Consider the following 141,094-nt stretch of genomic DNA (forward strand, 5'->3'; position numbering starts at 1 on the left):
ATTCTCGTAGTTACGACACAAATTCCAGGGCGGTTATATGCCCCCTGGAGACCTGGCCGGCAAACTTTGACCAGTAGGAAAAATCCACGGCATCGTCGGTTGACGCTGACGAAACGGGATCCCTAATCGACAAAAAGCCCACATCTTTCCTTCTCGACCACGTCTGCCGGGCCCCACATTCCCTCGCCTCCGCCACGTCATCTTGTCGGAAGTGGTTCTTCTTACTATCTCTTCTCCCAAACAGCAAACAGCCGTACACAGGCCTCTAACTGGAGACAAGCGTACGTCCGACTTTTAATGTTTTCACATGAACTGCCACGTCATTCGAGAGGAGGGCCAGGAGAGATGATTTTGGAAAAGTGACAAAACCACCTCTCTAACTACTTGGTCTTGGACCATTTATACTTTTATCCCAGATGTTAAAATATTACCAATTAGCTACTAAAACTTTAAATTTTTCTGCCGAGCATCTATCTCTATTTCAAAATATTATTACATATAAGAGCCACGGATCACTAATTTTATAAAATTTCATAATTTTCTTTCCTACTAATTTAAAAAAGGACTCTTATTTTGCCATGAATTGAAAGGAAGAGGAAGAAGAATCATGTAGCCGGAGCACTTTAAGATCTATGAGGGCGGATAAATGATAACGTACTTTGAGATCTATACACGAGGCATAAAAGATAAAGTGTTTTAAGATCTGTGCAAATAAATGAATGATAGAGGATGGAGTGCTTCGCGATTTATGTAGATAGATGGATGATAGAGAATGGAGTGTTTTGAGATCTGTGCAGACGGATGGATGATACATAGATGGAGTGTTGTCAAATCTATGCATGTAGATGGATGACAAAGGATAGAATTTGAGATACGTATACGTGGATGGATAATAGAGAATAGAGTACTTTGAGATTTATGCAGGTGGATGCTTGATAGAGGATGAGGATGCATTGAGAGTTGTGCTGGATAGATGATACACGGATGGAGTGCTATGAGATCTAGCAAGAAGATGGATGACAAAGAATGGATTGCTTTGAGATATGTGTAAATAGATGGATAATAGAGGATAGAATGCTTCGAGATCTATGCAAGTGGATGCTTGATATAGGATGATGATGCTTTGAGATTTGTGCTAGTGGATAGATGATAAAGGAAGGGTGCATTAAGAACTGTGCAAGTAGATAAATGATAGAGGATTGAATGCTTTGAGATTTGCGTAAGTAGATGTATGATAGAGCATGGAGTGCTTTAAGTTTTGTATAGGTGGATGGATGATGAAGAATGGAGTGCTTTGAGATCTGTATAGATGGATGCATGATAGAAAATGGAACATTAAGATGTATGCAGGCGAATGGATGATAAGGGATAGATGGTTTGAGATCTATGCAGGCGGTCGGCGGATGAATAACCGAGTATAGGTCGTTTTGAGATCTATGCAAGCGAATAGATGGGAGAGAATGGAGTGATTTGACATTTGTGATATTGGAGAATGAGAGAGGATTGGACGCTTTGAGATCTATGCAGCTCGATAAATGACATGATAGAGGACAAAATGCTTTGAGATCGCATGGAAACTACAATCTGACCTCTCTGAATAATGGATATTTTTTGTCTTTTTGCTTACTTCGTTAAAGGCTAATTGTGAGGACGGGTGCAGGTGTATGTTTAGTCCCACATTGGTTATTTGTCGAAAAGATTTTGAATACCTATACAAGATTAAGCAGCCTAAAAAAATACCTTTCGGTTAGCCAATCGTGATGCTTATGATTAAATTTAAATAGAATTAAACTTGCGAGAATGTGAAAACTAAAATAAAATAAAATAAAATAAAATAAAATAAAAAAATAAAAAAATAAAAAAGAAAGAAAAGTTGAGGATCTGTGGGCATCGTACACCACTCTCTTCTCTTTCCAAGCCTGCCGCTGGGGAAAAGTTTTGAAGCGTGAAGTGAGCTGACCCGGGATCTTCGGACCCTCGCGGCGGTGCCCATATGGTTTGAAGGCAAGGGTGGTGCTCCTCTCGTGGGCCCCACCGGCCTGGAGGCTGCCGGTTCGGTGTGGAGGACGCCAAGTCGCCCGATACCGCTGTAGGTTGTGAAGAGATCTCAACCCTTGGTTCGGAGCGTGATGATGGACCATTGGCTTCGGTGTGGCGTCAGGTGCGGCCTTCCGATGGGGTTTTCGAAGTCTCATTAGAGACCAAGCGAAGTGCGAAAAAAAAAACAGATAGGCCAAATCTCGATCAAGATATGCCTTGGTTTATCTGGAGCAAAAAGTGGGAGAGAATTGAGATTTTTCGGAATCTAGATCGATATTGGGATGGATTTAGAACGATATAATAAACTTGAGATTAAAATTATATTTAAGTATCAATTTTGAATTTTATTAATTTCAAATCAAGAGGGTGGCGTGGGAGGGAACAAATCTCATTAGAAAATATAAAAAAAATATTTGAGTAAGGATGTAGGTAGGGGTGGCAAAATATGACCCGACCCGCCAACCCGACCCGTGTTCGACCCGCCATAAACAGGTTTGGGTTTGGCCTAAACAAGTTCGGGTCGTAAACAGGTCGACCAGTTTAACCTGTTTATTAATTGGGTCGGATACGGGTTTTAGATGTCTGACCCGTTTAAACCGTTTAACCCGTTTAACTGTTGGCAGGTTATACAGGTCTAAACAGGTTAAACGGGTTAAATAGGTTAAACAGGTTAAACGGGTCTAAACAGATTTAAATAGGTCGGGTTGGGCAGGTTAAACAGGTCAGGTTGGGCAAACAGGTTAAACAGGTCTAAACAGGTTAAACAGGTCAGGTTGGGCAAATAGGTTAAACAGATCGGGTCAAGTTGGATAAACAGGTTACCTGTTTATTAAACAGGTTAAACGGGTTGGGTTGGATTATCTGTTTAATAAACAGGTCAGGTTCAGGTTGTAATTTCTGACTTGTTTAATAAATAGGTCGGGTTCAGATTTATGATTTTCTGATCCGACCTGCATGTGACCCGACCCGTTTATGATCCGACCCGACCCGATTGCCACCCCTAGATGTAGGCCATTTTGTTTATTACGGATTGGAACCGACGGAGTTAAGAAGTAAGATCCACTACATTCAAATCGCAAGCTAAAATTTTAGAGGCTAAAACTTCATTATATGAGGTCGGATTGAGATATTTTTTTTAAAAAAAATCGAATAATATTTTAAGGTCTACGATGTGATGCCCTCCCAAAGAAGCTATGCTTCCCTATCAAGCGGGCCCAAATTTCATCGTTTGGGTTTTGTTACGGGTTGGTCAAATCGATTTCTTTTTTTCTGAAAATTTTTTGACCAGACGTATCTTTTAATCTAAAATTCTACAAGATGGATCTCCGACTTGTATACTATCTTGTATAGACGGAGCGACAAGAGGCAAAGTTAGTATAGAAGTCGAGATCCATCTTGTAGAATTTTAGCTTTTTTTATTTTTTTTTTATATTAGTTATGTCTATTTTAGGATAGTGAATCTTATTAGAACTAGAAGAGAAATCCGATCCTAATTGTGTAAGAGCGGATCTTACCTTTATAAATATGACTATGTATTTCAACTTTTAGGATCAATGAAAAAAAAGATATGTAAGTCCTACTTTTGTAATTTTTTATTTTTTAAAAAAAATCAAATTGAGCGAGCTGAAAAAATTCTTTTTTCTTTCCGACCAGAACAATAAATTAATCACTATTACATTCTTCCAACTAAATATTAGTTGTAACCAAAGGATACTCTCATACGAGAACAATTCAATGAGCAAGATTGTAACAGATGTCAAGAAATGCAAATAATTCATCAGTGAGATGCAATTACACGAATCACACATTTCTCGTAAGCCATTTTTTTCACGATCAAATACAACAACAAAAGCATCAAGATGACCAGAAAAAAACTAGAGCATAAAGAAAGGCGACGAGGAGCATAAGTTCTAGTGATTGTAGCAAAATTGCCGAGTTAGGGCCGATAATGATAAGGTGGCAAGATGGTGATATTAGGACTCTCTTCTTGAGCACCGATGCAAAAAGTTTACTAATCAGGATCAAGGGACATCAGACATATTACTTGGAAAATTAAAATGTACATTAATAATGTCTAAAAATATATTGCGATATCAAGCAAAAGGTTGACGGTGATGCAGATCTTGATATACCAAAAAAGATGATGTAATTCTTGATCCTGATCCTTGATCAATTGTTTTATAAGTGTCTAATAGCACAGGAAGAATGGCTTCTAGTTATTACGCTAAGTGACGAAGCTAACTAACAAGCAAACATACTTCGATAGGATTCAATATATCAAATACTGCAGATACACGTACTTGCAGGCTTGGTGAAGGTTATTTTTGTAACATTTACCAAGCTATTTTGGGTGAGGTCCTACGTTGTTACAAATGATATAAGAGTGGATCCAACCCATAATCTATGTGGACTAGGGGATACTGCAGTACAAATCCATTAGGGCTGATTACGAGCCGATCGTGGTATTTATGATTAGATTTGAATGGATTTGAACTCTTAGTTTAACGGAGACGTTAGGGCTTGAATGAAAGGAGTATGTGAGGATCCGTGCGGACGTGTGTTTAGTCCCACATCGGTTTTTTGCTGGGTAGATCTTGAGTACTTAAACAAGATCAAAGAACTGAAATAATACCTTCCGACTAGCCATTTTGGATGAAGTCTTGGATTGTTGCATAAACCCTGGCGAGATGCTCTCCCAAAAATTGGAACACAATGCATGCATCCCATGAAAAAATTGGAACACGGATGGCCATGAAATCTGATTCCCCGCCTTTTGGCTCCCCACTATAGAACTTATTATCAATATTTGTGCCCAAGAGCAAATTAAGAAGGTAATTACATTGAGCGAATATACGTTTACAACCTATAGCATCATCGTGAATCAGACAAGCAAAATCCAAATGAAAAATTGAGTTTCTTCGTTGAAGTCCATGTCTACATATCTTACGGCAAGTCGGCCTATAGAAGGGTCAGAACATGTACTTCAGAATGCTATAGCTAAGATTAGTATCAAAGTCTAAATTTTAGAATCCTTAGAATTTGCCAGAAAAATTAAGAGATAAATAGAAACCGGATAAAAAGACATTGCAGCACAAATTTATGAAGGCTAACCACAAGCCGATCGTAGTGCTTGTGATTAGATTTGAATGGATTTGAATTTCTAGCCTGACGAGGACGTCAGGGTTTAAACGAAAGGAGTATATGAAAATCTGTACGAGTGTGTGTTTAATCACACATCGGCTAGCTAAGGAGATCTTAGACACTTATACAGGATTAAAAATTCAAATAATATCTTCCGGCTACCTATTTTGAATGACATTCTCGATTGTCACAAATAAAAATCTTGCGATAGCCTTAATTTGTGATATATATTCAACGACGATAGAAAAGTCCCCTTCAAGAATGATCTCGGTACAGTATAATTCGTGAATCGCAGCCATTAATCCTTCCCATGCAGCCTGAAGTTCGGATGATGGTGCCGAAACAGCAGTAAACACACGAGCGTCGGCGGGTAAGACTTGACCAAGATGGTTTCTTACCAAGAAGTCGGCACCAACTTGTCCCTATAGAAAGGAGCCATCGAAGTTGACTCTGACTATACCAGGGGAAGGGATACCACATGGACCTGTGCTTTTGTACCTTCAGGTATCCCAATGCCTCATTGAATTCCATTGCCAGATTGACCACCAAATTAGCCGACTGCCTCGAAGATATGCAAGTTTGAAACAGCCTTTGATTCCTTGATCTCCATAAGAGCCAACACAATATGAAACAATTGATCGGCAATGGACAGGGCTTGAACGAGACACCAACATGTAGTAAGGCATCAATGGAATCAAAATTAAGATCAGCGGACAACCGCTCCCGAAGATAATTCCAAGTTGATGTTGCCACCGAACAAAGTATTAAAACTATGTTCTAAGTCCTCTTTTTTTTTTTTTTTTTTTTTGTGAAAACGGCAATTCATATAGCTCTAACTTGAGTATATCCAGTCAAATCCAAAGAAAGTAAAAGGTACAAAAAAGTGGGAATATCAGCTACAGATGTCTCAAAAAACTTCTCGGAGTGCTGAACGACGTAGGAGGCGATCTAGTCAGCTGCTCTGTTCGTCTCCCGGTACACATGTATTGCCTGAAAATTATCCATCTTCTAAACCAATCTTTAGGTCTCTAGGATGAGCGGGTGACCATCACCGTACCTATCCGCACCCCGGATCCAGTCGATCACCCGCAGAAGAGTCATCTTCGAACCCACATATATATCAAGGGACGTAGCTTGCTGCTGGAGATGCCTCTTTAAGCTAATAATGTTTTGCCAGGCAACGGGCGCCATAATATCTTCCACCAAAGCATTCTAACTCGAGGTATAGCTTCCATATTTCAAATATAGGTTAAAAAAAAAAAAGTGGAGTGAGGATCCGTATATGACTCATACCTTAGCTTTTTCTAGTGTCACTAATTTATAAATAGTATTTCAAGGACTAATATTATCTTCAAGCCTACTGCCAATATTCCAAAAAATGTGATGCTCGAAATCAACTGAGGCTAAGAATTCATTTAAATCTAATCATAAATACTATAATCGGCTTTTAATCAGCTCCAATATAAATAAAGTATATATATATATATATATATATATATATATAGATAAAAAATATAGATCGTAGATTGAGGATCTATATATGACTCATATCTTAGCTTTTTGTATGTCACTAATTTATAGATAGTATTTCAAAAACCAATATTATGTTCAAGCTTATTGCCGATATTCCAAAAAATGTGATGCTCGGAAACAGTTAAGTTATTGCTGAGAATTCAAATCTATTTAAACTAATCGCAAGGTTGGTTTGGTGGTCCCGGTGCCAGATCATGATAAGTGTCTAATGGGAAAAAAGCGAGGTCATGCGTCGAGCCACGTGGTCGTCGTGTTACTGGTCGCTCCGACTTTGGGGACTCATGGCACCGAGGTGCCGGACCACGTCAACCGCATGACGGGGTATTAGCTGGCCCTCGAGCGCCGCGACGCCTCCACGCGTAGATCGCTACTGATATCGAAACGTGTACGACTGTGGTGACGATTCGCATGAACTGTTTCCCCTTCACCCAAACCGACGGGCCAACTCAACCACCACCAACTCCACTGCCCACAGCTCACGCCCCCCGCTCCGACCCAAACTGCCCCCAGGAAAGAACCCATACAATTTTATCCCGCGACTCCAGTGGGACCCACGGAATTAGACTCTTGGGTCTTTCTCAGGGATCCGTTTCGAGTCCGTTTATTATGTGACATACAGGATTTATGCTGGGGTCCAATTGATGGACACGTGTATTGTGACGTGGCAATTGGCTCGGCTCCCGCTTCATCCCCAGGCTTCTTGGCCTTCTTCCTTGCCTTCAACCCACCCCCCACTCCTGGCCTCTCTCTTCTTTTCCCGTTCCGCGTGCGTTCGAATTAATGGCGCAAGAATAGAAGCTGGGGTTTGGGTAAGTGTTTGGTTTTCGTTCTCTTCGTGAAGTTTTCTTTGGGATTGCTCCAACTCGCAAGTTCTGCGAATAGTTTTTCTTTTTGTCCCCGACGAACGGGCGGCGATTTAGTGTATTTTAGGGTTTGGCGAAGGATTTCGTGGCTGGAATCTGCAGGTAAGTGGAGATTTTTTTGTTTAGTTCGTCGAATTCCTTTTATAAATGGTGGATTTTGGGTTTTTAAGACGAAATCGTTTCGAGTTCTTTGAAATTTTGATGTTTTGGTAGTTGTCGGACTGGATTGTGAAATTTTCATTATTTTTGTTCGGGCGATGGCATTAGCATGGTAGCGATTCCCAATTTTTTGCCCATATTTTCTTCTGATGATCACATTAATAAGGGATTTGATTAGTCTTCTGATGCGACAATCCGAATAGTTTAATCTTTTCTGCTCAAATTTGTTTTTGGGGAAATAAATGATTTTTATCTGCTTGTAGAAAGAGAGGAATAGAGGGAGAGAGGAGTTGGAGAGAGAGGTGGGGGTAAATGGGAAAGAGGATTCTTGGAAAGAAAAGAGGAAAAAAGAGTGAAAAAAAGAGGAAGATTAGAAAAATGGTGACCGCATACAGAAGAAATTTCAAGGATAGTCGTTGTTGAAGCCGCGGTGAAACTCAATCCTAGTTCGGGACCGGTAGGGAGCTTTAGGTTCCCAAATCGATGTTTGTCTTTTCCCCTTTGATTTGGGGTATTACTGTCATTTCTCCTACTAAATTACCATTGGGAGGCGATTAATGACCTTCGAAGGTTTATAACCATGAAGTCTCACCGCCCGATTTGTTGTTTTGTATGATAAAATGGCACATCTGCCCCTCTCATAATCTAAACTCACGTTCCGGGAACATTACTTTATAGAAAAGGAAAATTTCTATGTGGATCAGAATTCAGAAATTTAGTTTCACGTCTCTTTGTTAGTCCTTTTTGAGAAAGACATGTCTAGTTTAGAACAGAAAAATATTAGTTTATGTTTTTTCTTAACCAGATATTTCCTCCCTTTCTCTTATTTTTTCCCTTTTCTCCTTTTCCCGCTCTTTTTCCTGGGATTTGGTTTGGGTGAAACTCAGAAGCATGTATGATACTCAGATACTCTGCTACTGTATCAAACCTTGTATTCTTCGCTTGCTTAATGGAATGACTGTAGAAGACGAAATTGTCGCTCCTACCAGTTGTGGTGGTTGTTACTTTTTAGTCATGCAGTTGCTTGAGGTGTTCAAACAACCACCATGAATTGCGATCGACATGGGTGTCATTAGTACTACGGGGTTGACAATTCATGAAATAATTAAGACTCTTAATTATGTCAGTGTATATATATATATATATATATGTATGTATATATATATATATGTATATATATATATATGTATGTATATATATATGTATATATATATATATGTATGTATATATATATATGTATATATATATATATATATATATGTATATATATATATATGTATATATATATATATATATATGTATATATATATATATATATATGTATATATATATATATGTATATATATATATATATATGGTTGAAAAGTACCAAAATAATGGTTAGAGAAAAATTGGAGTTTAGGATATCTTTTTTCCCGAAATCACATTGACCAAAGAAAAAGATACACATGCTTGCATCAGGCTTAATTTTAACTCCTCTTTCATCATATGAAAGATGGGATTTTTCAAGGCACCATTTATCCAAGGATTGAAAAAATTGCATATGGAAGGGAATTAGTTTCTAGCACTTTCACTTCTTCTTCCTTCCTTTTTTTGTGGGTATGATGCCAAATCAGCGTCATTTATGGCAGAAGTTCAGAATTTGAACATTGTGAGCTGGAATCTCTCTTAATGCTTAAGCACTTTTCTCTAATTCTGTCTATGATGCATCTTGCCGCATTTTCATCATTTTGATCACCAAAACCTTGAGATATTATTAACTAGGCGTTGCCAAAACCAATGCAGTGGCAGTTGCTTCTGGTTATTTCCTTAACCTAATATTCTTTTCTGAGTCCCATCAAAAATCAGTTTTTATGGGATAAATTAACACTAGGCAATGTGATTATTAATTTGCTTAAGAATATTTTACATTATAATCCTTTGGCAGAAGGTGGTAAAACAAAAAACAGCAAGGGCCATAGATAGATATAGCAAGCTTTATTATTTTGGAAGTTTCAAATAACCTGTCAAACATTCAGAGGAATTTTGGCACTTGTTGTAGTCCTGTGTTATATAGACTAGACCAATGATAGTTCATTGTGTAAAAAGTTTTAGTTATTTGGTGGCATATATTAGTATATATGGCAATTTTGTTTTCTGGCCTTAATTGTTTTCCACTACAGCATGCCGATATCTCTAAAGTTATTTTGTTTCATGATCTTGGTGCTCAAGTACATGATATCCCCTGCATAATGTCAGGAACATGATGGCCTCCCAGTGGAATGTATTTAGCACAGTATTGTGCAGCTTAATATCATTTATTTGGTAAAGGAAATTAGGTGTGCTCTATTGCAAAAACTGGTATAGAGTATTATATTCCTCTGGTGCATCATATATTCTTGAATGACTTTCCAAGTGGAATTTCCTTGGTGTATTTTTCCGTTGAGCTGTGATACAGTGGTTTAAGCATTGTGTATACTCCCTGCACCTATGAAGCTTTGTGTATATATTTTTTAAATCTTGATGATATATGATGATAGCTACATCTTGCTAAAGTTTAAGTGTCATCTGGATAGCTGAGCTTGTTAAGACTTTATGTGGAAACTGGCATATGGTTTTGATAGTTTGTTGGTTCATAATCTGCTGTTTTGCACCTTATTTATGGGATTTCCTAAGATTCAAGACCTTTAGAGATATCCTACTTTCAACAGAATTATTCTTTAATACCTATACACCATGTTCAGGTGATCTATAATTCAACCTTCATGGGGAATGATGAAGCTGGGACTCCTCCAAAGTCTGACAAAGCATCTTCATCTATGCAGGTTAGCAGAAATTCTTTTAAGACACAGATAGACTGTCTTGTGAGAATAAATTATATTAATATCTTAGAAAGCTATATCTCCTTACCTAAGGTTCATTGAACCAGTATTGGGCATTGTACCGACTGGTGACTAGTTCGGTATGGTACTAGTATGTACCATAGCAATCTGAGCAGTACTGGAACTAGGGGAAGCGAGAGAGGGGAGAGAGCGGAGGGTTTCCTTGAACGGAGAGGGTGAGAGAGCGGAGAGCGGGAGGCAAGCGAGAGAGAGAGCCGAGAGAATGGAGAGGACGAGCAAGAGACTAAGAGAGGGATGTGCACACAGGTCCATCATTGACATCATTGGCGGCAGTGGCAGCGGTGATGAAACCCTAGACATAGCGTCTAGCAAGAGAGACAAGTGAGGTGAGAGAGAGAGAGAGAGAGAGGAGGGCTTCCTTGAAAGGAGAGGACAAGAGAGAGAGAGAGAGGAGAAAAATAGAGAAAAGGATGCGTACCAATCCTTCATCATTGTTGTTGTTGGCGGCGGCGACACTGCCAAAATCCTAGCTTTAGCGAGAGAGGCGAGCGAGACGAGCAAGACGGCTGAGAGACAGGCAAAGGGTAATATCAAGACCAAACTCGAACCAAATTAGGAGCCTGTTCTGTCCTGATAATCAACCTATTCGGGTCGGTACACCCTGAACCAGGAGGTTCATGTTGGTTCGGCCATCCTTGTCCTCACATGTGATTGTGAAATATCAGGGAGTCTATGTCTGACTTCCATGCACATCTTACACATGTTCTTCCAGGCATGCATTATGCTGCTTGTAAGCATTATTTAAGTAAACAATCTATACTATATTGGAAGTTTGTGACAATAACTGGCTGCAAGTTAACACAGGAAGAAAATAAGAGCAAATCATCATCAAAATGGTTGGTATAACAAGTTTCAACTATTTTGACATTGTAGCATAAGCTGGGTACTGTTATATAGACAGATGACGACTGATGTTAGATTGACATAATATGCACATATTTGTGATGATTTCATGATAGAATCATATGAACTGTGATAATAAACCACGTAACAAGTATCTATAGTATCATTTTGATGCAACACTTGATACCATGGTCTGCCGTACCGGTTCGTACCGGCCGGTACGGGCCGGTACGTACCGGTCCGGCCTGGGACCGGTACCGGATCAGCGTGAAATCCGGTACCGGTAATTTATTGTTGAAGAACCGGTACGGGACCGGTACGCCACCGGTACGGGACCGGTACGGACCCGTACGCCACCGGTACGGACCGGTACGCCACCGGTACGGACCGGTCCGGGACCGATTTCGTACCGGTCCGGGACGCCACCGGTACGCCGACCGGTACCGGTACGGCGGACCTTGCTTGATACTATGTTGTCTAAACTAGACAAACATGCACACCTCCATTTCTGCTATCTTATTGTTTTTGTGATATGAGGCAGTGATCACGTTATTTTCCTTTATTTGCATTTGCAGGAGAAACCAACCATTTGTCCGTACCCGGATTGGACGACTATGCAGGTTGATTAGTACCAAGTGTTTAATCCTTTGCTCCCGAACGCTCCAATTATTCAATAATCCATTTTAATGACATAACCAAAAAGGCTTTTTTCTTCTCTTTCCAGGCATATTATGGCCCGGGAGTGGCCATGCCACATCCATTTTTCAGCACTTCAGTTGCTCCTGGCCATGCACCTAATCCATATTTGTGGGGGCCTCAGGTACTGAAATTTCTAATTTTGTGGTTTCTAGCACGTTTGCAATGCATAAGTGCTGCAGCGAAATTCTTGTAGGAAAAAAAAAAACTTTAAATTGCCATATGAACCATATGAGAGGAAAATGTCGTGACTCCATTTGCTGGTGTTTTAGAAGGACATATGGCATTGTATTTTTTTTTGGTTTCAGGATAGTGGTGATGCATCTTTCATGGAAGCCTTTCATGTTCCAGGAGAAGGAATGGCCGTATTATGTGCATCTTCCAACCAAATGCATATAATGTACAGTTTGATTTGGCACCAACTGATGCAAGTCACTGTGAAACACTTATGCAAACAAACATAATGAAATGTTTCAAATGGTTTCTTTGGCTTAAGGCACAAAATTATAATAGCCTTTTGGCCTATATTTTGATTAGCACCTCATGCTGCAAATAATTGTGAGATGGCTATGCAAACAAACATAATAAAAGGTTGCAATTTTGGTTCTTGGCATAAGGCAATGTTTCAGAATTACCTTTTGAAGTGCATTATAAGAGTAACTTATTAGATCATTTAGAGCATTAATGTGGTCTTTCTTGATAGAGATAGGCATGATAGCAATATACCTGCTTCATGCCAATTAAATTTAGCCTCCATAGACAAAGTGACAAGCAATGAGTTGGAAGCAGTGACGGCGGTGGAGGCACTTCTAAGATGTTTTATCTCAGATAACGGCCAGACCTTAATGCTGGTTTGTGATGCCTTAGTTGGAAAGTCGGATGGTTTCTTAGTCGATGTCTGTACTCACTAAGGCTCTTCCAGCCACTTCATCTAGGGGCTCTATGTCGACACTCATTCGTTGACCGCTTAGATTGCTTTGAATACATTATTGACCTTGTGTTAGTGAGAGGTTGAATGGGTTGGGTTTTGACCACAATGTTTCAGGTTTTCGGCTAGCTGTTGCTTTTGGTCTGAAATTATTTCGATCTGAGTTTGTGCAAGGCTATCGACCAAGGTCGGTAGAATCGTCCTGAACCGAACGGTCATACCGAGCTGTCTCGGCGACGAACTGGGACGGTTCCGGCAATGGTTTTCGAACGAAAATTGTTGTCGGAGGGGGAGAAGGAGAAGGAGAGGGAAAGAGAGGAAAAGAGAGAGCGAGCAGGGGAGGGAAGGAGAGGGAAAGGAAGGAAGAGAGAGGGAGATGGAGGCCGGACAATGAGCCGCGCGGAGGACGCTTCTTTGGGCTTTGCGGCTGGAAAACAGGCCGGGAATGAAACAGGGGACCCGACCTATTTTTCTGCTACGGAGCCTTCCTCCGCCTTTTTTTAGGTCATCGGCCTCCGCCACTCTCCTTCTCTCCCTCCCTCTCTCCTCTTCTCTCTCTCCGTTCGCCCTCTCCCCCGCCTTTTCTACTCTATCGTTACAGGTCCAGCACAACACGACGCAAGCCTGTACCGACCCATGCCGCCAGGCAACCAATCCGGAGCTCGGTACCGGCACAGCAGACCATGCTATCAACACTGGAAAAAGGCCCGGTATCGCCTCCTCTACTATATCAAGTTAGGTATATTTTGTTGGATGCATTGATCGCCTAGCAAAATCCTTTCCTAGTGGATTAAACATATGATGGTCTAGCGAGCCAGCGGTCGAAAAGTTGATTTCATTATTAGTCGTGAGATCTAACAAATAACCATGTATTGATGTCCTTTAGCTGACACAAGTATCCAACTATATTTCTGATATTATGGGTTAAACCCAAAACAAACTGCTATTATTTGCTGGACCGGAAAAAAAAGAAAACAAAAAAAAGAAGGAAAGGGAAAAATAGAGTTAATATCATGTGTTAGGTGTCTAAAGCTATCATGAATAGCTTAATATTTTTTTGGTAAATATGAATAGCTTAATATTGCTTTGATTCATGCAAATAAGAAGAAAGTATTAGCAATTTTCCATTTATGCAATCATACTTAATGTGTTTGGATGCACTAAAAGATCAAATATCCTTTTTTCTGCTGACAAGCTCATGGCTTTTTTTCTTGAAATTGAAGGTTATATTACTATATAAGAGGGCTACTAGACTTAACATGTGTATATTGGCAAAGGCTGCCTATACTTATTGTGAACTACAAACAACCTCTTAACATGAGCTTTGCATCTCTTACATGAAGGTCCATGATTTACGGATGACTAGGTATAGGATATCCAATGCATAAGTGGTTTTTGCAAGGTACGCTGCCTCAATATCGGGCTCCGTACCAGTGCCACACTCTTAGTATGGTACGATATGGGGTTGGTTCGGCGTACCGAGTGTCGGTATGCTTCAGTACCATGTACTGACACTGGATATGCCTCTGTACCATATACCGACACTGAATTGGTACGGTACGGTATGGCCTGTACCTCTGATTCGGTACAGTACAACGAACCTTCGGTATTTGTCATAGTTTTTATCACTAACCTATGCTAGTCCATGCCAGCTAGCAGGTACTATGCTTTACCACTATCGACACTAGACCGTAGCTTAGTGTGGGGAAAACAAGTCATGCTATTCAGTATCTATGTGTGCTGATTTGGCATGGGTTTGTAACTTTGTATGGTTGGATTGCTCAGTGCCGAGTCAAATATTTCCTTTTCGACATTGCACGACACATTTTAATGCTGGCCACTAGCTAGCATGCCCCATGACAGTGACAAATCCTTGGTCGTTGCTTACATGCCCATTTATGTTTAAAATATTTTGTATCATGAGCTAGTTAATGATTTATGTATAGAAAAGTCATATAATGCCTGAAATCTTGAAACTGGTTATCTTTTAGCCGATCCAAGTACCCTACTACATTTCTAAAATTATAAGTTGAAACCAAAACAAATGCCCTATTTTTGGCTGGATATTAGTAATTTTTTTGATGGACATGGGGGAATAGATCAACTCTAGTAGCAATCCTACAAAAAGAATCATTGGCATTGGTGATGCTGGATAGAGATCAATTTGAATTTTCAGCCTTTGGAGACTGAGAAAAGAAGAAAAAGGAGTTGATATCATGTATAAGGCATCTAAAGCTATTATTAATAGCTCAATATGTGATTATTTTGCTTTGACACAGGCAAAAATAAATATTGGCAATTTTCTGAATGCACAATGCATGCTGTAAGGCATTTGGATGTACATATGATCATCATATTTTTTTTTTCTTAAGCAAACAAGATCATTATATATTTTGGTACCTTTTTGGGATATTGCAAGTTATGGTATTATAGAGGAGAGCTGCTAGACCTACATATATATATAGGCAAAGGCCATATAGACCTAGTGTAAACCACATACAGTCTTCCTTGATGTGGGTCTTGCATCTCATACATGGGAGCCCATGATCAATAGGGGCAGGATGTAGGACATGTAAGGTGGTCTTCACCATGGATTTGAGTGCCAATCTGTTGGCGCGAACAGTGTCAGGTTAGTATCAACACCCAATATTGGGTTGGTATCGAGTTCTAGGCCTCTTGGAGTCCTATTAAATTGTGCCAATTTGGCATGGTTAGTATGCATTTTATTGCTTGGTATCAAGCCAAAGAGTCTTCTTTTAATTTCTTTGTTTTGAACATGACATGATGTGGCATGTTCATGCCGGCCACTAGCTGGCTTGTCCCATGCCGACAATACTTTAATTCTTGGTCTAGGCCTACATGCCCATATAGGTTTAGGAATTTCATATTAGAAATTAGCTATTTGTTCGTGTACTAGAAGTCATAATCCATATAATTATGGAACCGGAAATTTTTACTTCAAATTAAATCTTTTAGGTTTTCCTATGCTTGTCATTTTATAGGTTTACGATCTATTTCCCATTTCTATCATTTTATACTCTTTCATCTTTGAGTTTGCTCCTTTTAACAACCAAACACTTCCTAAGATAAAATCTCAGTTCTTAATATGAAAAGCTGGAAACAAGGAAAAAGGATCAGATCATGTTTTTTGAACTGGCATCATTTAGAGGTAGAACCTCTAAATGGAGCCTAGAGGTTTGCAGCAATTCAATACATAGTTACATACAATTAAAAAGTGTCATGAACATGGTATGCTGTACCGATCGGTACCGGTCGGTACTGGGCATACCGTACCCGTACTAATGGGTACCGGTATCGGTACGCCAGTGTCGGTACGCCTGACGTACCGCGTACCGTATCGTACCGACACTCGGTACGCCTATGTTAGTGCGGCCCCGGTACGGGGTTCGGTACCGGTACGGCGAACCTTGGTCATGAACGTCTGATATAACATTGAAATAGTACACAAATATATGGTGTACATACATATAGAACTGCAGATAGACCAGACATGATGCCGCTATATGCAACTTATATTTCTATATTGGCAAACCATTATGCATGCATAGCATCAATACTGATCATTTACCAAAATTGTCATTTTCTTGGTTACTATATTTGTTGGTTGAGTATTGGAATCTCATCGAACATTTCAAGGACACTGTAGATTGTCAAAATAAAAGTGGCACCAATGATTAAAGTGCCTTTTATGTGAGCACGGACTAACAGATGTCATGTCGTGCTTGATTGGCATGTGTCATGGCTTCATGATAGTACATGCCAAGTATTGGCATGGCACGGCATTGTGCTAGTGCCAAGATGGAAGGGCATCAGCATATAACGGTTAAAACCATGGGTGATACTTTGTACTAGCAGCGTCTGCTAGTATATATATGACTGTAGTTTGACATGGTTACCAAGTCATTGATTTTACTGTCATGCAAACTCATTCTCTAATGACAATATTTCTGTCGCAGCCTTTGATGCCGCCTCCTTTTGGGATGCCATACGCTGCAATCTATCCACCTGCAGGGGTTTACTCTCATCCCCCGATGCCCCTTGTGAGTAGAGAAAATATTCTGTGTTGTTTCCTTTTATTGGCAACTTGTATCCACTGAGACAGTTATAATTTTAACTGATTCTTTTCCTGTGCATTTAGGATAGCAAATACATTTTGGTAGGTAAATATAGAAAGGGCTGCACAAAATGGAAAACTATAGGTTTGGGTTGAAGTGCTCTAATTCATAGTGATTTGTTCTGCTTCCAGGGATCTCACATGCAATGTCAAGGAATGACACCATCGCCCACTATTAGTGAAACAGTAGTGGTAGGTGCTTTTTACCTAGGAAGTATGACATAAAATTTATTGTTATGGTGCTTTAGCAACTCAACTACTTATAGACACTGTATATACTATTGTACTCTGCTAGTTGTGCTAACCATTCTCTTGGACTGGCTTTACTTTTTATTGTTACTGCTATTGTGCAGATGACGACTCCTTTAAGCATGGAGATGCCTGCTAAGTCACCAAGCAATAAGGATAAAGGCCTCATGAAAAAGCTTAAAAGGTTTGATGGGCTTGCTGTGTCAGCGGGCAACGGTGATGCTGAAAGTAGAGGAGGTGATAGGAATGGTTCATCACAAAGGTTTGTTCACATTAAAGATTTCTTGCTGCTTGATGATTTTTCTTCTGGCTTCTTGATGAAGCTAGTTCGAATCCAGTCTAAAATGAACGTTTTGGTGGTTGTTTCTTGCACAGCGAAGATGATAGTGTGGAAGGCTTAAGTGATGGAAGTGATGGAAATAATGCAGGGGTAATTCATTTTGACTTTCATTTTTGGGTGAATCAGTTTACTTTTTAAAAATTTCATCTGGAGATGCATTACTGCAAATTTATTCAGCAGTTTTGTTCTTTTTTAGGGGAATAAAACCCGAGGAAAGCAAAGCTCTAAAGATATACGAGGCCCAGGTATTGCCATTCTTGCCTGCCATGGATGTCTTTTATCTAAATTAAACCAGTAAGGTCCTGTATTTTTGGCATCACCACCCTTCATCAATCATCATGCATCATGGAGAGCAGAACTTAAAGCGTAATTTTTTGTTTGCAAAGATCTTATTTAGTTAACATATTTGGTTGTAATTGTATGTGTTCTGCTGGTTGATTAATTCTCAATATGGCCGGGAAACAGCGGTTATGTTTGTTAATGAGAATGATCGATCAACTTTCGAATTATATTATTTTCTTGTATACTAGTCGTTTCTTTAGAACATGGATTGTGTATCTTGCTTGTGGGATTCCATAGAAGTCATGCCTAAAGGTATCCTTGTTGAATCTTTATAGGCGATGGTAAGGTTGACACACAGACCAATGCTGCTCATGGTGTGGAAACAAGTGCATCCTCAAAAATGTCTCTGGGGGTTACTGTTGCAACTGCAGATATCTCAAGAAAGGTAGGCACTGTGCCTTCATCTAGTCCACCACCAGAAATGAAATTCAGTGTTGCTAGTATCAGAAAAGTTCGAGCTAGGGGGACACCTATGATACTGGGTCGTAATGGAGTACCTTCCGAACTCTGGATACAAGCATGTGCATTCTGCAAATGTTTATTTCCCTACTATTTGGTTCTTGTTTCTGCAATTGTTCCCAGATTATTACTTTATACTTTTTTGCAGAAATTACTCTGCCTCGCTTGCAACGATTTTTGATATATTCTTCACTTTGCTCCTAGACCTTTATGTCCAACTGTTGCCTCATCTTTCTTGTTGAAAGACAAGTTTCTCATAGGCTTCCAACTGCTTTTGTGCTTCTTAATTGACCGGTATTCCAGGCTTGCTCCCTGCTGACTTCCATCCTGAATGAAAGCTTATCCATCCTTGATAGCACTCTATTTCTGTGTTGAACCCTTAAATTTAATAGTCAAAAAATGTTCTGTTGAAGGTTCAGTTTTCAGTAGAAGTGTGTTCAGTATTTTCTTAAGTCATGAGGCTTTAGCAACTTTTATGGTGAACTTTATATCTAAATCTTCTTCTGTCGCATGAATTTTTTTTTTCCAAGCATGTTTTTATTGTTCTGGATTCAGCTTTTAGGCTTACTTTTTTCATGGTATATTTTCCCCAGGATGAGAGGGAACTCAAACGTGAAAGGAGGAAGCAATCCAATAGGGAATCTGCTAGAAGGTCAAGGTTGAGGAAACAGGTACTCTAGAGCAGAATCTTGAGCACTGAGTTTTCTTGTCTTCCTTGAATTGCCTCTATGATCTCGTTTTTCTTCATCTTCTTCCTTTTCTTCTTTTCTGAAATCTTCATACTATGCCCAGGCTGAAACTGAAGAACTTGCTATGAAAGTTGAGACCCTGGGTGCTGAGAACATGGCTTTGAGATCTGAAATCAGTCGGCTATCAGAGAAGTCGGATAATCTCAGATTAGAAAATTCAACCCTAATGGTACCTTCTGATTTCTCCTTTGTCAGATTTATTGAACTGTGGTTCTCTATAGGACTAGTTCAGAATAGAGACTTCCATCATGCTTTATGACTAACATGGGAAACATGCATGAACTTGGAATTTGAGTTATCATATGCAAGTATTAGAAATAGCAGTTGCTTGTATGTAGATCCATCACAACATATGGTAAAAATTAACAACATCTAAAATATATTATCAATGGATGCATTACAATTACTCAAAATGTAAATTTGGTCCCTTGTCCGCTCATTTTTACATCGTGAGATTGAAAAGTTTGTTCGTTTTATATTTTTGTTTACAGGAGAAACTGAAGACTTCACAATCGAGCCAAGCAGAAGAGATGTCTGCTGCTAAAATGGAGACTGAGGGAGTCCCGTCTGTTGTTGCAGAGAACTTCTTGTCAATAATAGATAACTCAAGCTCGATTAGTGCAAGTGCACAGCAGCAGGATGAGGCTTGTGAGAACTCTAGTGGCAAGTTCCACCAGCTTCTTGACTCCAAACCTAGGACAGATGCTCTGGCTGCAAGCTAATCTGCAATTGATCTCACTAATCCACAGTTCTGGTCCAGTTATAAGCCCAAAGATATTGCTGATATTAACGTTATGGTAGGTATCAAGTAAGTTAGGCAGTGGTAAGAAACTGATCAACTTGAGAGTGACCTCGAGACTCAGGTAACTAGCGGGCCTGATGGCTTGCGTCTTGGGGGAAAAAAATTAAACATAGTCCTAAATGTATGTGATCCAGGCGACTTGTATGATCCATTCATGGTGTTGGAAAATTTTAGAACTGGATGTTGCTGAGGATAATAATTAGAGAAACATCTGTATATTTTAGGATATTTTAAGAAAAATGTACTCTTCCTGTTACTGTTCTTTAATGGTTGGCTGCGTTTGGTATTACCGGGCAGTACTGTATTTAGTTTGTATTGTTTAAAATGCTGAATTTTCCTGAAAACGTAGGCTGCCTGGTCTGGTTCACTTGTGTCTCTGTGTTGCCATGTTAAGTGATGGTGTTCCCTGAAAATTTTGTTTGCACATTTACACCTGACAAATATTGCCATGTTTTGCTTCTGTGGCACTTGAACAAACGCCACCCGAAGCAATTTTTTGTTGTTGTTGTTGTTGTTTATAGTGTGTTCGATTGGTTGAGTTGGTAAAATGATTTGGTGTCGATGCTTAGGTCTGATAGCATTCTCACCCTAGTATGTGCCAGATTGTTTTTTTTATTTTTTTATGATGGGTTATTTATTTGAGATGGCTTTTGTTATCAAGGGTGGTATGAACGTACTGCAGGAATTTGATTTCTTGGTGGGTGGTGTTGGTTGACACTTGCGACACCCTTCTTTTGCGCTCTTTGGCGCCGTTTTTGTTTTCATATTTTTATTTTTTTATAAATTAGTGTGACACTTAGAGATAGATATTGAAGATAATATTTGGTTAAACTTTTACTGTTCCTTGCTTTTTTTCAATTTTTTTTAAAAAATGTTTCCTGCCAAAAATCTTAAAAAATTATAAATAATTTTGGAAATACAACAATTTCATCATTTATGTTCTTTCGTCTAGTTGTTTTTCCCTTTTTGGATTTTTGAAAACAAAATTAAAGAAACAAAAGCAATACCAAACTAAACTTTTTAGCTTTCATTTTGTTCTCTCTCCCGCGCGCGCACACAAACACACACAAAATTCTTCTGTGGGGATATTCGTGAAACTTTGCGAATGCAAAATAAACGTGCTACTTGCCGGCGAATGAGTGGAACTCCATGCACTTCTGTACCTCACAAATTAATAAAAATATTTTGTCATATAAATTTATCAAAGCCTGATATAAATTGCAATGGTTAGAAAATGAAGGTTGTGAAATTATCTTCTCGGTGCTAATAATTTACATGCCACACCAATTTCTAAAAGGTGATACTTGTATATTTGTACCATTGTAGTCATGTGTTGTGAAATTATTTTTTGTTTCTTTTTATTTTAAGAACTTTTCCATGGCTGTACTGAATCATCCAACACAAGGCTTAAAATAAAAGTGTCACGGCTGTTATAACAATTTCATTATTTGATGCATTATTTGATGCCATAATAGTTTGCTATAATAATCGCTATTTTTAGTTATACTTTTTTAAATAAAAAAATATTTTGTAAATCAATTTTTATATTATTTTTTGAAAAATATTATACAGTCTGAAAAATAATTACTTTAAATTCAATGAATGGTGAATGGTCACCTATATGGCCAATCATGCGGATAGTACTATATGGGCTGACGATGGGGAGTTGCCCCGAGCACTTCGAGATTTTCTATTTTTTAATTTTATTGGGTGCATTCATACTCGTCAGATATAAGGTACCTGTCCTTAAAAAAAAGAAAAGAAAAAAAGGTGAATGGCAAAATAATACCATTATTTTCTTGTTAGAGTCGGAGGGCTTATTATTTTTCAGCCATGATGCTATCATAAATCCACGACAATGGCAATTATTTAATGATAAAAATTTAAAATACTATTTTTGAGATAATTAATAAAAATTATAAATATTATAATGGCCAATAATGGGTTTTTTGCTGTGGAGGTCTGTCATTACGGGATAAAAAAAACCTCTATTCAAAACGGGCCAAGTCGCCCGATTCGAGCTACAGATGCACCGCGGGTGCAACGGGCCCCTAACATGCGCCACTTCACGTGAGGAATGAGGACACCTGCGGTACCCATGCTTCCGTTTCACGCTATCTCGTGCTCCCTCGATCGTCCTGCTTCCGAACTGCAATAAAATATCTATATATAATATAATATAAAAAATTAAATTTTGTATATAGAATTGTCGAGTGTATATTAAAGATTGCAGGTTATCCAAAATAAAAAATAAAAAAAGGCAAGTGGTAATTTTTTTAAAAAAATGCCACATGTCAGTGGATTAAAAAACTGATAAGAAGCCTGAAGGTCTTCATCTTCTTCAATTTTTTCTTTTTAATTTTCCACGCTACTTAGATTGCTTATTTATTTAGAGTAATAAATATTCTTGATATTGATGGCAAAAAAATATTTAAGGAAGTGGAATATAAAAAAGTTGCAGAATTCTACCTCTTCAAAATTCACGTAACTAGCACTGCAGCATGTAAATATCCATATATATTTACTATTTATAAATTTTCTCTATGATTATTTACTATACAACATTATTTATGCCGTGTCCATGACTATGCAAACATTATTTAATGATACATGCAATATTTAACAAATCATAAAAACATAAACATAATTACACTACTCATTATTTATGATATAAAAAGTTATTCTTTTGTAACCCAATCAAAATTTACCCATATAATCATATTCACAAACTTTGTATGCCTACTAAATCCCATGCAGCTCACGGATCTAGAGCTAGTTATTATTATTATTATTCAATATTATAAAACAAGTCAGAGATTTCATTTTTACTCACTGGTGGTGCAGTGTGTACCGGTGTCCCTCTTCCAAGTCCCAGCTTTCCTACAGATTTTTTTTTTTTACTAAAACGGATGATTCATATTGTTGGTACGGATACATCTAAAAAAATAGCAAATTATGGAACGCTCTAGGTAGACTCTCTCTCTCCAATCCACAAGGCTCCTCCAAAATGATCGGCCACATATGAGACCATCCAATCCACGACCTCATTAGCCTCTCTATAAACATGCTTGACCTGGAGCACTACGCTGCCACTAACCATGGCCTGGATTAGGCAGGTTCTTCATATAGATCGTTTTAACTCTATAATAGCTTTCACTTTGATAGGTCCATTGGGACCTAAAAATTAGGGTTCCATTTGGGAATAATACCCCATGCATTACTTCGTGCTTCTTATCACATCTTAAAGGGTATATCAAAGCATGTGAGAGAGATGTTTTTCGAATTTAAAAGTCTATCAGATATGGTATGCTGTTCTGAAGTGAAAACTAACCACTCACTTTGCAATGGATCTAATCTACACTCAGTGACATAATGGTTTGGTTGCTGCATTTTTTTTCCCATCATTGCTTACAATATATAAAATTATCTCATGCCAATAGTTTAAAATTATATAGAGGTTTAAATCTTATAAAATAATAATTTGCAGACAGCAATTTTTGTCGAGTGATACTATTGTTTAATGCTTAGTATATTTAAAAGCCACTATGATAGCTAACGTTTCGTTAAAAACGTCACTGGCGACGAGAACTGATAGCTAATCAACCGCTGTAGGTAGAGGTGCAATTTATGTGAATTGTTGGATTTTATCCAGAGCCTTGTTATAATCCATTTATATCAAAGAATGAGCATCTGAATCTCTTTTTCTAAAGTAAAACAATCATGTAAGCAATTAATGAAGGGTAAATGTCGTCCAAAAATCCTTAATGCCTAGGTGTCGATAAAAGCAAGATTTAGATGTAGTTGTAAGGTACAATAATTAAGATAACTTGCCAGCTTGAAAATTTCAATAAGAAAATTGCCTCTTTTTATATGTTTATTTTTTTCCCTATAGCTTCAGCTAACAGATGATGATTTTTATTTTGTCATAATGCTCGTAAATGATATTGGTAGCAGCACAAAAAAGTAAATTACAAAAAAAAATTTAGATTGAGAATAAATTATATTTCAACTTAATAGTTAAAAAATTCATGCTTATTATTTTGAAATTTATTTTTATTTAATATTTTATCTTAATAAATATTAGCCAAATAGTTAATTTGAAATGAGACCCGAATGCTATATCAAAAAATATTTTAAAAATGACCAAAATATCTTAAGTAACACAACAGCCACCTGGAGACATAAAAAAATATATGCATCCCCCCCTCCTTATTTAAAAGCAATTTTAATTTTGTATATAAGATAAACAATTTCACTAGCATCACTAATTTAATTAGGTATAAGCGTAACAAGTGTATATTGTTATAATTTACCCTTCACAAAAATCACCCGAGTCATGTTCAATGCCCTTATGATTTGTATGCGGAAGAGATTTTTATATTATAATTTAGGTTTTTTGTAAAGATTGGAATAGCAAAAGAAGGATCACTATTTCGTCGCAGTGATTAATGATAGTATCACAGATAAAATTACAATGGTACAGAGAAGATTGGCATAGCTTCTACACAAAAATGACGTGCATAAATTGAGAAATAAAATACTACAGCATGTGTTTATTAAGCCTAATCATGAGCCGATCATTATGCTTGTGAATAGATATGAATGAATTTAGAGTCTTAGCTTTGGTGGCGAGGATGTTAAAATTTAAATTGGACTTTAGAGTATGTCATTGAAGTGTCAACGGTGGAAGATCGAAAGAGGGAGCCCCTATATTTTGGACTTCGATCGTTGGTTCCAGAGGGCCTTCACGTTTTTCCAAACAGGAGCAGGGTGACAAATTTTTACAAACAAAGCCCTCTTTTTTTTGACTGGTTCTCCTTTTCTCTCTTCTAATATTTTTCTCTTTCTAGTCTCTCTCCCGTCTTCTCTGCTTCAACTCCCCCTTTACTTTCTTGAAACTTCGGGCAAATCCTTTTGTTGAATCCATCATCATCTCTCTCTCCGTCCGTCATGCACGTGCCGTCGCTCTCGGATTTCGTTTATGCTCTCTGGATTCTGGGCTCGTTCTGGAAGCGGGCGAGTGGGCTCGTAGTGGAGTTTGCGAGGCTTTAGAGCGGCTGGTCTTGGTTGTATTCGTGGATTTTTTGAGTGGGGTTCTGGGGATCTGGGTCGGGAGCGCTGGCTGCGATTCCGGGCGTCGGGGTTGTCGTATTTTGATGGCAATGCGCGAGAGATGGGGAGAATTTTCGTGGAAGCACGGCCTGCTGCGAGTTTTTAATTGTCTCGGGCATTGAGATCGGGTTCTTGGTGAGCATTGGGTTGGGCGATCCGGGGGAGAGTCCGGGGTTTTATGGCGTTTCTTGAGGTATCATAGTTTTGGACGTTGGAAAAAAGTTTCTGTTTTAAACATGTCTTTTCGATCTTTCTGACAGATTATGCCAGTGTCAGATTCATTATTTTGACCGAAAAATTTAATTTTGACGACTCTAAATTGATCTTCTCTTTCCAAGTCCACTGTCCTTGATGTAAGATTTGTGATGTCTTTTAGGTTCTCTCTAAGGTTTACGAAGCCTGGTCCTGTGTTAAATCCAGATGTCAGGCCTCTGGTGAAATCTGCCGCGCCACCAGTTTTCGATTGCTAGTTTTTTCTCAGAATACTTCAAAAACTTAGGATGCCAGTAGAATCATGTCTTGTTTCTTCTTTGCACTCGGGTTATATCCAATTTATGGAACTTTGAAGTATACTATTGGAGGAAAAAAATGGTTTTTGTGCACTTTTTGAGGCATCAAGCAGAGGCATTCAATATGATTTAGACTTCTCTATTTTGAGGACTGATCTATTGCCGATTTGGGTTCATCATTTTAGGTTTTGAGCATCAATTTGCGGCTAGATTTAGACATCTGTGGTTTTGAGGACTCATGCATCCCAGCTTTGGGCTTCATCTATTTTAGTAAATATATATCAAGAGTATAGCGAGGGCACTGGGATCAGGTCTTTTTCCTTTTTGCCTATTGGTCGGTGTGGTTCTTTCAGTGCTTGCTTTGAAAGGTAGTGCTTTTGGTTCTGCAATGGGGATCCAATGTTTCTTTCTAGCTCTCTGATTGATGGCAGGCCTTTTGCACCACTTTTTCTTGCAAATACTTGAGTGAGTGGGTGTTGAGAGGATCTGGTGGAGTTTGAAAAATTCTAAAAGTTGGATTAGTAGATTGGGGCTCTGGGTCCTCTCTCACGAGATATAGGCTCCCAGTCACAAGAAAAGTGTTGGGAACTGTTCATATCCCCAACTGTGTGACAATGACTGTTGCATGCTAGTTTATTGAGTAGTAGAGCCTTATTCTTTTGTGTGTTCGTGGAGTAGTTTTATGGATTTTGGGGATTCTCTTGGAGAGAGGGAGCAGAAGATCAGAGTTACTCCACATTGCGTTCCCAACATGGGTCATTCCGTGACTGTTTGGGATCAGAGATCAGAGATTGAATGTACAAAGGACTGGAATGGAATCGATCATGTCACGCTTAAAGCGCCGCGAGGAGCTTCTGCTCGAGTGAGATTCTCTCCCTTCTATCTTTTTATTCCCCTTTTTTAATGCATCAGTTTTTTCCTTTTGCGGTTTGCGTTCCTGTTGACTACTTAATATTATTGAGCTTTGAGCTTTGACATATAGACATTTGCATTTAATCTGTTAAAGTTATTTTGGTTTAAAAACATCCCTCTGGTTTATCTTGATAATGCTTCTGTCAGCAATCCAGGTTAGTTTGCATGGAGGGCAGGTTGTTTCATGGAAAAATGAACGGGGTGAAGAGCTGTTGTTCACTAGCAGTAAGGTGCAGTTATAAGAATTTAGCAGAATCCTTTTCTTTCCATTAATGCTTGAAGGGTTATGACATGTTAAGTCTCCTTTTATGGTTCTTTGTTTCTTTGTTATTTTCCAATTTTATATGTTTCCTTTCTGGAATCCAGTTGGTAATGAGAAAAATCAATCTAATGATGGATGTGAAGTTAATAAACCCAAGGATTCGTATGGTATGCTTTGTTTTGATTTTGCAGAAGATTTTTATAAAAAGTGCCATTGATTCTAGTTAAGGCTGTTAAATATGCTGCTATTAAGCCCTGAGTCAATAAGGCTGTTGTTAATTTGGTATTATTTGAGATGCAGTACGGATTGACTTGATGCTGTGTATGCCAGAGTTTGTAAACCTCTAACAAATTCATATTGTTAGCTCAGAATCACATGATCTTTGTGGCACTGGGGTTGCCGCTATCACTGCAATTGCCACTGCCACTGCATCCTGCAATTATGTAAATCTTTCAGTGTGCAAATTATGGACTATAAATATTTTTTGCGCTCATTCGAGAGAATATAAAGAAGCAAAAGTAGGATCTAGCATGCTAACTTAGGGGACTTGTATATGATCTTGGATTTCATCTGGTATTGGAGATATCGATGACTATAGTATGATATCAAGCATATATGCTTGTGTATTGCTAGATGTAATGGTATTGGCAATATATTGTAACTCAGACCGGAAGCCAATTTATGAGACACATTATTAATTTATTATAGATTTTTTAGAGTGGCTGCTTATAGGCAACCGAACACCATTGACGCAGCATTTTAAGATAATTTTATATAACCGTCAAATTTACCTCTTTACGAGATGATGACATCCAGCATTCTGAAATCGCGTAGATTCTTTTTTCTGATAGGTCCGCGATACAGTTATTTATCATTTAGCTGTACATTATTTTGAAGACTGCTGCATCTCACAGGGTCGCTGTTGGAAATTCTGCCCCACTAGGATGTCTTGTGTATCTTATATTTCATATACTCCCACCAGACCATTCTTTCCTGTCATTTTACCCGAAATGTAAAAACAAAATATGCATCCTTAGAAGAAAACTTTTGTTTAAAGTTTTTGTGTTGCCTGGTATCTTCTGTTTGTGCCTAGCATCATCAATTGTTCTGGAGACTTCTGCTTGAAATATTGTATCAATGCACTCTAACATTATGCTGAATTCTTAATTCAGGCGATCTTTAAGCCACCAAAAGCAATGCGGGGAGGAATTCCTATATGCTTTCCGCAGGTGGTGTCCATCACTCTGATAGGTTTCTATATCAGTTTGGTCAATCATCTAATTCTGCTTTTTACTCTGTAGTTTGGTAACCGTGGTTCACTGGAACAACATGGATTTGCAAGGAACAAGACATGGAGCATTGACAATGATCCTCCACCTTTACACCCCAATGATAGCCATGGCAAAATTTCTGTTGATCTGCTGCTTAAACCATCAGAAGATGATCTGAAGTGCTGGCCACACTGGTATGGGGCTTTACTTGTATACAAATTTTACAATATTTTATATGGCGAGGACAGGAATAGCGATATATCGAACATGAAGTGTCAATCGATTTATATGAGAAGATAATAGTTTAGTTGCATTGAAGCCCTTCCAAGCCTTCTTATCCTATGCATTATTGACATGTATTGTTTACCTATGGCCTCAATAAAATGTTTCTATCTAAAACTTGGCAAAATTTTCCTGCTCTTGTTTGAATTAGTATTGTGCCTCTGCAGAAGAACATCTGTCATGAAATCTCAAAACGAGTGCTGATACTTTTAAGTCACTTTATGGAACTTATGTATCAATATGGTTTCTAGATATAAAGTTTCAAATATTTTATTTACATGAGAACTTAAAAAGTGACTCGATCATATCAGCAGCTGGGAAAATTGACTTGAATAGGTTGATTTTGGACTTTCCAGTGGAAATGATAAGCTAGTTGATATATTAATTATATACACCTAATTAAAAGGTTTGCAATTATGTTAACGTTTGAAGCATGTTTATAGGCACATTTTTTAAACTATTTTGCCTCTATGGCTTTAGACTTTATGAGGGGAGAGAATCATTCTTTACCTCAATAGGAAGTAGATAGTATCAAGAACAAGATTCAATTCTCATCGGACAAAATAAAGTGCAGTCTACTAATTATAGTTGTCATCATGGAACTTTTTTACAGAACTCTTGGACGTATTCCACTAAACTTTGTAGCAATATCGATAAATTAATAACCACTTTTTAATAACTAAATTTCTGTTTAAAATTGTGTTGCTACTACTGCAGTCATCATGCACACTTTAAATGAACATCTTCTTTTGCCAGTAATCATGCTAAGTTGGTATTTCTATGACAAACAATCTACATCATTACATCAAACAGTTTTACCACTATAATGAATTGTTTTCTCAGATGGACATTTCTTTCCCAGGAATACATGGATTGATAAGAATTTGAGGTGTAAATAGAATTCTGGACATATTTTCTGGGATATTATATAGTGGGAGCATGCTTAAAAGGTCTATTCATAATGGACATGAAGATGATGAGTCTGTCATGCTTAGAGCACTCGTTGAGCATTTATCATTACTGGCAATCTGAACAGCACTTCAACTGTTATAGGTTTCTAACATCAAAACTGAGCTTACTGAGTACTGCCATTTTGCTGGATTTTAAGCCATTGGCAGATGTAATTTGATCATATGAGAATGATGAAGCATACCAGCTATGTAATTCTTTTGAGGGAGTACGTCCTCAAAGTTCTCTTAAGGCCTAGGAAGGCCTTGTTCCTGTTTATATTGGTATCAAGGACTTGAGGGTGCCTCCTGTCAGAATGAAAAGGAATTGGATAATCACTAATATATAGTTAGCAAAGAAGGAGAAAGGGATGCTGACAAGTCCTGAAGGTGATGGGAAACGAAGTGATTAAAGCTTGTTGTTGCTTGACTGAACTTCGTAGACCCTTTGGCAGGATCCTAGCAAGACAATTACATGATTTGAGGGACAAACATGTGAAGGAGGTTGCACATGATTGACTGGAGTGTTAATACAGTATACATATAAAGTTCCTTATGAAGATTATTAAAGATTTTTTCGTATCAAGCTGATGGAGAGGCTGCTGCCAATAATAGCGATGACAGCAAATAAATCATAGTGTACATTGTCATGGTGAAAGCCAGCGCAAATGCTTACTTATGTGCAGCTGGATGACCCGTGTAATTTGCTTTGTCATACGTTACATTTGACATAACTGTTGGACAACAGACAGAGACCATTTATTCTGCAATTTTCTGTGAATTAATTTTTGCCATTTCTTTTTTGCCTTTTACCTTATCATTCTTTCATGTTTCTATTTTATTTTAATTCAATAAAATTTTGCATATATATAAATAATATATGAATATTATTTGGGATTTCAGTTTTGAGTTTCGCCTTAGAGTATCTCTTGCAATGGATGGAGACCTCACGTTGATATCACGAATTAGAAATATTGATGCGAAGCCATTTAACTTCTCATTTGCTTATCACACGTACTTATCTGTTTCTGACATCAGGTATGTTTTCTTATCATTATAGCATATTTATTTTGTTAAGTTAGAGATAGGGACTGTATCATCCTTATTGAAAATTGAAGATGAACATACTTTCCATTTAATGGGCAATTTTGTTTTTTTTGTTTTTACTGTAAAGGTGGCATGATGTCCTTTGCCATAAACTCTGGTGCATTTTAAGTACTGTATCATACTTATGGGGCGTACAATATTGACTCAGTAGGGTACCGGTACCAGTATGGCACCTAGCACTGGTATGGGGCTCCATACACCCCCCCTTACCAACACATGGTATCAATTGCTATGTCGCTCGAACAATATGCCATGTGGAGTTGTACTATACCATATCGCTAAGTCACTAGTTCAAGGCCCAATATCGAGACTTAAAACATTACTCATCTCTTTGAGTTTGTGATGTGAATTTTTCTCCTTCAATAAGGATTGACATCTGATTGTTCATAATGAATCTAACACATATAAAGTTCATCATCTTTTCTTGTTATGTCAGGTGCAGAGATAAAGTTTGTTACATTTTCTTGCTATGTTGAGTGCAGCTAGTTTCTTCTCTGACCTTGACTTGTAAAAGGAGGGAATCAGTTCAATCTTTCAGTATAAATTTCTATAGCCAAGCTTTATATACAAATAGAGCAATGTTTTTTAAAAGAAATCTGATATATGGTATCTCAGAAAAAGTGGAAAAAAATCATAACTTTTGGGTTCTGCATTCTTTGTCCTTTCATTTGTTTGTCAGCAACAAAATATTTCCTGTGGGTCTGTGACATGGCCTGTTGGATCCCTTTTTGATTGCAAGACTATGTTTTTGTAATTAAGTCCAATGATATCAAATCTTGGATGTCAGAATATAGGTTCTTGTTTTTGGTGCAAATTAGCATAAAATCTTGCAATACAGATTTTAAATTGCGGTAGAAAGGACCAGGCAACAAGTGTTAAAATTATTCATGCTATCTATGGTGACTAGAAATTTTGATTGTATCTGAGTTCATGTGCTGTCAATGCCTGGAACTATGTAACGGTCATGGTTTCTTTTGTCATATCAAATACTGTTGAAATTGTTTTGTTTTTCAGAGTTGAAGAACCTTGTTCAACCTGTCTGATCATTCATCTGTTTTTCCTAAATTGCCTCAAATGGTATATTTTATAGACTTGTAAATCCGAGATATTCTCACTTTGTTGTCTACATGAACCTTGTATCCACAGTGAGGTGAGGATAGAAGGTTTGGAGACACTTGATTATCTGGACAATCTTTGCCAACGAGAGCGCTTTACAGAACAAGGAGATGCCATAACATTTGAGTCTGAGGTAAACCCTTTTTGGTCATTGGTGTTGCTGAGAATCCTTTTTTCTCTCTTTTCCAACAAAACTTCAATCAAGGTTTGCACCATGTGCTATATACCCACCATATACCATTCTGTAAAGTTAGAAAACACGATGCGCATGCCTTTTGCTTGCCAAAAATATGAACAGACAATTTAAATGTAATAAAAGTTAATTTGTCGTGTTTTTTATTGCATTTTTCTGCTGATAATGTACCCCCAACACGTGCACGAGTGCGTTCCCGTTCTTACAGTATTTGACTGACTGGTTGGTGCTGTATAATGATTTATCGAAACAGATAATCTTGATCTTTGTTCTGATAATTTGCAGGACAAATGATCTATCAAACTGAAATTCACTAGGGATACTGAGAACATTGTGAATCTGCCAGTAACATATAACATCTTGAAGACATGGAATGCCAAATGTTTAGGCAAGAATTTCAGTGCTGATTGTTTGAAATAACTAGGATGTTCCAGATTGTGACTACTATCATGAAAGAAAGTAGCATGCTAGGATGAAGGCAGAAAGACTACATTATAACTGATTTAGGAACTGAACCAATCAAGAAAGTAATAGAGAATGTACTTAGATCCTATCTTTATTTAAATCTCAGTGGGTCTCTAAAATTTGCATCTTTAAGTCTTCGAATAAGTATATTGGCTGTCTGAACTTAGTTTTCCATCCTTGAATTATCCTGGTTCTTATGATTCTAGATGTGCAGTTATACAGAAAAACAAGAAGGATGTTGAAGCATCATGTTGGGTCTATGTTACATACATTAATACAACATGCTTGTAATGCTAAAACACATTAAATATAACTTTGTTTTTTGTCTTGGCCACCAAAGATAACAAGTTATCGTTAATTTGCAGGTTGATCGTGCTTATCTTGGTTCTCCAAATGTAATTGCAGTATTTGACCATGAAAAGAAACAGACTTTTGTTATAAGAAAGGAAGGGCTGCCAGATGTTGGTAAGATACTCTTTCCTACCAAAGTCTGCACATTCGTTTCTATTGCTGGTCTGCATGTGCTTGCTATTTGTGTAGTGCTATTTCAGATCTTTTCTACACAAAACTATGAATACTTTGGGTTAGGGAATTTCTTATAGAAAGCAATTTATAGAGGTGTCAACCAAGGAATGCCAGATATATGATTGTAAGTTCTAACAGGAGAAATCAATTTCGATCATGCATCTGAATTTCTTTATTCCATAAATGCAATTAGCTTACCTGATATTCCAACTTCAGATAATCTTTTTGTCCTGCGCATATAAAAATGTTAAGAGAGGCACTTAATATTGCATAATATTTTTGGAATAAACATAAATTGATAAGAGAGGCACTTCAGAAACATGCCTGTGCTTTTTGCGGTCCCTATATACATAAAATGTGCTTGCACATGTAGAAGTTGCACTCACTGAAGTTTCTACTTCACTTTCATGCTTGCATTGTTAAATATATAGCATGCACGATGCATCCTTTACAAGTATCAGACAATCTACGAAATATAAAACATAGAAAGAACAATGCAAAACTCCTGCCTGCTATAGCTTTCTCAGGATTCAATCAAGGAATTCTCTTGTATTAATAGAGAATGTTATAGTCTTTTCCTGCAAGCTGAATTTGTAGCTTTTACTTGATGTAGTTCTCTGCTAGCCCATTTTGTAATGCCATTTACTACATGCGAGTACTTAAATTTTGGCACCCAGCTTCTTGAGGCCAGAGTTCTGATTCCATAACTTTTGTGAGGGTGTCCTTACAGCTTGATGTTTTTCGATGTACAATAAATTAAGAGGGTGTGCTGCATAATTTAGCTTCATCCACAGATGAAAATGTGGCGGGAAGCAATGTGAGATTGTACAGAAGCATCTTAAGAGTTCTTTTAGTTTATAAATGTTTTCGGTTCATGTGCTAATTAAATTTTTTTGCCGCCTTTTTTGCTATAGTTGTCTGGAATCCATGGGAGAAGAAATCCAAAACCTTGGTTGATTTTGGAGATGAGGAGTACAAACATATGCTCTGCGTAGATGGTGCTGTGATCGAAAAACCAATTACCTTAAAACCAGGCGAGGAATGGACAGGACGGCTGGAGCTCTCCGCTGTTCCTTCCACCTATTGCAGCGATCATCTCGATCACATTGGGGGCCGGTGAAGACAGTTGCACCTGTTTGCGCATTACTATTTACCGTGTTCAGCATTTCTACGGGAGATTTTTAACATGTAGGAAATTTTCATGACATAGCAGTGCATGAAAACATCGCATGCTAGGATGATGTCTTCCATTGTTTGTTTATGCTTAATGGAATTACTTGATCCTTATTATAGCGTTGTATGTTGTAACTAAGGACAGGTAGATTGTATAATAGATTCTTAGAATATGACGGTAGGAGCCCGGTGATTATGTTGCTCCTAAACTTGATTATATGTTTCTCCTTCTAAACCTGCGATTCTTCACCTGGAGTCTGCTAACTTCTACGTGCTGAATCTGTCTCGGTCAACTGTTGCAGTCATGGTTAGGATGTTGTCACAGTTGCAATTGCCTCAACCCTGATTCTAAGTAGACGTATATCATCAGAATTATTGTGGTTTTTGTTGCTATGCTTTGTTATGGATGCAAATAGTATTTGTGCTAAATTACTGCTATTATATGTAAATTATAGTTGTTTTGAGGTGATGCTACCATGGTCATTGCAGGATATCATTCTATCAATATTGTCCATCTTTTCTTTTCTCGAGGAGGGAGAAGTGAGTTGCTATAATAGTGTGTGATGACTATGATAATCTGTGATGGTTTCCAGCTGTGGGCATTGGCATGATGAAGATGAAACATGGCAGTGATTCGGATTATGGATATCAAAAAATCTATAATAAAGTGCGTAAAGTACATAAGTTGAACTCTTGTTTTTCCCTTTTTCTCTGGAAAGAAAACCCATGCTAAAACTTCAAATGAAGCATATTGTTTTGTCTTACGAAGACAAACCCAGCCTGACTGCTCCTTCTCCCTTACCTAAGACAACGCATCTAACAGGTCCATGTAACTCAAAAGGGCCGACTCAACCTGTAACTTAGACCTATTCAAATATGGGGCAGCCTGCTCGGCCTTGATCCTCCACAATGACGAAGCCGCCGCAGCCTCCAGCTTCTTTGCCTTTGTCAAACTTTTTTTTTCTTTTTTTTTTTTTGATACAATAGCGGCTCACACACCACGGGTGTGAACTTTTGCCAAGGGGGCCGAGGTCGGATTGGAGACTAAGATTTGGAGCTTGACGATTGGCAAACAAGCGTTCTTGCTCCCTCTCGCTCTCTCATGGGCAGAAGGGCAAGATGAAAGAGGGGATTGGGAGTGGATGTAAACCCTACACCCTTTTCATGAGATGCTTGCCGTACGTCTGGAAGGATTCAACGACAGGGAATGGACCGAGGTTCATATCAAGGGGAACAGAAACCATTGGGGTTGATTTGTGTGGAGCGGGTTGGGCGTTGTATAGCTGCCCTGCTGGGCATTTCTACTCTTGGCTCCCACTCCCAATCATGCATGCAGCCCATTTGGTTCAAAACCCCTAAGGCTCAGCCCGATGCCCGAAGCTATCAGGCTTAGGCCTGATTAATTTTGACCATACTTGGGAACACAGAGAGAGAGAGAGAGAGAGAGAGAGAGAGAGAGAGAGAGAGAGAGTCCCAGACTTGTTGTCCAGAAAAGAGGGGTAAGTGGGAGGGAAATAGAGAGATTGATCTAAAGCAATAAATCAATTCTCTATTGCAAAGCACTCCTTTGGCTCGCAGTTTGCTAGAGATTGGAGGTTAAAAAAGAAAAAAAAGTCTCAGATATAAGCTCTAATGCAGCTGCTGATGGTAAAACTTAGAAGACTCAAAGTTCACCGTACCGATACCGGACTCTATACCGATGCCACACTACTATAGTATCGATATGGTACAAAATTTTTTTGCATACTGAGAGTCGGTCAGCCATCCGTACCGGTATTGGATTGGTACGGTAACATACAGCATACCATAAGAAGACTGTATACTTTATAGTCTCAACATCTTCCGCAATAATAAATTCAACTCCTAAATCATGTCATGCATAGATAAAAATTCTTCAAACTTTCTAAGTATTTTTTTTTAGTGAGTAGATACATCATGAATAAGATTCAAAACTTCCGCTATAATTATCTTGACAAATACTTGAGTCCATTACCAAACGGCCATTCTGCCCGAATCGAACATAGTCCTGGCGGGGGCGGGGCCCGGTTGGGGTTGCTACGCGGGGTGGGCTTGTCCCTCCCCCCTACCTCCTTTTTTTCAGCAAAAAAAAAAAAAAAAAAAAAAAAAAAAATACTTGAGTCCATCAATCTGAAAGAGTTTGGGCTATAAATTCTATATCGCTAAGTTGTTATGGACTATTGACAATAAGCAACAACAGATGGACCTTGCTTTTGCAAGGTTCTAATGGACTATTGGCACACACATGCACCAAACTAATTTATTAAACAAGTTAAAAATCAAGATATGAAACTCTTATTAAACATGTAATCTAACCCAATCCACAACAAGTTGAATCAAATTAAATAGATTTAAACAGGTTAAACATTGCCACCTCGCTGAAATAACAAATGAAATTGTCAAAGCAGATGAAATGGAAGATGAGCCTTCTTCATCATTCTTGTGCAAATAATAGATGCAATTAGCGGATGTGCTGACCGTTAAGGGATAGATACATGTAAATGACATGGCACATACACCCAATATCATTAACCGAGCACCAGGCCCTGAATTTTAGAGAGAAGAAATTGCCCTAACATAAATGATAGAACACTGAGAAGAAAAAAGTATCGAAAGAATAAAAATAATATTTTGTGCAAAATAAAAAGACTCAAGAAGCAGTGAATATCACCACCTCTCAATATGAATGAGATTGTGCTCTACAAAGTATACTTCGATAATGCCAACCAGATGCCCAAATATCTCATTTGCTTTCCTTCTTCATGAACCTTGTTCTAATACCTCCTGCAACAAGATATAGAAAACATTAAGCACACTTCAATCTATGAACCCAAATGCATGAAAGGGTAGATGTGGGGAGGTACAGACACAAATACAGAGATTACTCCAAAAGATAAAAATACAATGCAGCTTTATTTAGAACTAGAGAGATCAAAGCGGTTCAGACCCTGACAGGACTCATGATCTATCAGAAACCAATCACAACATCTACACCATGATAAATTTCTCATTGATGTGCTAGAGGTAAAAGAAAAGGCATCTCCCGGAAACAGTTACATATGAATGTAGATTGAGATCATTCAACAAAGGCTTAAAAGTATGATGCCTGATAACCTGCCCATAAAATGAGCTTACACTGAAGGACAGGTGCAGCATGTAACTGCATCCTGCCAGCAGGGCCAGCATCATATGACCGGTAACTAAAGCAAGGAAAACTGACACTTACCATCTACTTCCTCGAATTCAACTTCTTTCAGCAAGTCAGCAGCAGCATGGTACTCAAACCTGCATAAATTTCCAGCAATTTATGTGCAAGAGAAACCGCCTTGTTTTAGTAACTTCATGAGGATATAAAATTACAAGAGAAGGAAATTGAATAGCTATGCAATAAGTTAAAATATCAGTCAATTTGTCCAGTAGAGACATAAAATGCAATGTTTACAACAACAAAATACAAATTAGATGGGCTATATCCCAGCTATTCAGTGTTTAACTAAACATAAAACTAAGCACATGGCCTTAACTTTTCATAGACAAGAACCGCAATAAGGTGTCTCTATTGCTCGAATTTCAACCAGTTGGTCTTTCCTAGTGTTGTAACATTTCCAGAAAACTATTACTGATCATTTATATAATTTTTGTGAATGAGTGCGAACAGAGCTGCAATAAGGCAGTGAACTTGCTTTTTTTCCTTTGTCCAATGAGAGCAAACAAAGAATTGATGTTAGGAATCAAATGAGCTAGCTCTTTTGCAAGATTGCATATATGCAGTGAAAAAGCAGTGACTAATTGGACGGTGATAGTGCAAGGGTTGAACAACATGGACATTTGCATAAATTCCAGCATGTCCTCTCACCCTCACAGATCATCTATCGAAATTATAAATTTTGCTGCTGGAGATGGGGCAGTAGATCTGCACCTTTTCCTGTCTTATTATCACACGAGTTGACATATAAAGATAAAATAGTTTTGAGTTAATAAAGCAATTCAACTGAAAAAATTAAGCCAGAGATTATTCAGGTTCTCTATCTAAATGATAATTTAAGAGATTCTTAAGTTGACAAAGTAACAAGGCAAACACATGCTTGCTAAAGGACAAAATAGGTGCTTAAATTATGATCCCAAAAGCAAGAAAGGGAAAAAGCACTAAGGCCATTAGCCACATTTACCTGTTGGAGCAAAACAGCTCAAGTTCATATTCAGATGTGCTCCTGGTAGCTTTAACTAGCATAGTAACAATTTCTGTTTTCCGAGTGCTGGCCATTAGTAAGTCATACTCAGTCGGGATGATGATTGCAAGAAAATTATCACTCAGTTCGCTCAAGCAAAGCTTATCAACAGCTGCAAGTGCTATCCGCCGTTTTAACACATTAGCATCAGGATCAACAAGATAAATAGCAAAATCTGTAATTATCAATATGCGTCTCTTCATCTTTCCTGATCCAGTGAACTTCAAAACTGTGTCTGCAAACAATACTGTGTTGTCACCTGCATAGTGGAGAAAATTTCCAGGTATTAGTGATGATATTGTATGCTTCTGATGGTAATGCCAACCGGAGGACTACAACATACTCGCCTATCTCCCTGATAATCAATTCACTGCCTGTTACTACCAGGCAGCATAAACATGCATGCTAAGTGAAAGTTATCTTATACGTTTAATACATTCTTGGTCTGAGACAGATGGAGTTTCCCTTAGAAAAGCTTGCTCCTGATCATCAGTCAATTTCAGAAGATAACTAATCTGCTTCTCCACCAGGTTTAAACCCCTTTTCTCTAATAGTGATAAGTTGAAACATCAGAAAGAGATCATAGTAACAATTGTTGCTTTATGAAATTTTGATATCTTCATTTAGGATGCAAGCTTTTCTCTATCAAATATCAGCTATAACTTATTTTGATATTCTTCAGATACTGACAAAACCCAGACCATCATCCCTTGTCCCAGCTATATGTAAGATATTGAAATGCACTTTCACAATAGGCTTAATCAGATGACATCAAAGTGCACTCCATTAAAAACAGTTGCTTTGGTTATTTGCTTCTTGTAGGACACAAGCATATACAATAATTTTCTATAATTCGTTTTCATAAAGGCAAGAAAGTAACCAATATTATTTCAAACTTAAAGATAAAGAGTGATATAAAACTGACAATAGCTGCCTTGCTACTTGCTTTCCCAAATATCCACCCAGCAGATTTGCAAGAAAGAAAAGACACAATGAAAAAATAAACAAATAAATTACTAAAGGCATCTGTGATCACAAGCTGAAACAATTTGTAAGATGTCACATCAGGATTTGAGACAACAACTTAGAATTTCTCAATCATGGAAGATAAAGATGTTCACTGACAGAAGTAAATGAATAGTATCTATCAGTAGCAAACAAAATGTCAAGGGATATGCTGATCTGAATCAGTCATTTTCATGTAAGAGAACAGTTATGAGCATGAGTTGGCTGAGTCACTGGATCCCTGAACATGGAAGAAACTTGAGAGATTTTAAGTCATCATCATAGGTCAAATAATTATCTCAATATAAGGATAATAGTTCCATGCAAATATACAGATTTGACAAGAAGTAACTCATAAATGTTAAAACAAATTGCTCACAAACGAACATAGTTTAGCTCATATTACAAAGTATTCATCCACTGATCAAAACCAACAACTTTAACTTCAAGTTTTCATATTTGATATCCTGCCAAAATCACATCGACTGCCGCTAGCTTCCACCTACAGGTAAAAAGACCTTTTTTCCTCAGAGCAAGAAATACAAAAGGTGTGCTTGTGAAACTGGTTCATTCTTTGCCATTAAAGACCTTGTAAACCACATTGTATTATGATCTGCATATCAACACAAAAAAAATGAGCTTTTTTCTATTTGTCATCAAAGTTTCATGATCCTTGCCTACCTAGCAGAAGTTTGATTAATCTACTCTTAAAATCTAATTGCTGAAGCTTCTGGCTCTACTAGGATATTTCTTGAAGAATAAAATGCATGCCTTCTCATGATAAAAGAAAGAGCACCATAAGTGCCAGAACTTCCCTAAAACGAGGCCATTGCAGTATCACAAGGTCCATAGAACTGCATGCCACTTACAGATTAATTTCAGTACCATAGGTCCACAAAACTGCGACAATCCAATCAAGCAAGCTCATTGCACATCAGAGTACCAAGACTATTAGCTCGAAACCTAAAACCAGGGAAACTGACCTCTTTAGCCCGAATTTCCCTCCCAAACAATAAGAACAGATATCAAAGACCATAAATAGCACTATATAACATAGACAATATCAAATCCAGCACCACTAGTGAAGCCAGAACCCTATTATAAATCAAGATTCTTCACATACTATGTGCATTGACACGGATCCATGCGGAATCTGGTCCATAACGCAATTTTACCATCAATTGATCACCAAAATCTTTAGAAACAAAATTTAGAAGCAGAAATCAAGAAACATGACAGTTCTTTTGAAGGGGGGAAGATCTCTACCGATCCGAAGCAGAACAATACCTTGCTTGCACAACATCTTGGAAAGAAAGGGATCGGAAGGGATGCCGATGTAATCCCCCTTACAATCCCTGTGGATCGAGGCTCTTCTCCGGACCTTCATTCCCATGAACAGCGTCGGATTCTCCGCCGCTTCCTTCCCTTCGGCCCCTTCTTCGCCGCCGTCTACGGTCTCCGGCGCTTCCACGCCGCCGGCTCCGTTTTCTTCCAGGGTTTCTGGCGATTCGGTCTGGACTCTCATGAATCGATCCATCGGACCTCACCGGAGAGATGTTAAAGAGGCACCTAGGTGAGGATTTTTATTCAAATATTGTGAAGAAGTCGGGAGGACCAGCCGACTTGTACAGATACTCACCTTTTTTTAAAATACGCCCCACCTTATTAAGTTCTTCTAATCCAGGACTGTGAAACGAGAGGAGTGTACCGGTAAAAATATAGGTGTCTATCTATCAACTTACGTCTTTTAGACACGGTCGGCCCGATCCAAGCCGCCTACCGGCCAGCCGCAGCGCCTCGAGTCACCGGCGGGCTTGCGTAGACTCCACCACCTTTCTGCCGCGGCGACGTCAAGGTAAGCCTCCCCCCACCCGCCCTGGTGGCCTTCTCTCTCTGTGCCTGCATGCGACCTCGAGGAGGGTTTCATCACAAGACCAGAAGAAAAAAAAACCCAATTTTATTTTCGAGGATTTTTCGGCTTGTTGGCTCATCGATGTCCAAATCCAATGGATTTATTCTCAAATATATAAATCTCTACTTGTTTTACCAAGGATTTGGTATTTAATTAGTTCTGTTATTCTTTTTTCTACACTTAAATCTGGTATCTTTTATGCTTTTTTGTCTTATCATATGACAAATGTTCTTAAATTCACTGGAATGTGAAAAACCAAAACCATGTAATGGTTTCATGATGCTGATTTCAATTAGGAAATGCCGTATCGCATATGTTGTTTACAGGCCGCGCTCTACATCTGAAGAATTCTACTATGCTTAAGTTATTCTTTATGAGCTCTTATGTTATTTGTGAAGCATATTGTCATTCTCTACTTCTCTGCTGCGAATTTATTACACATGCTACTTGTGACAGTATACGTTTAAGAGAGAAGAATGTCCTGAAACATTTGTGTGGACAACTTACAACATCCTAACAGCCCCCTCATTTAAACTAATGGTTAAAAGCACTCCTCTTAGGTGCAACTAACCAATTAAATGTGTAATCCTCTTAATATTTACCTCCATACAAATTCGTTACCAAATAGCTTAATCCAACTTGTAATTGACATTGCTGAAATCCCATTTATTTTATGCAGGCTATACTTAGGAGCAAAATATGCTTTTGAAGGTTTTTGTCTTTTACTTTCACCGCCAATATCACTTTTTCTATAAAGCCATGTAAAACATCTCGAACTTAGATTTCTCAAACCCAACTCCTCCAGAATCTATAAGTTGTGCATTTGCTTCTTGTCGTACAACAAGCAATCATTATCAAAAGGTAGTAGATGGGTATGTACTAGTGGTTATCTAAATCCAAAAAATAGCTTTCCACACCAAGATTTTTTTTGGGAAAACCCCTTCTCATTTTCTACTTCTTAACCTTGATCTCAGTACCACTTGCTTGATATGATCATGACACTTTTTCCCTATTCACTTGGCTAACTAGCTAACATCATCCATATTCTACATCACGTACCTTTTGGGCCCTATATTGCTTCAAATAAATGTGGCAGATCCTTTGTTGATATGTAGGGACAAAGAATGACCATGTCATCTATATATTGCACCATGTTATAAGGTCTGTTTGGAACCTTTCAATGCAAGTTGCACTGTAGTTCACGTTCCCTGCAGCTTGAGTTGTATGCGGTTGAGTTATATGAGGCTGAATCTCCATTGTTTGAAGGAGGGGAGGGGAAACTGAGGGGGAGGGGCTGGAGGACGAGAGAGAGGAGCAATGGAGATACAGAAGAAGGGGGTAGGTAGAGAAGCTGGGGCTAGGGGGAGTGGAGGTGGAAAGGCTGCTGGTAGTGGTGAAGGAGGAGATGGGGAAAGAGTAGGGGAGGGGTGATGGAAGAGGCGGGAGGAGTAATAGATGGGGAAAGGGGGAGGAGGAGGAGGAGGCGAGGAAGGAGTGGTGGGCAAAGAGGTTGAAGGAGGGGCAGGGAAAGGAAGGAGGAGGTGGAGCATCAAGGATGGCAATGAAGGAGAAGGGGAAGGAGTAGGAGGGTTGGGGGAAGAGTCAAGGGAAGTGCAAAGGGGGGGACAGTGGAGGGGGGAAGGGGTGGAGGAGGAGACATAGGAGTAGCTTGCGGAGAGGTTGAAGGAGGATTGGGGAAAGGAAGAATGTGGAGGTGGATGAGGAGGTGGTGAGCGCGGTGGAGGAGGAGAGGGCGAAGGAGTAGGAAGAGATGCAGAAAAAGAGGCAATGGGAGCAATGGACGGGAGGGTGGAGCCGTCAAGCAAAGATGAGTTAGGGTGGAAGTGAAGTGGGAATGCTCGAGGCAACTGAAGTTCTGCCACTCGTGTCACAATAATTAGGGCTGCAAAGATGACTTGTAGGCTTCAAGGATGAATTGTAGGCTTTTTCGGCATAAGCTGCATCGGCCCTATAGCCGTCAAGCTGCGGGCATCCAAATGCACATGCCAGGCCATTGTTGCAACTCAACATGTAGATGGGTTGAGTTGTAGGGGTCCAAATAGCTCCTAAGTCTAGTAATAGGCTTCATGAATAAAGTTCGCAAAGCAATTGTATATATATTTCATGTAGTTCTCTTGTGAACCCCTTGGTCTAGGTTTTTAGGCCAAAGCCTCTAGCTCTCTCCTATGGCCTTTCAAATCAGTAAGGGGCTTGGTGCTAGGGTTTCACCCATTGTTTCGACTTGCAAGAAAGATTGTCGCAAGCTCAGTAACTCTTATGGATTGAGCTTCCATTTTCCCCAATTTTCTTCGCTTTGTTGTGCTTTGTTTTGTTTTAGTTGTGTGTATTAATTTCGTGGGATCCTCCCCCCCCCCCCCCCCCCCCCTTTCTGTTCTCAAGAGATTGATGAATCTTCCTTTTACCTTGTCTCAAGCCTTAATGTTGGAGACTTTTTATGGGGAATGTAGCTTGTGTCCACTTCACAAACTACTTTTATACACTAATTAGCCCAACCTATTTTTGGTATTATAGATTCAAATGGAGTACCTCTAATAAAAACATAGCTTATGTCATAAAAGAATGTAGAACACATAATATCTATTTTTATGTAAAAAGAAAGTATGCTTTTATTGTTAAAAAAAATTAAAATCTCTCAAAAAGCACCAATTTTGATTGCTATAATGTCATGACTTTTATAGTATTATTTACCTTCTCAAAAGATACCAGGATCCTTGAATTTAGTAATTTGGACCACGTTCACTTTGTAACATTTATTGTCGCATATGTCAATTATTCTCTACATTTTTTGATGTATTTCTTATGCTTTTTTCTTAATCTTTGGTACAACTTTTCTTTTTCCCATCCTATAACCAAATCTTCTTGGAAGTTACATTTTGTAAATGCTTTGATTGCAGAAGTGAAGTAGAACATCCTGAGCTTGAAAGTGAAAGAGTGGTAAGATGCAGAAATTAGGGGACTTTAAGGTGCCCCACTTCTTCAATTATCCACCCTACTACACGTAATCTTTTGAACCTCTTCATTTTAAATCTGGCTCCTTCTAAAGCTCTTGTTTTTGGAACTTTTTAAGAAATTTCTAATGTGTTTTAAATCGTGATAGAAGAATGAATATCTTTCTTTCTTATGATCTCGATCTAGCCAACTGATATGTTTTTCCTCTCTTCTTTCTTGGCACATCAATAATCAACAATGGAACATCTTTTTATTGAATCAGTTCTCAAAACTTGAATTCTGTTTGTCTCTTTACAAAGTTTCTTCTGGATGGTATATAAATGGACACTGCCATAAGGGTTACACTAAACCTAAAAATGAATTATTGGTAAGTAATAGATAATAGCTCAATTTACGACATTAGTGGGTTAATTTACTGCATATAAACCTAGGGCCTCATTACCATGCATAAGAATCTAAGTCTGAACCTGAGGCATGGTGTTATATTTAGGCCATCTTAGAATTTATCTATACAACTTTAGCTTTTGGAATTAAGTCCTGATAATCATCCAAATTTGGCTATAGTTACAACTCATATATTATCAAAGATGAGTTTGCTGTAGTTTTCTACTGTGAGTTTTTGCAAGTGTTACCATGCCGGCTTACTTATTTGGCCTGAAATTATTCACATGCTGTTGGATGTAGGCATGTTTGTCTTGCTAGTTTGATCTTGTGGCTTAGAATCAATTGGCCTGTGTTCTCTTTTTTCCCATTTCTCTGTTTCTTCATTCAATACTTTCTTAAAGATTAGCGCCATGCTCAATCTTAAATCTTTGCTCTTTAATGCAGAAATTACCCACTTTGCCTTAGCAGAATCAGATAATATTACCATATATTCCTATATTCTGTTGTCAGTTGTCATAGCAAAAGTTGCGCAAATTATTATTGAGCAAGCTTTTTCTTGTTCTAAACTTATCTGATATCTTTATGGTATTTTGTGCTGCTCTTGCTCTTTTCCTTATAACTTGTACACCATAAATACCTATTAGTAGATCTTGCATCTTTGTCTTTGTCTGGATGCTATTCCAGTGTAACAAAACCTTTGGTTTCTCCTCTAGTACTTGAGCTTTGGTTGGATAACAAATAAGGTAAGTTTCTATTCCCACAAGGTAAGCTCCATATCGCCCAAAATTTGGCGCCAAACCATGAATGGTTGTTTTCAAGCTAAGAATTAGCTGTATAGTTCTTAAATTTCGATGAAGCACTCTTTATTCCATAGAGCAGATGGTAGGTGGGATCAGGCTTGTAGCTTAAAGTATATGTTTAGTAACATATATAATAGTCATACGGTATACATTCTTGATCTTTTAGACTTCATTTTCGGGGTATTTCCCCATTTGAGTTAATTGCCTAATGGATGTGGAGCCCAGGACCTTGCTTTAAATTTTTAAACCAGACCCACCCCTTAAACCTGTCAATTCCTTGGCGGCAAAACCTAAACCCAACCAGAGTATGCAAACCCCTACCAGATCTTCCTATTTGGGGCAGGTTGGTGGGTTTTTACTGGAAATTACCAAGACCTAATAAAAAATGTATTGATTGTTTTAATATGATAGAATTGCCCCACAGCTTCCTCAATGTTAAGGAAAATATGTTCCCACTTTTTAGTTTAATGCAATTTTAAGTAGGTATTGCTGGCCCTTTGTACTACTGAAACATTATATGTTATTTATATTTGTTCAATTGTTGATGTTGTCCTTGTCATGAGAATTTTGTTCCTTTTCAACTTCAGCAGCCGGCCTAATGCATGCAACTTTCATTATATGTCCTTGTAGTTTGCAGCCAGTAAAGGAAACACGTGAGAAGCAAGTGCAGCTATGGAAGGAACTAATACTTGATTACTGTAGAAATCAAAAAATATTTGTTATTGGACTGGAAGAAGATTACCCTCTATTTTCTAATCCAGTCATTGAGAGTAAGTAAATACATGATTTTTTCTGAGTGTTGGTAATTTGGGATCAACAGTTCAGAAACATGGAATATTTATGGGAGATAAATTGCTTCTTTAAAACATTTTTTTGGTTGGGCCTTGTTAGTATGTGAGAGAAACGGCTGAGTTTTTTTGCGTCAGATGCTGCATTAAACATATGATTGTGTAGCTGTCATTTGCTGGTGTTTCTTAGTTTTTGCATGAGTGTGTAACTGAAATTTCATGGTCTGCTTGCAGGATCTCTCAGCCATGAGGCAAGAAAGGTATTTCTAAATGCTCTGGTTGCTGAAGGTTTGTCATGATTGTTATTTGAAAGTTAAATATATTGTGCATTTGTTTGGTGAAATAGTTTGAGAAAAGGTAGAGCATATTATAATTACAACATAATGAAACTAAATGGCTTTTCGTAACTTGTACACTCTTGCAGGTCATGCAGAATGGATGGACAAAAGCCACAAGAAATGTCTTATTCTGTGGCTAAGAATTCAAGACTGGGCAGCTTATATTTTGAACTTTGTGAGTTAACTTTAATTCAATTTCCTATGCCTTACAATGATGTTCAGCATATGCTTATCATTTCCAGTTTTCTTTCTGCATTTGATCAGGTAAAAGAAAATGGATTTGAAGACAGCGTCATGACTGTTGAGGATATACGATCAGGAATTGAAACTCGTGGGACCGGTAATCCCAAATCCCTCGATGCTTGGATTGTCCTTTAGATGTAATTTATGCACATTGTTGAACTTATGTTTTTTTGGTCTTTTTATGGCATGCACCTGCTAGAATTATTTGCTTAGTGACTGTTTTGATTATTATGGATTCACTTATTGGTAACTCTCTGGTCACTCTACATTTATCTAAATCTAGTTGGCATCCCTCAAGAATTCCAGCTGGTTATACCTTGTCGAATGTTACCATATAATTTGTCTTCTGCTGAAATGGTTATCGCTCAACTTTTTCCTATGCAATTTACTTCCTTTGCTTCTAGAGCTTGCCGGGATTGATCGCGGTGTGCTGATGCGTGCCCTGAGGTTACTGGAACAGAAGGGTAAAGCAGCAATCTTCAAGGGGACTTCAGCAGACGACGAAGGAGTGAAATTCTCTGCTTAAATTTTATATTTCTTGCTTCCCTGCAGCTGGCTAATTGTTGCCATTTATCAACCAAATTTCTAGTCCTCAAATATCTTCATATTTTATGTGTTGTATATGAGACTGATGAACAAAGTGTGTATGAGCAACTAGTCAGCAGCATATAGGTTTCTCTAATTGATGCTTAAAATCCAAGGAAGATGTATGCTTGTCCAAATCTCCTTTCCTGAAATATCATTAAAATGCCAGATTATAGTCTATGAGTAAACTTGGTGCTTTATGGTGGTTGGCACCAAGTTGTTGCAACCGGGAGGCTTCATTATAGTTGCAGTAGTTGCTCTGCCTTTTGTTCATATACTGTAGCTGTTAAACATGAATGAACACCAGACTTTTTCTGTTTTCTGAACACCTGATTGTTGATTTATGTTAAGCTGGATTGGAGGTTTCCACTTATCAATTTTTTAAAAAAGAAAAGGCATCAGGGCATCAGCCACTAATTTACAGCTTTCATCCTTTTCTGACCTGCACAACCCGCGTTCAGAGCGGGATGGAGAGCGAAGGATCCAAACCCTAAGGTACTCCCCCTCCTGCCCGCCCCAACCTTTTCTTCGTTTATTTTTATCTCTGTCTTCTCCCTTCTATCGTTGTGATCTTTTTGGGTATTGAAGGGATTAGGTCTTCGACCATGGCTTCCAAGTGGATCATGAGGAGCTGAAGGATCTCCAGAAAGATCCCCCACGTCATGCAGCGTAGGTATTCCCAAATCCAAACCACCCCCGGCGTTTTTGCATTGCTTTTGTCTATGATTCTCCCCTTTTATGATGTTTTCGTTGGTAGGAGACTTGAATCTAACCAATCTGTTGTTGTTTTCCTAGCAAACATGTAAAGTTCTGAATTTTCGAAGTCTCGCGGAAAAAGTGCCTTGGATTTCTCCTTCCCCTCTTTCTAGGAAGAGAAGGGGGGCTCCACGGCGCTTCTGCTATTCCATTTAATTCTCGACCACCCATAAATGTCAATCGTTCCGTTGATGGCTGGAAAGAGATGGTTTTCAGTGAGGAAAAAAAAAGGCTTTTTTTTATTGAGGATCTGAGGGTGCCTTACCCTGTAAGACTTGTTTTTTTTTTATTATAAGAATAGAAGTACAGTGGGCATTTTCTAGGTTTTTTCTGAAGAGCCTCTTAGGGTCTTTCAAGTGATGCGGATGACAGGGTTGCTTTCCAAGTTCGGCTTTCTTTTGTTTTTTGTTTTTTTTTTGAATATTTTAGCATTTTTTGGTGACTCATGGTTGCTGATTGAATCAAGGCTTTGGACCCTTTCTTGTAGGAGACTAAGCATTCCTCTTTCAGGTTTATATGATGTCAATATCTTTGGTTGTTAATATCTTAAGAAAAGGTATCATCACATAGCATCATTCGCGGTTATATCATATCAACTCCACCAGATTTCATTCCTTCGCTAGGATCTATAAGTTGAAAAAGGTTTGACAATTGTTATATTCTTTTCCCAACAAAAAAGTTCTCATCGATTCATTTCATGAGATTATTTGACAGAACAATATTAATCACCACGGCAAACGGCATAACAGCTCTGGATTTAAATGCAAACTTCAATGCAATTAACAGGTAACGTAATTCCTGATTATTTCATCCCGGATATATATATATACACACACACACAAAAGGAATGATTTCATCCCGGACCCATGTCCCCCAGTAATTTCTCCTTCGTCCCTGGTGGATCTTAGCCTCCACACCACGCAAGCGGCCAGCTGATAGGAGTGGTACTGGGCCCTTCTGGGCCGATGCAGAATTGGACGTTCATATCGGTTTCGGACGCTTACTAATGGAGAAAATATTGGACATTTTGACATCGGTTTGAATCGACCTCCTTACCGTTGACCATAATTGAAATAAACAACCTAGGTGAAAATCGAGGTGCCACTCTGCTTATGTTAATAAAGACCGGCAGTTATGGCAACATCATGATTAACGCATGATCATCATGATTACTACCATGTGCTGCTAATGCATGACGATTACCATGTTGCAAAAGTGCAACGACCGTTACCGTACAGTTAAGACACATCGCGTCAAATCAGGTAACAGAGTTGTATTCCATTCTATATAAAGAGGTAGCCCGAAAATCCTCAGGTAAGTTCACTGGGAGATTTCATTCTACAAATTTTCTTCTTTTCACACTGTTGTTTTACTATTCTGACTTAAGCATCGCAGGATCTTCGTAAAAAACTTTCTGGCAAGCGAACTTCTTGCAGGTGTTCGCCGCGACGGCGATCAACTTTTTCTCACTTTAGTCTCACCTAATCTAACTTCTCTTCGGTTCTCACCGTCCTCAAAACAAGCCGAGCAACATCTGGACTTTGGTTCAAAATTTGGCAACAAAATATACCATGCCAAGCCAGTGACATTTTTGCCTTCGGTGGTCATGAAAGGGCCCGAGTCTTTCCTTTATTGGGAGATCATCATCCGAGGTTTCACTCTTAGCCCTACCATGGCGAGCCGGAGCCGGACCCGTTTCCTAGAGAGACTACTGGACTAGGCACCTACTGGACCGGTGAAGCAGGCGGACCTTCCGCCCGCCACCTCCTTACTGAGACAAAAACATCAACCATCTAATTTAAGAGTTTAGAACCAGCACATAATTAAGCTTCTCCTTTTCCTTCCTTTGAAGAAGGCTGTCTGCTGTCTGCTATCAGACAGCTACTTTATATAACCAGTGAATTTTTTAAAAATATTGGGACCAAAATACAAAATCTCATCGAGGGTGCGGTTCGGTTTCTGCTGTCGGGAAATCCTCTAAAACACCAATGCGAGCAAAACACCCATGCGAGAAGATCCTATAAAGCACCAATTCGACCTCCCAACTCACCCTCGCTCCCTCCCTCTCAAAACAAAGTATATATAACAAGGGAGTTTGTGCTGCTGTTCCGTTCCTTCTCAACCAATAGAGTAGCAAGTACTCTGCTGACGCCTTATCTTCTCCTTTCTATTCTATTTAATATTACTTCTCTATTTCTCCGATCTCCTTGTACTCCTTCTTAACACTCCCTCCACTTTCCTCGAAGCCTCTCCTCTCTTTCTCCTCCTCCTCCTCCTCGCACCTCTCCCTTTCTATCCTTTGTTCCATATCCCACTCCGTATTCCGTATAACCTTATTCTCTTTTCCCTTCCACGTTCTCCCCAACTTCTCCTTGGAAATTTTTTACCGTTACATTTCTATTCTCCTTTATAAACCCTTCACACTTTAGTCTTTATTCCCCTGCCAAATCTCAGAGGAATCCCTCTTTCTTATCCCCATTTATACTCTTTGTTCTCCCAGAAAAAAGAATGATCTTGTTACCGGGTTTTATTCCCAGGGATAGTTGGAAGAAGCAGGGAAGCAGGGAAGCAGAGATTTAGTCGAATCCATCGTCAAGCTTCCACCTTTCCGTCGCCGGAACTAGAGATACCCCTCCAAATACCCAAAGAGATGACCAAGCCGCGGACTTTAAGGATCTTCTGGAACGATCCGGACGTCACTGACTCCTCCGGCGACGATGAGTGCTGCTCTTCCGGCCGCCGCATCGGGCGGCTTGTCAGGGAGATTGCGGTGGACCCTTGCTCTGCCACCGGCGCCGGCGTAGGCGAAGGGGAAGCGCTGCAGTGCCGGACCCGGCCGGTAAGAGGTGGAGTGAGGAAGAAGGCCGTGGCGGCGGGGGCGGGCAAGGAGTCGGCGGTGGGGGGCACGAAGTTCCGCGGCGTCCGGCGGCGGCCTTGGGGGAAGTACGCGGCAGAGATCCGCGATCCGTGGCGAGGCGTTCGGGTGTGGCTCGGCACTTACGACACCGCCGAGGAAGCCGCCATGGTCTACGACTCCGCCGCCATCCAGCTCCTCGGCCCCAGCGCCCCGACCAACTTCTGTCCCTCCGCCTCCGCCGGCGCCGCCTTGGCGGCCCAGACCTCGCCGGAGGCCAACCTTGTCTCGGTCTCCGGCGTCTACGAGTCCGGCGACGAGTCGCGCGGCGCCTTCTCGCCGACCTCCGTTCTCCGGGGGATCTCTTCGGCGGCGGCGTCATCTCAGGAGACGGGCGGTGTCGAGACCGCGGAAGTGAGGTTACCGGAGAACCTGGAGGAGTTCTTGGCGTTCGAAGACGTGCCGCTCTATAGTGATTTTTTGGACTTGGGGGCGTCGGAGCCGAGGATTTTGGAGGACGCGGCGGGGATCGGGTTTTTGACGGACGAGGTGAACAAGGGCGTGCTGCGATCGGGGTGGGACTTCGGATCGGCGCCGTGGCAGTGGTGCGACTATTTCCGCGAGATCGGCGATTTATTCCCGCTCGACCCCCTTCCCGCTATAAAATGATGCGTACCGTTCGTCGTTCCCCCGACGCCGACTTCCCTACCGAGTTTGCAGCCGAGTGGGAGATACGCGGCGCGCTGTTTTTCCTTTCCTTTGGTTCACATGTTTTTAGTGTATTATTTTTTTTTTCATATATTTTTCCGGTAGTTGTTTTAGAAATTTGAGATAAAGTTGGATTTAATTGTAACTTTGTATGCTAGAATTAATCCTCCCTCTGATTTGCCTTCAAATGCCGTTCTACCATCTTATTGATCAATATATATCTTTATATAATGATATTTATTGTCGTCAAAATCCAACCTGAAGGAGTTTGGTGAATTTAACGGGTGTTGGCTGGTTAACACAGAAATGAATTGAAGGTTGCCGAATTTCATCCGACTGAGACCTTCGATGCCTAAATTAAATAGAGCTTTGGTAAAATAGTACAGAAGAGATCTGAAAGTATAAGCAATATAGAATGTGGTGTGAGATGTGTTGTACATAGGTAGGGGTTCTCTGCCCTGTTTATATAGAGACAATAGTCTGGTATTGTTGCAATTATTCAAGATAGACTGTCAAGCTGCAATTGTTCATCTTTATCTGTTCTTCTTAAGTGTACGGGACTGTAACTGCCCCGCCTGACCCGCTCTAGCGTTAAACTTGTATGACATATGTCATCTTGCCATTAGTCGGCGATTTGGGCGGTAGTAGCAAAGGGGTTTAAATTCAGACCATATCAATATCGATAAGCTAAGTTTGCGGCACACATTTTGAAAGTACTGCAGCTTGTTTCAAGAAAAAAAAAAAAACCTGACTCCTTTCATATTTAAGGTGGAGCCAAATGTCTTAAAGAGGTATAGATGTATAAAATGGCTTTGCTATCATTGCATTTATATAATATTATCTAATTTATTATGCTTGATGAGAGAAATATTGGGCACTCCGACCTCGGGGCTGACCGACCTTCGTGTCATCAAATGAGAATCGAGGTGAACAACTTCGGCTCGGTAAATGATTTTGGTTTTGACCGAAGAATCGCCGGCTGTAAAAAAATAATCGGCACGCATCGATAAGAGTTGACAGCCCTAACAACCGACAACTCTAACAATCCATGATCATTGCATCACCATGTCCCTACCCACACGGACTGACCCCATGCTGCGGTCGTATCATTAGTTGTTGCCTAGTATTATTGTACGTCATGTCGGCCTAGATAACGACAAGGTTAGCTCCCTTATTTAAGAGGAACAACCCGGAGGACTTGAGGTACGCAATACGTTACCCTCCTCATAGAGTCTTTACTCTGCTGATTTTTTTTTCTTTCATACTGTTGTCTCGTTGTTCTGACTTAAACATCAGAGGATTTTCTACCGGAAGTCCTTCAGCAAGTAGACATCTTGCAAGCCACTCAGTGGAGAAGTCCAGTGCCCGACGCCTCAACCAATCTGCTCAGCTTGTCTACAGCCAACCTGAAGGTTATTCAAGTTGCGCCTCCTACCTCGGCCTGGATATGGCAGCAACAATGCTAGGAAAGCAAAATATAAGTCTGATGAGTCTAAAATATTTTTATTTTTCTAGGGGTTTTATAAAATGTTTTGAGTGGTTATAACTTTTTGTATAACTTACCCGCACTCATGGTATTCCTCCTGAATATATAATGCACAAGCTGTGTCAGTAGTAAGTATTAGATTACTCATGGAAGCCCATGAAGCGGATGCAGGTCATGCTTGGCCAACATCTCTTCTTTTAAGGAGCCTTTTGGCTAATCTGAAGTTTTATGCAGGTTTTAGCTTTAATCCTTTTGCAATCTATAGTCCATATATGCTTGGCCAAGACTTTTGATTGGCTATTTCATGGTAAGTAGACATTTGAACTTATGAAGGGGTGGTAATAGGGTCGGATGAGGTCAGACACGATCCAAGTTGGATATTGGTCAGATCAAAAATTTATCAATTCAAATTCGATCTATTTATTAAATAAGTTAAAATTTTAAATCTAAATTCCATCTATTTATTAAATAGATAACTTGATCCGACTCAAATTTATTTATTAAATAAGTTAAATTAAATTAACCTATTTTTCATGCTGCACTGCCTATGGGCATTCACGAAGGACATGTGTAACAGTTTCATTTATACGGAGGCCATGATGATGATGAAGGAGGCGATTCCAAGCTAATTTCCAAAGTTAGGTGACACCCTTGAGCTACTAACCAAGCATGTCACCTCTAATTACTATTTTTCTTTTTGCACGAATATATACATTCTAAAAACGTAGCAAGCATAGTGAGTTTGTGAAATGACCTGAATCCTTCCTTCAGTATCATTCCTTTTTGTGACATGATACCTATATATACAGTAACCAAGTAAATAAAGCCCCTTTTACATATCTTATTACAAAGGTAAACTACCCTTCCCCATCAATCTATTCTCTATCAAAAGATGACAGTATCAAGTACGACCACCTTTCATCTCACATGAAGAGATTAGATTAATGCAACACGTAAAAATGAACCGCACGAGCAGCAGTGAACCAAACCATATTAGAAGATTATGTTCTTGGAGCTTGAGAAGGGCCGTGGGCGAAAATACTCGCAGGAGCTTCGGCAGAGACGTCGATAGCGAGCTTTTGCCCAGCCTCGCAGCGCAACCCAATCCCACAGTAGTAGTAGCGAGGGCCAGGCTTTGTTAACTCTAGGACCAGCGGTCCATGATGGTACCTCTCGATGACTTTGAATTGCGTGCAGTTATCGAAATCCTCCTTCGTCACCTTTAATACGTTTTGCACCCCTACTTTGTAGGGGAACACTGATTCACAATTGGCAAAAGAAAAAGATTTATATCCTTAAATTAAAGCAATGAAAAGACATTTTATTTCAATCTAACCTAAATTTGAGAAATAAATTATAGATTAATGATTTATAATTTAGCTTTTTTGATTGCAAAGCATGAATTTTTATTAAAACACCGATCTTTATAATTTTATTTTTTGCAAGAAATAACTATTTTGGACTTCACAGGGGCATAATTTTTACCTGAAATCCAAAACAAAACATTCTTGTGAAGATGAAAGACTATTGTTTTAACAAGCAAAAATGAGTACTGCAAGGTTTTTTTGCAAAATTATTTAAAAGATACTTCAATTTGATCTGCAAATATTACAAAGAAATAGCCGTTTGGCTACCACAGGTGTTATAAATCAATTATCAAGTTCAAGAACATTTTTTTTTTTTTTGCTAAAATAGATGATTCATATAGTTTTAATACGGATACATCCAATAAAATCAGAAAATAATAAGTTCTGGAGCACTTTAGGCAACTTTCATTTCTCAACCCATTGGGTACCGTAGCCCTGTTAGCCTATCTGAACACGTGCTCGGTCTGAAATGCCACATCGCCACTGATCATAGCCTGAATGTCCTGAAGTAAGGGATGGCACCAAAAACGTGTCTTTTGGGGATCAAAAGAGTTAAAATACTCACCCAGTCTCTCTCCCACAGCAAACTGCCTTCTCCGAGCCCAATCCTGGTAGAAGGTCTTGTTAGGGGGGACAGTCCACCCCAAGCTACTTCCAACGACGTGATTCCTGTGGGCCAACGACCCTTTCAGAATGCAACCAATGATGGCCAAAAGGAACAAGAGGGTGTGAGTCCTCATTTTCTTCCCCCCTTCTTGGATCTTTTCTTCTGTGGCGAAGGAAGAAGGAAGAATACTGGTAACAAGAAAGAGAGGTTGTGTCCATTGGTTTTATTCTATTTCAGTTGCCTTTTCTGGTTTCTTTGAATTTAACATCCATCACAAGTCACAAACCACCCAGAACAAACATCCCCGCCATCTATTTTAGGTTTAGGTTAAGAAATGGCACTCAGTTGTTTCAATGATCTGTGATTGATACAATCATCACAGCTTTTGGGTTAAAAAACAGTATATTTTGATTATTTAATATGAAAATTTTTCTGCTCCTTAGCGAAAAAATAGAAGTTTTTATGTGTTAACTGTGATTTGTCTGAAGATAAGTAAGTTGAGTGAGTTCGAAAAAATCAAGCAGTCATGTTAACCTAATCCTCTCAATTTGGCTCAGTGTATATCCTCTAAAGCTCTTGTTGTAGGAAATTCTGATTACTGAGGTATGTGGCAGAAGTTTAAGTTACTTTGGACCTCATCTAATTCATAAGGTTTCTCATTAAAAAAAAAAAACACAAATTCACTAGGTGGTTGGAATTAAATGGAAAAAAATATATATATACATTGTTAAAGTTCTCTTTGTACCTTAAAAATCACTGGGATCAGCTGCTGTGTAATTTGACAACGGATCAAGATAATTTAAAGGCCATTACGCTCTCACATCAGACACACTAATTCCTATCACTTATGTTTCTCAAACTCACTCATTCTGCACTGTTCGCCTTCCAATACACATGAGCTATATGGCAGGAGATCAACTCCCGCACCAATTTGCATGAGTCCCGTATCAATGGGTAGCGATCTTCGTACATGTTCGCTCTTCGAATTCAATCAATCACCGTGGAGGAGTTGCTCTTGAGGAATAGGTTGTCGGCCTCCAGCACCTGTCTCGCATACAAAATATCCTTTTAGGCTGCCCGTAGCTCCGCTCCCACTACGGTCAGATCTGGCATGCTCCGCCCTCTAGCTGCAATAAATCTGTCTCCATGGTCCCTGATTACAAACCCATATCCTCAGAGGTGTCATCTCTGCTATGCCTCCATCAAAATTCACCTCAAAATAATCAAGAGTGGGGGTACCCAGAGGATGGCATTCTTTTGTTTTTTTTGGGTACATCAGCTGCTCATACTCCTCTAGCATGAGTATAGCCAATTGCATCACTATTAAGAAGATTACATAAACCAAAAAAGAATAGAGGGCTGCTAGGTCCGTAAAATATCTCCGGTATAATGAGCAACGATCTAACCTTTGGTTCATTTTTGGAAAGACGTATTTCTAGAAGCAAGGAGGTCCTTTCTTCTTCTCTCCTAAAAAGTGGGCATGGGATGAGTCGTGTGCTCCCTGGTGTTCTCACACCTTGCTTTTCGCTCCTCCTCCCTCTCCATCTCTTTCCTTTCCCCAGCCCTTTCTCTCTCTAAAACTAAAAATCCAATCCTAATTTGATACCAATCTTACATCTCTTTCTCCCCTTCCTTAGATGGAGAAAATCCAATCCTAATTTGATACGAATCTTCACCCGAATAGATCTCTTCCTCCCCTTCCTTGGATGGAGAGCGATACCTATCGGGCCTTCCTTGTTCTTTTGGCTCAACCGACTCTTTTGCTAGGGTTTGGATAAGAATGGAGACCGGGGTGGGGACGGTGGGGCCGTCGAGGCATAGCTTGCCTCCTGGGATGAGCGCGGCGGCGAGCGTGGATTTCGACGGGGCCGCCAGCATCTCGAGGTCGGACGCTTCGCCGTCTTCTCCGCCTCACCGGCGGTCGGCGTATTCCGATTCTAATATGGGATTTGGGGGGCGGGCGCTCTCTGCCGCGGGGGCCGCTTTTCTTTCCGCGATTCTTATGAATCCTCTCGATGTGGCGAAGGTAAACCTAGATGTGTCAACCGCAGCCTTTTTGTTCTCTTATTAATTGGTATAAATTTTGATAGTTTGTGGAGCTCTAAGAGATTTATTTTTCGTGCATTTTGTTGATCTATTTATACCAAATTTGGGGAGGGAGCTAGTTGATTGAATCTCATCGATCTTGTATATTTTAGCAAATCTTCGTCCTGTTTTTATCTTTCTCTTTTGCCTGGAGAAGATCGATGTTTGTCTGTAACATTTTGCTTGAATATTTTTGCGGCTTTGTGGATTTTATCGAAGTTAATATAATTTTCTTTGGATATTGATATAATCCCTTTTTTTTTTGGAAGATCTTGTCTTTCTTCTTCTTTCTCTCATTATATATACTTTTGCTTCGATGGTTGACAAGCCTGCTGGTCTCTTTGTTTCAGACGAGGTTACAAGCCCAAGCGGTTGGAGTTCCATATTATCCTTCACAGCATCAGTATGGAAGGCAAATGGCTCCCTTTGGCCCGAATACGGTACTGAGTCAGCCCCTCTTTTTTTGTGTAAATTAGATGCATGCATGAACTGACGACCAGAACTTTTCATAACTAAATTTAGAGGATCAGTTATTGGTTGAGATTTGTCTTGAGGATGTAGAGAAAAATCATGATTAACAACCTGGGAAAAGAATTCAAAACCCTAAACAAGTTTTTTTTTTCCTGTGTATTAGATAATAATAAAATCATAGTTGCTTTTATTGGTGGTTAGGCCAAGAAATTTTTTTTGAGCGTTAGGATGTAAATATTTTGATCAATTTGAACGATATGAGAAACCTTCATCTGGTACTTAAACTAAGAGCATAAAAAATAGGTAGGGTTTTGCTTGAGCAACCACCTTAAGTAGGATGATCATGGGTGGGAAGTGGGAATGTCTCTAAAAGAGCAACGGTCATAGTTAGCAAGAGGGTTATTTACAAGTTGAAGGGAGAAAACCCGCATCTTCTATCATCTGTTTTAGTTTGAGCTATGTATAATATGCGCTGATTGTAAAAAGAATTAAGTTTAGAATATCTGTCCATTGTGCAATTTAATTCTCATGTGATTTGACTGACCTTTTTCATTTATGCTCCATGCATCTTTTCTTGCCTAATTACTTTTACCTACCAGTCCTCTTATTATCACGATAAAGTGTATGGAGAGTTGTGCCTCTGGAGCTTGCACTGTAGCTTTGTGGCCAAAAATTATGTGTATCTGTGCAACACTGTTCTTATTTTTTTCACCTTAGCTCTCCAGATTTGGTTTGCTTTTGTACATTTATAATTTCATGAATGGCCTTTTTTTCTTTTTTTGCATTTTTTATTGGCTCATTGACTTTGTGGCAATAAACTGAATTCTGTTAATGCTGTTTAGATACTTTCAGATATCAGATGCTTTCCATCATGTGCTCGTGGTGGAATATTTGGTAGCGGACCAGTCTGCCCTCCTGATTGTTTTCAATACAAGGGAACAATGGATGTATTCTATAAAGTTGTTAGACAAGTAAGATATTATCCCTTTAGCTTCTGTTTGATTATCATTTCGTCATTCTTCTTATATGTTTACCATGGTTTAGTTCTTTGCACCATTTTTTTCTGCTTATAATAATTTAATTTGATGGCACAAATGCAGGAAGGATTTCGTAGATTGTGGAGGGGCACAAATGCAGCACTAGCGTTAGCTGTACCAACCGTAAGTTTCCATTTCTTATGTTCTTTGGGGATAGTAGGTTTTACTATGTTATTGACCCTTTTTCCTTTGATTGAAGAACTTTTGTATATATTATTAAGTCCCCCTCAAATCCCCATGTCATCTTTCAATTTCAAAATATCAAGCATAGAAATTGACATGTTTACTGCAAAAGTAACTAAAAGTGACCTCTTTTTTTCGCAGAAATGAAGTGGATCTTTTTTTCGCTATAACAAAACTCTCTTTCCAAAATGATTTTATTTTCAGGCAGTGGAATTGAAAACTACTTTGTATGCAGACTATGTATACTTTTGTGCTTAAAATTACAACTACCATTCTGTTTATGCCTTGCTTAATGGATTGTACTTAGTTTGAATAAATTAAGGTGCACTTGTTTATTTGGAACTTCTCTTTCTAATATTATTTTCTTATTTGTTAACAGGTCGGGATTTACTTACCATGTTATGACATATTCCGCAATTGGATTGAACAATTCACAGCATGTAATGCTCCTAATTTGACACCATATGGCCCACTAGTTGCAGGCTCACTTGCACGCTCGTTAGCATGCATAACTTGTTCTCCTATTGAGTTGGCAAGAACACGCATGCAGGTATCAATTTCATATTTGAATGTTTAGTATTCACTATCATCTTATGAATTAAGTTGCAATTTTACCATATTCTTCATATTTAGTACTTCGGTTGTTGAAAAGTTTGTACTAGATTTTGAAATCTTTAACAGTCCTCTGATCCAAGAAATGTTAGATGAGTTTTGCTTTTATCTTACCATCCAAACATAAGTACATTAACTATAACCATAATTTGTCAAGCCTTATCCCAATTATTTGAGGTCATGATTAGATTCTTAATTGGCTAAACTTTCATATCAAGGGCTACTATCGATATGTTATTGCAGGCTGCCAATGGACTAACATAACAATACTTGTTCTTGGTCAAATATAACGTGTCTTTGGCTCGGGGATAAGGATTGAATGTAAGACAATCCCAACATTATCCTCTGCAACTTCTATTTTATACCGCCATCTTGGATGATAATATGTGTATTATGGTCTTCGTTGGTTTTTCTTCAGACAAACTACTTAAGACGCTTTCAAGTAACTTATAATACGACAATTTTGTAAAGACTTGTTCGGGCGTGTTTGGTCACACGGCGGTTATATGTTAGTGGAATCTTGGGGACCCATATAGAGCCAAGAAATCAAATACCTTGTGGCTAGCCTTTTTAATTGAGGTCCACGGTCATTATAAATGGTATCAGAGTGGACCTGGCCAACATCCCATGTTGACTAGGGGAAGTTGCAACATGAGCTCTTTTGGGATTGGCCATGGGCTGAACATGGTGTTTGTGATTGGGTTTGGACCCTTAATCCAACAGGGTGCCAAGGCCTTAACGAGGGGAGTCTGTGAGGATCCATGCGGGCGTATACTTTGTTCTACATTGTTTATTTTCTGACAAGATCTTAGATACTTATACAGGACTAAGAAACTCAAATAATAGCTTATGGTTAATCTTTTTAGTTGAGTTCTAAGGTCATTACAAGTTTTGTCCAAGCAAATCTCAATTACCACAACTTCCCTTCTAGGAAAGTGCAAGCTTGTTTAATTTCGTATGCATCTAGTCCAATAATTGACCATGGGCAGTCTGATAGTGTAAGATACTTAAAAGATGTCTTTCTTTCACTCATCTGATAGCTTTAACTTTTTATTTGATATGTTTTTGAGTCTGTGGTTAGCCAGAGTAAAAAAAATATTTTGGTCATCAGAAAAGCTCTATATGACTGTTCCAGCCATTTCATTAAGAGAGCAACTCGCATATATAAGAAAAGATCATAAGCATCACATTTCTACCTTTTCTTAACTCTCCTCCTCCTCCTCCTCCAATGAGTCATTATTTGATTGATTTGTCTTCCCTCGAGGGATCTTTTCGAATTGTGGTTTGTTGTTCAAGTTTTGCAAGCTAAAAATTAGTTAAGCTTAGATATGTGATCAAGTCAATCTTGTCAATACTGATCCCAATACTGAATCATGACATGCTAAGTTAGGTTAGATTACCGGGATCAATTAGAACATCTTCATTAGAAGGATTTTGTTGAAGTTGTGGGTTATTGTTCAAGTTCTGTGAGCTAAATGTTAGCTAATCTTAGATATAGGATCAAGTTGATCCTGTCGATACTGATTGAGATCTTGAATCATGACATTGTAGGGTACTGCATTACTGGCATTGACTAGAATAGTTTGCATCGTATTTTGCTCCATTATTGTTTCACAAACAAATTATCATAAATTGTCTGTTTTACTTCCATGGCAAATGAAATAGTGCTTTTGTTGCCATAACCTAGTAGGGTTTTGTGAGTCAACTTTGATACAAACCCCCTTTTGTTCAATTCAATTAAAGAACTGCTACTGCGCTTTGTCCTATGTGCATGCAACCATTTAAAATGCACAAATTTTATGTTGTACTGGAGATACATTCGTGATGTTCAAGTGCTCAACATCTTTCTCCCCATGATCTTGATCTCTAAATATCACTTATTCAACTGGAGCACACTGTATGGCATTGTGACTTCAATTGAATATCCCTTGTGATGATATGAAGGCAAGTGTTGAAAAGCATGCACACACGCAAAAAAAAAAAAAGAGGACATGCCATAAGACAAGATTTAGGTGATTATAAGACAACCTATGTCATGAATGGAAGACTGGAAATCCTGAAATTTTGATGAAGAGTGCATTTGCTTATCAAGGATTGTGAACAAGACTTGGATATAATAAAAGAGATCCAGCAAGGGAAAAAAAATCTGAACATGTTAACTGGATCGTAAGAAGGTTGCCTTTGGCAGATGTGCCACAAAGATGTAACCTCTGTGCTGATACCGTTTCATGAGATGGCTTGACCTCCCATGTCTGATAACATCTGGTTACCACTTGTGAAGTAGTATCAATAGTGACAGTCCATCTTATGCAAAGCAATGCCATCTCATGGAAGTAGTTTTAAAGTGGGATAAGGCTTCTTATTTTTGTGTTTTTATGATCATGAAGTTCTTGAGGACTATTTGTCTTTTGGTAAAGTTGCCTACTAAGATGCTCAAGAATTGTGTCTATACTCCAACTAAACTAATGCTTGAACCTGATGGTCATTGGTGAATTTAGAACACATGTAAATAACCAACACAAAAGGTTATGGAATGTATTTATACAGTGGGCTGTGGTTATAACAGTGTTATGTAATTTTGCTAATAAATACTTCAGGATATTTGTTACATAATCTTTGTAAAGAATGACATTTATGCTTGAGCTATGGAGGCTGAATTAGGATCCATATGTTTGAATATGTGGTGTACTTCGGACCTTTGTTTTTCTTTTTATCTGACATCTGTTAAAATGTCTAATAGTTTGCTGCAAGATAATCATCTTATTGACTAATTACTTGCTTTACTGATAACAGGCATATAAAGAGTTCCGAAATGGAGCAAAGCCCCCGGGAATGTGGAAAACATTACTTGGGGTTCTATCCCCTCACAGGAGTACAAATAACCATCAAAACTGTATGTTAATTTTCTTCTTGTGATTATCAGATATGCAAGCTTATAATTAAGATTGGAAAACTACCTGACAAAAATTTAAAAAAAATGCAAGCTCACTCTAAAACCATACATTCCTGTACTTGGTATCAACAACTTCACTTTGTGCCACCGATTGAAGTTGGCCCTGTTGAGCTTCAACTGGCAAATTTATCTATTATATGATTTATTCCGGTATCTTTAGTTAGCATTAGCCATGCCATTGTGAAATCATGTGATGGTTGAATGGAGGTTGTATAACATTGCAAGCAGTGCAAAGCTATCGCATTCTGTGGATGGGTGTGGGAGCACAACTTGCCCGTGATGTACCTTTTTCTGCTATATGCTGGTCAACTCTAGAGCCGGTGAGGTTTCATTTTAAAAAAATCAAGTTGGTGCTACTTCTTTGACCGGCCCTTGTGGATACAGATGGTTTTTTGTATCTTATGTGTAGCTGTTATTTCTTGTTTAGCACTAGCTACATGGTTTTGTAATCTATTCATTATTCATATTTGTCCACTTTTTTATGAAGATTCGAAGAAGATTACTTGCACTAGTTGGTGAGGAAGGCAATGCATCTAGTATATTAGGAGCAAACTTTTCGGCTGGTTTTGTAGCAGGTAGCCTTGCTGCTGCGGCTACATGTCCTCTTGATGTTGCAAAAACTCGAAGACAAATCGAGGTATGCCCTTGGACATCCTATTGATGTATCTTATAGTTTTCATTTGTCATATTATACTGGTTTTAGGGTTGAGGGTTTGACTAAGATATTAAGCAGACCTGTTATAGATCACTATTCATTTATTTTTAATATTTTGGAAATAAGATTTGTTTTTTGTCATTTGAGATTGGATTGTATTTGCTTCCAAATTCTTTAATTTTATATTCTGTACATTTGCTTTTTTTGACTCTGAAGTTTTGACTTATAACTTCAAAATCATTTTCTCAATCCACATACTTGATCCTTTTTATTTACTAATTAGTTCTATTTGTTCATTCATTTTTCAGAAGGATCCATCAAGGGCACTAAAAATGACCACAAGGCAAACCTTAGTGGAGATGTGGAGGTAAGTCTGGTATTCATATATTCACTATTTGATCATTCCCTAAAGAAAAATAAAAAAAGGTGCTTGATGATGCAAGCACCGCATTTGAAGACCACTAAGAAGGTGAGTTTACGTGACACACTTAAATCCTTGCAGGGATAGAGGACTGAAGGGTCTCTTCACAGGTGTCGGCCCACGAGTTGGACGAGCTGGACCTTCTGTAGGCATTGTTGTTTCATTTTATGAAGTTGTCAAGTATGTTTTGCATCAAAGACACATAAAGGCATGAGAAGGTATTTGGTTATCTATGAAAAGTCTGCCCTTTCTTCTGTGGAACTACAAAGGGGGATGGCATTGATGCAGTCCATGCTGCCTTTCACATTGTTGGGGAGGTCAGAAAAAAACTATCCTGATTGAGAGCAAATGAGATGCCATCAGAAGTGCTTTTGCATCTTTCGAGCATGCAAAACGTTTGTGTGCAATTTTTGTTGAAGTAGTAAGCATTTCATTAGTCACAATGAGATGCAACTCTATTTTTTTTGGAGGTTAAATTGCAGAGACTAACATTGTTTTTTCTCGCTCCCCTTTCATAAATTTTCATTATTTTGCCTCGAGGTTTGCATATTGTCCCGAGATCAACAACTGTTTTCTTGTCATGGTAAATTTCATCTAAATGCACTTAAATGAGAGTGAGTCCGAAAACAAGAATGTTCAGAGGAACTCATGCAAATGCTTCTAGAAAACTTTTTCCTTTTGAGGTCAATTTAGGTATTAAAAAATCAGAAACAGGTGTTTGTATGTTTTTTTCTGGTACCACGTGGCTCTTCATGTGTGAGGACCCGTGCGGCTAGGTGTTTAGTTCCACATCGGTTATTCGTCGAGGAGATCTTGGATACTTATAGAGGATTAAAGAATTCAAAAATATTTTTTGGCTAGTTATTTTGGATGAGGTTCTGGGTTGTTACACCATGTTTGGATCTTCGTGGCTTTCTTTTACATTTTTAAATTTTCCTCCACAAAGTCTCTCTTGCTATTATTCATGCTACATTTTTCTATATTATTTTGCTATGATGTTCATGTTCAAATAGGCCTTGATGATATTTGGATTTTGTTCATGGCACGAATAATCAATATGTTACCTTCGAGATTTAATGTTTTTCATCGGAGAGTGTTTATGCACCTGGCTGAGAAACCTCGGTGGATTTTATTTATTTTATTTTTGGGTAAAAAATTACTGGGGTTTGTAAAGGGCTGTCTCAAGCCTCGAATGTGAAAGGTTTTGCTCTCTATGAGTTCTAAGGGTTGTCATTTGTTCTTAATTAGTTGTAAGGTCTTTCAGTGGGTTCTTTGGTTGGTAGGTTTAAAAAGGTACTTGGCGGGAAATAAGTGGAGAAGGATAGCCGTGCATGGTATATACCACCTAGGAGGGATATAAATTCCGTTGTGGATCACATATTGAATAGCTACAAATGGGGTTTGAAGGTAAGATCCGTTGTACTAAAAACTGAATCGCGCATCATAACTATCCAAAGACCGGGACCATACTACCATATATAGGCCTTCAAGTAAGCCTATCAAAATAATTTTTTTTTTGTTAAAAAAGATTTTGATCAGATATAAATTACAATACATAAAGAATTAAATAAAGTGATTGAAGATAAAAATGATATAGAAATTTATAAGATTTTAGCTTTTTTGGTTGTAATTTCTACTAGTCATAACTATTGGTAAAACTATAATATTTTTCAACAATAAAGAAGAATCCAGTCCAAGTTTTGTAAAGATAGATTCCACTAGTATAAATAAAAAATTAATAAAAGGGAAAAAAATTTAAAATCTTATTTTCATATTTTTCAGAAAAATTAAACGTTTTTCTTCTTTCTTTCTAATAAAAACTAGTTAGTATACAAATAGCTCATTTAGACAGACTGCAGCGAGCCATACCAAACATTCCTTATCGCGTGAAGGCTAGTTGACATCGATGGCTGTTAAAAGTTAAAATGGAGACTAACAGTCGATAATTGAAAAATTCTAAAAATATAGCTAAAGAGCATAGCTATTCATTTAACATGATGATTTAATTTAGAGAACACATTAATTTATTCAAAAGGAGAACGGATTAATTTAGTGAAAAGAGTTATGAATATGTCCAATAGCATTTGTTATTTATGCTATATAATGAACAGAATGAGAGGATAATATCTACCGATCGTTATATATTAACAGAAGGCCTCCAGAGCTGTTGTCGTATCCACTATATAATCTTATGATGGCGACTATTTTTAACCTCAATTAATTTTTTACCCATGGGCCCATTCACCCTAATAGCAATTACGTCAGACACCAAGTCTGTTTGTATGGATTGTCCATGAAAGTTGTCCATTAGTTTAGCTTGTTTTTTAAATTTAATTGTCACTTCAAGTTCAATTTGCCTGCTCTTAGGAGTTCAAGCAGCTAGCCAAAAAGTGAAACAGATATATATACATAGCCACAAACAGAAGCACTGATAAGAAAGAAATAAGGGGCAAAGAGGGGATGGTAAAATCCTGATGATACCACTAAAAGTTATCCAACCACAAATCCACATAACACAACATGATGCATTCCCATACATCTATCAAGCATTTCAACAACCAGATTCCCTCACCCTCTCCCCTCGCTCACTATGAATCCAGCCCTGCAGCAGGCTCAGAAGAGTTTGTAGGGAGAGGAGGCATCCAAGGGGTGGATGAGGTAGGTGAGGACCAGGGCCAGAAACATCAGCACATAGGCAATACCTTGGTCGATAGCTGTTCCTGCCAACAAGTATGAAAACAGAATCAATTTACTGAAAAAATCAGGCATTCACACTGAGCAAAACCACTCATATCTCAATACATTTAGGTTAGCTGCATTTGGATTCATTTCATGGCATGAGAATGCTTACGGTCCTTTCGGTAATGCTTTCTTTTTCTGTTTCTTTTTTTTCAAACATCCAAGAAGAAAAAATATATGGAGCCAGACGTGTGCTATGAGACCCTTTTGCTTTTTCAAATTATTTTTTAAAATCTTCAGAGGCTTCAGAGCAAAGACTTATTTTTGTTTTGGAATAATCATGTAAAAAACACTGAACTACTTAGGGGTTTTTTTAATTTCCTCCTGAACTTTAATTATGTACAATCATATCATCGAACTTTTAAATTCATTCAATTTGGACCCTTGGCTGTCATGATGGACTTGTCACGTGATGCCAGACATCATTCTCTTTTGCCATATAAGCTGGTCATGCGACAATTTCATCACAGACGGAATTCATAGCTAAGGTCCGAATTGAACGAATTTCAAAGTTCGATGACATGATTGCATGAAATTAAAGTTCGGGAGGACATTGAAAATCCCCAAATAGTTCATGATTTTTTTGCATGATCATTCATTTTGTTTTTAGAAACGAGTGAAACCAGAAGCAAGGAATAGTGGAAGCCTGGTGCCAACCCTGCCTTCCACATCAAAAGTTATTACATTTCCAAAACCTAAAATTAGCAAAAGAACATACATACTACTTTGGGAACAATAAAAAATGTCAAGAACTTTGGTACATCGTGGCAATATCCTGGAGCAGGGAAATGAACATCCTAGCAAAACCTTTCACCATCTGAATGATAAGGGCTTGTTTAGTATTGCTCTTGTTTTCTGTTTCTGATTCTAAAAATGCAAGAATAAAAATGACCTAAACTGAACAACATGTACGATGAAACTCTTTCATTTTTCCAAATTATTTGTAAAATCTTTGGAGCTTTTGGAAGCAAAGACTTATTGCTTCCAAAAAAGAGCGGAAGACAAAAGCAAGGGGATAGCAAGAGTTTTGTGGAAATGCTATTTTCATCCTCAATCTCTAATATGACATTTCGCTAATTTGTTTAAAAACAAAAACACCAAAACAACAACGATGCCAAGCAGGCTCTAAATTTAATAATACCATACCATAATCAAAATTCTTTAGGGATCTTATGCTCTTTGTGGTTCAAATAAATCCTTGTTATTTCAAATACAATATCCAGAAACCAATATCCAGAATACGAGTTAGCATACTAAATTAATTAACGCATCCACTTTTGGACTCCAAGCATCCAGAAGATGACAATATTATCACGACTTCTGAAAAGAAGAGATTTTAATGCAAAATCAGGACAAATAGAGGACATCATCGAAGAAAGAGACATGCGCTCGGCTTGTAACCTCGCCCTGGAATCCGCCCGAAATCCACACCAGCAAAACCAATTCAAGCAAAATTCATCCCGAAGGAACTAGATTCTTTTGGTCAGGATTACTACCCCAATTAAAAATCTCAACGAGATGATAAAATCTCTGCTGTTAAACCAAAAAATCATAAAAGCAGCGAAAATCTACGCAAAGGAAAGAAAGATCGGAGAATCAAAGAGGCGCGCCGCCCGGGGGGGGGGGGTTGAGTTTTACCATCGCTGGTCGGCGCCGGGGCCGGGGCCTGAGCCTGGACGGCCGGGAAGACGACGGCGAAGACGAGAGCCGCGACGGCTACGGAGAACGAAACCCTAGAGATCGGTGCCATCTCGATTAGATAGTAAAGGAAGGAAAACCAATTAACTGACCGTCGATCTCTCTCTCCCCCGTTCGACGAAGAGAGGAAGCCCTCCGCCGCGAGGAGGAGAAAGAGAGATTTCCGCGAAGCCCTCGTTGCTTTTCTTTTCCCACCGAGCTCTCGGGAAGAAAGGGGATTTGGTTTTATAGCGGAGGGATGGGGACACGACACGGCGGGGGATCCGCTGCGCCGCGTCGGGTGGCAGGGTACAGTGTGGGGCCCGCCGTCTTCCCCGGCCCGCTCGTCGCACGTGTACCGCTAGCCATGCCTCTGGCCTCGCTGCCTCTCAAAATGTTTTTTTTCCTTTTTTATTTTTATTTTTATTTTTGGTGAATCGGCTAAACTAAATCAAAGGGGAGTACATATATCAAGAAATATTTTTTAAAAAATTCAAAAATTGAGATGGAAGAACGGTTGCAAACTCCTAATATATGGCGTAGTATTGCACAGCCATTTAGTTAGAAGCACTATTTTTTAAAATTTTTTAATTTTGATCTAAAAAATAGATCTGGAAAATAAGTACTACAATTTTTCATAGTAGTGCCAAAGAAATTAATTTTATCAAGATAGATAGATATTATGGAAACAAATAGTTAGAGTCATGGTATGTCATATTGGTCCGAACCAGGCAGTACGAGATGTATTGTATTGTATCAGTTCGATATTGCTATTCGGTACGGATGGCGTACCAACATTCGGTACGAAAAAAAAATCTGTACCGTATCGATATTGCGCTAGTGTGGTACCAGTATGAAGTTTGGAATCGCAACGGCGAACTTTGGTTAGGGTTTTTTTTTTTTTAACCAAGTTAAATACAATTCATGTTTCTTATAATTTGTGGTTGAATCTGTGAAGGCTAGGAAATTGTTACCATGGTATGTAATTGCACAATGTCTGGTGAGGTAAGAGAGGTGTGTATGTGTGACCTCTTGGGATTAATATGCACGCTTTTTTTTTTCCCCATAAGACTCTCTCTCTCTCTCTCTCTTATTTTTTGGTTCCCCACCTATCATTAGATCATTCATTTTGCTATTTGTATATGGAAGCGCAAAGATTGGTTGAGGAAAAAGGTTTAGAGCATCAGGAATTGCAGGACTCCTTATCATCTTAACGTTTACTTTGCCTTTAGAAAGTATTAGGTTTTCTGTTTGTCTTAGAATTAGCTATTTAAGTGAAAGACCAGCAATGCTTCTTTTCATTTGATGTTGGAAAAGCTTTGAGTAGCCGAGGAATCTCTTAAGCAAGCAATACCTTCTACCAGTCAAATTTTTTCTATAGTCTTGGAGCTCGTCATTTAGGATCTGTTTGATTGGAGGTAATTTGGTATGAAAAAATAAATTCCATAATAAATTATCATATTTGGTATAAAAATGGATGCTAGAGAAGATAAAATAAATAATGGATTCTATATTTAATTTTTTTGAATAGGAGAAAACACAAATACCGCCTCCCCTAATAGATTTGTTTTCCACCGAGTGAACATAATCTAAAATTGGCATTTCATGACAAAAAATAACCTCACTTGTATTATATTAATATAATGTTAATTATATCATAAAATTAATATTAATTATCTTATTATATAATAAACTAATATTATATTAATATATGATAATTACATTAATATATTAATTAATACTATTTATTTAATATATTAATATTATACTAATATGTCAATATTAATAAATAATTAATGAATATTTAATATTAAACACATCATTATATTTAATACATTATTCATTATGAATACATCTATTGTTAATAAATAATATATTTATTTATATATCAAAATATACTGAAATTTATTTATAATAAGAAATATATTTTCTAATACATGTATAATTAATTTAAAAATATTGATTAACTCATGTAAATATATTTCTATTAAAATGCCGTGCATTGGTAGCCTTCATGTAAATGGACCATAAATGATTAATAAGTAGATTGAACAAATTATTACTTGGATTATTTATTCAATAGCATTATTTTTCTCTGCAATTATTTTTTTTAGATAAATGATTCTCAAAAATTTTCAGATTACCTCATAATCTGGCATAGCCCAACCAAATAAACTCTTAGGGTATTTCATCTAAGCAAAAGTATGAAGCCTTTTAAATCTTAGAACTGTTCTGGTTTTCTCATAGGACAGGATGGCAGCAGCACGTCCCGTTTCGACATTTGGTACAGGGAATGTCCTAAATGTGCTGATTAGGATGCTAGAATAATAGTAGGATGGTCTTTATCCCAACACCCGAGATGTCTCGTGAGACATCCTATCGGGATATGAGCCTTTGTACACGAGTTTCGGTAGATTTGCAGAATAAATCCAGATCCTAATTCAGTTAGGTCTCCATTGTTTTCATGGATTATTCCTCTCCAGGCACACCCAAAAAAGAGTAGTTTGAAAAAAAGGGGGAAAAAAAAGCAACTGAATTGGATGGCACCGACCAAATTATGATGAACAGTACAAATCAAACAGATGAAGATCGATTCAGCAATCCGATGAACTTAAATTGCAAAAAGAAGAAGAAGATCGAAGAAATAAAGTTTTTCCTTTGCTTCTAACTTCTCAGCGCTCAAGTTTCGTAGCAATTCAAGTGCCTGACTCGGTCATCAAAGATCGGTAACGAATAGAACCAGCAAGAGCTGAAGATTTAAAGGCTAAAGACATCTTATTTCGTTAAATATCTATTCAACTAAAACCGCAAAACATAAAATATTGCAGCGGAAAAAACAAGTCATAGTCTACTACTAATCGACCACGTTAAGTAAAAAAGATAGAGAGAAAGAAAAAGAAATATTTGCAAAAACGCTGATGTTCGTGAGATCAGCCGTCTCTCCCGCACGGATGCACGGCATCAAACGAGACGTTTATGGGTATTAATTATCAGGCCAAAGAAAGGCACCCATGGCGAAGTTTCTCTTCCCCTCGAGGTCGCCGGAGACGGGCAGACCGTACTGGGTAAGAAGGCGGTCGAGCTTCCACTCGGGCATCGTCTCGTAGTCAGCTCTCTTGTACCGGGGGTAGTGCACCGGCATCTGGAAGAAATCGCCGCCGCCGGCACTCTCTTTGGCTTGGCCGGCGACCAACCCCTGCTTCTTCCCCCGCATCACGGACTCCATGCCACCTTTCCCTCCCTCCCTCCCTCCCTCCGAGCTTTATTAGATTTTTGAGAGACGGTGGTGGCCGGTGGGCGTATATATAGGAGAAAGAGGGGGGTGGGTGAAAAAAGACCACTGATGAAACGATTGTTATTACTGTTGAGTTTGGAAAGTCTGGTGTCCGATTCCGTCTTCGTTTCGCACTCCTTTTTTACCGAAAGGAAAGAGCAGGCAGAACCGAGCTGATGAGAACAAGGAAATATCATCCCACCCGACGGCTCAACCAAAAGTTTTGACTCAAACTACCTATTCTTGTCTTTTTCAAATTTTTTAAATTAAATTTTCTTTCCTGTGTTGCTCGAAGTAGATGAGCTTGCGTGGTTATCAAGACTAGAATCTCATATCGACTTTGGTCAAGATATTAACCTGCAAGTTCCTGAAAATATCCTAATAATTGTATCGTATCTAAGTACAAATCCCATTTTTGTCAATATTTGATTACTTAAGAGGGTTATCCTAATCCTCTTATAAAGTGTGATATAGGAAACTTTACTTTTCATGTCTATGAAAGATAGCATTACTCGAGCTTTATATATAAGGGTGCAAGGGGATCAGGGTCATGACAGACAAACCTAGCCAGAAAACTACTTTTATACCCATATATGGGCAAATCTAAACCCCAAATTTCAATTGGGTTAGGATATGGATTCCTCGGAGTTGAACCCAATCTCAATAAATATAGAACAATTGAATCCGACCAAACCTACATCGGACCCACCATCTAAAAATATTAGCTCCATCCAAAGGCAAATTTGGCTCGGGATCCAAATTTCAAATCAAGGGAATGCGCCCAGCCTGACCCACTTACAATGAAATAGGCATACGAGGGTCGCTTTTGTCAGCTGGCTTTCACTCAAGTATAGAATAACAATGTGAACCAAGTTATCTCCGGTCAAAATTCGAAGTTCACAACCAATGCAATGCTACAGCAATAATGGAACAGCAACATAAACTGCAACAGTGAACATGTACACTTCCAGCTTCTTGACAACAATCAGCTGTGTCATTCAACAGTAATAGGTACCATTCCAACGGGGAAGAAACAATACTAGTTTGTGATTTGAAGACCAGCAGTATGGTCAATCTAGCACTGCAGTCTTCTAGTGATGTATCTGTTCATTCGTACCTGCTGCAGATATTGGAGACGTTGTGCAAACCTGTGCATGTTGTGGCTTCGAAAGTTTTGCTTCAATGTGGTCTCCAAGCTGCTCGTCTCTTATGCTAGTATTCTTGTTTGCTGAATCACTTTCTTTTTTTTTGTGCCGGGGGTTGCCACTAAAATCTTCATGCTTGTCGATATTCCGTATTGGGAAAATGCCATTTGGGATCAAGAGATACTCACTAAATTTTTGGTTCATCCAATAAGAGAACTAGCAAGGATTGATCACGATTCTGTTGTGCGCTTGACAGCAACTTCACTCAGGCTGTCAGACGCTGACTTCGATGTTGTTGGCAGGTCTACAAGCATATTTGCAGGCACAAAGTACATGTGTATCGACATAATGCAGATCACAATGCCCAAGAAAAGCTGAGAGAAATAAATAACATATCGGTCACTGAGTTGTATGAACACAAAGTACTGCTGGTTTTAGAATTCATATGGCAATATCGGGAACTGTCTCAACATCAAAGTAAACTTATACCTGCATCGTAGGCTTGATATTAAAAAGGTATATTGATAAAACCATTGTAAGTAGCATTGCCATCGATGTTGAATAGACCTGGAAATTTGAGGAGTGGACATGAAGAATGCAACATGAGTTTAGTATATCATGAGACACAATGGCAAAAATTATGTTTCATAACAAGGCATAACAACCAGAGCACAGATATCCACACTTTCTTAAAGTAGCTCAATGTATGGTATTTCCAACATATTGCTTGTCAGGCTTTTATGAGAATGATCAAATCCTTTTGACAATTTTTAGGTTCAATTTTAAAAGTTCGTTAAATAAAGAAAGTGATGTAATCAAAACCATATTTTCCACTTTGGCAAATGGATGTGTACAAAAATTTGTGCAAGCTAAATTATAACATGACTGGAATACATTACTCCAACTATCTGTCTTGGTAATTGAAAAGATCTGATTTGTTCTGTTAGATTTATGGGTCAAAAATCTCACTGAATTTTGTAAACTTGGTCAGGAGTACCATACTGTCCTGCACCTTCTTTGTCCAATTAAATTTATGAGCATTCATATTTCACTAAAATCATTTCAACGAATAAATTTGTGAATGAAATCTGCAGATTCCTGCGGCCATGACCTCTTGCAACATTTTGAAGCACAGGTCATCTTAATCTTGTAGCATGTTTCCCTCTCATAATCAATTATTTTTCAATTTTGACTCAGAACAACCAAATAATTTAACTGCATAAAAGTATAGGGAACTGTAAAGGCAAAATGTTTTTTTTGTTATTTGAAATCACGAAGATTGAGATGTTATAGGAGTAAGGAATAAAGAAAGACATTGACAGACAAGATGAGCAAGATAAAAGGTGGCATTACCTTTACAATATTGTCTGCATATTTCATCAACCATGACACCAGCAATCCAGAAGATCCTAAATTTAATATGACCAACCACGTCATAATTGTGTATCCATTAAAGAGGCGCTGCCACAAAACCCCCTTTTCAAATCCAACTCTAAAATCTTCCCAAAGAAGCCATGCCATATTAAAGATTGCACCAAATCTGACATAAATTAAACAAAGGATCAGCTGCCATGCACAAACGACGAGGATAAGTGCTTGAGAAGGAAAGAACTACGCCCAGATGTTTAATTTTAACATAGCTAGAGATGCGTGTCTTTCTCATGTCAGGGTTGGGATTAGAGATCTGTTTGTGATCTTTTTCTTATAATATTTTTGGGGTAGTTTATTTGCATCTGGTGGTTTATTTTCTTATAATAATCAGCTGCTAGGAGCCATTTAGAGGTGATCTTATGGAGTTTTAATGCATTAGAGCGCTCAGTTCTCTGTGTCTGTGTACAGACAAAGAGACATTTGTACATTGATACACTTTATGCAAAAGAAAAATTAGTCGTGTGCCTTTCTTATCGGTCCTTTTTTGCTTCTTTCACTCAAAGAAGGAAAGATGGCTGACATCAATTAAAAAACTGTAATTAGAAATCACTGTGACAAGATTGACATCAGAGTGCTTAAATCATAGTAGGTATAATAGTTTAGAGTGGCAGAATAAATTTGATATTGAGGAGTCTTGGCTGACTCAATACCTAAGAATAAAGGAAAGCCTTTGTAGTGTAGGCCTTCTGGAAGTGGAGGAAGGTATGATTTTAATGTTTCCTATCTTAATTTAAGGCTAAAGTTTTGAACATTTAACATCATCGATTCAGATCATTTCTTTGGTTTTTTAAAGGTCTGAATGAAGCTATCTGATTCCAGTCAGATCCGTGTCAACATTTGACACACTGTTTTAGTATAAAGCAAAAGATGGCAAAATTCAATCAAACCAGTGATGTTCTTCAAGACAAACCATTATATTGAGGAGTTTCCTTTGATGCATTTGAAAGATCAAGCAATGAATGCCACAGTTTTGGATGGGCAGATAAGGATACCTACGTGTATAATTGAACATTCTGCCAGTAAAGGCTGTCATTATTCTTCTTCATAAGATATTCCGTATAAACACCAGCAAGAGCTGAAAGACAGGCGGACAAGAGCCCCAGCATGTATCCCTCTATTGGTGCTGAGAAAAGGGAGTCACATGAAGACTCTCCACAACCCTTTACCTGCATCAGAACAAAAAAGTATTCCTCGTAAATAATTGAGGAAAGCTGCAATGGGTAATTGTTGGACTCAATTAGATAAAAAACATTGTTAGAAATGCAATATCGACAATTCCTTTGACAAACTGTTTTTCTAAAAAAAATCATGATACATACTATCAATTGAAACACAATAAATGTCCATCATGGTCTTCTCAACTAATATTTGACATGTTGCTGAAGCAATGGAAATGTAAAGCGGCATGCATGCACAACCATGCACATCGCATGTGCGCATGTGTGCAAGAGAGAGAGAGAGAAAGAGAGGTTAGAAGAAAACAAGAATGCTCTAATTAATTCCAAGTTTGCATGCAGCTAGGGCAGCAACTGTGCAACCATGACAAGTTAGGATACAAAAGACAACCTATCTTTGTGATGTGTGAATTGCTTCATCAACTTGCATTAGTTATCTTAAGGAAACATAGATAATAGCTTCTTTGACATGGAAATGTAAATGTCCCTTCTATGCTACTTAAAATCAACTTCTAGAAGCCTGGTTTTGTATTATTGACAAATTGTAATGGGCCAATAATTTTACTTAATTCAGATATCGAGAATCCTTTGGACAAATTATTTTTTAAAAAAAAACAATGATACATACTATAAATTGAAACATAATAAATGTCCATCATGGTCTTCTCAGCTAATATTTGACAAGTTGCTGAAGCAATGGAACTGTTAAGCAGAGTGCATGTGCAACCATACACATTGAGAGAGAGAGGTTAAAAGAAAACAAGGATGCTCTAATTAATTTTGAGTTTGCATGCAGCTAGGGCAGCAACTGTGCAACCATGTCAAGTTAGAATACAAATGACAACCTACCTTTGTGATGTGTGAATTGCTTCATCAACTTGCATTAGTTATCTTAAGGAAACATAGATAATAGCTTGTTTCACATGGATATGTAAATGTGCCTTCTATGCTACTTAAAATCAACTTCTAGAAGCCTCTTTTAGTGCTATTGCCAAATTCTTTGTGCAATTTCTTTTTAAGTTGAAAAGGAGGACATATAGAATTTCAATTTAATTGCAATGAACAGAGCAAGTTGAGAGGGCAAGGCATATAAAATAAGGACGTTCGCTAAGGAGAGGCTGCAAACTTCCATCTATGCTAAAAACTGTTTAAAAGACAGCTCTGTTGATACCTAGATGCCATTTAGGTTTCATTTAGCATCCTGAAACTGAAAGAACAAACTTGCAGTGGTCTAAATTGGAAAAGTCAGACATTCTGCTTCATGATTTATAGATACACAGACACAGATTAAAAAAAATCTTGGTAAAACTTGAAAAATTGGATATGAACAACAATGTTCTAGATTAGTTCAGCTTAAGCTTGACACAAGCTTAGCATTAGCTTAGGTCACCATTTAGGTGTCATTGGCGATCTCCAATTTGACCTCAGGAAAGGCCATCAAAGACCAGGTCTAAAAGCTTTCACTTAGATTGAGATGTTTATATCCATCTTAGATAGTATGAAGTTATTGATATAACCAAATAAAGAAAAAGATGAACAAGCACAAGATGGGTCGGTAAATCAGCAAAGGCAATTAATTGGTTGCGAAAGGTGGTATCCTAGGTTGCAATTTCTTCAGTAGATAACTTAACCAAAAATCTATCAGTAAAATGCAGAGATTTGGAGAGGGCGGGGGGTGCGGAATGGGACATTTCAGAGCCAAATTGGAGTGCGCTACAGATGACCGATAACAAAGAAGCTGCATAGAAAAAAAAAGTACATTAAAGATTCACAGTTACCCATAAAGCAGAGGAATGTTAGTGAGCTTGGTTCTGATTGTCAGCAGATTTGTTTTGCTCCATCTGTTTCATATTTCCACTAACCCAGTAAGCATTAGTGAATAACGGATATAATGGCTGTTAGAAACCAATCCCCTTGCAGAACCAAAGGCCATCAGATGTAACATAGACTAGGCCATTTGATCCAGTGAATCACAGTTAAACCAGAGGGTAGTGCTTAGACATTCCAAAAGTTTTGAGAACAAATGAAAATGAATTAAATAAATATATGTTTTCCAGAATATGAACCAGAAAGCATGTATAAATAATTGATTCAAGATCATTCTGAAATTATGGACTGAATAAATAACAAGGTCAAAACACATTTACAAAATTACATACTGATGTATAGAAGCTGTACATGCAGAATAGAGCACAATGTATTAACTGCCATGATCATCAACTGTAAAATTGCATGGATGAACCTACCATGTTTGGACTTTGAAATCTGAACATGCAAAATCAACTGAATTTGTTATACTACTTCTACGGGCCAGCATGTGAGAAGATAAAACATAATGAACATCCACAATCCCATGAAGAAACTTTATAACTAAAATCACTAACAATTATCTGTTTGCTTGCAGTATTTCATGCTTAACAAATCAGCAACAAAACCACAGCCTAATAAACTTTAACCCCCAAAAGTACGATAATGATGGTATGATGGAACCCAAGCTCCATTTCTAGATTAAAAAAAAGAGTTTCCATTGTATCTAGCAAACCTGGCTCGTAGTTGTTCCAAGAGCTAATAAAATAATAGCCATCCACTGAAGATTTGACAGCTTCCTCCTTAGGAACAACCTAATTGCATAGTAACCAACAACTCAGAAATCATATCAAAAACTAATATCCTAATAAACTAATTTGTATCTATACATGGTACAATACCAGCTAACCAACATTAAATGAATTCTTCAGTTGGAACCTAATTATTCACTTCATTGAGACCCTTCAAAATCCCTAAAGTTGTACCTGAATAAGATCCCTGTTGTGACAATTTTCAGATTACCCATTATCTGATATGTTGATGGGTCCACAAAAGTTAAGGTAGCAAACTGAACATTGTTATGGACTAGGTAAATGATTGAAGGGATTGGAAACAGACGAACACTCTTCCAGTCTGTAGTCTTTCTTGGCGGAGGAGATGTTTGGCCCTCTTTCCAAAGAAGGAAACCTGATACCAGAAGCTGAAGTTCAAAAGCAAGAAAATGATGTCAGCAACACAAGGTCACAATTAACTTTCAAACAAAATGAAACTGCTTCTCAGGACATCCTGACTCACGGTCCCCAGATGTCTTTCCGAGGTTCAAGTAAATCTTCACTTAAAATGCTGTGCTTTTAGTTCTTTCTAAAAATTAGGCTATGAACAAACAAGGAAGACTCCTGATATGAAAGAAGTACCTTGAAGATTTCAGCAAGAAATGGAACAGTTGCATAATCATATTTATATTTGCCATTACTTTGGGAGAGCGTTGTCAAGATTCCCTGATTATAGGAAAGAAAAAGCAAGAGAGAGAATACATTAGTTTGACATTTGTTTCTATTAAGTCTACATTGGCAATGTAAGACCAAAAAGAGAAATTATCTACAATCGGTTTCAATAATTTTTGCCATCTTTGAGGAATAAAATGAAACAATGTACTTCAAATAGACGCCATGTTAACATGTTCTAAGAGAAGTTAAGCTCATGATTCCTCTTGTACTTAATTAGAATCCCAGTACTCACGAGAACCTAAGCTAATTCTACAGATTTAGCCAAGAACCAATATGTAAAGCTAGATATGAATCAATTAATCGGTTAAACTCTTATTTCTTCAGATGGTATGGTATGAATCAAATAGGTGGTAAGACAGGGAAGCGTACGTAACAAAAATAGCACATTTGAAACGCCTTACACCATAACGACTATAGCAGCTATAACGTTCAGCCTATGCCACAGAAGACAAAACAACATATAGAAAAGACAAAGGAAGGTTAGTTATTGAAAAAAGAAAGGGATCGAACACGGTAAATAATTTCAAAACGAGGGATTCTGCGAGGCTCTGACCTTCCAGAATATAGCGAAATTGCTTTTTGCCAAACGGCTACGATAGCTCCGGATAAAAGTGTTGAGATCGATGTTTCAATCGATGATGGTCAAAAAATGAGAAGGAATTGGTAAAGATCATGCCTAACGAGTTGTTTGCAGTAATGTCCGCGGAGTAAAGGAATATGGAGATGGTATCATGTGAAATTGCATACATGATGGATTTATACTACTTGTGTAAGAAACTCAGCAACCAAGTAATTGGCTGGCATTTCTACAGTGAATAGAGGTCAGAACCAATCTATGCGAAGAAATCGAACTGCAGCCACGCAAATCTCACCAATAAGTGCAAAATAGAAAGAGATTTTGGATTCTTGATAGCATATTAGGTAAAAATATGCATCGATCGCTATGAAATCGTACCCTAAAGTGCTCGTTACAAGAATACACGAATCGAAACGGATCCGAAGAGTTAGTTCCTCGATTGAAATCGAAGGAAATGCTTTCGATTAAAAAAAAAAGGCAAGAGATAAAGAAAGGAGAGATGGGAGAGAAATTATTAGGGTTTCTGTTTTCTTGGATTATTACCTGGGAGCTGGTGAGGAGAGTGAGAAGAGCAGCAACGAAGTACCACTGCATCCTCTCCTTTTGCCTCCCCTCTGCCGCAAGGGTTCTTTATTTAACTACTACAAGCTTATACATATATTGGGGATATATTGGGGTATTTAACTATTTTTGACGTTGGACCCTTAGTTAAGAAGCATCCATCGTGCAGATACGAAAGCATTCCAAATTTTTTATTCATCCACCTCACAAATCTTAAAACATATTTAGTATATGAATCACTTATTGCATAGATCTTAAAGCATTCAAACTTCTTCATTCTCTATCTACACAGATCTCAAAACATCCTTAGTATATAGTCCATATTTAAGGACTATTCATCACATAGATCTCAAAGCACTCCAAACTCTTTCCACATATCTCAAAGTATTCTTGGGATATGGCTTATAGCTGAGGATCACATACTATGCAGATCTCAAAGCACTTTAAACTCCTTCATTCATCTAGTTGCATAGATCTCAGAGCACCTTTAGAATATGGCCTATGGTTAAGGATCACCTACCTTATAGATCTCAAAGCACTCCGAACTCCATTTATCCACATAATCAAAGGATATTCGTTGATGTCCGAAAAAGAAGTTATTTTGATCATCGATTCTTCCTAAGATGGTCAACCTCAATCAGACCGCGTTTATTAAGGGGCATGGCATTGTTCACAATATTTTCTTATCCCTCGAATTCGTGGGAAAGTTTAACTTTGATGCCGACTGGTTAGCTAGAAGATCACTGTGGAATGGTTTAAAAATTTGAATGAACAATTTTTAAACATTTTAAAGCTGAGGGGGGTGTCTTTGGGATACGTCCAAACTTAAGAAGATGCCACTATAATTTTTTCTAAAAATTAGACTAAAAGTTAAGATTTGCCTAAAAAGAATATACCGGCTGGCTAGCCGCTCATGCATCCATATGGAGAGCCAAGAGATGGATGCTAGTCTTAATTGGGATGCAAAACCCAGTCTTAGTTGGGTGGCAGAAGACGAGACGAGATATTTCAAGCAGAGTCTTGAATTTGCTTGTCAATTGAGCATATTTGTCCTGGTCAAATATTCTTTTTCCATAACACGCACTTCCCCGAATGCGACCAAGATCGCATTTGAAAGATGCACCTAATCCAACAACTAGCGATAAGAATGGTAGCCTTGTAAGCAAGAAAACGACAAAGTTCCAACATCCAATGGACTTGAGGTCAGAATTTATCATCATGCTCATGTCATAACGCATAACCCAACATGGAGCCCTTGACGACAATTAGAGCGATCAATTGGTCGTATGATGATCTGTCGACGAGCGTGGCACACGCTAGCAAATTGCGCGCATCGTCGAGACCACTGATCGCCTGCCACGTTTCGGATTTGTGATAACCAACCCTCTCCCGCGGGGCACGCTAGTGTCCCCAGTCCCCCAAGAATGGCCTTATATTGAGAGAACATTACCAAACATGCCATTGCGTCTTCGTTGGCGGGTGGGTTGGTTACCCGGCAACGAACTCGGACGCACGACGAGCTGAACTATTCAACGCGGGACACGTGGCGCGCAGCGATTGCAAGAATTTTAAGATTTTTTAAATAATAAAAAATAGAAAAAAACCACTCCAGAGTTAAGGAGAATTCGACCAATCTCTCCATAATTATACTCCTACTTGTAACCTTTTATTAGCAATCAAGCTATACACGAGAAAGTTGTGACTAATTCTACCTTCAAAGCATTTTTAAAATATGATCTTTTTAAAATAATTTGTAAATACCAATGCTAGAATTTTTGGCCTAAGATATCATAACTACATTCCTCTTATAATTAGATTATATATATATATAGTAATATTTTCATATTATTTATTTATTTCTAAATATTTTTGTCTTTTTACTTGTATTTTTATGTTTTGATACGTAAGATGATGATGGAAAGAAAAAACTATTGATTGGATCAGGTCGATCGGCTTAGTGGTGAATGAGTCCAATCATGATGGATAGAAAAAAATAGAAGGGATGGAAGGTAATAGATGTGTTTTCATGCTTATTGGTTTGTGATTGGACTAAAAAATTTCGTGGAAAGGCGGAAGGTATGACCGGGTATCCGTTGGAGGCGGTTAGTAGTTGGCACGAAGGCTAACCTGTAATTTAAAAAAGTTCGCGGCAACCCCGTTACTCTCCCAGTATTAATCGCGATTAAATTATTCCAATAATTATGATTATTATACCATTATTAAATTAAAATACGCGGAAATGCGTCCTTGAAGACTTCTCTAACCGCAGGTCCAAATGACACCCAGAAGTCCTCTTCTTCCTCTTCCTCCCTCTCCCACCTCGTCCCAATTCCTAAAGAAAGCGGTCAGGTGGAGTGAATCGTATCCATCGACCACGATTCGCTTCTTCACTAATTTCCAAATCAGGCCCCTTCTCATCTCTTTGGAAACGCCGCTCCATCTCCTTGGATCTTTCTAAATCGACCTCGCCGCATCAAAAACCCTAGCTTTTGCGATCACTCTTGAATCCATTTCTCGACTTCAACCACGAGTTGGTAGCGGAATCGTGAGAATCCGGTAAGTATATTATTTCATATGTTTCTTGGATGCATATTGGTATGATTCCTACAAGGTCTTTTAATTTCTTGAACCGTTGAAGGCTTTTTTTTTTTTTTGATATTGCTTGAAAAAATTGTTTCACCGAACAACTCTGGATTTTTGATTCTTGGGGTTATTGATCGAATCAGGCTGATCGAAGGCTAAAACTTAGATTTTGGTTCCAATGAAATTTGGAGGAAATTTGTGCTTGAAATATTCATCTCTGTCTGATTTTGGATACAAAGGCAAAAGGTTAGCATAAGGTTGTTTCTAGTTTTGATTAAGAAAAAAAAAAAAAGAAACCTTATGTTGGTTTGAGGCCAATAATCTTCATCAATGTTCTCCATTGGAATCTTTCTTCTCTGCAAAAATATACTTTTCTTGATCGTATCTCTTTGTGAATTTTCTATTGGTGGTTTCTACCTCCCTTACCAACCAAAGAGAGAGAAAAATAAAGAGAATTTCCTATGGGCGATTCTTGATGCTATGGGTTTCTTCATAAAAAATTCAAGATTGGCAACAAAAAAGAAAACATATTTCTGAAATTGTTTTGTGTCATTTTGTTTGATCATAAGGTCATAATAATCTGTTCAGACAATCTGATGTCTCGATGCCTCTATCTTGTCGATCTCTGGTTAGCGACCGAGATATTCCAGCAGAAGAAAGAAGAAAAAATTTCTTTGGTGACTGGGGATGGAGCAGTTTCGGCAGATTGGAGAAGTTCTGGGGAGCCTCAAGGCTCTGATGGTGTTCCGGGAGGAGATTCGCATGAACCAGCGCCAGTGCTGCCTGCTGGTGGATGCTTTCAACGCCGCCTTCGAGGGGATCGCCGACGAGATCCGACACCACCTGAAATTCGAGGAGAAGCTCACTAAGTGGAAGGGCCTCGAGCAACCCTTCAAGGAGCTCCACCGCATCTTCCGGGAGGGGGAGCAGTACATCAAGCAGTGCCTCGAGCCAAAGGACTGGTGGGGGAAAGCCATTGCCCTCAGTCAGAGCACAGACTGCGTCGAATTCCATCTCCACAACCTTCTGTGGTGCATCCCTGTCGTGCTAGAGGCGATCGAGAATGTCGGAGAAATGACGGGGTGCGATCAAGAAGAGATCCATCAGAAGAGGATTGTGTTCTCAAAGAAGTATGAGAAAGAGTGGGTGGAACCGAAGCTCTTTCAGCACAAGTTTGGTAAATTATACCTAGTTTCACAAGACGTTTGCAGTAGGATGGACGGCGCTTGGAAGGAGGATAGGTGGATTTTATCTGAAATGATAGCAGAGAAGAGAAGTGCAGGGTCGAGACCGATGGCAAAGCAAGAGAATCGGCTTGCAGAGCTACTGATGGGTCCCAAAGGGAAGCTTTTCGCAGCTTCGATCCTTGTGGGATCACAGGACTACCAAGTGAAAAGGCGATTCGGGTCGAGCAACTACAAGGAAGTCCAGTGGATGGGGGAGAGCTTTGCTGTGAAGCATGTCATTGGAGAGATTGAGCCACTGATGAATGAAATCTCTCTGCTATCGTCGATCAATCACCCGAACGTGATGCATTATATGTATTCATTCTATGATGAAGAGAAGAAGGAGGCTTTTCTGGTTACAGATCTCATGAGCAAGGATCTCTCCAGTCATATCAAAGAGATTTGTAGCTCGAGGAGAAGAATCCCCTTCCCTCTGCTGGTGGCAGTGGACATAATGCTTCAGATTGCAAGAGGAATGGAGTATCTCCATTCAAGGAAGATATATCATGGGGACTTGAACCTCTCCAATGTCTTGGTCAGGGCAAGGAATTCTTCTCCTGATGGCTATTTGCATGTAAAGATTGCTGGCTTTGGGCTGTCACCTTTGAAGAACTCAAAGGCTTCAGGAAACCAAGCAGCTGCCATGAATTCATGTATCTGGTATGCCCCAGAGGTTCTCTTAGAGCAGGAGCAGTCGGGGGATGCTGGTGGTAGTAAGTACACAGAGAAAGCAGATGTTTATAGCTTTGCCATGATATGCTTCGAGGTGCTGACAGGAAAAGTTCCCTTCGAAGACAATCACCTTCAGGGGGATAAGATGAGCAAGAACATAAGGGCTGGTGAGAGGCCATTGTTTCCATTTCAATCTCCGAAGTATCTCACCAACCTAACAAAAAGATGCTGGCATGCCGATCCCTCCCAGCGGCCAAGCTTCTCTTCTCTTTGTAGAGTGCTCCGTTATGTCAAGCGATTTCTAATCTTGAATCCTGATCATGGCCAGCCTGATTCAGTGGTGGTACCTCCAGTGGATTACTTTGATATTGACACGAGTCTCTCTAAGAGATTCACAAACTGGGCAAGAAAAGAAACCATCCAGGTCTCCGAAATTCCTTTTCAGATGTATGCTTACAGGGTTGTAGACAGGGAGAAAACTAGTGCTAATGTCAAGGATAAAAGTTCAGAGTCGGGAAGTGAGGAAGCATCAATTTGTGGAGATGAGAATGCATTTGGTACAGTTCTCACAGAACATGTGTTGTCCACCAATATGGTTTCGGTGAGGTCGTTACCTCAGGTAACTCCTGACTCTAACAAGAAAACATCAGCGAGGAAAGTTAATGGCAAGGCCATCAAGCAAACAGGTAAACCTATAATCTTCTGTTGCTTCTATGTGACACTCTTTTCGCCAACCGATTCTTTGCCAGTTTAGCTCTATATTTGTTGCTTGTCTTAATAACTGGCCTTGTAATGTAGGTTCTGATGTTCTGAAATTGGTGGAATGACAGTCTTTTAGGTGCTATAAATGAGTCAGTCATTCGTAGTGCAATTCAGATATGTTTTTCTTACATTATGGTGTAGGGGACCAACCTTAGGGACTAGGCTCACCTCATCTCCACCAACATCATATGTAGAAGTATTGAGCAGATGTGGACTAATTCATGGAGCTGTTTCAATTAACCGAATCATGAGGGCAGACTGGGCCATGCAAATTATCATCTCTTTTTATACATAATACACGATACATAAACATTAGCCATGCACCCAATGTCAAATTTAAACAATTTTCTAACAACTAATTGTCTTTAAAATCTAACTTCGATTGAAACCTTTAGCATTTGTCTATTCGAAGCCAAACAAGGAATTAATGCAAGAGATTTATCAAATCTTATTTTTTAAGCAGGTTCTTTTGTAGAAGATCAAATACTTGTCAATTCCTTTTGCTGTTGGATATATGAACAGCAAAGCCAAAATGCACAAACTTGTATTTTGCTGAAAGGGAAACCTTACTGTTTAGAAACTCTCTCACTTTTGATTGTTTATATCTTTGGCACCAAGTATCATATTACTTGCTTTAGGTCCCCTTTTGATTACTTGCTATGATATCCATCTCTTTTCACTCTCTAACAATTTCATAAGCAATTATTTGATATTGTGATCTCATAGCTGAAGGAAAAAGACTATTCTGTTATACTTGCTCCGAACTTGAAGTGATTCGGTTCTGAACCAAACTTGCTTGTTTTACTTTTTGAACTATTCAGGACAGCATCAAAAAGGGAGAACATTGAAACCACCGCAGCAAAATTGTGGGCGCAGTTTGCGGATGAACTCTGAGAGCCAGCTGCCTACAGTCGCAATGAGCCGAAGGCGAAGGATGTCTGGCCATGTCTCAGATTGAGAAATAGCACAGGTCTTAAAACCCATACCTTGATCAAAAGCTCATTATGCTTCAAAGAAAGACTGGAATGGGGTAGTCGTAGACAGCAGCACACCAAGTGCATGTGCAGATCCTGTTTACTGAGCTCCTTCTTGTGGAGCATAACTCATTGTTCAAAACCCAGTTGCAGTCCATGAGGCACAGATGATACGCAATGTCATGATGCAGCATTTTGTAATGCAAATTTTTCATAGCCTCGTGTCACAAATGCCGCTCCATACCCGCACTAACGGAGTGGTGCACAAGTTTTAATTCTGCACAATCCTGAGTGTGAAATCTCCCTGTTGGAAACCAAGAAAACCAAAACAGCTACATGTCTTTTTGAGTCTCATTTCTATTTAGCAGCTTTTTAATTCTTCATTGTAGTGTCAGAACATTCTCTATAGACTGATTCCTTCTATTGTACAAACATGTATTCTTGATCATACCGGACTACGTTTTCCTCCTAGGTCAGTTGCTTCAGTTACTTATGATAAAGCAAAAGTGTAAAGTGTGATAAATTCCTAAAACGAGATATTTGGCTGCTTGAACTGAAGATTCATGTCCAGTTTGCTGGGACATCGACTGAAGCACTTCACCAAAGTACACAAATAAGCAACAAAGTCTCTCAAATGTATTCTATAATACAGTGCAGCTCAGCACGCACAAGCTTCATCTGGAGGTTCTGAATTTCGAAATCTTTCTCTCTCTTTTTTTTGTTGAACTAACAGAAATGATTTGTGATACAGGGTTTTTTTCAGCTCAAAGAGATTATAATATCATACAGCTCAAAAAAATTACATTCCAAAAGAATATTCTAATATAATGTTTTTGGGATTCTTATCATATTCTCTTAAATCATCTCTCTCTAGAAAGCTTGCATCAAGTGTAACAATAAATAGATGTCTTTCAGGAGGTATCTGCTTGTCATGATATTTTCCTGAAAAAGGACAATGTAAGCGGTGGAAGAGAACAGCATATCATGATGCGCGCACTTAAAGATTATATTCAAACAGAAAATTCCGATATAACATCTGTTGGATTTCCTGAACTTTTATCACCATCATAATTTGTCTTTAGAAAGCTTTCATCCATACATATCTGATTTTCCTCTCTTTTTTTTGTTACATACAAAAAGCATCCTACGCAAATAAAAGTTACAATGGTCTAATTTCAATTGAATTTACATCAAATCTCATTTTTAAATAAAGAATGGTTATTTTTGTGTGACAGTTCACATTGTATATATATTCCCTCTGGACGGCAAAATGTTGTTTGATTCACCTCCTCCACTTGAAAATGGTAGAATGCGCCCCTAAACAACAAATGCTAAAAACTAATTGCATATTTTCTTTGGTATCATACTGTTTACATTAATGATATACAACCCTGAAAGCCTCTACAAAATTCCTGTATACAGATCCTGTTTCAAATCCTAGTCCAGTAAATGTCCTGATGTCTGCCACATTCTCATCATTCAAGCAAACACTGAACTCTGATTCACATACCATCCTGTTGGGTACATCTTTGAATAGGTCAGCCTATTTTTTTCTATTCTTGGCATACGATCTTCTGTTTAGCATTTCTTCTCCTTGCAATGTCAAGAAAAAGCTCTCTAGTCAACATAGAGAGAGAGAATTCCATTCCATGGCTTGGTTTACACTGGATACAAGTAAACACCAGGCTGTCGGATCGAATCCATTTTTCCCATGAAGAACAAACATAGGGCTACAAAAGCTCAGAGAATCTGGAGCAACTCTTAACAGGCACTCAGTGATTAATACCATCAGACAGACGCAGACCTGCACAATTCACCATATCTTCTTTTACCTGTAGACCTTAGATATCTGATTCTGAACCAGAATGGCACTGCAAAGTGAAGGACTTTTAAGATTTGAGGCTAATCTGGATGATTCCAATTATCAAACTAAAAATCACCAGTCTTTGGGATTGGCAGATCACTGGATAGTTCCAGTGGCGGTCTGTCTCCTTAAGATTACCAAGAGATTCTTCTCTCAAACCATCTGCAAGACCTTTATGCTACCACTGGAGTTTGCAGCAACAACCATATTTGACTTGCCTCTCCAGCAGACACTTGAGACAAACTGTCCATTATCATCACTTGTCTCTTGCCCTGTCATTGGATCAATGGAGCCAAACTCGTGCGAAGTTATTGGCATGGAAAAAGTTTTATAGTAAGCATAAACCTGGAAAGAAATCCAATGCAGCAATTTAGAAAGAGCTCATTTATTTTAGCCATTTTAAAACATGTGTAACCAGTGGTGTGGGATCAATCTCATGGCTGGATGACCAAAACAGATATTTGTTTCTATTTAAGTCTCTAATCTTGTCTGGATTGCCCTGGGAAAACATCCATCAGCCTGTGCATGATATAATGCTGCTACAGTTAAAGTGACAATAAACATAACCAGTTGTGGACGTGCACAAAGTACCATGACAAGCAAATCAGGTTCTTGCAAGGAAATTTTTTTGTAGGGCAAGATTTGTCCTGTGGTACGCATCTCTCTCCTATAGGAAATAGGATAATAAGATCACAAGATTTTTTAGAGCAGTTGCTGGTTGATAAATTTAATGTTTTGAGAATGTGAATTGGCATGGAATATGCTTGAGTCAACTAAATTTATCCTAGAGGATTAGCTTACAGATATGGAGTTTATGAAAAGCCAAACATTTATACAAGACATTTGCCAAAATAAGATACATCTATATCCGCCAAGTCATCTAGCTAGAGAGACAAGCAAGCTGCTGCATATAAAACATCATCTCCAAGATCTAAAGTCATGTGTCTTGGAACTTCCTGGGTATCACTAAAAGAATTGATTTGATGGTTGATCGTACATAGGTCTAACCATTTAAATCATAACTATATCTAACAAACAACAAGAAGTGGATGAAAAAATGTGGTGCCATTCAGAAGCTACATATTTAATGAGCCAAAGAGAGCTAAACAAAAAGGGTAATAGCTTTAGTTCAAATTTCAGACATTTTAAAATTGCAAATAAACTTACTTCATTTGTTTCTGAACCACATGCTATATATCCATCAGAAACAGATAAACCTACAAAGTTCTGCAGGAACCATCAATAACAACTGTCAGTTAGACCTCTAATAGTTATAACTTATAAAACAAGCATAAATCTTAGACAGTTAAAAATGGAAACTATCAAGAAAGCTGCAAACCTTCTCATTGGTATGACCACTTAAGGTCAGAGTGCAAGCACCACTCGACAACCCGCTAGCATTGGTTCTATTAAGATCCCAAAGCTTAAGGGAGCTGTCAGTTGATGCGGAAACAAGTGTTTCTGAGTCTAGGAATTTCACATAGCTGACTGCCTTTCCATGTCCAGCCAGAGTACACCAGGGGATTCTAGTATTGCGTAGATCGTAACAATATATCTTGTAATCAGCAGAACCAAAAGCCAACAAATGGGAGGAGTGTGGGGAGAACTGGACACAGCATACATTGGCCACATTCCTGATCGTGTCAATGCAATTTTTCTGCCCTTCACAGAAACAACATTGGTTGGCATCAAGGAACAACCATGAAAGTCATGAATGATTAAACTAAACTTATGAAGCACAAAAACGAGGTCATTTTATGACTGAAGTACCACCACATAGCATTTGTTCACCCTCGCTTGTTTACTAACTCAATATACCTTCCAAGTGTGATCTATGCACCTTATTATTAAATTGACAGGACAACTGGTGTCATAACAGCATTGGCAAGTGCAAGATGTCAAATAGATGTCAAAATTGGTAAATTTCTGCAATATCAAAGGCACTATTCAGGAGTCCATGTTATTTACATTTTAGTTTCAGAAGAGTTTACTCTAAATGAGAGAAACTTTTAAAGTATCCCCGAAATTTATCCAGTTCTTGGATGTGATTTGATTCAGAAAACATGCCTCATTAATGCTCCAAAGTTTCACAGAACAGTCATCGCTTCCGCTGGCAAGCTTAGTTGGATCCACTTGTGAGAAATTGATGGACCAAGCTCGTTTTTGATGCTCTATGAACTGTGCAAATCCTTGACCGGTGCTTGCGTCCCACAACTGCATGCCATCCATGCCAATCAAATTACATAACCTTGCAAGAAAACCTAGTCAAAGAAGAAGAGCAAGAAGAGTTTGATGGAAGAGACTCAATTCAATGTCAATATACGCTGAATTTATAACTAAAAAAAAAGAAATGGTGGATCAGAATAAAAGTCACCTTTGGGAACAAGAAAAAGAAAAGAGAAAACAAGCTATAGTTTATCTGAAATCTTATATGTTTTAGGACTAGCCTGAGCTATGGAGCATATAGAGAACAAACTAAACACAATAATCTTTTATGACCTGAAATGACACCCCTCATCGAAAAAGAGTTATGAACATTTAAATTACAAATAGAAGCTGAATTAAGTTTTAGAACAAAGTCACCTCTTAACACTGTCTACAAGGCTTGCCACCATAGAGAATTAAATTCAGGAATCAAATTATGATTCATTGCCTTACAAACTTTTCTGTAAGCAACTCTCAGCCTGACATCAATCCTCTAACAAATGGTGCCAAATTTCAAGGAAGCAGCTTGGAACACTAGTTGATATGTTGGGAGATCTGCTGCATTGGTTATATAAATTAGAAATGGAAAATTACTTGGAAAAGAGGGATTTAGACATGATTTTAGTAGATGAGTCAGCAAACCTCCAAGGCACAAACCGAACAAGTAGTCAAAACTATTGCAGCTTTCCTCATATTCAAATCATACGAGGTTCTGAAGTCTGAACATTGATGAAAAACCAGAGTTGCAAGCGCCAGCCCATGCCAGGCTAGCACCAGCATTCAGCAAAACACCAATCATGTCACTCTTTATTTTAATTGAAAATGGGCTATTAGGTCCTTTTTTTTTGTTTCAGCATGGCAGATGACGGCACATGTTATGACGGTCACTGGCTGGCATGCCGTGTGTCACCAGCTCCTGGATTCTTGGGTCACACAACCATCACTTCTGTTTGCAAACCATCTCTCATTGGTTATCTTTCTTGTACAAATGAACAATAAACTTTCAACGGTATGCCCAGGTTTCAACTAACAATAATTTTTTTCGACCATTGTTAACTATTTATACACACAAAGACACAGGAATGGAACTGGAATCCTTTATGCGCAAACAAATTTGAAATCTTTGTTTGCATCGCCAATCTGGATTGGATCCTAATGTGTAAAAACTTCAAAAAAGTGAGCGACCATGAAAAACAGGAAAAGAGAAGTGAAGAAGAATATACAGGGATCTGGAGAAAGGAAAATATCAGCTGTGCGGTTCAATCTTGAGGAATCCAGATTCTTTCAATTTTCACCGACTCTAACTGGACAGAACTAACAGCCATGCCCAGATAGATTGATGTCGAATGCAAGTGACAGCATACCAAGGGCCTGTGCAGACAAATTACCTTATATATGTTTCAATATGTTCATCTCAAAATTCAAGAATATCAGCTATTAAGAAATGGAATGATACATTAACACTGAAAACGTTCATGTACAACACTGATACAAATTACCACGCAACATAGCTTAATAGCCCTCTTCAAAATAAAACTGTGCATTTCCATTCTGTTTTTAATCTTATGAACCTCTAATAAATGTATAATAGAAGTAGAGGAGTTCCAATTTTGGTGGAGATCCAGCCATGATATCACAAAGAGAGGGGGTGCAAGATTAATGCTGAGATAATTTGGATATATTGATAAGACCATAACCCAGCAGACTCTGTTAATATCTTAAGTTTTCATGAAGTACATATTAATAGTTCTAGGAGCATATGTGAACTACTCAAAATGAGCATATCATCAGCTCAACTAATATCACCAGCACTAAGTCTGAAAAGATAAATTGATACATCCGAACAAGTATTGTTTGATCACAGCAAGTGCTACACAATGCTGCAGCAAAAGACAACGCATACGACATTTGGAAATCTGATCAGCTTTAGATCTTCAGGATTCATAATGAAGTTTAAGCTCGCAGTAACATCAAAGATAGCTCTCAATAGGCATACTTGGGAAATGAGGTGTCATAAAGCTAACCCAGATATTAGGGACCACAACTGATGATTAAGGTTGCAGAAATGAATCTCCAATTTAACTTAATCTATGCTTTTCAGATATGGTTTAACACAAGATCTGATGTGTCGGTATTGGAGCCCATACTGGTCGGCCAACGGCACAATTCGGTATGCCTCCGTGCCGTTCCATGTTGGGCCCGTATCGGCACAACAGAAATGGCAAGGGAGGGGGAGGGGGAGAATGGGAGAGAGCAAACGAGGGGGGGGGGGGGGGGAAGAGAGAGGGAGAGGGAGGGAGGGCTGCCGAAGGCCTCCGAAGGGGCTCCAAAGGGCTAGAGCAAGGGCTTCGCCCTCCAGATCCCTATTTCATTCGAAATAGAGGTACATTGGGGCTCCATTTTTTATTTTAAAAATTTTAAGTGAAGTTGGCAATAGGTTTGCCGACTACGCTTAAAATTTTTAAAATAAAAAAAGCACCCAAATTTTAAGAGAAGTCGGCAAACCCCTTGCCGACTTTACTTAAAATTTTTAAAATAAAAAAGAGCCTCGATGGACCCCTGTTTTGTTCGAAATAGATGTCTAGAGGGCAAAGCCCATGCTCCGACCCTTCAAGGCTCCTCCAGCGGCCCTTCCTCTCTCTTTTCCTTCCTCCCCTTCTCTTTCTCTCTCTCTTTTTCTCTCTTTTCCTAACCCTGTCACCCCACCTGCCGGTTTACCGTTTTGAATGCCAGAATCATCCCGGTCCGCCGCCGGCACGACTCGGTACGCCCCGAACCGGACGGTTCGGGATGATTCCGCATTCCATGGTCTGACACTTATAACACCTTTAGCAAAAGTCAAGCTTTAAGCAATCAAATTCTTCACAAATATGCCAACTAATAAATAGTGAATGCAACCAAATAACATTGAGACTTCTATAAAACAACACAATTTCATGCACAGCAAATCATGAGCCTCTGCCTAAACAACAAAAATTTACTCTTCATCTTCGGATAACCAAGATAATTCTAACAAAACTCTCAACATTATCTATATTAAAATTTGTCGCTTCGGTACCGAAGCTCGTACCAGTGCCACACTAGCACGGTATCGGTATAGTACGGTATGAAATTTTTTCAGCATACGGAATGTCGGTACGCCACCCAAACTGGATACTAGTACCGAACCGATATAGTATGGTATGTCCCGTAGGCTCGATTCGGGCTAGTACAACAAACCTTGATCCATATATTCATATCAAGAAAGTTGGCTAACAAGAAAAAAGATGATGTTATAATTATGAGGACATAGATCATATATGTAAATTTAGGATGGAAATTGAAGCTATGTACCACAATAATGATTAGAGTTATAAGAGTAAAGTTTAGTAAACAATCATATGAGCAATACAGACCTGAACTACACCTTCATAGTCTGTTGAAGCCAAATAGTTCTTAATATAATTATTCCAACAGACACAGCTGAGCTTGGATCGACTTGACATCTCAATTAAAGGGTAATGAATATCAACATTGTTGTTTAAAAGAGCATTAAACTCAAAAATCTTAATTTTCTTTGACACTCCAGCAGCAGCAAGGTAGTCTTCATCCTGGTCAAAACTCAATGAACAAATAACATTTGCAGAGTTAAGGATATCCACATTCTTCAAACTTCCACGAACTTCAAATTTACTATATCGAGCATACTTGCATAAACCATCAAAAAAGGCTCCAAGACAGTCAGTTGATTCCGTCCACATGTCAGTATCATTCTCAACTCCATAACATTTATCACGAAACTTCAGAATATCAATATCTGAACGTGTTGGAGCATTAGTTTCTGATATCTCAACTCTGGATCTCATGGAAAAATATGCATTTTCAAGTTGATCTATATTCCTCATCAACCTCTCCTGATAAATACTTGACCTGGACATCCTAGAAATATCCTCCGCCTGTACAGGTTCTTTGCAAGGGTACATCTCTGAGATATCACTGAAGTTAGGTTGCAGATTTTTGCCACTAGAAACAAAATTGGCTCTTGATGAGTGTCTTCTCTCAACCTCTTCAACATCTGCTTTTAAACATCCAAGATCTGCTACTAACTTGGCAGCCCGCTTCTCTTTTTGTTCTTTCAAAGATAAGAGGAAATGTAATAACAAATCTGCTTCCGCATCCTCCTCATCAATAACTGCTGATGAGCGATCTAAGGATGACAAATCTCTACCTTCAGATATTAAATCACGTAGCAGCACATCCCTGGACAAGGAGAAAGAGAATCACCAATTATCAGAGGATGGCTTTAGGGTAAAATTGAGATTAAAATGACACCTCAAATTATGAAAAGGGAAAAAAAATCCTACCAGCAAACACTAAATAAACACTTACATGTACATATGTATTGACATACATATATACATATCTATATATGTAATTAAAAATCAAGAGCTGGTCATTTTTTTTTTTTTTTGAAGAATGATCTCAAGGTAGAATAAGAAATTCAAATAAGAAAATAAGGTTACTGCATATTATGATGCCAAATCCTTGCGGAAGGATTTGAAATGGCATTCTTATTGTACTAGAACCATCACATGCTGAAGGGGAAAAAATTACATTTAAAAGAGACAAACCAAGGAAGGCCTTCTTCGAAGTTTGGACCTTGTATACAAAGCAAACAACTTTGAAGTTATTACAGGAAGGATTATTTTTCCATGTGGTGGCATAGATATATGTAATTATTTACTCCTATTGATTGGTAAAGAGCATTGCCTGGAATAGGCAATTTTCAAAATACTAAGGACTATGCATTTGCCACCAAGAAATACCATACCGTACTAAATGTGTTGTGCCATTGCACTAAGGGCCATGCATTTGCCACCGAGAAATACCATACCGTACTAATGTGTTGTGTACATTGCTTCTCCTAAGCTTTTAGCAAAAACAACTTTCATATGTACTTCTTGTCCATAAGTTAGCTTAGCCCAATGCACTGTTCACACGCCAGATTCACCTCTTAAATCATGTTTTGATTGAATCATAGAAGCCAAAAGTGTGTACCTGAACTAAGTGGATTAAAAGAGCACTAACAGGTTCAGCTTGGTAATGGACTTGACACCATAGTCTAGCAATTACCGCTTCTAAGGGATGGAAATATATGTGGGTTCACAGAGTGCCTTGTTGAACATGTTTCAGGAAGGTTGCAAATTGTGGCTTGCTGTCCTAAGACTAGAGGATTTGATGGAATGGGAAGTGAGCAAAATGTTGGATACATAGGTGTGCTGTCCTCTAGCTAGCGTATTGTCACTTTTTCTGTCAGTTATTGGTTAACTGTTACAGCTTATTAACTTTCAATTCATCCTCCTCCCATCTGTAGATTTCTTCTATTGCTTGGGACTTGATTGAACAGTCAAAGGCTCTTGCATTACACCAGCTAATGATCAAAGACAATGTTCTTACAAATGGCACCATGGTGGATCACTTTTCTTCTATCGTCGCTTGCAATGGTCACCTACCATCAGAATTCCAAGTCTATAATGTACCTTGGTATTTCCTTTCTCTACCAGTGCACTCTTGAAACTCAAGGCTCTCTCATCCAAGGTTCGCTGTACCGATCGGTACCGAGCGTACCGTACCCATACCGATGGGTACCGGTATCGGTACACCAATGTCGGTACGCCTGACGTACCGCATACCGTACCGTACCGTACCGACACTCGGTACGCCTATACTAGTGCGGCACCGGTACGGAGTTCGGTACCGGTACGGCGAACCTTGCAGTCTCATCCTTTCCTAACTAAAGCGTAAATCTCTGGCAGCTCATTATCTTGATGTTCATATGGCATCTATGACTAGAGCAAAAATCAGCTCATCTTGAATGGAGTATGTCCATGCCAAAATGGGTTCCTATACTTAAGGATCTAACATCCTTTAGGCTATATCTAGGAAAGAATCTTCAGTGCTAACCGCATCACCTTGGGCATCATGTGGAGTTCAGTATTGTGCGAGAAATATCTCAAGTCCTTTACTTAAAAGCCAAACTATCTTCATGTGACCATCAATTTTAATTAAATGGGTTTAGTGGTAACAGAGAATTTGGTAGAAATCAAGAAAACAATCATCATGATTGCTTGTTAAAAAAAAAACTGATCACCAAACATGAAAATGTAATGGCCTTTGCTAAAGGTGGAAAATTAACTGCATTAAAAATAGTTAAAATAAAAAACTAGAATTTAAGATGGTTGTGCATTTGCATTCTGTGGATATGGAGCCACAAAGTGAAACTCAAGAGGATGCAACAAGTTAGGCTCTGGATATTATCATGTTATGGTATAATGTTGTAGTTTCAACTTTCGCCTTTCGCATATGGGACTTTTTTCCTCTTCTTACTTTTCCACTGGACTAGATTAACTCCCATGATTTAAAGAAATGAGATGTGTATTTGCTTCTGTTTTCACAAGCCTAGGCTGCAAAAAGACCATTTCCTTTTCTTCAATAACAACCTGGAATAAAATCTAAGTCAACCTGGAGAGTTCATTTTACTTAACAATCTATAAAAGTTTATTATGCTTGTGAGCCTCAAATTCTTAGGCATGACTATTGCAGCAACAAAATACTAGAAAAGGCAAATAGAAAACTATTTTCTTGCAGCCTTTTAGTAAATCTCTGCCAAAATGAAAAAGAGAAGCATAATAAAGGTCATGATTATTAAGATGAAAGAGTTCATGGGAAAGGTTTTTCCAGAGTTTTTCATTAGAAATGCAAACGTTGATACACAGCATGCACAGGCACATGAGTATAGTCACAATGTATAAATTGTACATGCAATCAAGTCTATCAATATATACCTTGACTTTGGACGAGAAGAAGGTTCTGGATGCAGTAACCAAAGACAAAAACTAGCCTCCTTAGGACTTTCTGATAGAAAATTTGGAGGAAGAATCCGATGGCAGAGATCTGACATAGCAGCAGAATGCACTTCCCATGATGCAAAATAGCAAAAGAGCTGAAGAGAAAGAAAAAGAATATCATATTAAGTATTAACATTTACGTCATCTGCTAGGTAAAAAGGCTACCTATTGAACAATGTTTTACATGTATGTGCATGTTTGGAATACCTAGGATACTTGATAAAAGATACACAATGTTTTTTCTGTACAAGTTTACACACAGAATCGCACAGAAGCACACAGAGAGAGGGAGGGAGGGGGGAGGGATAGAGAGAGGGTAGGGAGGGGGGGGAGAGAGTTGAATTTGCAGATTGAGCCCAATTCCTACGTTTCGGAAGTTATTTTACCTATACATCGAATGTCAACAAAATGAATGGCAACTATAAAGTTGAGATGCCAAAAATGCATGATTGGTTGTTTAATTAGAGATTCACATAGCTGAATTTGATCTAAACATCTTACAACACATGAACCATAGTGTCTCGATACTTCTAAACCTTGTAATAGAAATGGAAATCCTTGTATTTTACCTCTTCACTGTCCATTTTGTAACTATTTAGACACTATTCAGATGCTAGTTATGAGAAGCTTAAGGATGGGTTAGCAGTTTACCCAGCCAAACAAGAGCCCAAAATGGCAATGTTAAACTTAACCAGTTCAAGCCCAAAAAAGCAGCCTAAGCCGGTTACCTTTATTTCATGAGGGAGAGTGAAAAAGATTTAGCTAGCGTGGCTCCCTCTCTCTCCTCTTAGTTTGTCATTTTTTCCATAACATATCCCACTAACCCTCGGAATGCAACCAAATAGTGGATCATTCTAATCAATGGTTATCTAATCAGGGAGTGGTTGCTGATGGTTTAATCTATGTACCCCCTAGTTAACTATTAGCCATATAAATGCAGCCTTGAGGCATAGATTGGAAATCTCCAAACACTTGAATTTTGGTTTTCAGGCGTATTAACCATTGCAGCTGATAAAGAACAAATTTGATTCCAGACCCACATGCATCATGAGTCTTCGCCATTAAAAAAAATGGCCTCAGGAATTTCTGAATAACAGGTTGTCTGTACCAAGAAAAGTACTGAATCCATACCAAACAAGGCTAGGCAATGAAAATGGTAATACGAGCTATGCAGAGGCACACAATATGTTGAAAATGCATATACATTTGTGTATGACCTAATTTTGATGGCGATCACACACTCGTCGGGAGCGAACCAATTGATATTATGGTCTCATTCCATACAAAAGAATCACATTTGTTTTTAATAGCCATCCTTTTTTTTTTTTCTTCCTCATCTTCTAATGCTTTCCCCTAATGCAAACCAACTTCATTCATTTGAAAGGAGCAAATTGCAACATACAAATCCAAATACAAAGAAAATAAAACAACAAACAAGTAACCACATTTTAAATGGATCAAAAGACCAGAATAATAATGTAAACATGTTGTACTCTATGGACTGCATGCATCTATAATTAAGAATACTCTCAAAAAATCCATCACATGATAATTCAGAATATAGCTAAAAAATTGGTGGGTGCATACTTTATCAAAATATATCAAAGGATTTGCCACATAGTAAACCTTTTTCGCACCTCAAAAAGAAGAACCCCAAGACTGTAGATGTTCGAGGAGAAATGGCATATACTCTCATTTGGCTCCTCTGGACTAGCATACCACCTCTGCTCCAGCTTCAAAAATTCAGATATCGACTGCTGGGTGCTGGAACTAGATATGCTTGGACTGTTGGATATGTTACAAGTGTCATATGGTTCTGCAAATCTTATTAAATCATACCCAGAATTTCTTGCACTGGAAATATGAATATCAATTTCTCCACCTTGACCTTCCCCTTTCAAGCCAACCCTGGGAGGATAAATATGATGCTGAGTACCGGTACTATGGTGCTCACTAAGTTGCTGATGCTTTAGCATCAAAATTTCACAGGCCTCTTTACCCTGTTCCATGTACCTTTTCCTTTTCAAGTGATGCCCCAAAGGAAAAAAATCTTGATTTACTGAGCCTGACAACTGCTTCATCTGACCTTGGGGGATAAAAGAGCCAACATATTTAACTTGATTTGAAGGCAGTATTATGAAATATGATGGCCGTAAATGATGTAAAGCAAGCCCTTGAGAGTGGGAGATATCTACAAGCTCCAGAATCTGCTTAAAAATATGCAGCCTCTCAGTCTTGTTTATCTTTTGGCGCTTCAGGTTAAGCCATTCCCTCAAGCTAATTCCATCATAATGGGAATCTGAAACCCTACCACTGCCGCCACAAAAAGGTGTCATGCCATCTGCTTTTGCACTGGGTCTATGGGATAAATTAGAAACTATCTCAAAACTGGCATTAGGCCTTTCGATATTTTGACTTCGGATCACCATGCCAGGGGCATCATGAGTTCCTTGAGGTCTATATGCAACCCCCTTACCCTTCAAGGTATTTTTGATCAAAAATTGTGGAAACCCTGATGCAGGTAGGACCTTAGTTCGGATCCAGCTAGGCGATCTTGTCGGGGCATTGCTTGAGATCACGCAGTTATCACTTGCAGCCAAATGCTCAGAGACCTTGGAATGATTTGGGTCCAAATTTATGCAAGGCGGAGGTCTCTGAACCCCAGGTGGGGGCAGAAAGACTTTCCCTGTATCCTCCTGATGAGCCATTGTCATTGATTCTTTCGGTGCCACATCTCTCAGTCCATCTGCAAGCCTTGTAAAGTTCTGCCATAGGCCTTTCCTGACAGGTGGTCTTTCTCCACTACTAGAGCTGCCACCAATAGACAGGCTAGGACTCTTGTAGTTCTTCAGAGACAGCTCTTCCACCATAACTCCAGGATCATTTGAAGAGCGAGGGCTTGCAAAAAGTGGCTCAGACCCAGATTGTGAAGCTGTATTGTAACTTATTTTCTTTCCTGCTATAGTTTCCAGAAACATCTCAGGTGAACGCAGCAGAGAGAAATTTTCAGGCCAATCAGCTTCTTGAGAGACAACCGGAGCAGCTGTTTCCAATGCATTGTGGCTATCTGGTTGCTGCGGTGGCTGATCATTCTCTTTCCTTTTGAGGTGAGTAGCCTCTGTTGAGCTCTCTATAGTCTCATTCACTTCAGCATTCCCTTCCATACGGTTCAAATGGATCACTTGAACAGAATAAGACAAGCAAACTTCAGGAGCCAGATGGGCTAAAAACAATCTCAAAAGAATCCATAGTTGCATGAATTACAACTCAAATCCACAGCTCCGTCCGCAACCCTGCACCACTTTTTATCAGTACATATTGCATGAACGGCAAAAACCCTAATACGTATGTAGCTAACCAATAAAGATAGAAAGGACTTCAACAATTCATTATGCTGTTCTAAATCGATAGGCAAATCGAACAACCAAAAAGAAATCAAATATACAATCTGTTCCTAGGGTTTACGGAGCGTGAATTAGACAAACCAAAACATGTTTTTTTTTAAAAAAACAAAAGGAAACAATAGCAAGAACAACATCAAAAGGCCAACATTTCTTAGAAAACTCCGCATAAAACACAGTTAAATCCAATGCCGCAGACAAACCAGGAAAGAAGGAGAGATCTTTTAAGCACCAGCAAATTCTTAGACTCCTTTACTCAAATGCCACTAACCGGAGCATTGGATTACCAATTCCACTGTCCAACCAGTCATCTAATCGCGACAAATCCAAGCTTCACGAATCCATGCACTTTATTAACAAAAAATAAGAATACAATCATACAGAATTAGAATGAACAAAAAGGAAAGCCAGATTAAGATAAAGAAAAACCAATAAGACGAATGGATCAAGAAAAAAAAAGAAACAAATACGAACCCTAATATTCCAGGCCGAAATGAAACGAGCGAAAATTCACGCAAGAAACCGGAAAATCCGAAATCATTTCGAACCTTAAGAGATTGAACTGTGCCCCGAACGCCCACTCCGTACCGTAGATTAATCAAAATAATGGAGCCAAAAAAACGCACCGAGGAACCCTAAAATTTCCATAAGTGGAAAGGATGGTGGCTGTTAAAGGACTTGCCTCGAAAAAATCTCCCTCTTCTCTCTTTCTTCTTTCTCTCTCCTCTCTTGACGCTTTTCGGATGAAGCAATCTCTCCGCGTCGCGAATAGGAAACATCTTATCGTGTCTTTTCGAATAACATAATAATTCATTTAAGGTTCCATCGTTCTGTTCCACCGCATCCTTAGATTTGTGTGTACCTACGAAATAAAATATATATTTTCTTTATATTTAACTAGTTTCTGGTTGAGGGGTGTTCCACTTTCTCGGCCCCTCGAGCTCCCAGGAACGGAGCGAGGGGAATAAAATAGCCACGAGTTTTTTTTAATAAATTAGGCTGGAGCTGGTGACGTGGAGCTCCCCTGGCCAACCATCTCCGACTCCCTAATAACCGTCTGTTTGCAGTTAAAAAATGAGCTCTTGCAGCCTGATCCTAGGGCGCTAGCTCTAGAGATGGCAACATATGATCCGACCCATCAATTCGATTTGTATTCGACCTGCCATAAATAGGTTTGGATTTGGCCTAAACGGGTTTGGGTCGTAAACAGGTCGACCCATTTAACCCGTTTATTAATTGGGTCGAATACAGATTTTAGATGTCTGGCTCGTTTAAACCGTTTAATCCGTTTAATTGTTGGGCAGATTAAACTGATCTAAATAGGTTAAACGGGTTAAACAGGTCTAAACGGGTCTAAACATGTCTAAACAGGTCGAGTTAGGCAGGTTAAACAGGTTGGGTTGGGCAGGTTAAACATGTCTAAATAGGTTAAACGGGTCGGGTTGGGCAAACAGGTTAAACAGGTTGGGTCGAGTTGGGCAAACAGGTTACCTATTTATTAAACAGGTTAAACAGATCAAGTTGAGTTACCTGTTTATTAAACATGACAGGTTCAGGTTGTAATTTTTAACCTGTTTAATAAACATATCAAGTTCAGGTTTATAATTTTCTGATCCGACCTGCATGTGACCCGACCCGTTTATGACCCGACCCGACCCGATTGCCACCCCTCGCTAGCTCACTTAATATGGTCCGGTTTATGTTCTTAAGCGGTTGAACCCTGTATTTTGAGCTAACATATGTGGTGTCTGTTTAGTTCCATTCAAGTCCATATGCGTGTGTATACAACCTTCCCCTAAACTTCAAAATTATCTCTAAATTGAAAGCCAATTATAAGAAATTCTCCTTCCACTCCTTCGATTAAAGGTAAAAATCTCTCCTAATCAACTATAACTAGTTGGATGGTCAAGCTTAGCACCTCTCCTCAGCAACCATCCAATTAATTGATACAAATCTCTCTCGATCAACTGTCACTAGTTGGAAAGCCAAGTCGAGTGCATCTTCTTAGCAACCCTCTAATTGCAATCTATAAAAAGTGTGTTGGTTTAGGTTGATCTCGAGATCTCACCCAAATGGTTTTTAAATATGAGATATGGGCTCAAATTTGACTTAATCGCTTTATGAATTGAGTCCAATCAACTCCATCAAAGTGCAATCAAATTATTTTCAGTTATATGGGACATCGTCATGAAAACATAATGCAGGTTAACTACAGGTCTGGCTGGCGTCCTAATGATCCGTTAGCACGCTAAGTTTTATGGATTAATTTAAGTGCCGAACCACCACGGAATCATGTATCCACAAGATGGCATATCGACCCGTGAGTGTTCCCGGCGGTGCATCAGAATATTACCACATCCGCAGAAATCAACGGTCGACATAAAAGTGGGGCCCGTACTCCCGTACCGGACTGAGTCCGTGAGCTTTCCTATTTCGGGGACCTCACCGGCCATGGAGCACCATGAAACCTCCGTTTTTTTTTTTTTTTTTTTTTTTTTGATAGGTGAACCTCCGCTTCTCAGAAGTACAGCAAATACATTGTACCGAGGAAAGTACAACAAATACATTGAGATGCACGGTACCGTCCAATTTCTTAGTGCCACGTCGGCAAAATTTGGCTCTCCCACGGGCTCTTTTTTCGAGATCCAGGTTTTGACTGGTGGAAAAGGGTGGTTCCTGCTTGAGAGGTGAGGGATGGGGTTCTCATCGGGCCAAGACATCGGCCCAAGAGGCCCGATGAGAACCCCATCCCTCCTCCTGGAGGCGGACGCGTGGGCCCAAGGAGAAGGGAGAACCGCACGCGCGCGGGAGGCGGGGAGAGGGGCGACGTCACGTGGGTTGGTGGGGCCACGAGGGCGCGACGGGGGGGGGGTGAACGGCCAAGGACGCGCCACGTCCTCCGGCAGGGTTCGGAGTTCACGTTGTCGATCGGACGTTGCGGGGCCGACAGGGAGGACACGTGCAGGACATCATAATGGCGGAGAGAGAAGGGATTTAGGAGGCTTTTAGCTGCACGTGCAATACTTGTGCGGCGAGAAAAAATTCGGAAAAAAAATATATTAGATGGTTCGGTTTCGCTGTTGGTCCGTTGGACCTAGCATAATTTTTTGTTCCTTCATATGGAATAGCAAATATGCTAGGGTAAATTTAATCCGTTTTAGGTCCACATGAGTTCAAATGCTAAGACATTTTCTACCGAGAGAGAGAGAGAGAGAGAGGACATAAAAAGAGAATATATATAGCTCGAAAGAAATTTGGAGTTGTGATTTTTGTTTGATCTTTAGTAGAATAAAGAATTAGATTGTAGGAGCCAATTAAGCTGTGGATCTAAGAATTAGAGCAACACATTACATGATACTATACGTAGATCAAATAAATAATACTTGTTACTCTTGAAAATCCTTGTTTATTATTTTTAGTTGTGTAACTTCCATCCATTGTTACTAGCAAGTTCTTGCCACCAAAGCATTTCCATATTTTTTCTTGCTTGAAAAAGAAAAGCAAAAAAAGAACCATATCATATTCTTGTTCTAGAATGGCAATGGTTTTAAGATGACTTGCCAGAAACTACAGGATTGGCAATAAAAGATGGACATGAGTTTGTCATCTCATTCTAAAGAGCAAGAAAGAGCATAATAAAATTACCTTTTAGTAAATTCTGACTTTTCATAAACAAAATAATGATTATTATACATTCCAATTATTCCATATAATATGGTTATATTCACTTCATTATCTTTGTTTTTTATTATTGTCTTTCCCCATATCAATCTAGCCTTTCCATAAATCCTTTACATTTTGTAAAAAAATAATCATTTCTCTGAAAATACTCCTTCACATTCACTCTTCTATAGCTGTCTCCTAGTCTTTTTCTATTGTGTCTAATTCCTTCTATTTGCTTATCACATATGCTATCATTTTTCTAATTCGAACTCATCATTGCAATACCTTAATTTATTCAAGTCATCAGTATTAGATGTCATCAACATCATTTCCCAGCCACTCCACTCCTTTATAAGACTAGTTTTATATCATAGCATAGTTCTCTACAATCATCCATAAAGTATCAAAATTGAAGCATCAGGTTAGTATTATATTATCACATATTTATACTTTTACCATCTTATATTCTTCAATGTATACTAGTTCTTTTTATATTTTATAATTGTGATGATCATCCATAAAGTATTGCAATATATTACTAATTGTTGCATTATTTAAAGGTGATTCTTATTGAAAAGTATTCGTACTTTTAGCTCACCACATCAAAATATTACGATATTTTTTATAGTTATCTTTCCTAGATGTTGTTTGAGAATTTTTCGACAGCCTAGTTTTCTTTGCTTATCTAGACTCCATTTTATGCATATTTTGTGTGCACGTGTGCGTGCATGGTGTTTATGTTTCTTAGTAAATGCGCCCCTTATTGGACATTATAATTTTTTAAAAAAAATCTTATTGCAGATGATAGATTACAAAAGTGTGTATGTGGATCAGAATAATGTGTTTGTGTCATGAAGATTCAGTTCAGGTAGAATTTGGGAACCATGTGAGTTTGTGTGCGTTTTGTAAAAAAATTACTTCCTCTTTTTTGTGAGCGATATCTATTAGATGGCATTTCTTTGAAAATTTGTGGCTTTTATGGTATATCCAGAACCACTAGAGGTGCTTCATGTCCAGGAGCTACAAGAAGGCAAAGATGGACCATCACAAAGTTGGCAAATAGCAAAATAAAGGGAGAGACACCTAGTATAACTTCTAGTCACATAAGCAATAATACATTAGTGCCTGTGAGCACTTTGTTAGAATAGTTTGTCATCTTTGGGGCATCCTTATGGTGTTGATCCAACTAAATCCAATCTATGTAGGTCATGATTTTCAGCTAAAATATGATTCCCTGTTCATTATTTAGGTAGGGTGGCAAAATGGGCCACAATAATATGCATGTTGATAGACATTATAAGGCCTCTTGTTTTTGTGCTAAATACTTTTAAATCATCGTAAGAGGCTAAGCAATATCTTCCTTCTAGAGCTGAACTAAAAGATCATGAAACCAGAGCATGGTTTCAAGATTGGAAATTAACAATATATTTTGTCATGATGTTATTTTATTTCTATGTACATGTCACCATGCCTTCTAAAAAACAATATTCTCCAATCCATAATATTCACTAAACATTTCATACAGCACTGAAGATTAGATAAACAAAATAAAGCAGATGGATCCTCCTAAACCAAAACACAACCGATTCTGATTTTGGAACTCAAACCCAATCCAATAGTTTATTACATATATTTTTACGCACAAACCCTATATTTTGTGTCGATTTTGAATCGGGTCATTCACCTTCATGGAAATGGCAAGCCTTTAGTTGGACCATGAGTGAGACCAGACCACATGAAGAGGGTTTGCATGTTATGGCTTCATAGAAGGGCAAGAACAGCTACGAAGGAGATGCATGAGGGTCAAGGTTGATAGCACGGTAGGGTCCACAACTTAATGATACTTTCCTGCGGGCAGTGGTTGAAGTTTTAACACGAGGGATGGACTATTAAGTATCATAAGTTGTTGGAGTATTTGTCTCAAATTATTGTCTAAAACTATATATATACAAAAAAAAAATCAGCTTAATTTCTCAACTTTTCGATATCTATAATAGCCTAATTAATTATATTTCTTTCAGATATTGAAAACATGCTTAAACTTTTATTAGAGAAAAAAAGGATCATTGCATTAATGGACTTTGAAGAGTACAAGGGAGAACTCATATTGCCATAATCTAAGAAATAGTCTAATGTAGGAACTCCCCTTGAGATAGGACTTCCAAGATTATATGTATGATAGGAGTTTCTAGTCCGAAATCTAAATTCATAATTATTTATTGGCTGTAACAAAATTGAAACTTATTTAGAATTAGAACATTATATGTATAATAAATTTTAAATAATTTTATGAGAAAGCCACATTAACATCTAGTCTATGTTGAAACCCCTTAAAATTTATTCTAAAAATGAAATCTTCTGGAGCAGCCAAATGCATCCTCACGTGAAATTTGTAAGTAATCATAGCAAATAACTTTCGGATATTAATTTTAGACACTTTTCTGTCATATATTTATCCCCATAATATAAATAAAGTATACTCAAGGGTTTCTCAATAGATATGTTGAGCATGGATGAAGTAACAAAGAAAGGAAGATATTGGATAACCCAACTTAGTGAAAACCAGATTTCTCAATTAGAAGGGGAGGGGAAGGCTGAGATTTTTGTGACATCATTGCAAAGTTAACAAAGTGGACCCAATGAAGCTTGAATGGAGTTTCAAAACTTGGCTTCAAATTAAGTTCCTTTCTCAGAAAGAAAGGGAATTAAACTGAGCTTCAGAATCCAGGCCCTGTTAACCACCCTCCAATATAGCTTTCTAGTTAGCAAAACTTCTGAGAACAAGAAAATCTAGGAGATTTTCTATCCAAGAAAATGATCTTTTAATTCAAAATTTATTGGAATTCAAAACCTTAATTGATACCTTTCCTTTCCTAGTAAAAATGTCAATTGATCTGATCTTTTAAGGTTTGAACTTTGAGGCTCCTACAGGCTGATGCAAGGGTGTTTATTCTGAGAATATAATTTCTGGGTTATGAATTGAGTAAATTAAAAGCACTCCTACAATGGCAAACTCGTGATTTTCGAAGGGTATACATTCTGCAAATCAATTGCCAAGCATGCTTTGACTTTTGAGAAAATTTCAAGCTACATGTGGATTGCTCAAATCTATGTAGTGTTTATGCTGAGATTGTAATTGCTGGATCACGAGATGATTAAACAAATGGCACACTTAGTGGCAATCTTGGGACTAATGAAGGGTATTCTACGAATTACTTGCTCTGTTCCTGAGAATATTCGAGCTAGTTGTATGTAATTATGTACTATAGTCCAAATATGTTCTGTAAAAATTGTCCAGTATCAGAAAATGAGCGAATATGAAGCATGTTTTTGCATAGGTGGAAGAAGCATACGGCAGTTTTTAATGTGGATTGGCAGGATTCATTCTGCACTTACTGATCTGAGAATCAAAATCTATCTCGCATTGGCAGGATCTATTCTGCCCTTATTTACCTAAGAATTAAAATCTATCTTACTGTCACACCCCGAATCCAGCACCCAAATTCAGTACGCGACACGGCCGCATACTTCCTAGAGCAAAGTCCTCAAGAATATGCGATGCCTAAAAATATAGTACAATTTTAATATTCGTAATCAACAATGATCTCAGTTCACACCAACACAATAATAATATAAGTTTGAAAACCACAAGAAAATATTGCACGCATCATGAATCACAAATCGATTATCAATAATGCTCGAACAATCAAATAGAAATCCAGCCACTTAAGAGTGATATATCATATAACATCTCATAAATCTTTAATAGATAGACCAAATCAATTATTTTTCTAACTTTGGGCTAAATCTCGGTCACGTTTCCAGCCCGTGACGGGGCAATCTATAGTATCACATTTCTAGCCTGTAATGGGCCAATCGATAATATCACATGTTTAGCCTGTGACTGGGCAATCGATAGTATCGCATTTCCGACTAGTGACGGGGCAATCAATAATATAACATTTTCAACCTGTGACGGGGCAATCGATAATAATGAGATAAGCCCAAAATCCACGTTCATTTGACCAAATTCATAGTCACACATCATTTTCTTTTTATTCCTAACTTTAGACTAACCACGGTCACATTTCCAACATGTGACGAGGCAACCAATATAATATGGATAGTCTAGAGCATCACATCTATTAGTTCGATTACGCAAGTGTAAGTTATGCTCATATATGCATCCATCATACTATTAATCACAAGCATACTTCATCAAAATATAATTTAATACCAAAATCATTATAAATTTATTCTTGCTTCTTAATTATCTTAATCATTAGCACATCATACATATATAAGTATAAAAATATCTATATCATGCGGATTGATGTACAAAGATTATTATCTAAGAACCAAACAAACCAATTACTTATCCGCATCATGATCTACGAGCCAAGATATGCAGAATCCTTTTCAACATCCTATTGTCCAGTGGATTGTTTTTCTTTAGAACCAAACAACATTAAAAATTAACCAAAGTAACTGACAACCCAAAACTTTTTAGTGATCCTCTTAAAGGTCCATCATCACCCACTAAACCAGGACGATGTCGCAGTCCTTGCAAACAATGATCTCCCCTGGATCGAGCTGGAGAAAATTCCAACAAGAACTAGAGAGAGGAGAGAGAAAAATAAGGAGAGAGGAAGAGAGGACCGGGAGGGCCCTCTCTTTTTCTCCCTTTCTTCCTTCTTCCCAAAGGGGGATGCTCGGCGGCGGCGGCGGCTGCCCGTGGCCGGCGCCCCCCTGCGGTCGTCGGCCCCTTCGATGCCGGCGGCGTGCCAAGCCCGGCGATGCCCGGCCGAAACTGAAGAACAATAAACCGAACAGGGGAGTGCGGCTTCACATCAATCCGGCGGCTTGCCGGCCGGATTCAAGGGGATCGGTGGCCCAAAGACCGGAGAGAATAAGGAGATGGAGCTCATCTTGCCTCCGGCGAGCTCCTTCGGCCGGACCGATGGCGAACACCTCGAGTTCTTCCCGCGGCAAGCTTAGCGATCCAAGTCTCTAATGGAAGGATTTCCAAAGATGAAGCCAAAGGAGAGTGGAATAGGATCTTTTATAAATGTATACCGGCGCAAACTAGGTAGGGTTTGATCACCCTAGACTCCTCCTTCCGGTGGACTCGGAGGGAGAGAGTCGGAACAGGGGAGGAAGAAGACTCCGATCAGGGTCTCCCTCCCCTGCCACACGAGCCGGGCCGGTTCCGTGGCCCAGAGGCCGGCCCAGGCCCAAAAATAATATGGGCTCTTACACTTACTCCCACCGTAGACAAGTAGGCGTATAAGTATCAGTTCCCAGGAATATTGGTCATTCTTCTTTTTTTTTCTGCGCTAAAGAAGATTTGTCATTCTATTTGTTAAATTACTCAAATGCTGATTTGTGATTCTTTTACCCACTTTCATTTGATTGAAATCGGTTGCTGCCGAATTATCACTGGGGCATCGAAGTGCCTCTACTTTGCGAACTCGGTACGCCTCTTCAAATTCTATCTGCTTCTTCTCAAACTAGTTCAAGAATGTTAAGTAGCATGTAACTCCTCCATTTTTTTTTTTTGCTGTACTTGATTTTTCTTTTATATAAAAATGAAGACCAGGCCCTGTATTCATGAAACTTCGCTCTATCTTCATTTTTTTTTTTTTGGTATCTTGCTTTGTTCTTTTCTGTTCATCTGATATTATTTGTACATGCCCTCACCAAACATATCTAAGATTCATTTACTTCATTTTCTTACTGATGTAATTAATTTTCTACAAGCCCAGCCAACTAGAAAATCTAAATGTGGTTCACACATAGAAGTGAAGTTTATAACTAAAATGTAGGTATCTGCAAGTTCTGCATGTTAAATATTCATGTACAATTCGGCATGTCATGCATGCATTGGGTGCAATCCCCAGTTCCTCCATTGAAGACTTATTTTGTTGGTTGATTGAGCCCAAGTCCAACTGTGCAACCTGATAACTGGGTACAGTAAGGGACACACTTCTCATCATGTACATGCGCCACCTGCTATGATGTATGATGTGAATACAGAGTTGCTTGGCCTCAAATCAGGTTATGTGGCAGCCCCCTATAATTCCTTCCAGTTGGAGGCATGCAATTGTCTTTGACTTCTACAGGCTAAGAGCGGGTGATAAGCATGACTCAGGTGAGGAAAAAGTCTGCAATATAAAAGGCGGCGCATTTTGACTCTAAATAAAGTTCTTAATCCTGCCCCAACTAGGCTTTAGATGTGTCCATCAGTTAGAAATTCTCTGAGGTGGTGGGGATGCTACTATCCTCTCCTTAATAGAGCTTTACCCATATGTATGAAGATTGGATTGCTCAGGGATGGTGGCTCGAACTTCCGAGTTTTTAAAGGGAATAATGATATGATGATTGTTATCTAGGTATAGATTGCTTGCTGTTTGTAATTATAGCACAATCATCTGAAAATTAATAGCATAAAATGTTTGAATTTCAAGTTTTCAGTGGTGGCGACTGTTTGAAAAATTATTATGGCAGACTTTGGACTACATGTGCTAGAATTCAAATGGACGCTCTGAACTGTGATGAGATCATTTTTTTGAGCCAGTGAGCTAACTAATATCTTTTGATTTCACCTATCTTATTGCATTCGGGATACTACAAATTTTTTAAGGACTTATTTGGTCCGCAAGAAGGGAAACGGGGAAGTATGGACAACGGGAAAATAACGAAATGACCTATGTTTGGTTAGAAGTTTCAAATAAAAGAGATGAAAAAGTAATTTTTTCATTAAAATAAATTTCTCACCTCCTATAGAAAATAGAACCCATATGGCCATATGGATATAGGAAACCTACTTTTCTATAGTTGGAAATTAAGGTAAAATCCTTTTTTTTTTCCGAAATGCTCTTAATCCTCTTATTTTTTTTTCTTGTAGTCAATTTATTAATGGCACAAAAATATTTTATACAACTTGATCAAGAAAGTAGATACTCAGTCAAATATGCTTGCTATGCTATTTTTCCATGATCAATGAAACACGCCATGACCACTTTTCTATGTACAATATACCCCACATTAACTTTTCATTAACTTTTCAGAAACATATTTCAATGAGATAAAATTCTTTCTGCAAACTAAATAAGTTCTAAGTGTATACTGAAGGCACCCCTGTTTTCTTGTATAGGTTCATTTTGTTGAGGTTTCTTGTGGGCATCCAAGGGTTTGGAAAGAGCCACAGATTTCGATCACTTATATTTAAATCCTAGCAGGAGAGTGCTACAGGACTTTAGAAATCCAATGTGCTTGTGGAGAACAAATACAACAGAAGGTAGTTCCTAACTCCTTTCAGCCATAATATGATAGAATGCTCCTATACATCAGAAGAATCTAACTTGATACCATGAAGCCGCTTTCAAAGATAGTGCTTGTAGCTCCTTTTTCTTTAGATGAGAGGCTTCCATAGTTTTGTCCAAGTATCTTGTTTTTGGTTAATCACCCGACTTGTATTTGGTTAAATTTTAATATTAGTTTAGCATCGTAGTAAAATTTATGCAATATCATGATTTAGTAACCCTAGGGCTTTTAGTAAAAGCAAAAGGAATAGTAAGCCGCTGCTTTTCCTCATTATTGCTATACTACACTTTTTTTATGTAACCGAATTTTATTTATACCAATCTAGAAAAATACATTGGGACTAAACTGAATTCTATTTATTGCTACGCTTTGAATGTATTTGTTGTTGATGCCCGACTTGTCTCAAATTGAATTATTTTTCATTTTTTTCCCCAAGCATCTGGCAGCAACATAGTTTCCATCATGATTGGCACTCTGAAGTTGTATTTGGGGTTAATGCCCAAATCAGAATTCTCCATGAAGTCCTTCTTGGGTCTCGTTGGTTTTTTAAGAGCTTGACATGAATCATGCGTTTATTGCGGTATCTAGTATCTTTCAGCATAACTTACATGTGGAGAAACATCTCCAATTGTAGACTGTGATGTTAGAGAGACCATTAGATGCAAGCTGGCTGTCGATCGTCACCTTTCCTCCTCAATGCACTGAATTGATACCTTGACCTAACATCGATCGAACTATAGCCTATTCATCCAGGGATAGCAGCAACTCTCATCTTTTCTTCTGAATTGCATCTAACATCAGCTGAACCAAAGCTGATTCATCCAAGAATGGCACCACGATCTTCATACAATCGTTGTTGCATGTAACGAGCGCACACAATTCATTGAAGGAGAAGCCATTTGCAGTTCCTATGATGTATTCGAAACTTATGGGGAAAACAAATCAGTTCAGATAGTCCTCTATAGCTTTGATGGAGCTACATCGCAACCTAGCACCAATTTGAGAATTACCAAACCCTATAAATTGTAAGATGCTTGTCTGCTTGTCAGGAGGCTCATTTGGTCCTATGTGACAATGTGACATGCTTTGGTGGCTGGCATTCGCTTTTCCTTCACATGCAAGCAGCGGGGGATCTGCTAAATTGGTGTCGCTCGTTGGACGACGTTACGTCGATAAACAAAGTAATATAACATGATCTCAACCGTACCCCATGCTTTTGTCTTCAATCCTCGTAATAATTAACAAACTGCTCCAATACTATTGCATCCGACCGTTGCAGCAGTGGGTCCACGTGAATGAGACGCACTCATCACATGGCCCATCAGCAGTCAACGTGCATTACTGACCGTCCAAGAGTTGTTAGATCTGATGAAATCCAGCGCTGGTGGATTCCTTTGGCACACATCTCTTCTCCCACATCCATTCAGATTTTCGTAACAATTTAGTACCATTTGTCCGCTTAAAATAATTAGAACGCAAGATTCGACGATTACGGACCGTCTGATCAAATCTCAATCGGACCACCGAAGAAATCGTTGGTCTCTCTTTTGATCTCCACGCACACGCTATCTTTTCCCGCCCGGGTCTACCATCGCGGACCACGCCGTACTACCCGATCGTTAGATTACTGACCGTCTGATCAGTCTCTCTCGTCCGTAGTCCTGACGGGGGCCACCGATCGGACGGTTCTCGCGGAGTGGACCCCAACAAGACCAATTGTGGCGGGAAACTGAGCACGCACCGACCTGGCGTGTTTCATGGGGAGACAAGTTAGCCGGGCGCGGTTCCCAACAAAGACACGTTGGGCTAAAGTGGAAAACTCCGTGTCGGTAACCACACCGGTCGTGATGTGATCGCGGAAAAAAGATTCCACGAATCGGGACGGCTCGGCTCGGCGGCTCTGATTCATCGGCTAAGGACAAGCGGCCGGCCACGGACAAAGCCACGAAGGACGAGATGAGGACCGCCTGGAGGCATTCTCGTAAATAATTTAGATATGGGAGGGCGAATGCATTCGATAAGTTCCAAAAATATAACCCCTACTCCGCCATCCATCCCGTCCGACTCCACTGCGACTCTCATAGCTATTAACGTCGATCAGGTGTGTTTTTTCTTCTTCTTTTTAGTAGCTCCTTTTTTATGGTTCTTTTTTTAGGGTTTTGTTAAATTTTAGAGCTCAATTTTTTTTTTTTGTTAATCGGGATGGGTTGGAGCTCGTGAGTGATCTGCTTCGTTTGTTTCAGATCTTTTGCCGCTGTTTGTTTTCTCTTCTTGGGTGGGTTTTGGAAGGAGGAGGAAAGATTTCAGGTATGTTTCGATCTTTTTTCGTTTTAGTGTTTTGTTGATGTCAAGAAAGGAGAGATATTGATAGAATCGTTCGTTTTTTATTTGCATGCTATGAATTTTAGCGGGATGTGCTGTGGTTTGTGCTTTGTAGTTCCGTTCCTTTTATTGTTTTTAGATGTGAGTTCAGATGGGAGTTTATGGTGTTTAATCTGAAGGAGACATATTTTCTGTATTGAATTTACATGATTTGAATGAAGGTTGGAGGAGATTAGGTTGAAAGTTGGAAGAAGAGCTTGATGGACCATATTATGGTAGTTTTCTTTGTAAAGAAACGGAGCGGGATGATGATCCCTAAAGGGTGTTTGATTTTTATTTTTTTGAATTTTAGTACAGTAAAGTATATTGCTGTTGTGTAACATGTATTGCTTTTGTGTAATATGTACTTATTTCTAGATGGAAATTTGATGGTAATTATGAGGAATTTGCATGTGGAGTGGGTTGGATCTGCCTGAAGGATTTTCTGGGCCTTACTGATTTTGGGTGGTTTTTGCATTGCATTCAGGCTAGTGTGGTGTGGTTGGACTTGAATTTCAGGCCTATCTTCTCTGTCGCACTGGGCCTGAAACTTGTTAGAAATTTCGAAGAAAGTTGCAATTAAATATTTACTAGCAATTCATTAAGAGAAAGCTTGCCAACTGAGGACATGTTCTCTAAGGCTTGTTAGGGCAGGTTAAGCCTAGCTTGCTGGCATCCTTAAGTTTGGATTCTTGTTCCATTATTTTAGTTACTTGTAGTATTTAATAGGAATTCGAGGAAAAATAAATCTTTGAAAGCAAGCAGAGGTTTTACAATTCATGTTTCCTGCTGGACAGGGACCTTGTGGAAGACTAACATAGAAAACCAACAGCAGGAGTCATCTTGATAAAACCTTTCAAGCTATTCGCTACAACAATGGCATCAATCTTATCCTGCTCCAAGTCTCTCCATACGAGTAACATGACTTCCCTTCAGAATCCTCACGAGTGTGTGTGAACCCACATTCATAAACAAAAAAACATGCACATGTGTGCGCACACTCGCATAGAGAGAGGAAGAGAGAATCAAAACCAATGTATTTTGTAAAAAAGGGTGAAACCACTTAAACTAGTTGGAACCAGGAATCGCCGAACCGACCTGTACCGACATCGGCCCAGGATAGTTCCGCCGCTCATGTTGATTCAACCTCTCCTTTATAAAAACCTGGCTTCTTAAGGCTCTCTTGCGATGGTTCGAGGGTCTTTGACCTCCCCCCTGGTTCAAGAGTAGTTCACTGGTAAGCGGAAATGATGCCATGCTCGCTCTATCAGGCAATATTCATCAAATTGATACTAGAGGGTATACTAACTAGCGACCGGGTCGACATGGTACAGATTCGTACCGTGCCATTTCGGGACATTTTGAACTTTTTTTTTTCAAATTTCAAATTGAAATCAGTAGATTTGCCAAGTTCACCAAAGAAAAGTCGGTATATGGTTTGTCGACTTTAATTCGAAGTTTAAAAATAAAATGTTTTGAAACAGTGGACCACGGTTGCAATCCTCTATATGATCCCTTTATCCTTGTTCGATAGATAGAGAGGGAGAAAGAGGGGGAGAGAGACAGAGGGAGGGTGAGAGAGGAAGAAGGAGAGGGTGGGAGGGGGGCAGCGAGGGAGCGGACCTTCACGAGCGGGGGAGGGTATGGAATTGAGTTGAGAGGAGGGGAGCACGAAATCAAGACATGAGGGGAGGGGAGTCTCGGAACTGAGTTGCGAGGAGGAGAGTGTGGAACCGAGTCGCGAGGGGGAAGGGCAGCGTCGGAACCGAGTCACAAGGAGGGAGAGAGTTTCAAACTATTTTAAAAAGAGGAACTATGCTGGTCTCCAATCGGTCTAGTTCGATACATCCCAAACCAACCGATTGGGCATGGTTCAGCAGACCTTGCTAATAGGGTTAGGGAGGTACAATAAACGATATGCCTCTCTTCGACTTGGCCGTTATCTACCAGTAGGGTTAGGGAGTCACAGCATAGATGCTCTCTTCCACTCATGGTGGAGATTCGGAAGAGCCATTGAGAGGAGAGTCACCGGTAAGCCTCCCCCCTCTCGCTCTCCTTCCTCTCCTTCCTCTCCCTATTTTTGTATACCCCAGAACGACATGGTATGGATCCGTATTGTGCCAAACCAATCATTGGCCAGTACAACCTCCACTACCGGTTCGGTGAACCGTTGTTGGAACTAACTGAAACATAAACTAGTTGAAACTGATTACAACTCTGAAACTAGGTGTGTTTCAGATTGGTGTTGATAAAAACTTAGAACCTCATATACATGCAACACCTTATCAATGACAGAGCATTTTGTAGCGTAGATCCATGAGTCATCTGGCCCTTAAGACTAAACTAACTTAGTATGATAGCTACTTTATTAAGTTATCCAGTATTTGCATGGTATCTCAACTTTAACTACAATCATATGACAATAAAACTTATCAAATAGGCTTTCAAATCTATTGGAGTTGTTCCTCTATGAAGGACAACCATTCTCTTATAGAGTGTACAATTGCTTACATAGTAACCTTATTGCACAATGTTGAGCTTGTCCGACATCAACATTGTGGTACATTATTGCAAAATGTTGGTACAAATAGAATCATCCAAAGGAAAAAGAAACTGACCATCATCAACAATCCTATTGTATCAAATTCTCATTATCCTTTGGATCTAATTTTTAAAGCACCAATGCATAGATGTCCCCCACCAGTATTCTAGAACCTGATCCAGTGATTACAGGACATCCTACTTGGTTGGATTATCTTGAATTGTCTGCAATGAAAACAAACAATTTGACACAGATTATGGCTCAAACCATTGGCTTTGACACCTAGAGTTATAAAAAATACCAAAAGTTAAGTGACAACAAAGTACAATAAACAAGCTACGTGGTTTGGCAAAATTCTTATATTTATGCCGAGGCTTTCTTAGCCCTGTTATAATACAACACAAGGTACAAAGATTCAAGAAGGAACGAGAGCAGTAAATGATGATATGTATGTCATTCAAGCCCTTAACCATGATGATGATGCCCTAATTGGCCATATATCCAGACCTCCTAGAACTCTACAGTTGAACATAATTTCCTTAAGAAATTCTATGTTTCCTTGCAACCTTTTCTACACTAATACTAAACCTCCTTGTTGTTCTTATTTGGATTTACAGGAGAGCATAAATTTTTCCTCTATGTTCTATCTATAAAAATCTGAGTTGGTGGGGGTTAATATTTAGTTTTTCGCTCAACAGCTAGCATGTTTTCTTCTTTCTAGGTTTCATAGGCAAACATGCATCTAAAATGTTCAATACCTGCTTATCATGATTTTTACCATGTTAATCTTCTTGCTGCAATTTGTTTTCTAAATGCAAAGCCCGTTAACTATCTCATATGCAGTAAAATTAACATAGGCTTTTAATTGGTCTCTAGTACTGAAAGATGCCGCATATTGTAATAACTGGAACTTTTTTGGGCACTATCTACCTGTCTCTGTAGAGTGTCTATGTCCCTGCATTTTATGGTGTAATTAACTGTTCATTTGACCCAGAAAAAGAACCCAATTTCAATGAGTTTTGATCATTTGCTTTATAAGTTAATTTCACTTTCTGACCTAGTTTGTTATGCAGTCTATACTACAGAAGCTATGCCACTGCTATCATCTGCATGTCCTGGATAAGACTTCTTTTCTTGTATTTTTCAGATTCCTGGTGCATGAGAGCTCAAACACAGACAAGTTAATGGAAATAAGTTTTGCTCAGAGACTACTGTGAGTGGTTCTTACTGAAGCTAGGTTTTTAGGGATGAAGAATAAACACAGATTTGAGAAATTCTTAACTTCCATTTTTGGGACCCACGTTGATCCCGAGAACTCAGAAATGTTGGAGAACAAGAAAGGTACCACTCCTGCATAAACTCTGCATAATTTTTTTTAAAAAAATCCTGTTCTTGTTGAATTATGTCCTGAGATTTGTCAATACTTTCTACAAATTTGCTTCCATTGATCAAAATGAAGACCGGGTATGTTTCAGCTTGTCTTTTGATTGATCTTTTATACAAATGCAAGTATTGGAGATTTTTTAACAACATTTTAGTTATAATCTATAAGACTGTTGCCTTTATATGTTTATTGCCATATCAGTTTGTTCAGTTTTGACATGCAAACGTATTCCGGTTGTTCTACTGTCTGATAGTGTACATTCGGTTAATCTGGGTTCTTTTCCAGGTCATTACACTTTTTCCAAAAAAGTAGTGTAAGCAAAACGGATGGTTTCATTTTTCTTTTTTGCAGATATTGAGAAGAATGTGGAGAAAATACTGAAGCTGATAAGTGAGGAGGAGAGTGATGCATCTGCAAATTCATTTGACAAGTCTGAACTAGCTTCTTTTATTAAGGATTTTCACAATGGCTACCAAGCTCTCTATGAACGTTATGATCATTTGATTGGGAAGTTAAAGAAGAAAGTTCACCACAAAAGAGGAGACAATGGAAGCTTTTCATTTACCTTCGGTTCCTCTGAATCAGACTCATCAGATTCGGGATCTGAAATATTTTCTCATAAGGAGAGATCAAGCAAGATTCAAGAAGGGGAAGTGGAAGTGCAGATCTCGTTAGAAGATTACCAAACTTTGCAGGAACAGTTGGAGGTTGCAAAAAGGAGAAATAATGAGCTGCAGACTGAAGCTGCCACACTGTTTGCAAAGCTTTCTGAGTTTGAAAGACTCCCAGCTAATTTGGCAGAAAAGGAAGCAGTAATTGAGAAATTAGAGAACAATCTCCAAACAATGGCGGAGAGTGTCAAGCTCTTGCAAGCTGAGAATGGAGATCTTAAGCAAAGATTAGAAATTTTCTCTCAAAAAGAAGTTGACATGAATCAAAGGATAAGAAGTTTTAATGAACAAAATGAAAATCTGATATCAGAAAATGCAAAAGCTTTCAGCAGGCTACATGATGCAGAAAAAACCATAGAAGAATATAGACTTGAAATTGAACAGATGAAAGTTGAGATATCAAAATTGGTATCTCAGAACAGGGAATTGAAGCAAGAAATGGAAGACGAAGCTCATCTGGTGGATGATTTGAATCAGCAATTGAGCAATACAAACAAAGAAAAAGAAGCATTAAGTTCTGAAAGCTTGGTACTTCTGAGCAAGGTACAGGAGGCAGAGAAAGCTTTGGCAGACCTCAGAGATGAAGCTGACCAAAACCTGAAATTGACTACTGATAGGCTCTCTTCTGAGAATGAGCACTTGTTGTCCGAGAATGAAAATTTGAAACTTAAGCTGGAGGATTCTCAAAGAAAAGGGGATGAACAGAACCAGAGATTGACAGCTAGTGAAGTAGAGAAGGGGGCTTTGGAATCACAGATTTTAAGGTCGTCATCTCAGATCCAAGAGGCTGAGAATACCATTAAAATTCTGACTGCTGACTCTGAGCTGCTGAAAGATGAGCAAGCAAAATTGCTGAATATCGTTGATGATCTGAACCAGCAATTAAAAACCAAGAAAGAGGAACTTTATGCTTTGCAATTGGAGCATAAGGAAGCTGTGGAAAAGACTCAACAAGCACAGGATAAAGAAGAAATGCTGTTGGTGGAAATAGAGAAAATGAAGAAAGATAGCTCCCAATTGTTGCTTGACTATGACGACCTGAAGCAGGAATTGAAAGCTAGAAACCAGGAAGCATCTGAGTTAAAACAGAGGTTGGAAGCAACAAATGATGAGAAGAATTTGTTGACCACAGAAAATCTAGCACTTTCAAGCAAAATAGAGCAGGCGGAAATCGATTTGAACAATTTCAAAGCTCAGATAGAACAACTAGAATATGATAAATCTCAGTTGCAGGTCAAACTCTGTGACCTGGGTGTTGAACTGGAAGGAGCCCATCTCCAACTGACTGATCTGAACAAAGAACTTGGAGTTGCAGCAGAAGAAATTAATAAACTGACCCTGGAAAATTCAAGGTCTATGAGTGAGTTAAGGCAGGCAGATGCTAACAGTAGGGAAATAGAAAATGAGCTGAAACATTTGAAAGAGGAAAATTTCATACTGCAAGAGAACATGAGCAAGCTGGAGGAGGCTGAGAAGATCATAGACAATTTAAAGGCTGAAGCAGAACAGCTAAGATGTGGTAAATCTCAGTTGCAGATTGAAAGTAAGGAGCTAGAAAATGAGCTGAAACAGTTGAAAGAGGAAAATTTGATACTGCAAGAGCACGTAAGCAAGCTAGAAGAAGCTGAGAAGATCATAGACGATTTAAAGGCTGAAGCAGAACAACTAAGATGTGGTAAATCTCAGTTGCAGATTGAAAGTAAGGAGCTAGAAAATGAGCTGAAGCAGTTGAAAGAGGAAAATTTGATACTGCAAGAGCACGTAAGCAAGCTAGAAGTGGCTGAGAAGATCATAGATGATTTAAAGGCTGAAGCAGAACAACTAAGATGTGGTAAATCTCAGTTGCAAATTGAAATGGACGATCTGAATCTCAAATTGGAAGCAACAAATCTCCAATTGACTGATCTGAACAAAGAAATTGGAGCTGCAGTGGAAGAAAAAAATGCATTGGCCTCAAATTTAGAGCAGGCAGAGGCTAATGTTAAGAAACTAGAAATTGAGCTGCAACAGCTGAGAGAAAAAAATTCCATGCTGCAACAAAGTAATGAAAATCTGTGCAATCAAAACACTGATCTGGAGAGAAGGCTGGAAGAAACAAGAGCTGAAGTGTTAGCGATCCGGGAGAAGCTTGAAGAAGTAATGAAGGAAGCATCCATCCATGCAAATGAACTTCAAACAGAGCTGGATTTGCTGCACATCCAGCAAAACAGAGGGGAAGAACATATGAGAATTATTAGGGATGGATGCTCAGAAAATCAGATTTTGATGAACAACTTGGAAGACAAGCTAACTAGTAAAATTTCCAATCAGGAAACTATGCTGGAAGAGCTGAGCAGTAGCTTCCTTGAATTGCTCAATGTGTGCAAGCAATTCAAAGATCAGTATCAGGAGTTACATGCGAGGCTTCATGGTGCAGAGACTGTTATCAAAGAGCAGAACAAAGAAATAAGGAATTTGGTGGGGAGTCATAACGAACTCCTAGAAAAACTCTCACTTTCTGAATCAGGAAAGGCAGATGCTGATAAAGAGATTGCAATTTTACAAGGACAAGTTCAAACACTCGAAGTCCAGCTCCGCCTATCAAACCAGAAGCTTAAAATAACTGAAACTGAAAACAAGGAGAGAGAAGAAAAACATAAGAAGATGATGGAAGTGTTGCAGGAGAGATGCACAGAACTTGAAGAACAGAAGCAGACATCTAGTAAAAAGTTGGATTTCTTGGAGAATAAGCTCGTAAGAGTGAAAGTAGAGGTCAACTCTGGGATTTTAGCTCTAGATACAAAACTTGATGAGCTACAGTCTCTCTTTGAGCAGAAACACTGTCAAATCCTAAGTAGATTATCGATTTGTACGGAAGAGCTAAAGACCCTCAAGAATAAGTTGGAGGAGCGGCTTTGTGAAAAGGAAATATTGATAAGAGAGAAACATGAGCTGACAGTGAGATTGAAATACAAGGATGGGATGATCTTGATGTTAAAAGATGAAGCAGGGAGTCTTGAAGCTAAGTTGGCGGAGAAAGAAAAAGACCTGGAGAAATTGATGAGAAATATGGACGAGTCTGAGAAGAAGATGGTGGATCTGGAGAAGAGGGTGAAGGAGAAGGAAGAGGAGGTGCTGGGTAAGAATGATGAGAAGAGGGAGGCCATAAGGCAGCTGTGCTTGTTGATCGAATACCACCGCGAGAAGTGCGACTATCTTTTTCGATACCTCTCCGCGATGCTTAAGAGAAGTGGGCGTTCATTGTGAAGTTCTTGTTTTCCCCATCCCTCCTTCATATGATTTTGGATAATCAGTGATACTGTTATTTTCTTTGTTTGTTGGAATGAGCGCATGTTAAAAGAGAATGGAAGCTGTGGTTCAGCTCAGCATAAGATCGTTTAAAAACCTATGTTTGAAAAATGTCAAAGGTTAGTTCATGCATGCTCCATCGACTCATATGGTCTGCAAAAGAGAGTGAATGTGATGTGACTGGCATACTGGGGGAAATGGTAGGCCCACTTTCGCCCCAAGAAGCGCACTTTTCTCCAAGATATTCTAGGTATTTCCTTTCAAACTTCAAGAATTCGTTTATTATTGTGCTGTAAAAATATGAGTTCGAGGGACAAAGGATACTCTAGTAGCTTCCTGTAGAGAAATGATAAGACTTTTTAGGCCTCAGGTTACTTTTTCTTCATTAAAATATCTGGTTATGCCAAAAAAAACGAAAAAACAAAAACAGATTGATTCCGTTTTTTTTCTTTGCTGCTTCGTTCAGCATATCTAGAATTCTCCTCGTTCAGCTGTTCAACACAAAACCGAGATTCTTTTTGCTTCATGTTGTTTGATTCTCGGTCCTTTGTCCTCAATTGTTATTGTTTGATTCTCGGTCCTTTATCCTCAATTGGTGTGGTTCGTACATATCTAGCTGTTTGGGTTGCTGCAAGTGGAGGTACTAGTAAAATGTAAGCTATTTTTCCTTTATTTGTGACAACAGCTAGGATGTTTTCAGGGACTCGCCCATAAAAACTGGACAACCTCATGCTGCACTACCTAAAGGCCGGTACAGCAATCTTTTGAAATCTAATTATGCTTTAACTACATATGCACGCACCCAAAAAAGGGGTCTAAATACGCTTTTAGATCAATGCGTGGGTTTTTCAGTGTGAATGCTGAATCGGCGATCTGCATCCTCACCAAACATGCCCATTGACTCACGTATGGCATTGCACCTGGCCATCACATATGCTAGGGCGTGATTCATCAAGGAGAAAGTTCTAGGGCGGATGACAGGTCTAATGTCCAAATAGATATTTATATGCAACTTAGATGAACCGGTAGGATCATATGGAATCTTGTTCCATCTGATACCTCGTTTGGAGAGGTGTTGGCAAAATCTTAATCTGATGGTGCAAAATATGGGATCAACAAGGCCATTGAATCATTGGAAAGTTTGGATGAGGTAGAGAAGTTCCGGCACGACTCCATATCATGAATTATTGCAGGGAGAAATGTAACCTAGAAGCTAGAACACCTGAAACCATACAAACTACTAAAAATCTCCCCTCTCCTGCCCACTCTGATTTCTTTATTCCGTCCTTCTCCTGAGCTCTCTCATCCTCTCCTACCCTTGCTTCCCATCCTGAGCTTAACTGATTGTTTTGACTAGCAAAGAAAAATCAAACCTTGCAGCTTACCTCCTGCCACACGGAAGAGGGTAAGCTAAACGGTACAGCGTATGCATTCCCTTGCTGGTCGGCATCCATGATTTCCAAAAGCAATCTAACGCAGCACATCAAAATCTTCAAAATTCCACCCATTTTAATTGAAATGTAGATTACCACAATCCCCATGGATCTACAACGACATTAGACCCTTAAGTTTTCAGAATCCATCAGCCATAGCGTCAATGACCAGAACATTAAGAAAGTGGAATTAATGTCTTTTAAGAGACCGGTCATCAAAATCCTGCTGAAATTAGAAAATATCAACCACACAATTCGTGCACTGACCAAGCCCTAAAAATTAGAAATAAAAAGGATGTGAATGCCTCCCAAACTATCATGCATACACTACATATCAATGTTCTATATTTATTTGATTATTGTATGATAAAGAAACAATATCATACCAAAATAGAAAACAGAACAACAAAAAGGCCAGGATTTTTATTGTATTGGTAACTTGGCTTTCTTCTGGACTAATCAGAAGGCTCTGTCAAAAGAAGAAAAAAGCTAGATAGCCCATGCTACATGGACAAGCAGAAAATAAAACGGCAAACGAACAAAACACAATCTAAATATAGGGTTAACAGATAACACGGAAGCTACACAAATTCTCCCTGCCCAATAGCCAATTTATTCTTTGAGTTGGGGAGGTCAAAGCTAGATGTCTGGCAACAGGTTCTGAAGTGCTGGTTTGATATCAACATGGGTTGAGGCCTTAATACCGAGCACATTTCCTATCTTCTACCATCCACCTACAAAAATAGCAGTTGATGCCCCCAGCAAAATAGCAGTTGGGCCCCCTTTTTTTCAGCTTCAATCCGATATTCTCATTTCTACTCCAAGAACATCCTTCACAACCTCGTATGTCACAAATGCAATTGCGATGGATGGCACCACCTGAAACAAAGTACAATAGAGCTACATCTAAAACAAAACATGTACCATAAATGTAATGTTTGATTCTTCAAGCAAGGAACCTTATGGTTTGCTGGGCAGCCTGATACCTTTTGTTGAACTGATGGAGTAAATTAGAAATACTAACCTTCACTGAATTGGGAACGAGGCCCTTGTATAATGCTCCAAATCCTTCACTATGCACTGTTTTCCTAAATGCATCAACCATTCCAGTATATTCCAATGGCGCTTTGCTTCCCCTTTGGCCTGCCACAACAGAAGCAGCATGGTTCCAACCCACCATCTGCATTCTTCTCCGAATGACATCAAGAGGGTAGGCAACAGTCTGGCCTATAGTTCCAGCAACAGCTCCACAAGCAAGCCTTGTCACCACACTCAACTCTGAGTCTTCAACAAGACCCAATGGCTTGGATTTGACTAACCAATCCTTTAAGGATTCATAGACAGCAAAGTTGAGGCCAACATATGGAATCTGCAAGCACAAACAAAACTTAACTTCCAAAAGACAAGTAAAAATTAATGTTTCTGGGACACGTGACAGGTATTTGAGCATCCAGAAGAATCTGACAGGGGAACCTTTCAAAATTGGATATAAGGACATGCCTACGACATATATATGTTTGTGTGAATATGCATTGATTTAAGCATACATTAGGTGATAAGCTGGACCTATTTCTCCTTGAGTTCACAAAATTGATAGCAGCTTTGCTAATTCATATGTTACATAGTAATTTTTATGTGGAATAGACAAAAGTAGACATGTAAGTGATCATTATAGTTTGATGGTATGAAGTGTCATGGAGTGTCAGTGTCTCAAGCATTTGTGCGTCCAACATGCCAACAAACCCAAAATTTGGATCGTCTGAGTAATTAAAAATCACTGAAATGAAGCAAATAAATATGATTTTTTTAATTCTAGCATGGATTGCAAAGAATAGAAATGAAGATGACGACATTGTCATGTCTTCACGTATGTGTGTGGTTTGCAAAGGGAGGGAGGGGATCAGGTGATCAAGGAGAGAGAGAGAGAGACCTTAGTCTGGGATTTGAATACATCACTAGGGCATCTATGAATGTGGATTCTATCAAACTACATCCTTTTGAATGAATGATGTTATGTTTACTTTCAGCAGAATAAACCCTATCAGTAGTCTATGACAATATGAATTTCCATGGAAATGCTAAACAAACTGTGTAAAGCCCACTGCATTTTGCTTTCATATATGTCAAGTACATATACATCACATATTTTACACATAGAGTTTTCAAGCAACAATTTAATAAAAATGAGACTCAAAAATTAGTAGACCACTAGATTTTACTAGTACAGGCATGAATAGCAGTCTTTTTCCTGTAGATTACCAGACATGTAAAACAGGACTTACATAAGTCATAACCCAAAAACGTTTTCACACTTCTGGCTGTTCAACAATGGATGAAATAGGATGCTTGCCTCTGCAGTGTGGAATGAACTTACCACTCCTATTACTGATGGAAGCCAGCCTTTGTACAGAGCACGAAAGCCTTCCTCTCGGTAGACCGTACCTAGTGCATGAAACATTCCTCTATACTGGTAAGGGGACTTCTCAGTCTGTCAGGAAAAAAGAAAGATGAATGAAAAGAATTAATGACAAGGAACAAGAAGAAACTACCAGAACACTTTTTCATCACACTCAGAGCCAAGTGGACCAAATTATCTGAATTACAGATAACAATAATAATTCGCTAGAAGAAACCTGAAACAGCACCTGAACTGTTATCCTGCCCCGAACCATGTCCATAGGATAAGTAGCAGACATAGCAATTATTCCAGCACATGCTCCAGCTCCAAGGCGCAATACAGGAGTCAGTTGAGCATTTTCTGCACGAGTTAACAATGGAACAATTGGGCAATTCCATAGCCATATTTAGACGAAATCAGCAACTTCATATAAATATGCTGAAACTTACATGTCCAAATATCTGACATATTACTGATTTAGCTCTGCCTTTTCTATCACTGAAAGAAATTTAATTTGGACACAACAAACACACATAAAAAGACGGCAACTAGAGAAGAAAAGGGGAGTTCAAAAAAAAATCAGGCAGTTTCTTTAAAGAGCCCTAGCTTCTTCATCTTTTGCTAGTAAAGGAAAACTAAATTAGCTTATTAATAGGGTGAACTATATTTTCATCCCAACCCAAAATTTGCCATTTATCCATAAGCAATTCCAAAAAAAAAGGATTATTATTTATTGGTCTCTGGAGTCCCAAATTCGCTTAAAAAGCAAAAAAGGAAAACCTCCGACATCAATTAGCAGTCTTAGACACCTGTCCTTTTAAATCGCCATTTCTAATCCTCTTCATGTCAGGAAATATCAATCAATGAGAGAACATGCATGCAAATACATATTCTAACGATCTGTACCAGTAAATAACTTGAGTTTTGGGCCTGATAATAGTTACATGAATTGTACCATAGAATTTTATGAAGTATAAAACAATAAAAGATGGATGAGAGGGGAGGTTGTCTCTACTGGCATAGGCACTACTGTCAGAGGATAGGAAACCATTGATTGTTATCCAGTAACAGGACAATGCACGATAAAAATACAAAAAGGGACTGTTGCACTGCCTTGTCGAGAAAATAATAATGGTGATAAATGATTGTATATTATTATCTTTTCCAATTTGGCCTTCATTTCTCATAAGTAATTCTCCAGGTGGTTTCTTTAAAAGATACCAAGAGGTAGAGATAAAATACAGGTAGCAACTTAGCATGCCACACCATGGTTTAGACACGAACTAAAAAGGTGCCTGATTCCCCTCTCCTTTATTTATCAGCTCACGATGTTTCATCCTACAAAGGCCATGAATTTAATAAAGCTGACATGTCATCATGAATGACGTCCATCAAATAAAATTGTAATAAATAATATCTGAATTTTGAGGCACACAAAAATTGTTTCTAACTTTAAAAAAAAATAATCAGAATTCCTCTAGGCAAATGGCAAAAAATGACAAAAAAACATCAGAACTCAGAAGATTGATTATGACGATGACAATGGATTTAAGAGTGGAGCAAAAAAATTACAGGGTCAACAAATAATAGTTCAGCAATCAGCTCAATAACTGGGTCTTAATGGGCTATTTATGCATTACGCAAAGCCCAATAAACCATAGGCAGGACATACTAGGCCTACTGCCTTACACTAAGTTAAACTCCAACAGGCATGAGGCCCATTAATAGCATTTTCGCTCACCGCATATAAAATGAAATTTTATGCATATGATTTATTGCTTCTTCTTTATCAATGAAGTGTTAAGCATCTAACCTTTTGCCTCTTCTATCCATTGGCTAAGGTTCACTTTCCTTTTTTCACTGGTGGATAGCTCTCAAAAGTCCTAGGAATGCTGCAATTTGTTGATTCAAAAGGCAGATGGAAAAGTGAAGGTAGTGATCAGCCCCTTCGAAGCATTGGACAAACTAGATAGAAACCCCCTACCCCATAAAGCATTGGATGAATTAGATAGAGTCCCCCCATATGTGTGCAGACTCCAAAATCCTTGCTTATTATTGTTCGCATAATTCTTCTCATCTCTTTATTTTATTTTATTTTATTTTATCGAGACCTCCGATCAAATCTAGTATCAGTTCCCTCCACTTACATTGACCATAAATCTAGCCACATCCCATTAAAACAGTTGCAACCATCTAAATATCTAAAAAACAACTCTCATCTATTGGTCTAAATTGCTTGGGTTGCAGATATTTTTAGACTAGATCCAAATTCCATGTTGAGTAAACCAAATTCAGATGAATGTTTCTGCCCCTAATATAACCAAATCCACATGACATTGATATCTGGTGCATCACAAATACTCCTATGAATTTCAGCCATTAGTATGCTTCCATTACTAATTCATAGCTCCAGTTTATGTTTGCTTGTTGCATCCTAACTGGTGTAAAACATTATAGAACATATCCATTTGTTATGTCCACCAACATTTCTCTGTGAGAAGAGAATCTCTTGGTAAACATGTTATGAATCAAACAAGAGATTCATAACATGTTTACCAAAAGCTGCAGAGAGCAAAACAAAGAGCACGACAGTGCCATTCTCACACAAACTACTCCATAACCCACTTCCATTCATTTCCATCTTTTGGTAACTAAAATGGCTGGAAAGAGTGGATGCATAAACTGTCACCTGCTAGCCACAGGTTTCACCAAAATGATATATGCTTTCATTGCGAGCTTTACCATAAATGAAGTGAAGAGACAACTGGCACCACTTTCTTTGTCATCTGCAGCTTCTGCCAGCTAGAATGGCAAAGGGAAGCACAAGGGTTGAAGGGAAGGAGGGAACCAGAACAAGTGCCTTATTTGACAGCTTAAACTTTTCCATTTGATGGCTATGTCAAGAATATATAGTCTTGCCAATACGTGGCAAGTCATGCTATTACTGCTCAAACAAATTGTTACTGTTCAGAGTGTTTGAAACTAAATGGTCTACAAAAGAACTTCAGAATGGTTGTCTTAATGACTTCATATTTATAAGTACAGACTTATGGTATGACAAGTTCAGCATGCTACTTTCAGACTTGTTCTATAATACTTTCACTGACCCAATTGGATATTATCCTACAGTTGATTCTGAGAAAGACTAAAAAAATATCTATGGAACAAATTTGAAAAAGGATTATCATGGTACCACTCATATGTCTCTTAATAAATACCTGGTCATGATAGCATAAAAGTATACCATTCTTTTCATTGTCTCAGTCAAAAAAAGTTACATGAAATGAAATCAATTTAGAGTAAAAAGATATTTCAAAGATAAAAGGTGAAAGGCAGGTGAACAAGACACTCAAAGAGGCAGAACCGCAGAACTAAGGAGATCAGGAGACAACAGAAGTAATTCAACCTAGTTGTAGAGCAGTAAAATGGGTAGTGGCAATTCCTTGAAGTAGATTACATCATTATGCAACGTTCGCCGAGCAGTACCAAGGGTCGTACCACCCAGCTACCGGTTTGATACAGTACTGGAATGTGCCGTACCGCACAGACCGATATTGTGCCATCCCGAGATGTTTCAAAACCAGAGGAGAGAGGGAGAAAGAGAAAGGTAGAGTAAGGGAGGGATAGAAACAGAGAGAGGGAGAGAGGAGGAGAGAAGGAGGGAGGGGGAGTCGGAGAGGAGAGAAAGAGGGAGTGAGAGAGACAAGAAGGGGGAAAGAGAGAGAGAGGGGGGGGGAGAGAATGGAGGGGGAGAGAGAGAGATGGGGGGAGAGCAAGACAGGGTAGACACTGAGAGAGGGACAGAGGGAGGGAGGGAGAGAGAGAGAGAGAGAGAGAGGGAATACCCACCGTCAGCCTTGTTGTCAGTGTTGTTGTCAATGTCAGCATTAGCAACTACAAGTCAAAAACCTTCATGACGAGGGTCTCCACCTCATGAAGGGTCATGAGCGAGAACTCACGTGAGGTAAGTGCGATCGAGCAAGAAAAAGAGTAGAGGGTTTAATGAGAATTGGACCGATTTAGCCCTCAAACTGAGTCAAATTGCTCATAAGTTAGCAAAACCGGATGGTTCAACCCAATACGGGCCAATTTGCACTGATTCGGTCTAGCACTGTATACCTTGTCATTATGAACCTCATCAGGAACAATGCTTGCTTTACCCTTCATGGCAAAAGTTCACGGTCATTATTTTTTTACATCAACTACAAAATTTCCTCCTATACCATATTCCTCATGAAGCTCTCTAGATATTAAGCTTCACAAATTCTCAAATATCCAAAATGTTTGCCTTATCAATCCTTGAACTTCCAAGAAAAACTATCTTCCTTAATATCCTATAAAGGTCACCATAAGATAGGAATGACTTCATGAGTACCACCAACAGAAACGTTCAAACCTTAAGAATTTAAGCACTATGGCTAGACCGCAATCTATTTTGACTTAAAACAATCATTGTTGCAGGCATAGTTGACACTGGAATAAAAATATAAATTAATTGCATAATACCTAGAGTCCAAAGATGTGTGATTTGTCAATTAGCATCTTCACAACAAATATGCAAGTTTCTTGTTGCAAGACACAACTACTGCACTTTCCACTGATCATCAAAAGCCTAATAATATGCCATCAGCCAGATAGAAAACTTTCTGAAGTTGCCAGCATTATATGCACACCTATGCTCGAGAGACAATGAACCCCGTACTAATGTGATACCTAATGTAGAGGATATAGGATATTTCTTGCAGAGAATGTACTGCAGCAAGGACAAAAAGCTCGAGGAGGGGTAAAAAACTTGTGAACCCCTTTCCTAACAATGACCACCCTTATCCTGCTCAAAAATTTAAGTCAGCATAATTTCAAAACCTGGAGCACATGATGCATTATACCATATGCAAACTCCCTTGAAGCCTCACCAGCAAGGACATACTCTCCTCATGAACATTGTACTGACTTGGTACTGATCAATATTGCTTATCCTCCAGAAACAGACCAACCAAAAAAGATTTATTCATTTAATATGTTAATTAGAATAGAACTTCTTAGACATTTAAATTTACTTCTAATAATATTATGTTGTTGTTATTTTATGCTCCATAGAGGTTAATATGGTGTGGAAAGTTTTATACTTCTATGTAACGTGGATTGGATATAACACCCGGTGTCTAAAAAATGTGCATGAAGTATTATCCTAATCAAACATATATTTTAAAAATTAGAGGTTCAGAGAATTTTGATCTCTTTTCGAAGACAAAACATGACTTCGTCATTATGCTGCTATCCAGAATAGCTTTTGAGGGCAGAAAAAGGTGTTTGCTGCTATGGGGTGTATGTTTTTTTTTAGAGAAGCTTTGGGCCGCATACGTTGGTGCAATATGACAAAACAACAATTGTGTCAAATACTGACCAATGTAGCACGCAGATGAAGGCAACGGGCAATCTCAAATACCAATGAGAATACATTCATTTGAGACTTCAAATTCACATATAATCATAGTTCTAACACATTAACAGAAATGAATAACCCAATGCAAAGTAAAGCATTAGTTCCTTTAATAGAGTTAAAAAAAGTTGCTAACCATCATTAAAATTGTAAGAAGTACCGATGCATACTTGGAACTGAAAAAAGGTTAGAAATAAAAGTCTGGAACCTCTTTGAGCAGCCATTATTCCTAAGATATTTGTGAAGGCTATAAATGTTTTAAATTTTGCATTAATTAAAATGCAAACAAGGAATATTGATACTGGAAACCTGATAATCTAACCTGCTTAAAATATTACATACAACTAGATTTTCCATTTTTCACATATCAGTAAACAATGACCAAAAAGCTTCGAAAGCCTGGCACAAGATCAAGTCTTTTTGTGTAGAGTGCATATATATATGTGGTACTCCACTCATGGAGAAAAGGGGGCATGCCTTGCAAAATTTTCAAATATCAGGATTGGTGGATATTTGAATAACAGCTAAGTGATGTAATGTGATATTAATTAGTAAATCATTGACAACCTCATAAAAGCTGCCTCATAATATAAAAAATGGCTTAGAAAGATAAGGATGGTCATACCATTGCCTGATTGCCGACGGTAAAACCACAAAATTCCACTGCAAAAAATTTCAAAATTTTAAGAAAAGGAAGAAAATAAATAGGTCCCATATGTTTTAAAAATCTACTGCACTTAATAAATATCAAATGGATTCCATAATTATATATGAATGAGATGTGTATCACTAGATTGTGATATGTTCAATGACAGATCAACTTTCAACAAAGCATAGCCAGCACACAAGTTCTGAAGAATATACATTCTGCACATGCACGTTCATGTACAAAATTATGTCATCCAGCAAAATTTGACCTTAATCTATGCTTGAAAAATTGAATTGCAGGTATGGTCACACATACACAATAATCCATCTGTTAATGCTGTAGAAGGACCGGTTGTCTCTGGGGTAAAACAAGAAACAAGAAATTTATTGAAAAGGGAGAGACTGTGTGTACTAGTAAAAAAGGAAATGCATATGCATGTAAGGAGAAAATAATTGAAAAAGGAGAGAGCCCATGCAACCAGTCTCTTCACATCATTATAATGATGACAATCAGGCCCAACAACTAGTTTTTATGGAAAATTGAGTCGGCTAAAAATCATAGTCAGTTTTTACAAACTAGCTAAGTTTGGACAGGTGTAATGATTTACCTTAAATCTACAGGACATGGAAGCTTCTTGACAGAACCTGTTCATGATTTTATATGGACAAGGGAGAATAGATAACAAAAAGACAATTTAGCATATAGAGCTCTTGTCCAGATGAAATAAAAAAAAAAGTTCAAGGACAGGCGATATTATAAGATTCAACTTCTGATACAGATTAACTATTATTAATATATCAATGCCCATTAAACGACTAACGATTTAATTGAACTGTATTCAGAACATGCGGTGCACATGCACGTGCACGCCTGGTGGAGTACAAGGACAAAAACTTTCTTGGAAAACAAGGATGGAGATTTGAGTTAGAACTAGAAACAATTTATCGATGAAATCAAAGCAAGGCTTGGACCCCACAGTGGAATGGAACTGGGGGGTTGAGATGCACACACCAGAGTCACAATTATAATACTAGAAGATAATAACTCTCGCAGAGTTAATACCCTCATCAAAACTCCTCACTAGAAGGGGCAACATATTTCTCAATAATCATCATTACCTAGTTTACCAAAAAATACCATTAGCCTAGATGTTGAAGTGTCAGTAAAGAATAAAACGTGTTAGACTCATATAGGAATTTTCAGTATCAAGAGAATAAAATTTTTCTCCGAGTGAAAATAACTACTATCTTATTTCAAATAATCAAAAATATGGAGTAAACACAAAAAAAAGACAAGTGGATTTGTATTTAATAGCTAAAGACCATCAAATGGGGTTTCCAGACATACTTGAACAACATACGAGCAGCCATTGGCTGTTTGATTGTATTATTCTACCATTTGGCAATTAACTCCTTGAATAACTGTACTAAAACTAGGACATTTGAAGGAAATCAAATCTATAAATGTTCATTGTATGGAGGTTGGATTAAAAAATCTGACAATGATCAAGAAGCATGTTTGGATCAACAATGTCTTTCTAGAATTTAGTTTTGACCCTGTAGTCTGCATTGCATTTTTTCCCTAGCTTCTCTGCTTATCAATTCCCATCAACAAACCTTGGATATGCGGTCCACAATTGCTTTAGCTTTGCTTGCAGCATGATTTATCCCAAACCTCCATCTGAACTTTATCTAAGGATAACAAACAACCGTATGTAAGAGGAATCTAAGATTAAGTGTATCTCAAGCATTTCTATTGCACAGTTTCAGTGTCCTACCAGTCTGACATGCCAGTGGAACATAGCAAGACAGACAGCATGAAACAAAAGTAGATGTCAGAACACAGCAATATAGCAGTACTTTAAACCTTTTATACTTACAAAAACATGCATTACATTCACGTAGACAATGCAAAAATGTGATTGTAGAATTTAAAATGATACCTGGCTGCTTGCTCATAGCTAAAGAACTTGACTGCCGAGTTTGGGACAATGCGTGCACAGTTAGTACCATTGCCTTTGAATAGTCCTCGAAAACCCTCAGATCTCCATATGTATTTAAGGCCTTGAATCGTTCCATTATACTTTATATTGTGAGGATTTTGGACCTGCAATTTGTCCGCAATACTGTGCAGTTAAAAAGTTATGTTCTATAAATACAAAGGCTATAATGACATGTCGTTATTGTATTTGACACTGGCTTTAATAAAACCTTGTTTGCCAAAAATTCCAATTTAGCTACCTGGATGCTATCTAACCTTTTCCATAACCTTTATCACACCTTCCATCAAAGTCACTTAGGTTTTCCCCTGCTCTCCCTACATTCTTCAACAACGATTGAAGTACTGGTACTTGCCTCCTTCAATCAATAACATACATGCCCATACCACCTCAATAAATTCCATTTTTAACTAAAAAAAACATGCATGCGTCATGCGTCTGTGTAGCTTAACAACCCTCTAGCACCACATAACATGCTTCTCCTTAAATGAAAGAATTTTGCTAAGACCACATATCAAGGCGTTGTAAATGTTTAATTGATTATATACGAATATTTTGGAAAGCAAAAGAAAATATGTAACTTTAAAAATTATCTTTATTTGATATTTTGTATTGTAATTATGTATATCTAGCACTCAATAAGTGTTGTGATCTCTATTTAATAGAATAACATTATGGAGGGAAAATGGAATTGTAGCTTAAGCACTATTTGAACCATATATCAATGATTTCAAATAAAGATCCGCCAAACCGGTACCGAGATCCATACTGGTCGGCAGACGGTTCGGTACGGTAGGGCCGGCACTGGCATGCTCAATTTCTTTTTTAGAGTATTTCAAGTTGATTTAATTGGTAATCATTGTTTTTGAACTTTTTCGATGATTTTAAATCTAATTTGATGTTTTTTGATTTTTTTTTATATTTTTTGATGTTTTTATGATTCTGGTTTAACCTAAATAATGCATCTTATTGTTTTAAAATGATACAAATCATAAAATTATTAGTGAGATGTTGCATATGCTACAAGGAGCAATATAAAATATTCTCAAATCAAGTAGTGAAATAAAAATTATAAAACAACATAATTAATTACATATATTTAAAGTACAACATACATACCGATATCTAAAATCGGATCGAGTGGCAATGCCTCTCGTAGATATCCAGATCATCAGCATAGTCAGAAGGCACATCAGCTGGTGCCTTCCTGTGTACATGCTTAAATTGGAACTCATCAGTGAATGAAAGACCACCCTGCGACTGTCTCATAAACTAATTTTTATTTTTTTGATATTATTTAAATATTTTTAATTATTTTCGAATTAAAAATAATTTTTAAATATTAATATTTCAAAATACTAATTTTAACTAAGATCCATGTAGAACCCAATAATGAATGCTGCGTGTATTTTTCTAGGCCCTTGAGTATGCATCAAAAGCTACTTATTTCTTTATTTTTTTCAAATTTAAGCCTAGTCCACCGTACGCTTGATTGCATCAAAACTTGAATGATGGACACCAAATTTTGCTAGAAAGTAGCTTACATGCCCTTAAATACAGTTCTAATTTTTATTTTTAAAATTTTTATATTTTAAAATATTTTTTTATTTTTTAACACAAAATATATATTTTTATTTTTAAAAAATTATATATAATCCAAAAATTAAAAATTGTTAGGTCGTCGTATAGATCGTCCATAGATCTACAACATATAATAAAATCAAGCCCAAATCGAAAATTTTGACATGATCATTCCTTATTTTGCAATTTTCGAGCTATTTTTTCAAACCCAAAAAAAGAGAAAAAAAAAGATAGAGGAAGCATACGTTATTTAGACTTGGATCTTATTTCTGAAGTGCTGAATCGGTATGATTTTTGACCCGTTGGAAAGGAGAAAAGGCGAAAAGTTCTCCGCCGCTTACAAATGTTGTTAAGAAGGCCTTCTTGGGCCTTCCGAACAACATTTAACACCAGACAAAGAAAAAGAGAGGAGGCTAGTTCAGAACCGGGTCGACTCGGTGCAAACCGGCTGGTCCCGGAAGGTTCCGGACAATTCTGGAACGTAAGGTTCGGTTTAGACCTTTTCTGGTTGGCTCGGGGCTAGAACCGAATCCAAAGGCCGAACTGATCCAGTTTCCCATCGGGTCGGCTTGGAACAGGCCAAACCGGGCAATCCGGGCGGTTTGGCTCGGTTCGACATTCCTTGCTTCAAATATTTCATAAGAAGTTACTCTAGCCTACTTGATTTTTCTAACAATTATTCATTAACTTCTATAAAACCAACAATTTTGACACAATTTTGTGAGTTCAACTCATCTCTCAACTTCTCTAAATGATATTCAATTTGTTGATTTCGTGGGGTCAAAACAAGCTCAACCATAAAAGAAGACAAAATAGTTTGTCAAAAATTTGACTGCTAAGTTTCCAAGGCAGAAAATCATGCCAATTCCTGAATATGCTACCAACAGTGACTCGCTTTGGAATTTACACAACAGTAGGTCTTCTAGCACTCACCGCCATTGAGCATCTATAATGAAAACCAATCATCAAGACCACCTTTGTCTTATATTCTCGATCAATATTTCATAAGCTATGGCTCACATATTTTTGTGTCCATACAAACTTTATATGCATATGCAAGGAAACATTAAAGTAACTACTTAATAGAGATAATAATTATTTAAAAAAAAGGAACACAAATGGATACTGTATAATGAAATTATGATGCCTTTTAAAAGCAAAATTGGCCTACAAAACATAAAAGGTATGGATAAGGACGGATTTCTTCAAGCTCAACTTGAGGTTCAAATGATATGGTAAAATTTATTTTGCAAATCCTCAAAGTGACCAAAGTCCAGAAACATTTAAGAAGTCCAAAAAAATATATTTTAAGGCCACTATACAATGTTTTAAAATATGGTGCACACCACAGTGTATGTACTTGCAAACGCATAACTGGTCCCTTAACCATACCGCATTGCCTATATGCAGCCATACCACATAAAGACTCCAAAAGCAGTCCACTTAGCATTGCGTGACTGCACACATTGCCTGCTTAACAACGTACAACTACATGTGAGACCACTTGGCATTGCAGAGCCACATATACAATCCACTCTTATGTGGGGCTGTGCAGGTGAAGCAAGTTTAAGCTGATGATCAGGTTCTATGTTGGGTTTCAAGTGAGCCTAATAAGGGTACTAATAATATTAAAATATTGATTAATTATGAGTATAGGTATTAGGCACTGAGCGGTAAGTAATTACTGTTAGTTTTTATTATTTTTAGTAGTGTTATAATATATCTCAAAGATATTACTATATATAAAAATATTACTATATCTAAAAAATATTACTATCTTTTTTCTGGTTACTATGGTATTTAATTTGTTATATTAATTTTAGTCAAAAAATAGGAACCGCATATGCACTTGTATATGTGGTTCACATACCGCATATGCATTATGCGATCCCTTGACTGCCTGCATACCACAACCTCTTTTTAGAACATTGAGTCCATATACTCCATATTTACATCTACTAAGCTTTCTTCCACAATTCTATTATGGAATTTAACATATTTTAATCTTCTTATTTTAACACAAGCCGATGCTTGATTATCAATATTTTCATTCATTTTATTGCATTCGGATACTTGCAATGGCATTGAAAGGTATATCATGGACTGAAAGAGAAGGAGCAAAATATCTCATACTATAGATCTAGACCAAATAGAGAAGATCATTTGTAAAAACAAGCAGAGATGGTGACCGGAGAAGGAAGAAGGAGAAGATTTATTTTGTTAATGTAATGCACACAGGTGCATTTCTATCATGTTAGACATGACATAGATAGATTAATAACTTGATATAGTTCATATTCCTTATGAGATAGGTGAGGAAAGAAAACAAACATGGAAGGCTTAATCTATGAAAAAAATTGCTGTCCTTAGAAGTACAAACTGGCAAAGATTTTTTGGAAGTAAATGTCATGCATAGAATGCACCCACCCAAAAATTGCCCCATTCACGATTGTTGTGTTAGTTGTTTACATCTATTCAAAAAGCTGCCTCATTCACAAGACATGCAATAACAAGTCAAAGAACTCGAGCTTAGATCCAAAATAAATTAATTTGCAATACATAATGATCTACTAACATACAAATTTTTTAAACAACTTTAATAGTTGGGAAGGAAAAAAAACATGCTGTAAGAAAACAGCAGTCAAAAACCCAAGGAAAAAAGAAAGGAAATTAAAAAGAAAACCAACCTGAAGCAAGATTTTTAATCGCTCAAGTGGAGCAACAGCAGTCCGTGACCTGCACAAATCCCATTGCAATAAAATTAAGTGCAACAACAAGCATGCTATCAAAATAGCATTAATAATATGGAACATCATTCCAAAATTGTAATACGCAAAAATGACAGACTAGTACAACTAGACTTACTTAGGTCACTAGTGACAACAGTTTTTAGATTCTCGAATGTAATATCATGGGAGAGGTCAAATGAATGCTGAAAATGACAACATCAATAAATGGAGAAAATGCATATTTCCTGCATAGGGGACCACACCTAATCAATATGCTTACGTGAAAGCTTCTCAGTGAAAAAAAGGAGTTTTGGGTTTGGGCTTTAACACATCTTCTTGTGCATTTCAAGAAGGAGAGAGGAATCGTAAGGTGCATGTACTCATGCAAAAGACTGGGAGAATTAGTCTTCAGGATTAATGCATAAGAGGCCACAGGTAGACAAAAAGTGGGAACAGAGAACAAATGGTAGCAAAATACAGGTCAGCAAATCATGTGATCATATGAAGATCAAAAATAGTCCATGGCCTCTTACAAAACCAAAAAAATAGTCCATGGCCTCTTACAAAACCTAAAAAATAGTCCAATTAGATCTGCTGAACATGTTCCTGACACACCATTCCTGTAGGTTGACTTTACAACAGGGGAAGCATGAAGTGGTTTACATGGAAAAGATATAGAAGTTTATGTTACCTTATGACTTGGGGTGTCAACGTAGACTTCAGCAAAAATAAAGCAACTTGCATTGCATTACAATATCATAACATTTAGAAAGATTCAGAGGGACCCAAGTAATTATATTTCTTATTTGCCAAATCTTCATAATTTTCATGAGGAACAAAAGTTATAGGTGCTTCTCCAAAAAAAAAAAATCAGAATGCTAAAATCCCACCAAAGGTCCCTTTTCCACAAAAAAAGCTAAAGATGAATGGCTTTCATGCTACTAACACTGCAAAGTTCTGCAAATAAGCAGAAGGGGTTGTCAATCACATTCTTATTCTTCAATCATCATTTCTATCCAAGAGTTAAAGAAGCCACAAGTCCTCACCTAGTCAGCTGTCATAATAGACTGGTGCATCTTAGTAACCACATTCATCCACCTAGGCATCAAACCTCCTCTGGCGAGATTCAAGAATCATCCATCTGCTTCCTAACTTTAGTAAACTATTTTCATGAAACTTATTTTTCTCTATTTTCCTATATCTCGTGCATGTGTTAAATATAACCACATAAATAATTTGTTTAATGCAATCGTTCCCTTGTGACACTTGCATCTAAGTAGTTGTAGAAACACCAACAATCTGAACAAAGAGGGTTGACCTAGTAGGCTCTGATATCACAATATAATATCATATGTGGATGTCCACGTCCTCCAACATAATTGTCAGTACAAGCATCGAACAGACACTATTGCAGTACGGGGTTCCCTTTTACCATTCAAGGGCAACAAATATTATCCTAAAGCAGCTATCAGAATGCCACAATGCTTCTCGCCATAGACAAGAATCAAGACCTTGGTTAGGGTTTAACATCATACAAGCAAGAAACGAAAATATTAAAAATTTAGAAGGGAAGAGGGAACAAATACGGATTAAAAAAATAGCAGTCAGAAGATAATGTCGCTACCCAAAAAAATTTAAACGAGATAAATTAAAATAAACAATGCAGAAATAGGGGAAATCGACAAAAAAACAAGAAAACGGAAATATGTCTCATATATTGGCAAGAAATGAAGTTTTCAAGAACTCACACTCCACCGGCGACGCCGCCGGCCACGAGCGACTTGCAGATGCTGAGGAGCTCATGCCCGGGTGCCTTGACGCCCTCCCTGGCGAGCTTCGCCTCCTCCGCCAGATTCACGATCGTCGTCACCGCCGACTCGCTCGTGCTCTTCCCAACGACATCCTCCGACGCCATGAAACCCTACCAGACCCTAAGCAAGACCCAGCGGCGGAGGGGAACAAACCCTCACAAAAGCCTAGTTCCACAGGAGGCGGCGGCGGCGGAGGAGGAGGAGGAGGAGGAGGTGATCGAATCACCAGCAAGCGAGCGATCAGATAGGAGGGTTCACACGGCAGCCGTCTCCACTTCTTGCTCTCGGATTCTTTCCTTCTCCTTCCGCTTCTCGGCGACGGCGGATAGAAGAGGGGGCGGAGGGTGAGGTTGCTCAAGGAGTTGGGTTATCGGTGACGGCGAGGGTATTGCTTACATGGGGGAAAGATGGGAGTGCGAATGGATCCAAGGGGGGTCGGCTCCCGTTCTTTTGTTTTTCTTCGTTTTCCCCTCTGCTTTTCCGAAAAGAAACCTACATTGCCGTGTGGGTGAGCCTCCGGGCCGTTTAGTTGGGCCGGGCCCCCCAAAAAACAAATGAATGAAAATATTTGGAAGGTTTACAGGTGGCTCCGACCGCTGGTGCAGTGGTGGATCACTACAGCGAGATATATGGTGGAGGGAGTGTATATTTATATGGAGAATCATAGCGGTGATTACATATTCGCTAGGGAGTTAATTGTAATTTTGCAATAAAACCTTCTGAAAAATTGATATTGGACCTTTATTTTCTTACACATGGCATATAATTTGCACGGAAATTTAAAAAGATAAGCAAACAAGGATGTCCAAATAATATTTTGATGTTTTGGATATAACTAAGATGAATGGTGGGGGAAGCATTTTGGAGTCGTGTCTAGAATGATGAATAAAGATAAGAATGGAAATTTCTATTTGTTATATTTGGCATTGATTTGTCGATTTGGATTGATAGTTCTCATTGTGGCATCAACTTTTTTCAAGATACATTAGTTGATGGATTATTTAGTGAACGATAGGTTATTCGACTGATATAACACATCCTTCATTCAGATCAAGCTCTTTTTGTAACTTTTTTTTTGGGAAAGGATCGATCAATGAAGCATAAGTTTTTAACCTATGTGAACCAAATATTCATTAAAGGAGTGCAAGTGGGTCAGTTAAATGTCTTGATTTCAATATAAGCAAACTTTTGTGGATTCCAGCCATGCCTTGACACCTCGAATCGATTCTCTCTATTTTTTTAATCAAAAAAAATTAAAGGTGTACACTACCTAGCTCAAAACTACCAGCTGCCTCTCCAAAAATAGAGGCAGCTTTTCTATAAAGTAAATTAAATTTATTCGACCAGATCCAAATTTAACTTATTTGAAAAAAAAATTTAGGACATCTAGATATGTATGTATGTATTATATATATATATAATTTGCTTTGAATGTGCTTTGGCATTGTTTTTCTTTTCTTTTTTTTAAAAAATAAAATTATAGAATTTGAGATAAAAAAATGTAAAAGCACCGCAAAAAAGAGAATATATGAAAATATAGTACAGTAACATAAACATTTTTAACAAGAAGCATGATGCTATTATTTTATTTTTTTTAAATTACACTTCTTTTATTTAAAAAATAAAAATATTTACTTTTAATAATTTTAAAAAAAGAAATATATATATATTCTATACCATCTCTATCATTATTGTTGTCGCCTCCCCTGCCACTATAGTCATCGCTTCTGACGCTAGCACCATTGCTAGCTTTGTTGCTTTACCATTGTTGTGGGAATAAAGGGTCCGAACTTAGTCCCACATTGGATAGGTAGCGGAGAGGTCTGTTCCTTAAATAAAGGGGGGCAACC

The 141,094-nt window shown here is 38.4% G+C and overlaps 12 protein-coding genes and 1 pseudogene across 28 annotated transcripts; 8 read left to right on the plus strand and 5 right to left on the minus strand.

Annotated features, from left to right (window-relative positions):
• Positions 1-7,340: 7,340 nt before the first annotated feature.
• On the plus strand, positions 7,341-20,532 carry LOC103708357 (G-box-binding factor 3). Of its 4 annotated transcripts, none has more exons than XM_039131190.1 (13): positions 7,341-7,523; positions 10,460-10,540; positions 12,037-12,081; positions 12,186-12,281; positions 17,063-17,146; positions 17,353-17,412; positions 17,574-17,731; positions 17,845-17,899; positions 18,006-18,054; positions 18,427-18,536; positions 19,204-19,281; positions 19,403-19,528; positions 19,851-20,532. In XM_039131190.1, exons 1-13 carry the CDS (start codon positions 7,356-7,358, stop codon positions 20,079-20,081), a joined length of 1,341 nt encoding a protein of 446 aa, XP_038987118.1. In that variant the 5' UTR covers positions 7,341-7,355; the 3' UTR covers positions 20,082-20,532. The 4 variants fall into 4 exon arrangements, with proteins under 4 accessions (XP_038987118.1, XP_038987119.1, XP_026660933.2 ...); XM_039131191.1 differs by having other exon boundaries at positions 18,006-18,048; positions 19,851-20,248; XM_008793250.4 differs by having other exon boundaries at positions 7,450-7,679; positions 19,851-20,248.
• Positions 20,533-24,602: 4,070 nt separating this feature from the next.
• On the plus strand, positions 24,603-24,716 carry LOC113462802 (annotated as a pseudogene).
• Positions 24,717-24,914: 198 nt separating this feature from the next.
• On the plus strand, positions 24,915-34,425 carry LOC103708356 (putative glucose-6-phosphate 1-epimerase). Of its 2 annotated transcripts, XR_005513782.1 has the most exons (9): positions 24,915-26,644; positions 26,850-26,924; positions 28,129-28,185; positions 28,258-28,421; positions 30,360-30,494; positions 31,710-31,812; positions 32,703-32,802; positions 33,593-33,679; positions 33,777-34,425. XR_005513782.1 is itself a non-coding variant. In XM_008793245.4 (8 exons), exons 1-8 carry the CDS (start codon positions 26,465-26,467, stop codon positions 33,980-33,982), a joined length of 1,020 nt encoding a protein of 339 aa, XP_008791467.1. In that variant the 5' UTR covers positions 24,918-26,464; the 3' UTR covers positions 33,983-34,407. The 2 variants fall into 2 exon arrangements, 1 of the variants encoding a protein (XP_008791467.1); XM_008793245.4 differs by lacking the exon at positions 33,593-33,679 and having other exon boundaries at positions 24,918-26,644; positions 33,777-34,407.
• Positions 34,426-36,449: 2,024 nt separating this feature from the next.
• On the minus strand, positions 36,450-40,861 carry LOC103708355 (myosin IB heavy chain-like). Of its 2 annotated transcripts, XR_604287.4 has the most exons (5): positions 40,575-40,861; positions 38,223-38,541; positions 37,280-37,338; positions 36,728-36,837; positions 36,450-36,599 (listed from the first exon to the last, which is right to left on the minus strand). XR_604287.4 is itself a non-coding variant. In XM_008793244.3 (4 exons), the coding sequence occupies exons 1-4, from the start codon at positions 40,822-40,824 to the stop codon at positions 36,797-36,799; spliced, it is 669 nt and encodes a 222-aa protein (XP_008791466.2). In that variant the 5' UTR covers positions 40,825-40,861; the 3' UTR covers positions 36,463-36,796. The 2 variants fall into 2 exon arrangements, 1 of the variants encoding a protein (XP_008791466.2); XM_008793244.3 differs by having other exon boundaries at positions 36,463-36,837.
• Positions 40,862-41,015: 154 nt separating this feature from the next.
• Positions 41,016-47,480, plus strand: LOC103708354 (vacuolar protein sorting-associated protein 25-like). Its single transcript, XM_017843106.3, has 7 exons — positions 41,016-41,142; positions 44,115-44,218; positions 45,984-46,123; positions 46,376-46,429; positions 46,566-46,654; positions 46,744-46,819; positions 47,127-47,480. The coding sequence occupies exons 2-7, from the start codon at positions 44,160-44,162 to the stop codon at positions 47,246-47,248; spliced, it is 540 nt and encodes a 179-aa protein (XP_017698595.2). The 5' UTR covers positions 41,016-41,142; positions 44,115-44,159; the 3' UTR covers positions 47,249-47,480.
• A 2,835-nt stretch (positions 47,481-50,315) lies between these two features.
• On the plus strand, positions 50,316-51,784 carry LOC103708353 (ethylene-responsive transcription factor CRF2-like). The gene has a single exon (XM_008793241.4). It carries the CDS (start codon positions 50,714-50,716, stop codon positions 51,584-51,586), a length of 873 nt encoding a protein of 290 aa, XP_008791463.2. The 5' UTR covers positions 50,316-50,713; the 3' UTR covers positions 51,587-51,784.
• A 4,735-nt stretch (positions 51,785-56,519) lies between these two features.
• LOC103708352 (mitochondrial carrier protein MTM1-like) lies at positions 56,520-64,041 on the plus strand. The gene is made up of 10 exons (XM_008793239.4): positions 56,520-57,111; positions 57,521-57,610; positions 58,484-58,612; positions 58,742-58,801; positions 59,241-59,411; positions 62,267-62,366; positions 62,655-62,746; positions 62,914-63,063; positions 63,390-63,448; positions 63,584-64,041. Exons 1-10 carry the CDS (start codon positions 56,866-56,868, stop codon positions 63,714-63,716), a joined length of 1,230 nt encoding a protein of 409 aa, XP_008791461.1. The 5' UTR covers positions 56,520-56,865; the 3' UTR covers positions 63,717-64,041.
• Positions 64,042-65,945: 1,904 nt separating this feature from the next.
• Positions 65,946-68,154, minus strand: LOC113462799 (arabinogalactan protein 41-like). The gene is made up of 2 exons (XM_026805131.1): positions 67,880-68,154; positions 65,946-66,222 (listed from the first exon to the last, which is right to left on the minus strand). The coding sequence occupies exons 1-2, from the start codon at positions 67,989-67,991 to the stop codon at positions 66,116-66,118; spliced, it is 219 nt and encodes a 72-aa protein (XP_026660932.1). The 5' UTR covers positions 67,992-68,154; the 3' UTR covers positions 65,946-66,115.
• Positions 68,155-72,016: 3,862 nt separating this feature from the next.
• Positions 72,017-79,519, minus strand: LOC103708350 (CMP-sialic acid transporter 1-like). Its single transcript, XM_008793237.4, has 8 exons — positions 79,378-79,519; positions 78,165-78,248; positions 77,736-77,950; positions 77,486-77,564; positions 74,765-74,934; positions 73,691-73,877; positions 72,827-72,904; positions 72,017-72,711 (listed from the first exon to the last, which is right to left on the minus strand). Exons 1-8 carry the CDS (start codon positions 79,426-79,428, stop codon positions 72,568-72,570), a joined length of 1,008 nt encoding a protein of 335 aa, XP_008791459.1. The 5' UTR covers positions 79,429-79,519; the 3' UTR covers positions 72,017-72,567.
• A 2,130-nt stretch (positions 79,520-81,649) lies between these two features.
• LOC103708349 (mitogen-activated protein kinase kinase kinase 7) lies at positions 81,650-86,170 on the plus strand. The gene is made up of 3 exons (XM_008793236.4): positions 81,650-81,951; positions 82,612-84,562; positions 85,460-86,170. The coding sequence occupies exons 2-3, from the start codon at positions 82,666-82,668 to the stop codon at positions 85,594-85,596; spliced, it is 2,034 nt and encodes a 677-aa protein (XP_008791458.1). The 5' UTR covers positions 81,650-81,951; positions 82,612-82,665; the 3' UTR covers positions 85,597-86,170.
• Positions 86,171-86,699: 529 nt separating this feature from the next.
• On the minus strand, positions 86,700-100,895 carry LOC103708348 (protein SPA1-RELATED 4-like). 9 transcript variants are annotated; one of them, XM_026805127.2, is made up of 8 exons: positions 100,652-100,888; positions 98,206-99,861; positions 96,506-96,663; positions 93,077-93,920; positions 89,544-89,690; positions 88,816-89,133; positions 88,644-88,703; positions 86,700-87,821 (listed from the first exon to the last, which is right to left on the minus strand). In XM_026805127.2, exons 2-8 carry the CDS (start codon positions 99,823-99,825, stop codon positions 87,630-87,632), a joined length of 3,339 nt encoding a protein of 1,112 aa, XP_026660928.2. In that variant the 5' UTR covers positions 99,826-99,861; positions 100,652-100,888; the 3' UTR covers positions 86,700-87,629. The 9 variants fall into 9 exon arrangements, 6 of the variants coding, with proteins under 6 accessions (XP_026660928.2, XP_017698615.2, XP_008791455.2 ...); XM_017843126.3 differs by having other exon boundaries at positions 100,596-100,888; XM_008793233.4 differs by having other exon boundaries at positions 100,518-100,888.
• A 12,090-nt stretch (positions 100,896-112,985) lies between these two features.
• Positions 112,986-121,573, plus strand: LOC103708347 (COP1-interactive protein 1). 4 transcript variants are annotated; one of them, XM_039131194.1, is made up of 4 exons: positions 112,986-113,059; positions 113,202-113,265; positions 116,935-117,202; positions 117,597-121,573. In XM_039131194.1, the coding sequence occupies exons 3-4, from the start codon at positions 117,109-117,111 to the stop codon at positions 121,160-121,162; spliced, it is 3,660 nt and encodes a 1,219-aa protein (XP_038987122.1). In that variant the 5' UTR covers positions 112,986-113,059; positions 113,202-113,265; positions 116,935-117,108; the 3' UTR covers positions 121,163-121,573. The 4 variants fall into 4 exon arrangements, with proteins under 4 accessions (XP_038987122.1, XP_008791453.2, XP_038987123.1 ...); XM_008793231.4 differs by having other exon boundaries at positions 117,009-117,202; XM_039131195.1 differs by lacking the exon at positions 112,986-113,059 and having other exon boundaries at positions 113,114-113,265.
• A 1,392-nt stretch (positions 121,574-122,965) lies between these two features.
• Positions 122,966-139,711, minus strand: LOC103708346 (mitochondrial adenine nucleotide transporter ADNT1-like). The gene is made up of 8 exons (XM_008793230.4): positions 139,182-139,711; positions 137,392-137,440; positions 133,067-133,230; positions 131,101-131,138; positions 125,283-125,395; positions 125,012-125,125; positions 123,662-124,006; positions 122,966-123,516 (listed from the first exon to the last, which is right to left on the minus strand). Exons 1-8 carry the CDS (start codon positions 139,346-139,348, stop codon positions 123,433-123,435), a joined length of 1,074 nt encoding a protein of 357 aa, XP_008791452.1. The 5' UTR covers positions 139,349-139,711; the 3' UTR covers positions 122,966-123,432.
• Positions 139,712-141,094: the final 1,383 nt, after the last annotated feature.

The sequence above is a fragment of the Phoenix dactylifera genome, chromosome 11 (genome assembly GCF_009389715.1).
Source record: "Phoenix dactylifera cultivar Barhee BC4 chromosome 11, palm_55x_up_171113_PBpolish2nd_filt_p, whole genome shotgun sequence".
NCBI lineage: Eukaryota > Viridiplantae > Streptophyta > Magnoliopsida > Arecales > Arecaceae > Phoenix > Phoenix dactylifera.

What these genes read in the sequence shown, in the direction of transcription:
- LOC103708346 (XM_008793230.4), bottom strand. Translation starts at nt 139,348, where the DNA reads ATGGCGTCGGAGGATGTCGTTGGGAAGAGCACGAGCGAGTCGGCGGTG. An exon ending in GGCGGCGTCGCCGGTGGAGT is followed by an intron (nt 137,441 to 139,181) that starts GTGAGTTCTTGA and finishes GGATTTGTGCAG; the next exon opens with GTCACGGACTGCTGTTGCTC. An exon ending in GATTAAAAATCTTGCTTCAG is followed by an intron (nt 133,231 to 137,391) that starts GTTGGTTTTCTT and finishes GACAAATTGCAG; the next exon opens with GTCCAAAATCCTCACAATAT.
- LOC113462799 (XM_026805131.1), bottom strand. Translation starts at nt 67,991, where the DNA reads ATGGCACCGATCTCTAGGGTTTCGTTCTCCGTAGCCGTCGCGGCTCTC. An exon ending in CCCGGCGCCGACCAGCGATG is followed by an intron (nt 66,223 to 67,879) that starts GTAAAACTCAAC and finishes ACTTGTTGGCAG; the next exon opens with GAACAGCTATCGACCAAGGT.
- LOC103708355 (XM_008793244.3), bottom strand. Translation starts at nt 40,824, where the DNA reads ATGGATCGATTCATGAGAGTCCAGACCGAATCGCCAGAAACCCTGGAA. An exon ending in CAAGATGTTGTGCAAGCAAG is followed by an intron (nt 38,542 to 40,574) that starts GTATTGTTCTGC and finishes TCCACTATGCAG; the next exon opens with GTGACAACACAGTATTGTTT. An exon ending in TGAATTCGAGGAAGTAGATG is followed by an intron (nt 36,838 to 37,279) that starts GTAAGTGTCAGT and finishes ATCTTGTTGCAG; the next exon opens with GAGGTATTAGAACAAGGTTC.
- LOC103708348 (XM_026805127.2), bottom strand. Translation starts at nt 99,825, where the DNA reads ATGCAACTATGGATTCTTTTGAGATTGTTTTTAGCCCATCTGGCTCCT. An exon ending in TCTTCTCGTCCAAAGTCAAG is followed by an intron (nt 93,921 to 96,505) that starts GTATATATTGAT and finishes CTCCTTGTCCAG; the next exon opens with GGATGTGCTGCTACGTGATT. An exon ending in ACTATGAAGGTGTAGTTCAG is followed by an intron (nt 89,691 to 93,076) that starts GTCTGTATTGCT and finishes GATGGCATGCAG; the next exon opens with TTGTGGGACGCAAGCACCGG.
- LOC103708347 (XM_039131194.1), top strand. Translation starts at nt 117,109, where the DNA reads ATGAAGAATAAACACAGATTTGAGAAATTCTTAACTTCCATTTTTGGG. An exon ending in AATGTTGGAGAACAAGAAAG is followed by an intron (nt 117,203 to 117,596) that starts GTACCACTCCTG and finishes TCTTTTTTGCAG; the next exon opens with ATATTGAGAAGAATGTGGAG.
- LOC103708354 (XM_017843106.3), top strand. Translation starts at nt 44,160, where the DNA reads ATGCAGAAATTAGGGGACTTTAAGGTGCCCCACTTCTTCAATTATCCA. An exon ending in AATTATCCACCCTACTACAC is followed by an intron (nt 44,219 to 45,983) that starts GTAATCTTTTGA and finishes ATGTCCTTGTAG; the next exon opens with TTTGCAGCCAGTAAAGGAAA. An exon ending in AAATGCTCTGGTTGCTGAAG is followed by an intron (nt 46,430 to 46,565) that starts GTTTGTCATGAT and finishes ACACTCTTGCAG; the next exon opens with GTCATGCAGAATGGATGGAC.
- LOC103708352 (XM_008793239.4), top strand. Translation starts at nt 56,866, where the DNA reads ATGGAGACCGGGGTGGGGACGGTGGGGCCGTCGAGGCATAGCTTGCCT. An exon ending in ATCCTCTCGATGTGGCGAAG is followed by an intron (nt 57,112 to 57,520) that starts GTAAACCTAGAT and finishes TCTTTGTTTCAG; the next exon opens with ACGAGGTTACAAGCCCAAGC. An exon ending in CTCCCTTTGGCCCGAATACG is followed by an intron (nt 57,611 to 58,483) that starts GTACTGAGTCAG and finishes AATGCTGTTTAG; the next exon opens with ATACTTTCAGATATCAGATG.
- LOC103708349 (XM_008793236.4), top strand. Translation starts at nt 82,666, where the DNA reads ATGGAGCAGTTTCGGCAGATTGGAGAAGTTCTGGGGAGCCTCAAGGCT. An exon ending in CAAGGCCATCAAGCAAACAG is followed by an intron (nt 84,563 to 85,459) that starts GTAAACCTATAA and finishes TGAACTATTCAG; the next exon opens with GACAGCATCAAAAAGGGAGA.
- LOC103708357 (XM_039131190.1), top strand. Translation starts at nt 7,356, where the DNA reads ATGGACACGTGTATTGTGACGTGGCAATTGGCTCGGCTCCCGCTTCAT. An exon ending in GAATAGAAGCTGGGGTTTGG is followed by an intron (nt 7,524 to 10,459) that starts GTAAGTGTTTGG and finishes CACCATGTTCAG; the next exon opens with GTGATCTATAATTCAACCTT. An exon ending in CTCATCCCCCGATGCCCCTT is followed by an intron (nt 17,147 to 17,352) that starts GTGAGTAGAGAA and finishes TTCTGCTTCCAG; the next exon opens with GGATCTCACATGCAATGTCA.
- LOC103708350 (XM_008793237.4), bottom strand. Translation starts at nt 79,428, where the DNA reads ATGCAGTGGTACTTCGTTGCTGCTCTTCTCACTCTCCTCACCAGCTCC. An exon ending in TTCTTGCTGAAATCTTCAAG is followed by an intron (nt 77,951 to 78,164) that starts GTACTTCTTTCA and finishes TTTGAACTTCAG; the next exon opens with CTTCTGGTATCAGGTTTCCT. An exon ending in CAGAATGTTCAATTATACAC is followed by an intron (nt 73,878 to 74,764) that starts GTAGGTATCCTT and finishes AATTTATGTCAG; the next exon opens with ATTTGGTGCAATCTTTAATA.
- LOC103708353 (XM_008793241.4), top strand. Translation starts at nt 50,714, where the DNA reads ATGACCAAGCCGCGGACTTTAAGGATCTTCTGGAACGATCCGGACGTC.
- LOC103708356 (XM_008793245.4), top strand. Translation starts at nt 26,465, where the DNA reads ATGGATTTTGGGGATTCTCTTGGAGAGAGGGAGCAGAAGATCAGAGTT. An exon ending in CTGAAGTGCTGGCCACACTG is followed by an intron (nt 28,422 to 30,359) that starts GTATGGGGCTTT and finishes TTGGGATTTCAG; the next exon opens with TTTTGAGTTTCGCCTTAGAG. An exon ending in TTATCTGTTTCTGACATCAG is followed by an intron (nt 30,495 to 31,709) that starts GTATGTTTTCTT and finishes TTGTATCCACAG; the next exon opens with TGAGGTGAGGATAGAAGGTT.